This window comes from Phacochoerus africanus, chromosome 3, assembly GCF_016906955.1.
Source record: "Phacochoerus africanus isolate WHEZ1 chromosome 3, ROS_Pafr_v1, whole genome shotgun sequence".
NCBI lineage: Eukaryota > Metazoa > Chordata > Mammalia > Artiodactyla > Suidae > Phacochoerus > Phacochoerus africanus.
Genome location: NC_062546.1, coordinates 199,370,394 through 199,501,180, shown reverse-complemented (window position 1 = coordinate 199,501,180; position 130,787 = coordinate 199,370,394). Strand labels below are relative to the sequence as shown.

At 45.6% G+C, this 130,787-nt stretch overlaps 3 protein-coding genes across 24 annotated transcripts in view; 1 reads left to right on the top strand and 2 right to left on the bottom strand.

Moving 5' to 3' along the window:
• Window positions 1-10,711: 10,711 nt before the first annotated feature.
• Window positions 10,712-11,908, bottom strand: LOC125123667 (UDP-glucuronosyltransferase 1A10-like). The gene has a single exon (XM_047773823.1). The coding sequence runs from the start codon at window positions 11,853-11,855 to the stop codon at window positions 10,974-10,976; it is 882 nt and encodes a 293-aa protein (XP_047629779.1). The 5' UTR covers window positions 11,856-11,908; the 3' UTR covers window positions 10,712-10,973.
• A 15,863-nt stretch (window positions 11,909-27,771) lies between these two features.
• Window positions 27,772-109,091, top strand: USP40 (ubiquitin specific peptidase 40). Of its 16 annotated transcripts, none has more exons than XM_047773820.1 (32): window positions 27,772-27,864; window positions 29,002-29,219; window positions 31,826-31,893; window positions 33,581-33,694; window positions 36,026-36,190; window positions 38,205-38,351; window positions 40,670-40,813; window positions 43,639-43,767; window positions 50,967-51,062; window positions 53,759-53,866; window positions 54,824-55,115; window positions 62,214-62,295; window positions 64,499-64,670; window positions 67,034-67,118; window positions 68,074-68,144; window positions 69,877-70,196; window positions 72,546-72,669; window positions 74,246-74,303; window positions 79,936-79,989; window positions 80,730-80,818; window positions 82,065-82,151; window positions 87,112-87,148; window positions 88,779-88,843; window positions 90,879-90,953; window positions 92,338-92,431; window positions 93,504-93,598; window positions 94,865-94,983; window positions 96,867-96,932; window positions 100,111-100,321; window positions 100,465-100,560; window positions 105,977-106,071; window positions 107,323-109,091. In XM_047773820.1, exons 2-32 carry the CDS (start codon window positions 29,021-29,023, stop codon window positions 107,432-107,434), a joined length of 3,669 nt encoding a protein of 1,222 aa, XP_047629776.1. In that variant the 5' UTR covers window positions 27,772-27,864; window positions 29,002-29,020; the 3' UTR covers window positions 107,435-109,091. The 16 variants fall into 16 exon arrangements, with proteins under 16 accessions (XP_047629776.1, XP_047629760.1, XP_047629762.1 ...); XM_047773804.1 differs by having other exon boundaries at window positions 27,772-28,310; XM_047773806.1 differs by lacking the exon at window positions 107,323-109,091 and having other exon boundaries at window positions 27,772-28,310; window positions 105,925-106,071.
• Window positions 109,092-112,081: 2,990 nt separating this feature from the next.
• The window catches only part of DGKD (diacylglycerol kinase delta), a 116,773-nt gene continuing 98,067 nt past the window's right edge, over window positions 112,082-130,787 (bottom strand). For 2 of the 7 annotated variants that reach the window (XM_047773796.1, XM_047773803.1), the window contains 12 exons: window positions 130,047-130,157; window positions 128,054-128,150; window positions 127,820-127,927; window positions 126,877-126,990; window positions 125,789-125,923; window positions 125,372-125,523; window positions 124,167-124,455; window positions 123,119-123,238; window positions 122,670-122,708; window positions 115,702-115,819; window positions 114,500-114,630; window positions 112,082-113,860 (listed from right to left, as the gene is read on the bottom strand). In XM_047773796.1, coding sequence (XP_047629752.1) covers window positions 113,771-113,860; window positions 114,500-114,630; window positions 115,702-115,819; window positions 122,670-122,708; window positions 123,119-123,238; window positions 124,167-124,455; window positions 125,372-125,523; window positions 125,789-125,923; window positions 126,877-126,990; window positions 127,820-127,927; window positions 128,054-128,150; window positions 130,047-130,157 — 1,504 coding nt within the window. In that variant the 3' untranslated portion in view covers window positions 112,082-113,770. The other 5 variants (XM_047773799.1, XM_047773800.1, XM_047773797.1 and 2 more) reach the window with 5 other exon arrangements.

The window sequence follows — 130,787 nt, the reverse complement described above, 5'->3', positions numbered from 1 at the left end:
GGGGGCATGAGAATGTGCGAGTTAATACATTAATCTGCAAGCATGAGCGCTCAGGGGCAGGACCCTCTGGATCAGATCAGGCAGCTGGGATCTGTATGCATGAACTGAAGGCCACTCCACTGGGCAAAAAGTAGCTCCTCCAAAAGCCTCAAGGAGTGAAAACTCCTGCCCCTGCCATGTGGATTCAAGAAGGGGTAAATAAAAGCAGGAGGAAAGTGGGCAGAAGAGGAGGTGGAAACATTTTCAAAGAGAAGAAAATGTAGAAATAGAAAACCAAGAGAAAGCGTTCGGTGACAGGAATTTGATGGCAGTAATTTGGATCAGCCAGCCCTTGAAACAAAAACGTGGCTCTATTCTCCGGACCCCAGACGCCTCGGGACCCCAGACAGCACACCGCACTTTCTGGTTTAGAAAATACTTTCCCAAGGTCTTAGGGAATTTCCCACTCCTGAGGGCCCTGTAACAAAGACCACGCACAGGGTGGCCTATGCCCTTCCTGGGGGGCTGGATGCCTGAGAAGGAGCCAGGTTAATTCCTTCTGGAGATGCCAAGGAACAATGTGTTCCATGCTCCCGCCTAGCTTCTTGTGGTTTCCGGGCAAACTTTGCCATCAGTAGGCACAAACAAGCACCACTCCCCATCTCTGCCTTAATGTTCACCTTATCTCACTTTCTCCCTGCGTGTGTGTGTGTGTGTGTGTGTGCGCGCGCGCGCGCGCACGCGCGCGTGCGCATGTGTGGGCATGCAAATGTCGCTTTTATAGAAGGACACCAGCCATATTAGGCCAGACCCCTACCTCCAAAGATCTTATTTGAACAAACAACCATATTTCCAAATAAGGTGGTATTCTGAGGGCCTAGGTGTTAGGACCTCATCATATCTTTGGGGAGAACACAGTTTGACCTGCAACATCATCTTAGGCGACTGCGAAACTCCAGGTGCAGGTCTGACCATCCTCCTCCAGGTGAGAAACTTGAGACTTGCTGCCTATGGACAGGACATGTTTTTGGTAACTTCTGCAGCTTCGGAGGGAAAAATAGAATTGGCCACATCTAGATCAGCTGTTCTTGGACCTTTCAGCCTCAAGGTTCCTTTATACTCTTTTCATTTTTCTTTTTCAGCTGCACTTGTGGCATAGGAAGTTCTCAGGCCAGGGATCAAATCCGAGCCACACCTGAAACCTACATAGCTGCTGCAGCAATGCCAGATCCTTAACTTACTCCTTTACATGCTTAACAATGTTTGAAGACCCCAAAACTTTTCTTTTCCTTTTTCTTTTTTCTTTTCTTTTTTTTTTTTTTCGTCTTTTTGCCTTTTCCAGGGCCACTCCCTCGGCATATGGAGGTTCCCAGGCTTGGGGTCTAATCGGAGCCGTAGCCACCAGCCTACACCACAGCCACAGCAATGCCAGATCCGAGCCACGTCTGCAACCTACACCACAGCTCATGGCAATGCCGGATCCTTAACCCACTGAACGAGACCAGGGATCAAACCCACAACCTCATGGTTCCTAGTCAGAATCATTTCCACTGAGCCAGGACAGGAACTCCCTAAACATTTCTTTAAGTGGCTTATATCTACCCAAATGAGATATTTTAGAAACTGACTGACATTTAAAAAAAATACATTCCTGGAGTTCCCGTCGTGGCGCAGTGGTTAACAAATCCGACTAGGAACCATGAGGTTGCGGGTTCGGTCCCTGCCCTTGCTCCGTGGGTTAACGATCTGGCGTTGCCATGAGCTGTGGTGTAGGTTGCAGACGCGGCTCGGATCCTGCGTTGCTGTGGCTCTGGCGTAGGCCGGTGGCTACAGCTCCAATTCGACCCCTAGCCTGGGAACCTCCATATGCTGCGGGAGCGGCCCAAAGAAATAGCACGAAGACAAAAAAAAAAAAATTCCTAGTCAATTTATTTAACATAACAAGAATAAACCCATTACAAGTTAATATAGATAACATCTTTAAAGAAAAATAGCTCTATTTCTCGGAACCAAAAACAAAAAAAAACAAAAAAAATTTGTCAGGAAAGTGACATGGTTTTACATTCTTTGCAAGTAACAGATTACAGTCTTAGTGTCACTGACCAGCTTTTTCCCCCAAACGAGTGCATGGTTCTTTAAATGCACCATTTCACGTGCACCCATCTCTGTGGGACCTAACACGTGGTGAGGGCCCTGGATTCTGTGTCAGGGAGCTTGGACTTGGCTTCTAGCCCTGCCACCCATCAGCCACGGATGTGATCCATCTCAGGATTTTCAGGTTTCTCAACTCTCCCTGATACCCAGGGAGATCACGCCAATTCGGCCTGATTTGTCGCCTTGCCAAGGGAAGTCCAAGAGGCTAAAGGCAGTGAGAGGTGGTGAGAGGTGGAGCCTAGCATGGCTGGAACAGACTCGCCCAGAGCTAGTCACGCACAGCTGAACAGGCACGCAAGGCCCTGTCCTAACCTGGGCCCGTGGGCTCGGGAAGCATGTTGGGACTCGGAAAAGAAGAAGACTGGGGAACAGCATGAAAGGGGGCACCCCATCACCACGGGCTTGGGAAGCATGTTGGGACTCGGAAAAGAAGAGGACGGGGGAATGGCATGAAAAGGGCCACCCCAGCACTGCCAGGGCTGGCCCCAGAAACGCAGCCAAGAGGCATGTGCATGCAGCCTCCCGGGGGCTCCCACTCACAGTGATCAGAGACAGGAGGGGACAACGTCTTGGTCTGGGTCCATCTAGATGGTACAAAGAGCCCCAGAGGGTCACCAGGGGAGCACGGGGCAGGTCCACCCCTCCCGGTAGGCAGAGGCTGGGCAGGTCCTTTCTAAGAACTGTAGTCCTGGAGGGAGAAAGGCTAAGGCAAGGGTGTGGAGGTGGGAGAAGCAAGGTGTGTGAAAAACCCTACAGCCTAGGCCCTGTTCTGCGGAGGTTCCTGGCAGAGCCTTGCTCTGGGCTTGGAGTTGCTAAATAGGAAGCTGGGCTATGGGGCCTGTGCTTCTTCCCAGCAGGCCCCAAGGGACATCCACTGGAGTCAGGAGATGGAGGAAAGGAACTGACACCACTTAGAAAACATAGCCAGAGGCGAACCTTGCCAACGAAGACGGAAACATTTAGAAGAATGTTATAAACCTTATAGTTTTTCTTTATAGAGTTTGGAGAAGGGGCTTGGCATGGGGGGAGGTGCGGTTGTGAGGGGGCACACATAGGACAACAGGAAGAAGAATCTAGAGTGTCTTCCAGTCACAGAGGGTCAGGGAGGGGAGATCCTAAAACTGAGCTGCCTGGAGGGCCAGGCCTGCCCTGGGTGGTACTGCGGGGCCTGGGGTGTCCTGGGGCATCACTGAGGGCCCAGGGGAAAGTTAACCTCTTCTCAGGGACTCCCGCAGACCCGGTGACTGAGCTTAGGACATACGTCTGGGGAGGAGGCGATGGATCCTGGGATGGAAACTCGGATTTCCTCAAATTAAAGGCAGGACACCTGACATTTTGGGTAGAGGGGACATGTAAACATATGTGTGTGCAGGGGGTCATGATAAGAAGGGGAATGTTTAAAAAGGCTGACACTTTGAATTACCTGCAACTCATGACTAACAGGTCTTGGACCTATAAGACAGATAGATAGATCGATTGATTGATTAAATTTCTTTTCTTTCTTTCTTTCTTTTTTTTTTTTTAAGGGCCACACCCTTAGCATATGGAAGTTTCCAGCTAAGGGTCTTTTTATATCAGATCAAACACAAGACTCAACCCCTTGATGCCACCCCCTGTAGCAACTGCAGATGCCAGGCTCTTTCAAGGGCAAGCGTCCCCACGGTGGGAGCTGTATCAATGCAGCACTGAAACTACTTGCCACATAGAAGACCCTCTTGTTCCTAAAACTCCTCTCAGCCACCAGCGATTTCTCACTTGTGATGTGACCCTTTTACAGCAACCAGTCTCCTCTGCCCGCTTCCCTAACACCAAGGGTAGATGCAAATTTCTGAAAAGCAACTGGGCTGAAATCTAGGACACAGGCAAATCCTTTCACTTATCCCGTCCTGCAAGTCTCTTGGTACTCATCATGGGAGGGGCAAAATCCACAGGCTGAGGAGTCTGACATGGAGCAGGCACCTTTCTTCCTCTTTAACAACCTTCGGAGGCCAAGACTGTTTGTCACACCCTCTTATTCCAACTGGATTTTCATTCATCCAGCTAATGTGCTTCTGGCACCAGGCTGAGAGCTAGAGATTGGGCAAGAGAAAAGCCAAATGTGGTTCCCACCTGGAGCGTACAGCACAGGGAGGTGTAATAACCACGCTACAGAGTTGTCGGAGAACACATCGATTGCCGTTGTGATAGATGATTTTTTAAGGGGGTGATATTGGGCCCCACGAGAATCCATAACTGGAGTGTTTGACTTTACCTGGGGGTCCCAGGAAGTTTCCCAAAGGAAGCATCACTGAAACCAAAAATGAAAAGGATAAGCAGATTTGTCTCAGCTGTGACTGGGAGAAAGAAAATTCCAGAGAGAGGGACAGCAGGTATGAGGGTCCCAAAGTGGGGTGTTGTGGCAGACTGCAAGTGGGCACCAGGGCGGAAACATACCAAGGTAAAAAGATGTGGCTGGCCAGGCTGGCAGGGGCTAGATGTCACAGAGCTGTGTCAACTGTGTCAATGATGTCTTGTCTTTACTCCCCAATTCCAAACCAAGACTGCAGGTTAAAATTTGTCAAAGCTAACCTATATTCATCACCTGGTCCTGGTTCCCTGGGGACTTCTGGGAAGCCAAAGCAGACTCTGCACTCAAGATCAATGTCAAAATCATCAAAAGCAGAACAGCCAGAGGTGGGCTGTCTTCTGTGATGCAATGCCAAGTACACAGTACTATCGATGTGCTTAGTGGAAGAGTGGAACCTGGATCAATCCTGTCTATACTAAATTCCAGTATACAGGAAGAAGTCATACACCACTTCGAGAGAGTAATCAGACAACTAGAACATGAAGCATTGTACAGGACGCTGACACAACTTACTACAAGTCAGAGCAATTTGTAAACGAGAGGAAAGAGTTAACAGATAAAAGAAAGGATGCAACGTGGAAAACATGTTTGTGTCCTGATTCAAACAAATCAGTTGTTAAAAGGCTTTTTTTTTTCTCATTAAAAAAATGTTGGTTACATGCACATGACCTAAAATTCACCATTGTGAAGTTTAAAGTGTACAGTTCAGTAGAATTGAGGAGTCATAACGCTATGCAACCGTCAGCACTATCTAGCCCCAGGACATTTTCATCACCCCAAAAGAAAAACCCCTTTCCCATCAAGCATTGTCTCCCCATTCTGCTATCCCCCTGCCTTTGGCAACTGCTAATCTGCTTTACGTTTCTGTGGATTCGCCTATTCTGGATATCTCAGGTAAATGGAATCAGGCAACATGTGGTCTTGTGTGTCTGGGTTCCTTCACTTAGAATTACGTATTCAACGTTCGCCCACATTGTAGCAGATGTCAGTATTTCATTCACTTTTATGGATGGTTACTATCTCAGTGTATAAATAGACCGTATTTCGTTCATCCATTCCCAGTTGATGTGTATTTGGCTCTTGTGAGTAGGGCTGCTATGAACATTCCTGTACAATGTCTTCTTTCAGTACCTGTTTTCAATCCTTTAGGCATATGCCCAGCAGTAGAATTGCTGAGTCATATGGCAGTTCTTTGTTGCACTTACAGAGGATTTGTCAAATCACTTTTCACAAAAGCAGCACCATTTTATATTCCCACCAGGAGTGTCTTAAGGTTCCAGTGTCTCCACATTCTTGCCACTTGTTATTTTCCTTTTTGTTTATTTGTTTGTTTAGTACAGTTATCATATTAGGCGTGAAATGGTATCTCATCATTGGATTGATTTTCATTTCTGTGGTAATTAACGATATTGAGCATCTTTTCATGTGCTTCTTAGCCATTTCAATAGCTTCTTTGGAGAAAATTCTATTCAAATTCTATTGCTCATTTTTATTTATTTATGCATTTATTTATTTGTTGGTTGGTTGGTTGGTTGGTTTATTGGTGGTGCCTGAAGCATGTGGAAGTTCCCAGGCCAGGGACATAACCCACACCAAAGTAGGGACCCAAGCAGATACAGTGACTGTGCTGGATCCTTAACCTGCTGCACCACAGGAGAATGCCATTACTTCATTTTTTAATTGGGTTATTTGAGTTCTTTATCTACTTTGAACACTATAACCTTATCAGATACATGACTTGGAGTTCCCATCATGGTGCATGGTTCCAACTAGGAACTATGAGGACGCAGGTTTGATCCCTGGCCTCACTCAGTGGATTAAGGATCTGGCTTTGCTGCGAGCTGTGGTGTAGGTTGCAGATGAGGCTTGGGTCCCACATTGCAGTAGCTGTGGTGTAGACTGGCAGCTGTAGCTCCAAATGGACCGATAGCCTGGGAACCTCCATATGCTGCAGGTGTGGCCCTAAAAGCAAAATCAATCGATCAATCAATCAATCAAATATATGACTTGAAAATACTTTTTCCTATTCTGTGGGTTATCTTTGCACTATCTTGCTAATACTCTGTGACTTATAGAAGTTTTTCATTTTGATGAAATTTATTTATCTATTTCTTGCTTGTTTCTTGTGCTTTTGTACTTATATCTAAGAAACCACTGTCAAACCCAAAGTCATGAAGATTTACTCCAATGTATTCTTCTATGAGTTTCACAGTTATAATTTTTATATTTAAGTCTTTGGCCCATTTTTTTTGATAAGCAAGAAATAGATTTATTAGTATAGGATGCTTGTGAGAGATGCAAGCAGGCAGGCATGAAAGCTCTGCTATTTGATCCATTTGAAGTTAATTCCTACATATGGTGTGAGGTAAGGGTCCAGCTTCATCCTTTTGCATGTGCATATCCAGTTGCCTCAGCACCATTGATTGAAAAGATTATTCTTTCCCCACTGAACAATTTTCACAGGTTTATGAAGAATTAAGTGCTTTCGTACAGCAAAGGAAAACAAAAAGACAACTTACAGAATGGGAGAAAATAGTTTCAAATGATGCAACTGACAAGGGCTTAGTCTCTAAATATATAAACAACTTATACAACTCAACAGCAAAAAAGCCAACAACCCAATGCATAAATGGGCAACAGACCTGAATAGACATTTCTCCAAAGAAAGTATACAGATGGCCAACAAGCACATGAAAAAATGCTCAACATCACTGATTAGTAGAGAAATGCAAATCAAAACTACCATGAGATACCACCTCACACCAGTCAGAATGGCCATCATGAGTAAGTCCACAAGTAACAAGCACTGGAGGGGGTGTGGAGAAAAGGGAACCCTCCTGCACTGGTGGTGGGAATGTAAGGTGGTACAACCACTATGGAGAACAGTTTGGAGATACCTTAGAAATCTATACATAGAACTTCCATATGACCCCACAATCCCACTCTTGGGCATCTATCCGGACAAAACTCTGCTTAAAAGAGACACATGCACCCCTAAGTTCATTGCAGCTCTATTCACAATAGCCAAGACATGGAAACAACCCAAATGCCCATCAACAGATGATTGGACTTGGAAGATGTGGTATATATACACTATGGAATCCTACTCAGCCATAAAAAAGAACAAAATAATGACATTTGCAGCAACATGGATGGAACTAGAGACTCTCATACTGAATGAAGTAAGTCGGAAAGAGAAAGGCAAACACCATATGAGATCACTTATATCTGGAATCAAATATATGGCACAAATGAACCTTTCCACAGAAAAGAAAATCATGGACTTGGAGAACAGACTTGTGGTTGCCAAGGGGGATGGGGAGGGAGTGGGACGGATTAGGAACTTGGGGCTAATAGTTGTAGACTATTGCCTTTGGAATGGATAAGCAATGAGATCCTGTTCTGTAGCACTGGAAACTGTATCTAGCCACTTATGATGGAGCATGATAATGTGAGGAAAAAGAATGTATACATGTATGTGTAACTGGGTCACCATGCTGTACAGTAGAAAATTGACAGAATGCTATAAATCAACTATAAAGGAAAAAAATAAAAATCATCGTAAAAAAAAGAATTAATTGGCCATAGATGTATATGTCTAGATTCTCAGTCCTAATCTACTCACCTATATGTAAAAGACAGTTTTTTTGAGACTACTGGGGAAATTTAATCATAGACTAGAATTTTAAAGTATTGAAGAATTTATCAGAGTTCCCGTTGTGGCTCAGCAGAAATGAATCTGACTAGTATCCATGAGGACACAGGGTCAATCCCTGGCCTCATTCAGTGGGTTAAGGATCCAGTGTTGCTATTAGCTCTGGTGTAGGTCGCATGGCCTTGCTGTGGTTGTGGCATAGGCCAGGGGCTATAGTTCCGACCCCTAGCCTGGGAACCTCTATATGCCGACCCTAAAAAGATAGAGAAAATTAGGTATGGTAATGATGATATGGATGAGTAGCAAATTTTCCTAATTTTTATGTTTTGTGAAGTATTTAGGAATGGAGTACCAAATCAAGAACTTCCTTTTAAAAATGATAGTTTTTAATAAAGAGAAAAGGGAGATAGATAAAAAAGCACAGCAAAATAGTGAAAATTATTTAAGCTGAGGATGTGTATAGGAGGTCCATTACCCTAAATATATCCTTTTGTGCATGTTTGAACACTTTGATAACGAAAAGTTGAAATAAACAGTCTTGGTAGGAGACATTGGTTTCCCCACTACCAGATCAATGTGAATTTTGGAGTGGAGCCAGAACCTGAGAGCAATAAGGAAGAGGGCATCTTTTACTGCTGTGCAGACTCATCCAGCCTCCAGTTCCCCAGAGCTGGCACAATGCCCTGAGATGCAGAAACAGAAACTGGATTCTTTCTAGTTGGACTCAACAATCAATTCTGGTGGGACGCAACCGAAAATTGAAAAGGACTGAAAGCAACTTCTTTTTTTCCCCTTCAAAACTACATTAACGTTCTCCTGAATGATGACCTGCCATCCTGGCTAACGAATTTATTACATCCCAGAATAGACTCCCCCTGCAACAGTCATCAAAACTGTATGGTATTGGCACAAAGACAGAAATATAGATCAGTGGAACAGAATAGAAAGCCCAGAATTAAACCCATACACCTACAGTCAACTAATCTATGACAAAGGAGGCAAGAATATACAATGGAGACCACCACTGTTCAATAAGTAGTGCTGGGAAAATTGGACAGCCACATGGAAAAGAATGAAATTAGAACACTCCCTAACACCATACACAAAAATAAACTCAAAATGGACCAAAGACCTAGATATAAGACCAGACGCTATAAAACTCAGAGGAAAACACAGGCCAAACACTCTCCAACATGAACAACAGCAACATCTCAGATCCACCTCTTAGAGTTAGGACAATAAAAACAAAAATAAACAAATGGGACCTAGGCTCCCCCTGCACGGACTGAAGGAGTTTCTGTGATAGAGGATTCTTAAGAAAACCCCCTGTGGAGCCCAAGACACAGCCACCCCCCCCCACACACACACACCTACACGCACCCACATACACACAGGTACAACACACACTCTATCGTCAAGCGATAGAGTTTCCTTCCCATCAGACAGACGAAATTCAGACTATGACTCCTGTTCTCAAGCAAACTGGGCACTGTACCAAGGGAAAGCCTGTCCACCTGAATCAAGGCAGGAGATACATACAGGGTCCACGGGTCTTTGGATGAAAATCTGCTTTTGTAGTTATGCTGTATCCAACAGCCTTTGGTGTTTTTGTTTTTTCAATGTTTTATTTATTTTTTTTTTTCTTTTTTTAGGGCTGCACTCATGGCATGTGGAGGTTCCCAGACTAGGGGTCTAATTGGAGCTGTGGCCGCCAGCCTACACCACAGCCACAGCAACACCAGGTCCGAGCCGTGTCTGCGACTTACACCACAGCTCATGGCAATGCCAGATCCTCAACCCACTGAGCAAGGCCAGGGATCAAACCAGCAACCTCAAAGATGTTGGTTGGATTCCTTTCCTCTGCACCACAATGGGAATTCCCCAAGTTTCATTTCTTACTGTGTTTTTCAAAAACAGTATTAGGAGTTCCCGTCGTGGCACAGTGGTTAACGAATCCGACTAGGAACCATGAGGTTGCGGGTTCGGTCCCTGCCCTTGCTCAGTGGGTTAACGATCCGGCGTTGCCATGAGCTGTGGTGTAGGTTGCAGACGCGGCTCAGATCCCGCGTTGCTGTGGCTCTGGTGTAGGCCGGTGGCTGCAGCTCCGATTCAACCCCTAGCCTGGGAACCTCCATATGCCGAGGGAGCGGCCCAAGAAATAGCAACAACAAAAAAAAAGTATTAAAAAATGCAGCCTGGAGGTTATATACAATCACATCAATTGTATACACATACATATCAAAGACGACGGATTTATAAAATTTGATGACACACAATTAAATGAACTGGCACAAAATAAGTTGTTCGACCAGAAAAAAAAAAACTACAAATGCCAAGGATATAAATGACAAATAACAGCTTAGTTAGAAATCTTTTTTTTAATGTCCATAGCCAGATTGTTATTATTTTTTTCATGGCCACAACCACGGCATAGGGAATTTCCCAGACCAGGGATAAAATCCAAGCCGCAGCTGCAACTGACACCACACCTGCAGAAACGCCGCATCCTTTAAACCACTGTGCAGGGCCAGGGATGGAACCCATATCTCCACAGTGACCCCAGCCACTGCAACGGGTTTTTTTTTTTTTTTTTTTTGCTTTTTAGGCCCACGGCCTCTGGAGGTTCCCAGGCTAGGGGTGGAATAGGAGCTGTAGCTGCCAGCCTACGCCAGAGCCACAGCAACACCTGATCCGAGCCGCATCTGTGACCTGCACCACAGCTCACAGCAATGCCGGGTCCTGAACCCACTGAGCGAGGCCGGGGATCCAACCCGCGACCGCATGGTTCCTAGCAGGATTCGTTTCTGCTGCGCCAAGACGGAAACTCCCAGATTGTTCTTAATAGGCGGCGGGAGAGTAACGTACCTTTGGCAATGGCTTTCCCTCGTGGCAGTTGATGCCTCCGATGAAGATCATGTTGGGCATCACGGGCTTGGGATAGTCCAAGACAAAGTCAGTCCGCAGCAACCAAACTGATGGTTGGCTAAAGAGGTCGTAGGCTGTGACCTTCGTCTGGAAAATCTCAGAGGCAATTTCTAAAGCTCTCTTTACAAAATAGTGGCAGAACAAACGTTCCTCCAAGTGCCAGATGTGATTCCGCAATCGCTCCCCAAAAGTCATGACATCCGAGAACGCGGAGAGTTGTCTTGGAACGTAAGAAAGAGGCATGGGACACTGAGTGCCCTCTTCCAGATGATGGCAAAATGGTCCCCTGGTGAAGACCACAGCCGGGAGGGAAAAATACTTGGCTACAATTAAGCCACACATATCAAAAGGATCTAGAAATACGGCATCGAAGGAACTCTCTTCTATGTATTTGACCAGCTTGGTGTCATTAAACAGACTCCCACAATGTGAAAATATGTAGTCAAAAAATTTGGTGGGCGCACTCATTAACATAGAAAACATACTCATTTGCCAGGCTTTCCACTGGAAATCAGAGAAGATCTGGAACTCACGATTCAAATCCTCCAGAGTGTACGTGGTGGAATAAGTCTTCACTGTCATATTTAATGAATTTGTCAGTTGCCAACTCACCTCTGGCGTGACCAAGACCACCTCATGTCCTCTGTGGATGAGTTTCTCCACAACCAAATGCATGGTAAACCAGTGGCTCCCATCCATGGGTACTACCAGCAGCTTGCCTGCCTCGGCAAAACCAGGGGACAGCAGCAGACACACACAGAGAGGAAGGAAACGGGTTAAAACCACAGGAGCCATTGGATAACCGCTGCCCGGAGCAATTTGGCTGCCTGGATTCTAAGCTAGTGTAATATGATCCACAGAAATACAGGCACAAAACCTGCCCCCGAAGAGGGTGTGTACTTACACATACACTGGGAAAAAAACCTGCACTCACTGCCAATGATTTACTCATAAGAACAGTAATGAATGAATAACACTTATTGAAACACCTAGTGACTCATGAGATAGCTTTCGATTTTGCCTCGGGCAGAGAGCATGGACTTTGAGATCAATTGCAATTACCGTTTATATATATTTATTTATTGCTTTTTTAGGGCCACACCTGCAACGTATGGACATTCCCAGGCTAGGAGTCAAATCGGAGCTACAGCTGCTAGCCTATACCACAGCCACAGCAACACCAAATCCAAGCTGCCTCTGTGACCTACACCACAGCTCACAGCAACCCCGGATCCTTAACCCACTGAGCAGGGTCAGGGATTGAACCCACATCCTCACGGTTCCTAGTCAGATTCGTTTCTGCTGCGCCACGGTGGGAACTCCCCGCAATAATCTTTTAGAAACAGAATTACTAGGCAAAGTTTTGGGAGCTGAGGACTCAGAAAGATATAAAAGAAAGTAAATGTCAATAAAGATGGTATTTTTGCAGGTTTCCGGAAGGACCTTTCGGATTTTCTCTTCAGACTACCAAAGACTCTCTGCCCAAGGGTAATTGACATCCCAGGGTCCAAGGAAAGGTGTGAAGCCCCTTGTCCCTGCCCTCCTCACTGGCAGTGGACTTGAGGTCTACAGGCGTGTCTGCAGTCCCTGGCAGTATGCTTGTCTTATTCCATTTCCAAACACTCTAAGGCCCCTGGAAGGTTGACGTATGATTGACAGTCCCACCTACATGGACTATTCTAGAGATGGGATGGGATGGCGCTTTCTCTAGATACGTCACATGACGTGGGTGGCCACCTGCCCAGTGCTTGCCCAAAGTACTCTGCTGCAACTCCCCTCTCTTTTCCTTCCGCCTCCACAGTCCTCTGTTTACACCTCTGCTGTGGCCTCACCCCAGTGGGCCTGGTGCCCTCCTTTAGGAACCTCTGTATCTCTCTCTCACCCTCTCCCAAGCACTCCTTGAGGTCAGGGGATACGTTGCCTTCATGTTGGTACCCTCCTCCCACAGTACCCACGCTATGCCTGACATGGAGAAAGACAACCTGACCTTGGACTTCCACCCTCCAGAATCATGAGAAATAAATTTCTGTTGTCCATAAGCCACCCAGTCTATGGCCTTCTCATGCTTCCCCCATGTGGCCCTGGGTGGTTGGGCCATGGCCTTGTCTCTAGGACCTGTGAGCATAATAAATTTTGTTTTTCTGAGCATCTCTCATGTATCTGATTATGGCCGCCTCTGAGGCACTGTGGGTGAAAAATTAATCTGTGGATCTAAGAAAGAAATAAAAAATATTACTCAAGCCAAACTGAGGATTATAACCCAGAACAGCATCTCAGAAAGCTCTGAGGATGGTTCCTTTCATTAGGAGTCAAAGTGCAGTTATGTAAGTTTTTTGATTCAGAGGACTATACATTAAATGAGGTATCACTGACAGTGTGCAAAAATGAGATCTGCAAGAACAAAGTGGTGGGTCATTGTGACCCCATACAAGCTGAAGAAGAAAGGTCATCTTTAAAGAATTGTCGTGTAGATGCTCTTTATGGTTGAGCAGGTATTTCTGCTCGTGGGGAAGTTTGGTTGACGCATAACACAGATACAGGAGGCATGGTAGCGGGGAGAGGACGCAAAAGAGCAGAGAAAGTCTTTTGGATTTAAAGTTTTCTCGTCTTGCCATAAAATAGGAATTTTATTTCAGTTTTCTGCTTTTGATCGATCATTACTCTTTCAACAGAAAACAGAAGGTGTTCAAATATTTGATCCTTCAATGCCAGGGGTCCTAAGCCCAGTTGTCTCTTTTTGGGGGGGTTATACTACCAGAATGCTCTGCAAGGACATACAGTCAGTTCCAATTCCAATAATACCTAAGTCGATTTTCCTTTTTTTTTTTTGTCTTTTGTCTTTTTAAGGCTGTGCCCTCTGCATATGGAGGTTCCCAGGCTAGGAGTCAAATCGGAGCCGTAGCCATCGTCCTACGGCACAGCAACACCAGATCTGAGCCGAATCTGTGACCTATACCACAGCTCATGGCAACGCAGGATCCTTAATCCATTGAACAAGGCCAGGGATCGAACCCGAAACCCCATGGTTCCTATTTGGATTTGTTTCCGCTACACCACGACAGGAGCTCCAATCCAATTTTCTTTGCATGTGCATTGCGTAGGCCGATTATTTTGAGGAGAACTATAAATGTGATCGATGGTTGCAAGTCCTTTAGACGTCATTATCTTAGTACAAGTAGATGACACACAGCATGAAAGGCAAAAAAAAAAACCTCTCCCCTTAGAAGTTCCGCAGACTAGAGTTCCTGTGGCGGCATAGCAGAAACAAATCCGACTAGTCACTATGAGGTTTCGGGTTGGATCCCTGGCCTCGCTCAGTGGGTTAAGGATCCAGCGTTGTCATGAGCTGTGGTGTGGGTTGCAGACACGGCTCGGATCTGGCGTTGCTGTAGCTGTGGTGTAGGCCGACAGCTACAGCTCCAATTCGACCCCTAGCCTGGGAACTTCCATGTGCCACAGGTGAGGGCCTAAAAAGAAAAAAGAAAAAAAAAAAAAAGAAGTCCCACAAACTGCATTTCTTTTTTCTTTTCTTTTTTTTTTTTTTTTTGTCTTGCTATTTCTTTGGGCCGCTCCCTCGGCATACGGAGGTTCCCAGGCTAGGGGTCGAATTGGAGCTGTAGCCACCAGCCTACACCAGAGCCACAGCAACGCGGGATCCGAACTGAGTCTGCAACCTACACCACAGCTCACAGCAACGCCGGATCGTTAACCCACTGAGCAAGGGCAGGGACCGAACCCTTCAACCTCATGGTTCCTAGTCGGATTCGTTAACCACTGCGCCACGACGGGAACTCCTCACAAACTGTATTTCAAATTGCCAGTGGGAGCAACAATGTCTTCAGCAAAGATTAAGCCAAGATCCTCCTGAACCAAACCATTTTTCTAATATTTCCCCTAAACTGGGAAAAGAATTGTTCAGAGGAGAAATTGACTCTTTATATGAGTTTAGCCTGGTTAGATTTGAAGACTCATCAGGAATTAAGGTGCAGCATTCAGTGCATATTACAGCACAAGTGTGCCCTTGGAAAGGCATTAAAATATCAAGGGCCATGCGATTCTGTAGGATGGCTTCTCTCATCTTGGAGACTTCCAGAATGAGCAAGCTAATGGCTTGATTTCTATCATTTAATGCTTGCTGAGTGAATCTTGTTAAAGCATCCATGTGAGTAATGACATCTTCTGTTCCAAGTAAAGGAACAAATACTGAGATCAGACCATTGGAAAACTGGTCGAACACAGCATTGCCCACATTAAAGGAAGAGTGGCAGAAGCTGTTTCCAAGGTTAACTGTAAGTGACCTTGGGCCCAAGGGAAACCAGTTATGTATCTTCCTAACCAATCTTGGGAGAGCCAAAGTCATAAACATCTTCGTAAATCCATTAGGTCCTGTTAGGAGCTACCCAATATTCAGCATCTAATAAAAAGGAGTTTAGACAAGGCATCAGTAATTGGCCAGGCAAAAGGGTTTCACTTAGTGGCATGGGTGCTAACATTAGTCTTCTAGAGTTTGTTTCTTTTAAAAAAAATTTCTAAGGACCATCAAATTAGAGCCTTGGAAGGGAAAATTCCACCAAGGCAACCTGGGAGTACTAGACATATGTAATTGGCCACAAAATCAGCAATTGGATTGATTTTTTTTAATACTTGCCTATGATTGAGCTCAAGAAAGAAATATGTTTGCTTTACAAGCAAAAGTGCAAGCAATTATCAAGGAAGTTTTATCACCACTCACTTGACAGTGCTTCCCATGTAATTTAACATGCTGAATAAGCCTACTTAGTTTACTATTCCTCTCTCTGAGAAAGAAAGAAAAATATTTTGAGTTGTACCAGGGACTTTTAGGGAAATTTCAAAGTTAGCTAGAGGCCAAATGAATGTCATTTAGAATTTCATCTTTGGGGAGTTTTTCAAAAATGTCCAAAAATCTGGGGAGTTTCCATCGTGGCTCAGTGGAAATGCATCTGACTAGCACCCCTGAGGACACAGGTTCAATCCCTGGCCTTGTTCAGTGGGTTAAGTATCTGGCATTGCCATGAGCTATGGTGTAGGTTGCAGATGCAGCTTGGATCCTACATTGCTGTGGCTGTGGTGTAGGCTCATGGCTACAGCACTGATTCAACCCCTAGCTTGGGAACCTCCATATGCTGTGGATGTGGCCATAAAAAGACAAAAAAAAAAAGAAAAGAAAAATGTCCAAAATCTTTCAAAATACTTGTTAAGATAAGAGCAGAGGCCACTGTGATACAATATCATTCATTCACTTAACCAAAGTGATAATAAAAGAACTCAAAAGGAAAATTGGAGAGCTATAAGAGATTACCAGCATAAAGTGAAGAAACTTTACAATCTGTTATTAAAAGCAAATTAATATTTCAAGAAAATTTTGTACTCTTAGAGAGAAAGCTAAATTCAGGCTTTGTACCACTTTACTTTTAATGTTAAAATTCATTTTCTTATTAAATTCAACATTATCTTAAACAATTCTTACCATGTACAAAACTCTTCTCAGTGTTCCTTTTTCACAAATGTTTCACAACTTTATGTATCCATATCATTCTGCCCCTCACTTTCTTTTCCATTCAGAAACAACCAGCTCCAGGACAAAACCCCTTGTTTTTTTTTCAACTTTGGCAAAATGCATTTCAATCATGCCTTCTTTTACAGAAACTATCCTTCTAATTCTCCTTGCAAACTGGAATGTTTCCATTATCATCATCGTCATCATCATTATTATTGCTATTATCTTTTGCCTTTTTAGGGGCACACCTGTGGCATATGGAGGTTCCCAGGCTAGGCGTCAAATCAGAGCTGTGGCTGCTGGCCTACACCACAGCCACAGCCATGCCAGATCTGAGCCGTGTCCGCGACCTACACCACAGCTCATGGTAACACCAGATCCTTAACCTGCTGAGCGAGGCCAGGGATGGAACCCTTGTCCTTATGGATACGAGTCGGGTTCGTTAACCACTGAGCCATGACAGGAACGCCTTCCCTTATTATCGTAGCAGCTTTAATTACAGATTTTGTCATTCTTAACCTTAAAACCTAGTTTCCAGCAAAAACTATGAAGTAATTGTGAGCTGCTTGTCACACCAGCATTGGCAAGCTAATGAACATGGTCTATAATCTACAGAAACTTCATTTTCTCCTAGAAGGATTTCTGTCCATGATGTGATACAGAAACATCTTTGGTTTTCCTCTCATAAGAAAGCAAAGTAGGGTAAACTTAGACTTACCTGGAAATTAATGTTCCAGTATTTTATCCTACTTGATATGACCCAGATAATCAATGATTTTGTCATTTAACTGAGTTTCAAGCTACCAAAATCTGGAGACACTATCCCCAAAACACAATTTTTTTTCTGAAGAGTGTACCTGAAAGCTCCTCTCTCATTTACCTCTACTTTACTAACTTAAAAGTCTCATCATATCATTATTTTCCTGCTGACGAGCTTTGTAACAGGAGTAATAAGTTCTTACTGATTTCTTATAAACCTAGGTACAATAGGAGTTCCCGTCATGGAGCAGTGGTTAACAAATCCTACTAGGAACCACGAGGTTGAAGGGTTCGATCCCTGCCCTTGCTCAGTGGGTTAACGATCTGGCGTTGCTGTGAGCTGTGGTGTAGGTTGCAGACTCGGCTCGGATCCCACGTTGCTGTGGCTCTGGTGTAGGCTGGTGGCTACAGCTCCAATTCGACCCCTAGCCTGGGAACCTCCATATGCCAAGGTAGCGGCCCAAGAAATAGCAAAAAAAAAAAAAAAACCTAGGTACAATAAAAGTATTTTATTTAATCTTGATGACTCTAAAGATATGTCTGTATTAATTAGACCAACAAGCTTAATACCAGATTAATTCAATACTGAATTTTTCTCAGACCACATTAACCCCAAATTCATTCTGGCCAGTTTATTTACTTTTCTGAGTATGTATGTAAGTGTTTGATTTCCCTTAATCTAATTAAATAGCACACATCTCCTACACACATAGTTACACTCAAACACACAGACACAGACACCCCTATAGTCCCCATTCCAAAATTTTAGCCATGAATCTGGTACAACAATGTCAACCATATCAGTTACAAAAGAGGCTGGATTCAAATTGAGTAGTTGGCAGAAGGAACAAATCAAGGTCACCTGTTTAGATGGCTAACCCTTTTCACTAATATTTATGAAGAAAACATTGAGATATCTATTTGTCTTTGACTAGTCAAGTTCCAAATTACATACCCCCACTTCCTGAAATCTGCATTTTAGAAAGATGGCAGATGGAGCTCCCTGGTGGCTCGTTGGGTTAAAAATCTGGCATAGCCATCACAGAGGCCCAGGTCACTGCTGCAGCACAAATTCAATCCCTGGCCCTGGGACTTCCACAGGGCATGGATGTAATCAAAAAGGAAAAAATAGGTAAGTAATTAATATCAGTATAAGTTCTACTCTTTTATTCTAGTATTCCACAAACAGTCCTGTCCTCCCCCATAGGCCCACACGGGGTTAAGTTTGTTCCAATGAGTCGCACAGGCTGGTGCAAGGTCTATAGGTGGTTGAACACAGTGGCTTTCAAACAGCTAGGGTCAGGATACCCACTATAACTTAGATATAACAGTGAAACTCAGTACAGAAGTCCCCACTTATCTGTGGTTTTGTTTTCTGGGGTTTCATTCTAAAAATATTAGGTGGAAAGTTCCAGAAATAAACAATTCATAAGGTTTTTTTTGGGGGGGGGGATTGTTCATTTGGTCAAGCCCGAGGCATGTGGACGTTCCTGGGCCAGGAATGGGACCCAAAATTGCATGCCCATCTGAGAAGCACGATGAAATCTTGCACCATCCTACTCTCTCCAGCCTGGGAGGGAATCATCCCTTTGTCCAGTGAATCCACGCTGTATACACTAGGTGCCCGTTACTTACTTAGCAATTGACTGGGTTATCAGATATGCCATTTTTTTATTGTAACACTTATTTTCAAGTAGCCCTTATGTTATTTAATAATGGCCCCAAAACGTAAGAGTAGTGAAGCTGGCAATTTGGATATTCTCTTACTGTGCCTACTTTATAAACTAAACTTGAACATAGGCACGTATATAGAGGAAAGAACATAGTATAAGGTTCAGGACTATCCGGGATTTCAGGCATACACTGAGGATCTTCAAACATGTACGCAGAGATAAGGGAGAGCTACCCTGTCGTGAGACATGGTTTTCCAATCTTCTTGCTTGATCATCCACCCATAGCCCCTCCTCATGTGATCTCATCAAAACAGTAAAATAAAAGAGATGTGGTTTCTTGGTTTCTTGAGGCAGGGCTCTTTGTCCTAGAGCCCTTGAGTCCCCCGGGTTCCCACCTTTACTATCTCTGTGTTTTGTTTTGTGTTGGCTCTTTCCTTAAGTTCCACAGCACCCATTCTTCAGCCCCATCCTGCTGAGCTGGTCTCTGCAAGTGGCACCCAATGTGGGGTGGGCAAACAGGCAGGTATGAAGAACGAAGGACTGACACCACAGCGGGAATTTTTATTCATTGTAAGTGCTGTGGAGCCCTTACAAGAAGGGAGGCCCTTACAAGAAGGGAGGAATTTTGCATGGCCACGCTGAAGAAATCCTGTGGAGGCATTCTCTCTCTCGGGTATTTATGAGGTAAAATGGGAAATAAGGTAATTGCAGGAAACTATAGTCCTTATATTTGTTTGTTAGGACAACTCCTTAAAAAGGGGGGTGCAAAAATAAGTGAAAGTAAGCTTTTGGAACTTTTTCACACTATTGAGAAACATTGTGATTGGTTTCTTACATTAGGAACATTAGATTTAAAGATATGGGAAATGGTAGGTACGGAACTTGGGATATTGCATGATGAGGGTGTTTCAATTCCTGTGTCTATTTGGAGTACTTGGAGCTTAATTAAATCAGCTTTAGAACCTCCACAGGCCACAGAGGACTTAGAGGAGGAGGAAGAAGGGGAGTTTACACCTTTGTTGGAGGAACCTAAATATGCAGTCCCTGAACAAAATCATCATAGAGAATATTTGGCTCCTGAGCCTTCGGCTCCAATTGTTGATTCTGATATTCCTCAATTGCCTCCTATTAGGAGTGAGGTGATGAGGACTCATCACACCTCTACTTCTAGGGTTGCAAAGAAAATGAGGTTATCCCTGAACATCCTCTATCATGCATTCAACAGGGGATTTCACAGGCTCAAAGGGAAGGCGATTTGGACGCCATACATTCAGTCTTTCCAGCAACTGTCAGGGAGACGGCGGCTCCAGCCAGGCATTGGTCCCGCCAAACCTAATGGAGTTTATGAGTTCATTCATGAGCCCTTTCCTTTTAAAATTCTGAAAGAATTAAAACAGGCCATTCAAAACTACGGTGTTAATTCTCCCTTTACAAAAGGAATCCTGCAGGGAGTAGCTGAAGGAAATTGTGATTCCTGCTGATTGGCATAACTTAACCCGTGCTGTGCTATCACTTAGTGAATATTTACAGTTTAAGTCATGGTGGCAAGATCATGCCCAAATTACTGCTAATTGTAACCAGGCTCAAAATCTTCTGATTACAATGGAACAATTGTTAGGGATTGGTCCTTGGAATAATCCTCAAGATCAAATGAGAATGAATGATTTGGCAATTGAGCAGATTAGACAATGTTGCTTAATGTCATGGGACAAAGTTGAATCTAAAGGTCAAATAAGCACTTCTTTTCAAAAGATCCTACAAGGCCCTAAGGAACCTTATACTGAATTTCTAGCTCATTTACAAGAGGCATTAAAATGAAAAATTACTAACTCAGGTGTCTGATATTATTTTTCAATTGTTAGCGTATGAAAATGCAAATACTGATTGCAAAAAGGCCATGGGATTTTTAAAAGGAAAAGCTAACATTACTGAATATATTAAAGCCTGTTGGGGAGTGGGGACAGAGTCCTTTAAGGCCTCAATGTTAGCCCGAGCAATGCCTAGTTTAAAGAAAGCCTCTCACTCCAAATAATGACAGATTGGAGTTTCACTTACCGTCAGGTGGAACCAGTTAATATGGGGATGCCTGACAGGACTTTATGTACCTTCAAGAGAATGAAAAATCAAGTTCATTGGAATATATGCAGGGCTACGGAGCGGGTCATACTGCCTAATGGTTCCTACGGATTTGTCCCCTAAGGGGAAGCCAATCCCTGTCTGTATGGGCTATCAACCTCTGTGTTTTGTTAATGAATTACTCTCTTGGACAGTCTCCAGCCAATCAGGCCAACAAGAATTTATATATATATATATATATATATATATATATACACATATACATAAAGTCTTTAAAACTGCTCAAATCAAAGCTGGGGCAGATGAAGGGAATGACGCTATAAATGCCAGAGGCTAATAAATTAGAAGAGAGAGAAGAAGATTCCCCACAGGGTGTCAGGTGGTTTCTATGGGTGATCCCAGTTGGTTTGTTGATGAGGGAGATAACCACAATTGGCATAGAAATCACTTTGTTGCTTGTATAGTAGAGGGATTAAAAGCCTCATGAGTAAAGCCCATTAAAAATTATCAGAAGTTTACTAGGGGAACAAGAGAGTCCATCAACCTTCTTAGAAAGACTCAGAAAGGCATTGAGAAAACATAAACCAAGGAACCCAGAAGCAATGGAGGACCAAATAATTCTTAAGGATAAATTCACAGCTCAATCGGTGCCAGATATATGGAGAAAGCTCCAAACATTGGCTTTTGGCCCTGATCAGGACCTGGAGCACCTCCTCAGAGCAGCAACTCAAATATGTTATAATCGGGGCCAGCAAGAATGAAAGGAGAACAAGAAGAGAGACAGAAAAGGCTGAGGCTCTAGTTACAGTGCTACCGGGAGTCAACCTGGGAGTTCCCAAGGTGAGAGGACTCGGGCAGAGACCTAAGCCCGGAACCTGTTTCCTCTGGGGAAAAGAGGGCTCCTTTAAATGGGAATGACCTGAGACTCAGCTGTGCCCCATATGTTGGGAGGTCACTGGAGGAGGGACTGCTCCTGAAGACGAAGGTCTGTGGGGTTGACCCCTCAGGCCCAGGATCAGGCCTCAGGCCCAGGTGGGGCATTTCCATAATGGCTCCTGTCCTTATCACCACTCAGGAGCCCTGAGTGACTCTAAGGGTAGGAAGACAGCCTATTGACTTCCTCCTGAATGCGGAGCCACTTTTCAGGCCTCCTCTCCAATCCTGGGCCCCTCCCTCATGAATCTGCCATATTCATGTTTCTGGCAAGCCAGTTACAAAATTTTTACACAGCCTTTGAGTTGTGACTGGGAATCCACTTTCTTTTCTCAAAGCCTTTCTGATTGTTTCAGACTCCAACTCCTCTTTTAGAAAAAGATATTTTGTAAGAGGTTAAAGCTTCAATTCACATGGCAATGGAGGACTTCCCGTGTGGCTCACAACGTAAAACTACTCAGCAATCCCTCACATTTTAGCAAAATGATAGTGTATGTCAGTCAAATGTAAAGCTTTTCTTTTATGAGTATTAAAACCTGGTGAGTAATGCAGAAGCTCATGGAAAATATCAGGTTAATCTGAACAATATATTATTTCCTTTCAGTTCACAATCTGTTATTTCACAGACCATGGTTAATAGAATGCCCAAAAAATAAAATAAAAAAAAGAGAGGGGGGGAATATATGCCAATGGAGCCTAATGAAGGTTTCTGCATTTCCTTAACTAAGGCCTTGTTATTATAAAATCTAAGTGTTGTATTCCTAATTTTTCACAGAATGTGTCTCCCTCCCTGTTAGATCTTCAACAGTAGATTCACAAGCTGTCCTATCCAGCTCCAGCTTTTGGAGCTGCTCTGTGGAACCAGCTGACCTCCTCTTCCTGGTAAAAATGTTTCTTTCGCCGTATTCATTGTGATCTTGATCCTTTTATTCAGACCCTGCATAATTAATGGTATTTCTTGCTTCGTTACATCTTAATCAAGAGCCGTCAATGACCAAATGTTGATAGAAGGGGTAGCCAAAGCAATGTATCAAGGCCCACTTGACCGTCCCTGTGAGTGGAGACCTAACTGCTTTCCCTAACAATGCCCCTTTTCAGCAGGAAGAAGTTAGAGCAGTTGTCGCCCCTTTTCCCACAGTTATAGTCTCCAATTCGGGGGTGGGGATTGAGAATATGGGCTTTGATACATTCTTTGATGTGGCTATTGATTAACATTTGTAAATTAAGGGTCGCATAGAACCCCAACTGCTATAAAGGTTACAGTTATTGTCCTGTGGAACCATCCCCTGCTACCACATCATAGTCAAAAAGTCTGCATCCGTGCTGACATGGACACCGGGAGGCTGTGCAGCACCTCGAGAATCCCCTCATGGTCAAGTTCCAGAGACTCCCTTTGCCATCGTCAAAGAGCGCTGAGCCCTTCTCTGGCCACCCCTGGAAACTGGTCAATCTAAGCACAGCTGAAGCCCAAGGAGTTCCACGTGAGACTTGACTTGGACTCGTGTTCTGTCTATAGATGTGGGAAGCAAGCGATTCAGGAAGTAGTGAAGAAAGGAAGTTGCGGGATCTGTTTTTGTCCTCCTGTAAAAACAAAAAGGGGGCAATGTCGCGAGACATGTTTTTCCAATCTTCTTGCTTGATCATCCACCCATAGCCCCTCCTCATGTGATCTCATCAAAACAGTAAAATAAAAGCAGTGTGGTTTCTTCAGGCGGGGCTCTTGGTCCTAGAGCCCTTGAGTCCCCCGGGTTCCCACCTTTACTATCTCTGTGTTTTGTTTTTGTGTTGGCCTTTTGTTTTGTTTTGGGCTTTTTTCCTTAAGTTCCACAGCACCCGTTCTTCAGCCCCATCCTGCTGAGCTGGTCTTGGCACTACCCTACACAATTATGCATTTATGTTTCTGAAACAAAAGTTCCACATAACCTTTATCCTTACTACTCTGATTTTTTCAATCCAATCCAATCCAATTTCTTTTCTCTCACTCTCTTTATTTATTTATTTTTATTTCTTATTTAGCCACATCTGCAGCATATGGAAGTTCCCAGGCTAGGGGCTAAATCGTAGCTGCAGCCACCAGCCCACACCACAGCCACAGCAACTTGGGATCCAAGCCTCATCTGTGATCTATGCTGCAGCTTGCAGCAATGCTGGATCCTTAACCCACTGAGCAAGGCCAGGGATCAAACCCACATCCTCATGGAAACTAGTCGGATACTTAACCTGCTAAGCCACGATAGGAACTCCATCTCTCTCTCTTTTTAAATGCTGATTACATCTCCCTCTGAATAGATTTCATAACCCACTAGTAAGATATGTCCTTCAGTTTGAAAGATTCTGGTTTGTAGCATTGGGTAAAGATCAATATAACAAATATATTAAGTTACACAACATTGATAGAGAAACAAAAATACAGAGAAATGAAACTATAATTTTTAAATCTCACACCAGCATCCTGTTTTGTTTTGGGTTTTGTTTGTCTTCTTTGTTCTGTTTTTTTGTCTCACATCAACCGTTTGGAGCAAAAATTCCAGAGTATTTGCAAAATTAACCATGAGTGTCAGAAGAGTTGGCCCCAGATAATTATGCTTGCAGGAGTAGGGCCCCAGACACCTGCAGGATCTCTGTGGGATCTCGGGGCAGGTGGGTTTTGGGTGTAGTGCTATTCTACTGTATCAGCAGCCCTTCTTGAGACACCTTGTGGTCAGCACCAAGGAGAAAATGGACAGCAGAAGAGAAATTTCCACCCAGGTCCAGAACCAGGAATCTTAGGATTGGGCCTAAAGTCAACTAACCTGGTAGTTTCCAAACCACAGACTACAAATTCCTTCTCTTCTCACAGCTAGGTCCCTCCCTACCCGCTCCCCTCTCCCCCAGTAATGACAGCAAAGGCTCAGACTTACTGCCTGATCCGTAGGGTCTACGGAAAAGGCCATACATATTTGTAGAAAGAAAGAAGAAGGAAAAGAAAAAGAGAAGGAAGAAGCGAAGGAGGATTACAAGCAGACAAGCAGCTGCCTGGCCAGAGAGGTAGGGCAGAATCAATAGTTAAGAGCATAAGCCCTAGAATGGAATTTCCCCAGGAGTTCCCGTCGTGGCGCAGTGGTTAACGAATCCGACTAGGAACCATGAGGTTGCGGGTTCGGTCCCTGCCCTTGCTCAGTGGGTTAAGGATCCGGCGTTGCCGTGAGCTGTGGTGTAGGTTGCAGATACGGCTTGGATCCTGCATTGCTGTGGCTCTGGCGTAGGCCGGTGGCTACAGCTCCGATTGGACCCCTAGCCTGGGAACCTCCATATGCCGCAGGAGTGGCCCAAGAAATAGCAAAAAGAAAAAAAAAAAAAAAAAAGAAGAATGGAATTTCCTGGTGGTGTAGTGGTTAGGGACCCAGAGTTGTCACTGCTGTGGCTTGGGTTTGATACCTGGCCTAGAAACTTCCACATGCTGTGGGCACAGCCAAAAAAAAAAAAACAAAAAACAAAAAACAAAAAAACAAAAACGAAAAACACGGGCCCTAGAGTCAGATCAGATCACCAGGGTTCAAATCTTGGTTTGAGACTAACTTGCTGTGTAACTTGTGGCAATTATTTATTTCATAGTCCTTCAGTCCCCTCATCTGTAAAAGGGGAAAGGTATCTGTTTCCACCCAGCGGGGTTCTTATGATGGTTAAACGAGGAGTACTTGGAAAACCTCTGCATCAGCCTGACATGGAATAAATGTCCACACCTTTTAAAACATCATTAACCTCTCTTGCCCACCATCTCACATGGTGGGAATGCTTGGGTGAAATTTTCATGGTCTCAGAGTCTAGGCCACAGCTTTCTAGGTCCAACTTCAATTTTCTGTGAAGGACATAAAGGATTTAAATTTTCACCATAAGCTGCCAAGCCATATATCGGTGTCATTAATGATAATGCAACTGATATTTTTAGTGTGGACTGCTGCAAGGGTTACAGGGCAGATAAGGTTCAACCCCTGATTGGAAATGCCGACAAAATGATCATATCTGATTTTGCCAGAGACATGAGTTACAAGAAAGCTTAACGAAAGAGAAGGTCATATCTTGTTTAGAGAGATCTGAAAAAACTTTATGGATGAATTAGAGTTTGAATTGCGTTTTTATCAATCATTGGGATTGAAGGGAGGATCTGGGAGTACAGATGTCCCTTGCAGTGGGGACAGCATGAGCCAGGTCATGGAAGCAGAAAGGCACATGGCACATTTACAAACTCTTTAACCAGAGAATGGATGGGTAGTAAGAAATACAGTTGGAAGAGCATTGGGACAATGGAGGCATTTCTATAGTAAATACGGAGGAATCATCAAAGTCTCTTTGGCGGGGAAATGCGAACTCAGTGTGTGCCTCAGAGGGATCTCCTAGTGATGGGATGGATAAAACGGCAGTCCACCTAAAAGGCTGTCATCCTAACGTGGGCCAAACTTAACCAGGGTCTGATGGGCAGAGGGGGCATGGAAACAGAAGAAGCGTTGCCCAGGCAATACTTTGAGTCACCAATGATTGGATTCATGGAGGAAAGAAAGTTTCAAATACAGCTCCAAGACTGATGCCGGACGAGGGGAAAGATGGTGGTGTGGGGAGTCCATTTCTTCATTCCACGCATTGTTATTAAGGCTCTCTAATGAGCCAGGCACTCTTGAGGAGTCAGGGATACAGCTGAGCAAGAGGGGGAGCCTTCATCTTCAGGTGCTAACCTTCCAGTTCTCATTCTTGGTCAGGGAACAGCAGTTTGAGGAACACCTACTCTTAGGAAGAGGCAGGTGATGCGCAGCAGGCAAAGGAGAAACAAAGGGCAGGAAAAGAGGTGGGAGCATAGAGTGCCATGGAGCCAGGGTGAGGAGTCCTGAAGAGGGGCCTGCCAAGGGGGCAACGTGGTAAGTGAGGGCTGACGAGAAATGAGAATAGGTGATTCCCACTGCTTCCTGATCTACACCTTCCGACTGGTCCCCGGACTCCAGTTCTTTCCCTACCGACACTTCTGAATATCAGGAGCCACAAGAATGCCCCTCATATGTTCTAAATACCAGCTCCTTGGGCTGGTATTCACCTTGCCTCCTGCCTCTCAACCTCATCTATCACTATTGCCGTTCTCAAACTCTCAAACCGTTAGGTGAAGTCAAAATAATTTTCTCCCCATCTCCCTCATTCGTTACCAGATGGAGGCTGGATCGGGCAGGGGAGAAGCCATGTGAGCCTAAACAGGCTATTGAAATAGTCCACCAAACATGCTCGAGGGCAAGATAGGGTAATTTGGAGGTATTCTTAGTGTACTCTTCCGTGTGAGAGCTGGCGCAGACAAAATAAACATTGATGATGTTATAAATGATCAAAATTATGCGGTACATTTTTCACTAGAAATACATCAGTAAAATGTCTTCGAAAGTGCACAGCAAACAAGAAGCCCGACACAAGTGTTTCCAAAGTTTAAATAACTTGTGCATTGGGCCGGCCAAAACACACGCCATCTTTGCATACTCTACCGCAACTAACATGAGTTGCGAATAGAAGTAAGTATAAACTTTAAAAAGTGAATGAAAGAGTAGCCAGCAGACCAAGCGCACCCTCGAACCACGAAGCAGACAGGGACGCGGGCGTAGCCCTCTCAAAGCCACTCTCCCCCTCTCCGAGCAAAAGAACTACATTGCCCATAAGTTCCCGCGCGGCGGGCCGGTGCCCCGCGGGGTATCCTGGGAGACGTAGTCCACGCGTTCCATAAATCCCTCACGCACGGGTCCGCGGGAGAGCTGCCCACGCCAACATGGCGGCGTCCGGTTGTGGGGAGTTTTTTCGCTTCGAGTTTTGGCCGGGGCGGGGGTCTGGGCTTTAGGCAGTAAGTGGGTCAGGCGGCCAGAGGTCTTGGGAGGGACGAGGGAGGCGTAGGGACCGTGAGAGCGGCACCGCCTGAGGAGGGCGAGGCAGGAGCTGCTCGGGCCGACCACGGGGTGCGGCGTCCTCCTGGCGTCGAGTCTGCCTTCCTCGTCCGCTGGGGCCTCTGCCGCCTCGCGCCCGGGGGCTCGGTAGTGGCTTGGAGGGCTTGAGGGCCTGGCCTCGACCGTGGAGTGGGCGAGACAGAAATCACGACCACGCGCCCGAGGCTACACTTTCCAAGTTCCTTTTTTTTCTTTTTTTTTTGCGTGTGGTGTTTTTTGTTTTTTTTTTTTTCTGGGGAACGGGTTTAAGAAGAAAATAATAGCATTTCAGCGCTTCCTGTTATTTAGGAGCTGGGCTAGGCGTTTTGCATTGCTCCTCTCCAAGAGACCCTCCTCCACTTTCGAGGTGAGATCTTGAGTGGATCCTCTCGGTCCCCAGAGCTAATGTTGGGGTCACCGGATACACAGGGATGCCCTCTAGGCTCGGTGGCTTTAATGGCAGTGGTTTTTTCCCCCAGTGACTCTCCTTACGGCTCCCCAGCTTCGGGACCATGGACTAAACTGCTATAAAGATTAATTTGTTCCTGTTAACTTAAGTGCCAATAATCTGGTACAAAGAGTGTGAGAAGCAGAGATTTTTAGGAAGTGATTTATGGTCCCCAGGCCCTGAGAACCCAGGATTGGCTTTGCCCTCTCAGAAGATTAGGTGTATTGAGGGTTTTTTTTCTTCTTTCAGTAGTGATGTCAATATGCCTTTTTATAAAAACAGCTGTCCTTTATTTGGGGCTAACTAACCCTTGTACCCTAAGTGCCTTTCATTTATTGTCATTTGATTGTTTAAATGATCCCGCATGACAGTTGGTATCTCATTTCACTTATAAAACCTCAGGTTAAGTAATCTGAAAGATCACACAGGTAGTGCAGAGCAGGGATGAAAAAATTTTGATCTTGCTCCCTCCAAAGCCCAAACTACTGTCTCTGCTTTCTTAGTAGTGACTTAGAATAGGTAATCCCAAGTACAAGACAGGGAGAGGTGGGGAAATTCTGTTTTAAAAATAAAAGCCTTCATATAACATGTCATTTTTTTTTTTTTTAAGGGTAAAATTTAGTTTCACAATGTTTGGGGATCTGTTTGAAGAGGACTATTCCAGTGTGTCAAATAATCATTATGGAAAAGGGAAGAAATTAAAGACCAAAACTTTGGAGCCATCTGCTCCTAGAGAATTCACCAATTTAAGTGGAATCAGAAATCAGGGTGGAACCTGTTACCTCAATTCCCTTCTTCAGACTCTTCATTTCACACCTGAATTCAGAGGTATGCTATGTTACATGCATTTGGCTAGTAATACGTACCCACATCTCTACATGTAATTAATTATGCAAAAATCACAAATAGACAAAGTATTTTAAACATGTATTCCACAGTATATGTCTGTTGTGGCTAAATTGGTAATTCCACAGAGAAACGTGAAGTTTAAGTTGATTAATTCCTGTAATTTAAAATGCAGCTTCAAGTCCAGTCTTTCATGAGTGCCAGCCTTCGTTATTGTCCAACCGTTTGTATTTTTGAGTTTCTCCAAAGTAATAACACTTATACCAGAGTTACAGTATTTATACAGTCCGCGGTCATTCATTTGCCATTCTAAAATCCAGAAAACTCTGACGTCCTGATCTCATCTGAACTTGGGTGGCCTCAGAGACTGACCTGATGTGAGACTGTTTATAGTCTTAATTCTCTCATTTGGGTGGATAGTCATCCATTTGTTACAGGAATATTAAGTCCTTGATTAATGCTGTTGGTCCCAGACCTCACTGTCCCAGACTTCACTGGGGATGTAATGTTAACACACAACCCCGCCTTCATGTGACCTTTCTAGAATCTGGAGGTGCTGAATTCCAGAGAGCTAAGTTGTTCAGTAAGGGACCACGTGCAAGGAACACAAAACCACTCAAAGGAGCTCAGTGAAAAGGGAGATTTGCTGTAAGAATAGAGGGGCTCTCCTAGAAACCATCTATAGGAAGCCACTCTGACCTGCTTGGGCCCTTGATTTCTTGCCCCTCCTGTTTCTCTACACGTTTGTCCCATCCCATCTCGGCACTCGCTTCCTTCACAAGGGTCTTAGCTCTGTTCCCCAGATTTCACTGTGAACATTCCTCTGTCTTCACATGGCTCTGATTGGGGCCCCAGCTGCAAAGCCCCGTGACTGTAGCCCAGCTCTCCACATGTGTTCATATCCTGTGTCCAGTATCTCATCCCCCTCCCCACTACCAAACTGAGCAAGGTTTTCTGGCATTTTCTGTTGCGTTGAGGTTTCGAAAGACTTCCTGCCTCCAGAGATTTAGTGTATAATTACTGTGTTAACCCCTTCCCAGGGCCATCCTGATGGGTTGAATTGCTTGTGGAATTTGAGAGTGTTGTTTTCTGTCCTTGACTCCATCCCCTTCATAAAAGTAACTCCCTGATGCATTCAGGAATTCCACCTTTGGAAGTGCTAGGGAGGTTAGATCTTTCCCAGGTTTTACTATAATTGAAGTTAAAGGGCAACTAGAAGTAGAAAAATAACCTTAAAAAGACTGAAGAAGGCAGTTGGTGCGGAAGGTGGCCAGGTCACGGAGAGCACCACCAAGACCAGGGCTGAAAGCCCCAGGCCCTCTTCCTCTAGCAAAGGAGTTGGCTGGCCAAGCACCTGGGTTGACTGGCGTGGGTTGTGCATTCCTTTTAAGGCTCAGCATGATCCTGATGCTTGAAGGGGAGGTATAATTTGGAAAGGGAGAGGACTGGCAGAGAACTGAGGGGAAATTTTTGGAGCTTTTTGGAATTGTATGTAAAGGAGTAGAACTGGATTCAGCTCCGCTGGACCCCAGTTCAGTATAGCTGAGAGTAATGAGAGATGATTGTGAAAGTTCCTGTATGATTTGTATGCTTTAGCCTTTATGCTTTTAACTTTTTTTTTTTTTTGCGTTTTAGGGCTGCACCTGTGGCATGTGGAGGTTCCCATGCTAGGGGTCAGATTGGAGCTGTAACTGCCGGCCTACAGCACAGCCACAGCAATGCCACACCCTTAACCCACTGAGCAAGGCCAGGGATTGAACCTGCAACCTCATGGTTCCTAGTCGGCTTTGTTTCCGCTGCACCACGATGGGAACTCCTGTGTTTATAACTTTCATGCAGATTTTTCCCGGTTCCTGCTGAGCACTTAGAAGGAGCATAACATAACAATAATCGCTAAGGGAGTGATGATTTTCAGTGGGAGACAATGCCTGTGCCATCTCTTCTCTCCCTGGAGTATTTCAGAGTCTCCCAGTAGGAGATCCTATTTGTTTAAATACAGACTTCCCACACGATTCAGATATTCCCCATGGGCTAGCATGCCTAGACACGGACTTATAAAATAATCCTGGAGACCAGCCTGGGTTGCCAACTTATTTTTCCAGGTAAGGTCGCCACCATCTCTTGCTCCCCTCAAAAAAGATTTTCATACCGAAAAAGGAAAGGGCATAATCTTAGAGTTAAATGTGTTCCTTCTCATGACAGAATGGTTGGAAGTCTCGGATGTGGCTTGTAAATGAATATATGTGACACTATTGTGTGCTGTATGTTTCCTAATATTCCTCATGTGGCTTTTGGGACCCACTGTGACAACAGGAAGCCATCACAGATTTCCGAAGTCGCAGTTCGTATACGCATGATTTTCCTTTTACAGATCTTCCGTGTTGAAGCTTTAGCTTCCCACCTGGAAGTCAGTGGTTACAAATAATGTTACCAGGGAGAAAATGCATAGAGTAAGGATATAATTATTGTCATGATCGTATTTTTGAATCTTTAATCGGTATTTACTTACTGGTGGTCTTAGCTTTCTAAAACAGTTTTCAAAAATGAAATAATGTCATTTACATCTCTGATTCTACTGTTTTGTTTAGAAGCTTTGTTTTCTCTTGGCCCAGAGGAGCTCGGTTCATTAGAGGATAAGGATAAGCCTGATGCAAAGGTATTAAATCTATGGTTTGAAGGGTTTTTTTGTTTGTTTGTTTGTTTGTTTTGGAGTACAGGAAATATTTTAAGGAAAGAATTAAGTTGCTTATTCATAGAAATCGATGCTTTTATTATTTATCAAATACGATCTTTATTTTTAGAAAGTGACTTGGCCTATACCCTGTTGGTAATGGAATTTCCCTTCCAAAAAGAATTACTTTTCCAAATGTAGTGCTCCTGCTGCTGCTGCTTTATAGACATAACTTACTCTCCACTAAGGAGGTATTTGCCAGTTGTCCACTATAGCCTACCAGAAAATCCACTTAATGCACTTGTTTGTAACAACAAAAAAGAGACCTCGGAGGTCCCTGACGGCCTAGTGGTTAAGGACCCGGCATGGTCATTGCTGTGGCTTGGGTTTGATTGCTGGCCCAGGAACTTGAGCATGCTGCAGGAGCATCCAAAAAAAAAAAACAAAATTAGAGACGAGTATTCTTTTAATTTGGTATCTTGGAAATAAATTGAGTAAGGAATTGGTTTATTATAAATGGACATCTAATCATCTTCCTCTCTTGCTTAAACATCATTCAGACTGCTCTCAGGCTGAAATGTGTACTTCTTACTTTTTTTTTTTCCTGTCTTTTTAGGGCCACACCCACAGCGTATGGAGGTTCCCAGGCTAGGGGTCAAATCAGAGCTGTAGCCACCGGCCTACGCCACAGCCACAGCAACTCCAGATCCTTAACCCACTGAGCAAGGCAGGGATCAAACCCATAACCTCATGGTTCCTAGTCGGATTCGTTAACCACTGAGCCACAATGGGAACTCCTGAGATGTGTACTTCTTAATGGGAGTCTTTCGTAATCCAGTCCAGTGCTTCTCAAGCAACCTGTGTGGCAATGAGCCTGTTTTTGCGTATTATTTTTTTTATCTGTTGCAGACTATACTTTTGTAGGATATAGTAAAAATTACAACACATGGGGTTCCTGTCGTGGCTCAGTGGAAGCGAATCTGATCAGCATCCATTAGGACTCAGGTTCAATCCCTGGCCTCGCTCAGTGGGTTAGGGATCCAGCATCGCTATGAGCTGTGGGATAGGTCACAGACGTGGCTGGGATCCCATGTGGCTGTGGCTGTGGCATATGCGGGCAGCTACAGCTCCCGATTCCTGACCCCTGAGCAAGGAACCTCCATATGCAACAGGTGGGGCCCTTAAAAAAAAAAAAAAGGGCAATACAGAGTTGCTATAAAAGTTTCTTAAGATTTAGCCTCTTTAGATACCTGCATCCAGTCTTCTGGCCAGGCTCTCACCACAGGGATGGGAGCAGGCGTGGCCTGGCAGGAAGAAAGCGAGGCAGGGGGCAGCCCGCTCTGTGAAATATTTGTGACTAGAAAATGCCTCCTGGAGTATGTCTGTATCTGAGATATTTTAGAGAAAGAAGTATTAGAAACAAGTTAATGTCAGTCTGTGATCAGTTGGGTGGTTATTAGAAGGTGGAAAACTTAAGATAGCTAAATTTTTTCTTGTATTAGAATTTTCAGAGAAAGCTGAATCTCAGTTCACCCTTGACAGTCTTTTTCACTTTCTCCTGAATGAACTAAGTGTGCTGTGAGATCTGAGAAAACTAGTATGCAGTTCCTTGAAAAAGCCCCAGCCAGTGTTGGAAGAACTTCATATAGAAATGCACTTGTTTCTCGTTCAGGTCCGAATCATACCTTTACAGTTACAGCGGCTGTTTGCACAGCTCCTGCTCTTGGACCAGGAAGCTGCATCCACAGCAGACCTCACTGACAGCTTTGGGTGGACCAGCAATGAGGTATGAAGGTCAGCTTCTCCATGGAAAATTACCAGCAATCGGATGAACACTGGCTTAATCACATTATCCAACTCCCTTTCAAGATATTGTTTAAATATTTACTTCTGATAGTAGATAATGACAAGCCAGAAATGGATTTTTTAGACACTTGCTGTATGTAGGACTTTATGAATGGGTGTGATTTGGGGTTGGGGGAAGGGTTATGGATACAGGGAGAGTATACGAGCAGATTTTGACAGTTTCAACCCTTTATACAGTCTAGTTGAGATCTAACACCTAGTACATGGAAATTACCGTTTTTATAGCAAACTGCTAATCACCTGAAAGAGCTGACTGGCAAAAATCCTGTCTGCCTTTATGACATGCTTTTGTGTTTGAATCTGGGTGTTGTGATTGGAACATTTGCTTCAAGCAAAACAGTGAAACCATTCTTGGCAGGTCTTTTCATTTTCCCTGTCCTGCTTTTGTCCTGACTCTCTTCATTTTCATCCTGTATCTTGCTGTGTGTGGACTTTCTCTCATTTTTCTGTTTGAGTTCCTAAAGAGTATCCCACTATATACAAACACGAAATGTTAGCAACAAGTACAGATGTGTGTCATCAATACCGATAAATTGTGGGCTGTGTAAAATCACAGCCAGGACTGAGTTTTTTTATGGAATGGATATACTCTGGCACAGGCAAGGGTATGGGAGACCATCGCAGAATAAAGTCAAAGTTATGTTGTCCTCAGAAATAAACCATGAACTGTGGTCTTCCAACCAAGAACATTGATTAACTGGACCGTGCTGTGTGGTTAAAGAGTATAGCTTGGACTTGGAAGGAAGTACACGGGGCTAGCATGCATTCCCTAAACGGTGTTGCTGAATTCCTGGCATAGGGCAGGTGGTTAGGGTTAATTCTCTTTCCTTGTTTTAAAGAAAACCACTTTATTGAGATACAACTCATATGCCCCACGTTTCACTCTTTGAAAGGGCGCAGGTCACTGGGCTTTTAGTATATTCCCAGAGTTCTCCAACCGTCACTGCAGTCAATTTCAGAACATTTTCACCATCCCCAGAGGAAGCACATACACAGTAGCAGTCACACACACACACCCTCCGTGCCTTTTCCCCAGAGTACCTGGTTATCATGTGATGTGTGATAGGAAAACTAGCTTCCTTCGCTCTCAGTAGAGTTGTCACGGCTCACTTGCAGACTGTATCGGCACTCCATTGCTTCTTACTGCCAGATAATATCCTATGGGATGGATGTGCCACAGCGTTTATTTGGTTTGTTTGATTGTTTTTTTAATCTAGTCACCAGTTGATAGTTTTCCCTTTAGTTCTGATCACGAGCTTTTACCAAGTTGCTGGTTTCATACTTCTTAAAGCTGTGAAAACCTGTTTATTTATTTCTAGATAAAATCTTGCAGGAAGCCCTCTGGGACTGGACTTGATATGGTGGAGAGGGTCTCAGAGCACTTTGCCAAATGTAGGCTGTTCAGAAACAGGGCTTGAAAACTTCTACAAGTTTTCTGTCCATCAGAGCCAGTGATACCAGAGAAATTTATATCATCTGGTGCTTGTATGTTAAAAATCAAGAAGATCCTGGGTGCCACATCTTTCTCCAGCTTTCATCTACTTTGTCAGCTTCTCTTCACTTGAAACTTCCCTTTAAAGTTGTCTTCCCTCACTGCTCTCCTCCTGCACCTTCCGTTCGTGCCATGACCTCTGTTCGACCTTTCTTCTCACAGTTACTCACAGCATCCATGTGCGAGTCCAGGAGACACTGCTCTGCTCTCCTCTTTGATTTATAAATGGTTCTTTGGGAGTAGTTTAGTCTGTTCACACACAGTTGCATGACTCATGGAAGATTAGAGGAGGCCGTATCAGTCAGTCTTGCTTCAGTTGGTCTATATGTTGAAGCAGTAAATACTGTTCTTTTCAAATGTTGAGAGTTCAGGGTGCTCACCAGTCCCTCTGATCTAAGTGAGGCTCCGCTGTGCTTAGGCTGCCAGCTCGAGGGAGCGCTCAGGGCCTGCTGAGTTCCTTCCGTCTCTCTCCTTCTTGGCCTGGCCATGTGTATGGGTTCCTGCAGAGTAAATGCACCTGCTCTCTGCAGTCACTTGAATTCTGTGGACACAGTGAACACTGCCTGTTTATATTTTCACTCTGTAGTAAAAGTGAAAATAGGTGATGATCTCTTTCCCTGCTCTCGGCTCATTTAGCTTAGCCATCCTTGCCTTTGGACTTCTAGATAAATCTTGTGTTTTTTAACTAATATCACTTTAAAACTCTGTTTTTAAAAATTTGAAGCACAAAATTACATTTAAAAGTTACCTGTTTTATAGGAAATGAGGCAACATGATGTGCAGGAACTGAATCGAATTCTCTTTAGTGCTTTGGAAACTTCTTTAGTTGGGACCTCCGGCCATGACCTCATCAATCGTCTGTATCACGGAACCATTGTTAACCAGGTTGTTTGTAAAGACTGTAAGAATGTCAGTGAAAAGCAGGTGAATATGCAAGAGTATTTTAGTAATAAGTTAAATCATAAATTATAATTCATGTAATTAAACCTGTGGTCTTTGCTACGTGAGGATTAAAGTGTTTATTACTTTTTTATCATTTTTTTCTTGTGCTCTTACTACACTCAGATTACGAATTTATAATCCAGATTTTTCCATGCAAACTGAAAGAAGTAGCTATCTTAAGACGTAACGTTAGTCTTTTCTGTAGTGCTGTAATATTTAGAAAGTAGATTTGGGGGATGTTTACAGGTAGAGATCCTGGGCCTCATGAAAAAAGCCATCATGATTGGTGATTGGAATATTATAAAGTTAATTAGGAAAGTCATAAAATAGAGAATACTGAGGAATGCTTAAATTGACCAACATCTATAAGTAAATATTGGATTTAGTTTATTAATAGCCCTCAGAAAGTTCATTCATATGTATGTATTTATGCTTGTATATTACATATCTCTATAAAGCTATTATAATCCTGCTTAAACTAGTACAACCTTCAAGTCTTTGTCATGACAGAGATTGCCCACTTCATCTCGTTGGAAATCTGCTCATATAAATAGAATAATCACTGCTTGCACTCCAAATCTTAGCAAATGATTTCATCACTGAATAGGTGTCCTTTAATAAAAATCCTGGAAATTCCCATGTGGCTCAGCAGGTTAAGGATCCAACATTGCTGTAGTTGTGGCACAGGTTGCAACTGTGGAGCAGGTTCAGTCCTTGGCCTGGGAACTTCCACATGCCATGGTTGCAGCCAAAAAAAAAAAAAAAAAATCTTTGCTGTATGACAAAAGATAGGGAAGTTTTCTGTAATTGACTGAGTAAAAAATTAAATGCAGTTTTCTAAACATTGCGTTAATTCCTTTTTTTGAATATATATGTATATTTCCCTTTTTTCTATTTTTTATATAAGTATTGGACATAAAAAAATGCTTTTTGGTTCTTATTGCCTGTGCTAATAGAAGATTGGGCCAGCCTAGTTTGGAAAAACTAAGATGTTGTATGTCTTTGAATTACTGTGTGATTGACAGCTATAATGTAATAATTTACGGAGGAATTTCAAAACAGTGTATATGAAGGCAGATTATAAATTACATGCTTTAACTTTTCATATATATATATTTTAAACCATATATGAATGTCACTTTTATTACTTTATATTTCTACTATGAATTAATTAGTGCTGTTATTTTAGAATTCCCATAATCTCTTAAAGTAATGCTTGTTGCACAAACACACACAAAAAGTATAAATATGCTTTAAACTTGTCAAATTTTAACTGTTTATTACTAGAAATGAGTTGTTAATTCAACTTGAATTTGGTGGAGACCCTCATTTTGCAGAATACCCTCCTCCTTTTTTTTTTTTTTTTCTTTTTAGGGCCACACCTGCAGCATATGGAGGTTCCCAGGCTAGGGGTCGAATTGGAGCTGTTGCTGCAGGCCTACACCACAGCTCACAGCAATGCCAGATCCTCAACCCACTGAGCGAGGCCAGGGATCAAACCCGAAACCTCATGGTTCCTAGTCAGATTCGTTTCTGCTGCGCCACGATGGGAACTCCCCCTCCTCTTCAATTTTCTGTCCTGGCTCAGAATAATAATTTTGTTCTTACAACGTCCTTGGTGTCTTAGAGCAGCTCCAGCAGAAGACGAGGAGCAGTTTACATTAGAGTCCGCCCTGGCCTTGCTGGGTCAGCCAGGACTACAACGACACTGATAGACCCTGCACCTGTGTGCCTCTCAGTTCTTGGGTCCAGTGGGTGGTTATATTTCCTCTACAGTGAGCTCGGAAACTGGCTTCTCATGTATTTGAACCTAAGTTCTAGTTTGGCTTAGAAAGAATAATTTATTATGAATTTCACAGTATCTGATTAGAGATTAATACCTTCATATATACAGTGTTTTAGAAAAAAAATATCGGATTTTTCTCAGTATATAGATGAATTGATATGTTTGTGAACCTCTGCGGATTTGTTTTTTCAATATTCATGTATATTTCAGGAAGACTTCTTAGATCTCACAGTGGCTGTCAAGAATGTATCAAGTTTGGAAGATGCCCTCTGGAACATGTATGTAGAAGAGGAAGTTTTTGACTATGACAACTTATACCACTGTGGAACTTGTGACAAGCTGGTTAAAGCAGCAAAGGTAAAGATAGGTCCTGCCTTTTCTGAGGGTGCCCACGTGGAGCTTGGTGCAGGAAGGTCTGTCAAGTGAAATCACTTGTATGAAGCCTTAGAGATACGCATGAAGCTCTTAGTACTAAGGATTAGAAAGATTTACCTTATATAAACTATAATTTTTTACAGTAAAGAATTTTGTTTTAAGCTTTCAACCCAACAGTTCTCTCAACCTCTTTCTCTCCCAGGAAAAATGTATTTGTACCTTAGCGTTTTTTAAACAAACCTGGTTTTTTTTGCAAGTTACAATTAGGAAGAAGGAATTTTTTTTTTTTTTTTTTGGAGGATGGTGTTGCTTTTTTAGGGCCGCATGTGCAGTGCAACATGTGGAAGTTCCCAGACTAGGGATCCAATCAGAGCTGTAGGTGCTAGCCTATGCCACAGCAACACAGGACCGAGCTGTGTCTGCGACCTACACTGCAGCTCACAGCAACACTAGATCCTTAAACCCACTGAGCAAGGCCAGGGATCAGACCTGCATCCTCGTGGATACTAGTCAGGTTCATTACCACTGAGCCACAGCAGGAACTCCAGAGGCAATGTGTTTTTATTTCTGCCATCCAGGAAGCTGGTTGAGCTTTCCTTTTTTGGTCTACCACTATGAAAATAGAGGGCTTTCTTTATTTTCAGCATATGCAGTTATTTTACAGTATCTTTATGTATTCTCCCTGACTCTAGCAAATATGTCCTTTCCTCCTCCCCCAGTTGAAAATGCTTAACTTGCTAACTGAAGGGCTTGACAGAGTACTTTAGGTTTTCTCTTTGTACAACAAAGCAAAATAGAGGATAAAAAGAGGGCAGGATTTAGGCAACTGATTTCTTTTGCAATATGGCATCAGCCTAGTTGCAGTTACCTGCAGTAGGAGCTGTCACTGCCGGCAGAAGATAAGACTGACTGTTGATTAACGTGATAACCTTGACTCAGTTCAAGCAGAGGTTTGAGCTGTATCTTAAGGAGCCACCACAAAGGACATATCTTTGCAGATACTCTGCTGTGACAGAGAGATAGCACTAGTCCTAGGATTGACAGCATTGCATTTTCCAACAGAGAATAGCACACAGTATTGATTTGGATCCTGGAGATTGTAAGTGAGAATGTGAAAAAAAAAAAAAAAAAAAAAAACCCAGGCCTGTAACTTTCACAGTGGGATTTGAAACCAGAGTGAATTTTATATTGTTTAGTATTTATTTATTTCCATCCAGCCTTTGCCCCATCATGAAACCCAAAGAGAGAGGTTGTTTTGTTTTGTTTGGCCATCCCTTGGCTTGTGGAATTCCTGGACTGGGGATCAGATCCGACCTGTGATTGCAGCCTGCACTGAAGCTGCAGCAACGTGTAGGGGATCAAACCTGTGTCCTCACGGATGCTAGTCAGGTTCATTCTGTTGAGCCATGATGGGAACTCCAGTGTTTTATTTTTAAAGTGAGGCACTAAAACAAAATATCTTATTATCTGCTTTTAGGAACGGTAACTGTAAAACCCCAATCAATGGGTCTCAACATTTGGGGAGTTAGAACCCTTTTGCAAGTTTCATGAAAGCTGTGGTTCTTCCCTCCAGAAAAATACATACGCATATACAATTTTCATGCAGTTTCGAGAGTTTGGATCCATTGAAACAGGTCCCTAGGTTGCAGGTTAGGAACTCTGAGTTCTGGTTCTTTAGTGAATGAGAACTGTGTGTCTGCTGGTCAAGTGGAGACTGCACCCAAGGGGGAGGTGAAAGGTGAAAGGCCAGGGCTGGGGCAGGAAAGAGGCCCTCTTAGAGGGGGGCGCCCTCATCAGGTAGTGACATTAAAACATAAAATTGGCAGTTCCTGTCGTGGCTCAGTAGTTAACGAACCCAGACTAGTAACCATGAGTTGCAGGTTCGATCGCTGGCCTTGCTCAGTGGTTTAAGGATCTGGTGTTGCTGTGAGCTGTGGTGTAGGTCACAGATGCGGCTCAGATCCCGCGTTGCTGTGGCTCTGGTGTAGGCTGGTGGCTACAACTCCGTTTGGACCCCTGCCATATGCCCCGGGTGCGGGCCTAAAAAAAAAAACAAGAAAAAAAAATAAATTGATTCTAAATTTTTAGTTGTAAGCATAAATGAGTCATGTTACCTTTAGCCTCATAAAATAGATGTTTTATCAAGAGCTGTGTTGAATGCATGTGATTAGTGTATGTTACTGTAGGACATAATGCTTTTGAAAACACTGTCATGGGTTACCTTTTTACATCTTAAGAAACAGTATGTATTCTTTTATATAATTCTGCTTTTAAAAGACAAACATTTTTTCTTTTGACAGTCGGCCAAATTACGTAAGCTGCCTCCCTTTCTCACTGTTTCATTACTAAGATTTAATTTTGATTTTGTGAAGTGTGAACGATACAAGGAAACTAGCTGCTATACATTCCCTCTCCGGATCAACCTCAAGCCTTTTTGTGAACAGGTTTGAACTCTTTTATTTTGAAAGTCTTTCTTTTCCCCTCTCAAGAGTGGCTCTTCTTGACCTGATTTTTGGATGGCTTAGTGCAGACTCTCTCACCCTGGGCACTGTTCACACGTCGACTCGGTCATTCTTTGCTGTGGTGGGATGTCCCGTGTGTTGTAAGATGTTGAACAGCATGCCTGGCCTCTGCCTCCTGGTTGACAGGAGTGTCTCTCACTCCTGCCCCCCCGATAGTAGTGAAATGTCTTCAGGCTTTGCCAAATGTCTGTCTTCTGGGGTGGAGCGGTGGCGGGGGAGTCACTCCTGGCTGAGAACCACTGGTTTATTTCAGCCCTTTTGAATTTCCAAAGTACGTATTTGTTCCAGTTCTTGTTATTAAACTCTCCTTGAAAAATCTTTGAAATGAAAATTTAAGGACAGAATTAGAAATGACCCTGCATTAGGAAAAATTACCATTAATTAGTACATTGCTATTTGAATTTAGTTTACTCTAGATGCAATAATTACACATCTAGAAAGTGAACAAAAAATTGGAACTTTACTAGTGTGGAATTTGTAATCCTTAAGACACAGGAAAGAAAGTTTTAAAAACAAATTATTGTTTAGTGAACTATATTTAGTATCTTATAATAACCTATAATGGAAAAAAATCTGAAAAAGAATTGATATATATTTATGTATAATGAATTACTTTATATCCGAAACAACCACAACATTGTAAATTAACTATACTTCGATTTTAAAAAATGGGTAAAAATTTTTTTAAAACAAACTAAGTGAAGTCACTGACAAAAGACTACATTTGCATGATTCTTTTGATGAAATGTCCAGGATAAGCCAGTCTATAGAGCTAAAAGTAGATTGGTGGTGCCAGGGACTGGGGAGAGGGGAAAAGACGTAGTGATTGCTAGTGGGTGTGGTTTCTTTTCGAGGTAATGAAAATAAAGTTTATTGTGATAGCTGTACAACTCTGAATATACTAAAACTATTGGATTGTACACTTCAAGTAGGTGAATTGTGGGGCATGTGGATTATATCTCAATAAAGTGTTTTATACACACACACACACACACACACACAAAGCTAATTACATAATCAGCCTGCTTTAAAAGCTCTTTGGGAATATTTTCTGTGTAATTGCTGTACATACGAAGATCAGAGTGATAGGACTGGTGCTGTCCTTATTACAGATTATTTTTTATAGGTTTAAGACCAGAACATTTATTAGCCAGTTATTAAATTTCTTTGTGTAAAAGTAATCTTTTTTTAAATATTCTTAAGTTCAAATGGGTCTTCTACTTCAAGACTAATTACCAAGGTTTCTGGTTTTGTTATTAATTACTGTTCAGTGGTTCTAATTTGTTGGCCCTTAGCCTGTTACTGGCACACACAGAATAAACAGTTTTTCCAAAATAAGTTAATGGGTTTTCCCCTCCTCCTATGTATTGCCTAAAAAAAAATTTTTTCAGGATAGTTGAGTTAATTCTCTTGTTTTTTTAAGTTTTATTGAGATGGACAAATATCACTGTAATAGTTTAAGGTATACAGCATGATGGCTTGGTCATATATTTTGAAACAAAACCAACATAGATTTAGTTAACATCCATCATCTCATATAGAAAATTTTTTGTCCATTTCTAAAAATTGGTTTGCCACTTGGAGTTCCTGTCGTGGCTCAGTTGTTAACTTACCCGACTAGGATCCATGAGGACCCTGGTTGGATCCCTGGCCTCACTCAGTGGGTTAAGGATCTGGCGTTGCCGTGAGCTGTGGTGTAGGTCGTAGATGGGGCTCAGATCTCAAGTCGCTGTGGCTCTGGCATAGGCTGGGGTCTACAGCTCCGATTCTGCCCCTAGCCTGGGAACCTCCATATGCTGTGGGTACATCCCTAAAAAGACAAAAAGACCAAAAAATAAAAATAGAAATAAAATAAAAATTAGTTTGCCACTTGATTTTAACGTATGTTGAAATAAAAGAACTGGAAAATTGAACACTTACCTAAGAAAGTCACAATAATTTTACTTTTTGGTTTCTGTATTAATGAAAAAAATTATCACTTTGCATCTTTGTTTACATCTCTCTTGTGTTTAGCCTGAACCAGACATGTAAAAAATGCTGCTAAAAGAAAAAAAAAATTTTTTAATTTTAAAAAGTACTGCTTACTTAAAAAGTACAATTTAAGCAAGTAGGTTTCTCAGATAGCAAGTAGCATCTGTATGCAAAGTATCTCTTAAAGTAGTTTTTTTTTAATGCCAGGGTAGGTGTTCATAGTGTTAGAGCACATTAACTATAGAAAAGATTGATTATAGAATTAAGAAAGACGCTTTTCATTCCACTAAACTGCATCAGAATGAAACCAGCTAGTATTCGTAATTGCTGTAAGTTCCTGTTACTTGGAGAGGACGGAGGTCAGGAGGGGTGGCTCTAACTCTGAGGTGCATGACAGTCTAGTTGAAAGACAGGACAGATTCAACCCCTAAAGAGCATGTTTATAAAGCAGCGTAGTAGGTTTAATAGAATATAGTTTTCTTTTGCTGACATTTTCTGTCACACACTGGTAAGGTAGTGTCACTTTGTCTTACAAAATTTTAGCTGAAATACATAAAAATAACATGTTGTTTGTATATATGTTTTTAGGGGTTTGGCTTAAAGGCAGAATTGGTTGGTATATAGTGTGATTCATGTTATCAATGATAGATAATTTTCAGTCTCAGAATTAAGAATCTGAAAATTTAAAACTGATTATTCAAATTTACCATAATTTCCCTAAATAACAGTAATAAACAGTGACGTTTCTATGTCAGTGTTTATGTTTTTTCTCGTAGAGTGAATTAGATGACTTGGAATATATGTACGACCTCTTCTCGGTTATTATACACAAGGGTGGTTGCTATGGAGGACACTATCATGTGTATATTAAAGACGTTGATCATTTGGGAAACTGGCAGTTTCAAGTAAGTATAGAAATTAATTTTAAAAGTACCTTGCAATTTTTTCCTTTTCTAGCCCTGTTATTTTGGTAAGGCTAATCTTCTGCCATTTATATACATTCTGTAGAAAACTCTTATAGGCACCAAAAGTTAATACAGGATATTAATTTAAATTAATAATTTAAATTTTTTATTTCTAAATAATTTCACACTTAGAGAAAAATAACCAGCATAGTACAAATGTTTACCTACATACTATTCATCTAGGTTCTCTAGTACTTAACATTTTGCCACATTGGTACAGGTACATGCCTTGTACAGACACACACACACACACACACACACACACACACAGAGTTAACATTATCATTATTAGTGCTGAACCACTTGAAATAAAGTTAAAGACATTGGGCCCCTTTGCCCCTAAACACTTCAGTGTTTATTTCTTGAGAATCAGGACATTCTCACATAAATGTAGATCAAAATCAGGAATTTTGACACTAAAATAATACTGTTTATTACCTAATAAATGTTTTCCCTTCAGATTTTGGCAGTTGTCTCATCCAAATCTGTCAACAGCATTTTCTTCACCACTCTGGTATCAAGTCCAGGATCATGGTTTTATGGAGACTTAAGACTTATATCTTAAGTCTCCTTTAATCTGTAAACTTTCCTCAGCTGTTCTTTGTCTTTCATGGTAGCTACCAAAGGTTTTCCTCGTATGTTGTCTTCTAAAAGTTTTATAGTTGTCTTTTACATTTGAAACTTCAGTCCCCTGGAATGGTTTGCTATGAATGGCATGAAGTTGTTTTTCCGTCTGGGTATCCAGTGCCCATTACCATTGAATAATCTATTCTTTCCCCACCGACCTACAATGCCAGTTCTGTCATATCAGCTGTTTTCTTATATGCGAGTATATGGGGGCTCTGTAGTCTGTTTTTCTTATTGTTAGGTTCTTTTATTCCTATTCCTAGGCAAATGCCGCGTCGTTGGTTTCTGTAGCCTTATACTAAGTCATGCTGTCTGGTAGGGCAAGTCTCCCTTTGTGTTGTTATTCCTCAGGAGAGTTTTGCCTGTCTTGGCTTTTTATGCTTCTATGAACATTTCTAGCATTGTCTTGTCATTATTCTCACATATACATAAAAGTAGTGGGGTTTTGAATCTACATGTGTAAACAAGGTACATCTTTTTGTTCTTTAGAGCTTCTTTAATGTCATCTAAAAAAGTTTCATAATTTTAGAAGAGAAAGCACTCATTGGGAATTTCGTTCTGGTTATCAGCAGTAGGAAAAATTACATTATACACCAACTCCAAACTGTCAGCCAGTTTTCTAAAATTTAACTAAAACTTACTAAAACACCAATATGCAAGTTACAACCCATTGTGTTAGGAGGTAGAATGCTGATTGTCAGACAGTTAACAGGGTTGTGAATGAATACTGGCTCCAGGTGTAGTAACCTGGCTTCTCTGAGGGCCACCTGTTTGTTTGTTTGTTTGTTTGTCTTTTTGCCTTTTCTAGGGCCGCTCCCTCGGCATATGGAAGTTCCCAGGCTAGGGGTCTAATCGGAGCTGTAGCCGCCAGCCTACACCAGAGCCACAGCAACGCAGGATCCGAGCCGTGTCTGCGACCTATACCACAGCTCACGGCAACGCTGGATCCTTAACCCCCTGAGCAAGGGCAGGGACCGAACCCGCAACCTCATGGTTCCTAGTCGGATTCGTTAACCACTGAGCCGTGATGGGAGCTCCAAGGACCACCTGTTTTGGAGATTTGTTCACATTCACTTGGCTTTTCAGAACATCTGTCTGTGTTTCCAGCATCCTGTCAGTAGTACTTAGGACGTATGGAGAGATGTACATGTTTTGCTCAGTTTGGCTGGCATATTGAAGTGCGTGATACATTGAAGTATATCTTTGTATATAATAAGATACATTGAAGTGTGTCTTGGTATGTAATGAAGTATATCTTCAGTACATGGGTTTTATAATCAACCATCTTGCTAAACCCTCATATATTGTAGACATTGTTAGAAAAAGACAATGTTGAGAGTTCCCTGGTGGCCTAGCAGTTCTAGGTTCTGGTGTTGTCACTGCTGTGTCTCAGGCTTGATCTCTGGCCCAGGACCGTCTGCATGCCACAGGCAAGGCCAAAAAAAAAAAAAAAGAAAAAAGAACAAAGCCAATATTGTATCTTTCCAGTTCTTCCTTAACCTTCCATTTCTTTAACTGCTACAGCTACGTTTACTCAGTCCTGGGTTAAGAAAGCCACAGAAGCATCTCTCTCAAATGCTTGTGCCAAATAGGCTGGACACTGGCCTGTTGGGCACATTCCGGTCAGATGGAGTGAGGCCCTTCTTTCCCTCCTCCGGCCTAATTCCTCCATGTTTCCGCCCTCGGTTGCCGATTCTCACCCTGTTCCTCTTCACACTGCTGCCTTAGGGCCGCAGGGTGCCGCAGCGGTGACTCTTACTCTCTAGGGCAGCCGTTCTCCCCCACCCCTTTCCAGCAGTTAGAGTAACTTTATTTCCTTCTGTCCAAAGATGAAGTTGAAGCCTTTTCTTAGTTTCTCATAGATGCTTGTGAACAGGCATAATGAACAGTTATGTTCTTCGTTTATTTTGTTCCCTTTGCTTGGTCCTCTGTAGCTCTTGGTGTTTTTCTTCCACTGAGGCCTCCATTTATGGTAGCGTTTTCCTCAGTATGGCCCTGTCTCTCTTCAGTCCTAGAAAGTGCTCCCACCCTCCACGCCAGCTAAGCTTCCACCTTGTGGGTGTGTCTCTGCTTTCCTCTATGCCAGCTACGGGCATTTCCTCTGCCAAGGTGAGATTTCAGACACTTCTGTAGATGGTGGGACTTATCCTCAGTCTTTTGATGCATAAAATTTATTTGCATTTTCTCTTTTAAGTTAATTGTTGACGTCACACACAGAGGTAGAGTCTCACTGTGCAGTGGGGTCGTATGTCTCAAAAGTAATGATTCTTTCTTCCGGGTCTTTCTTTTGGGTTGTGCTTCCTTGGGCATCTCTGCAGTTTTGTGTTCATTTCTTTGGAAATGATCAGCGGTGTCGGGCCCTTTTCTCAGTTCCGTTGTGTGATTTGAGAGGGCTCACGGGCATTCTTTCATTCGGTTTTGCTCTCTGCTCTGCTTCTCTGGTCTTGAAGCTGTGGTGCTCTATCTGGTCTTCCTCAGGACTTGCAGGGCAGCCTGAGGGTGGCTTTCTGTTTGTGTCTTTATATTTCCTTTTTTATGGCCTCCATGAAGCATCCTGTTTGTTTTATTTTTTTTCTTTGTTCTTTAAGAATCACTAACTTTTCATCCCGAGCTTTGTGGTATTCAGACAATGATGAGTGCTTTAAGAATTTCAACTTCAGTAGGTACACCTGCTGAACACTTCTTATCTCTTTATTGCTGTTATCCTGGGAGAGCTCCTGTTCCTAGAGGCAGAGGACTCCAGACACTCTAGTTCTAGCCAGATAGTGTTTTTTCTGTTTATTGTTTGGCGTTTTCTTCTTCCCTTTAAAGGAGGTGTTCCCGACTAGGTGCTGTCTACAAGGAACAACTTTCATGACCAACTTCACATAATGTTCCGTGTGTTGCAGTCTCTCCCAGGTTATAGAAGGCGATCTCTTCCCTCTAGCCTGGCAGCTGCTAACTATTCAGAATGTGACCAGATCTGGCTGGAAAGAGGAGCCTGCCTCTGCCTTCTGCTTCGGGCGCCAGTGGGGGGGCCTTGTGCTTCTGATGGTTGACATTACCTCGACTGGTGTCTGCTAGCCAGCCTGTCTTCACAGGACCAAGACTGGACGGGGACAGTGTACAGAAGAGCTATGGCCAGCCCATGTGCCACCTGCACCAGCATGTCACAGCCTGGTCAATGCCAGCCTGCCTCTCCCTTCCTGCCATTTAAAAAATCCCTTGTTCCTTAATCATGAATGTCTTTAAACATATTGAACATACTATTTTATTATTCTCTGTCTGATAATTGCAGTATCTGAAGACTTCGTGGGTCTGATTGGAGTATCTGCTGATTCTACTTCCTTGTGATTTTGTTATTTTAGATGTAGGCCTGGTTGGCTGGTTGCTTTTTTAAGAACACAGTTTATAAGAATAATTTGGGAGTTCCCATCATGGTGCAATGGAAACAAATCCGACTAGGAACCATGAGGTTGCGGGTTGGATCCCTGGCCTCCCTCAGTGGGTTAAGGATCCGGTGTTGCCATGAGCTGTGGTGTAGGTCGCAGACGTGGCTCAGATCTGGTGTTGCGGTGGCTGTGGTGTAGGCCAGCAGCTGCAGCTCCGATCAGACCCCTAGCCTGGGAATCTCCATATGCCAAGGGTACGGCCCTCAAAGGATAAAGGGCAGAAAAAAAAAAAGAATAATTTGAAGCCTAGGATGAAAGTACCTTCCTCCAAGAAAGATGTGTGTTTGTTTCTACTATATGCCTGGCATCTCTTCCAACCTTTAATATCTTTAAAATAAGATCGAGACTTAGTGGTTTTAGAGTCATACAAGTAGTGTGAATTTGGACCACAAACCCACATGAAGATGTACTTGTGATTACAGATTATTAGAGGAAATGTTTTTCTGTCTTCATCGAGTATCAAAGTCAAAGCAAGCCAGTTCCTCATTGTCCTTTATTGTGGGTGGAATTCTTTTGTAGGTCATGCTTATATTGAGAGTGTAGGCCTTTCAGGTTCCTCACTTTGCGGGGAGTCTATCTTTGTGGTTAAATACAAATTACGTGTTTGATATTTGCCCCTAGTTCTTGGCATAGAGCTCCTTGAAATTTCCTGAGTGATACACATGTCTTTTCTTGTTCATAATGAACCCCTTTCAACCGTACTGAGTTTATGCTAATGAGGTTACCTGCAGGATGAGGGCTGGTCACCAGAGGAACCAGTCACATGATTAGAGGGTTGGAACTTTCAGCCTTAGCTGATCTGGGGAGAGGCCAGGGTCTGGAAATTGAGTTGGGTCACCAAAGGCCAGTGGTTGAATCTGTCAGATCTGCATAGTGAAACTTTGATAAATACTCTGGAAGAAGGGGTTTAAGCAGAGTTCCCAGTGTGGTGCACTGGGATTGGCAACATGTCTGAAGCTGTGGGATGCAGGTTTGATTCCTAGTCCCGGCACAGTGGCTTAAGGATCCAGTGTTGCCGAAACTGTGGCATAGGTCGCAACTGTGGCTTGGATCTGATCCCTAGTCTAGGAACTCCATGTGCTGTGGGGTGGCCAAAAAAGAAAAAAAAAAGAAGAGGTGTAAGGGAGCTTGCAGTTAGGTGAACACGTCCATGTGTGGGGAAGGTGGTCACTCCAGCTCCACAGGGACAGAGGCTTCTGCACTCGGGACATTTCCCAACCTCACTCTGTGTTCCTTGACCTGGCTGTTCATTTGTGTCCTTTGGAATTAACCAGAGTCCCCAGTCTAAGCTGAGTTCTATGAGCTGTTCTAGGAAGTTATCGTACCTAAGTAGAGCTTGTAGGATTTGTAATCAGCCAGGCAGAAGTGCAGGGAGCCTAGGAACCCCATTTGCAACTGGTGTCTGAAGTGGGGCAGTCTCCTGGGACCTAGCAGCCTTAGTGTCAGAATTGAATTGAAGGACACCCAGGTGGGGTCAGAGTTGGGGAAGTAGTTGTTTAGAAAGCCAGTCATTCACCTCCCGACTTGAGGCGGGTCCTTATCCTTTGTCTCCCAGGCCCCGTCCTGTGTGAACATCAGAGTGGAAGCTGTGTGTCAGCAAGTATGGGCAGCTGGAGGCCTCAACTCTGGATTTCTCCCTTGGACTGCCATTTCCCTTGTCCTCTGAGAATTTTCCTGATACTGTCGTGCTAGTTCAGCATATGTTCAAAAAGAGGAGTTCCCCGGTGCCTCAGCAGGTTAAGGATCCACCGTTGTCACTGCCTTGGTGTGGGTTCGATCCCTGGCCAGGGAACTTCTGCATGCTGTGGGCATGGCCAAAAAAAAGAAGATACTTTGTTTTATTGTATTGTATTTTACTTTATTTAGCACTTTTAGTGATTTTATAGCAGGATGATTGTATTTCGTCTGCCATATTCTTCCGTTTCTTAATTATTTTTGCCTTGTGTTCACTATTTAGGTCTATTTGTGTTTATGATTCTATGCCAATTTAAAATACTTTTGCAAGGTGGCATACATGGGGGGAAAAATCAATAAAAGTACCTTATCAGGGAATTTTGACATGTTCTCAGGTAACTTCAAAAGTGAGGTGAAAGGAGTTCCCATCGTGGCGCAGCAGAAACTAATCCGACTAGGAACCCTGAGGTTGTGCATTCAATCCCTGGCCTAGTTCAGTGGGTCGAAGATCTGGCGTTGCCGTAAGCTGTGGTGTAGGTCGCAGACTCGGCTCAGGTCCAGAGTGGCTATGGCTGTGGTGCAGGCTGGCAGCTATAGCTCTGATTGGACTCCTAGCCTGAGAACCTCAATATGCTGTGGGTGTGACCCTACAAAGCAAAAAAAATTAATTTTTTTAAATGAGGTGAAAAACTTGGGTGAACAGGAAGTAGGAGGGAGTGTTTAAAGCTGAGCTTGCAGAGATGAGTAGGATTTTTTTTTTGTCTTTTGTCTTTTTAGGGCCGCACCCACGGCACATGGAGGTTCCCAGGCTAGGGGTCTAATTGGAGCTGTAGCTGCCGGCCTATGCCACAGCCACAGCAACACCAGATCTGAGCCACATCTGCAACCTACAGCACAGCTCACAGCCACGCCAGATCCTTAACCCACTGAACAAGGCCAGGGATCCAACCCGCAACCGCATGGTTCCCAGTCGGATTTGTTTCCACTGCGCCACGATGGGAACTCCGAGATGGGTAGGATTTTGTTAGGCCAACGCAAGTGAGTGATTTTATTAGGCCAACAAAGTAAATTGGGTGGAGACCAGAAAATATTTTGAACTGAATGATAATGAAAACACAATACATCAAAATTGAGGATGCAGCTGGAGTAGTACTTTGTGGGGAAGGTTGGAGTCCATTGTGTGTATCGTGCTAGAGAGACTAAGTGATTTATCCAGGATTATCCAACCAGAGTTGAATTTCAGAGCCAGGCTGCCTGATTCCAAAGCATATACCAATTATTATGGTTTTTTTTATTTTTAACATCATTTCTCTATCTTGAAACCTCCACAGCACAGACATTCCTGTTTTGTTCATTACCTTTTAAGGGATTAGTGATAGAAATTATTTTTATTGTTTTTCTTTTTAGGAGGACAAAAGTAGCCCAGATGTGAATTTAGAAGATCTCCAGAGTGAAGAAGAGATTGATGATCCATTGATGATTCTAAAAGCAATCTTATTACAGGTAGAGAGAGTGTATGTTTATATTGTGTGTGTATGTGTATCAGATATATGATCTAGTTGGTAGAAGTGATACTGTTACTATTCATATCTTTTTTTTCCTTTGGGACATTTTCTATGTCTAAAAAAAATTTTTTTTATTGGAGACTTTCTGGTTATAAAAGAAATACGTATTAATGGTAGAAATCTTGAGGGAGGGGAACTAGAAAATATGTAAAGAAAATAACAAGCTTAAGGAAACCAAATGTCCAGTCATTGTTAATACTTCGGCATATTTTTTTTTGCATTCTGTTTTCATTGTATTTATATACATACATTGGGATTAGGTTTCATGTTTGGGGGTATTATTAATTTCATTTGAAATAGAATTGGAATTTACTTTATATACTATTTTGGAATTTATTGTTTTCACATAGTATCCTTTAAATATTTGTAGGACCTGAAGTTATATCCCTTTTTTCATTCTTTTTTTTCTTTTTTGCTTTTTTAGGGCCTTACGGATGGCATATGGAGGTTCCCAGACTAGGGGTCAAATCAGCTACAGCTGCTGGCCTACACCACAGCCGCAGCAATGCAGGATCTGAGCCACGTCTGCAACCTACACCACAGCTCATGGCAACACTGGATCCTTAACTCACTGAGCAAGGTCAGGGATTGAACCCGTGTCCTCACAGATGCTAGTCAGATTGTTTCCACTGCACCACAACGGAATTCCGTCCTCATTCATTCTTAATAAATGTTTTTTCTCAATTCTTTACTGGGACCCAGGCTGACTACTGGGCTGTGGCCACTGTATTAGTCAGCTAGGGCTGCCATAACAAAACTCCACAGACTAGGCGTCTTAAATAACTGAAATTTATTTTCTCCCAGTTCTGAAGACTGGAAATCCAGACCAAGATGTCTTCTGAGGCCTTGAGACAGCTGCCTTCTTGCTGTGTCCTCACGTGGCCTTTCCTCTGTACATGCGCAGCGCTGATGCCTCTTTGGGTCCAGGTTTCCTCTTACAAGGACACCAGTCACATTGAATAAGGGCCTACCTAAAGGCCTCACTTTAACTTAAGCACTTCTTTCAGGGCCCTGTCCATGCATGGTCACAGTTGAAACTTTGAATATTAGGGATTTTGGTCATAGAGGAACACATTTTACCCCATAACAGTCACTTCTTACTCTTTTAGAACTTATTTATTCTTCACACAGTCCTTTTTTTTTTTGTGCTTGAGTATTTCTTTTTTTGTGTGTTTTTTGCTTTTTAGGACCACACCTGCAGCGCATGGAAGTTCCCAGGCTAGGGGTTGAATTGGAGGTACAGCTGCTGGCCTACACCATAGCCACAATAGCTCAGGATCCAAGCTGCATCTGCGACCTACACCACAGCTCACAGCAATGCCAGATCCTTAACCTACTGAGCGAGGCCAGGGATTGAACCTGAATCCTCATGCATACTGGTCAGGTTCGTTACCCACCTGAGTCACAACAGGAACTCCAAGTATTTCATCCAAAATCCCACATAATATCAGGAATTTACCAATCTTAGAAAACTCTTTGGATATTGTTCTTGAAATGTTTAAACTTTTTATTTTAAACTCGGTGAATTTTATTATATTTATAGTTGGACAACCATCATCACAAACCAGTTTTACATTTCCATCCCAAACCACCAGCCCATCCCTCCCCTCAACCCCGGAACCTGTCCTTTTGGTAACCTTAAGTTTTTCAAAGTCTGAGACTCAGTTTCTGTTCTGCAGAGAAATTCATTGTATCCTTTTTTTAGATTCCACCTGTAAGTGATAGCATATGACATTTGTGTCTCACTGTCTGACTTCAATTAGCATGATAATTTCTGGGTCCATCCAAGTTGCTGCAAATGCCATCATTTCATTCCTTTTCATGGCCGAGTAATATTCCATTGCGTGTTTGTACCACATCTTTATCCACTTTTCTGTCAGTGGACATTTAGATTGCTTCCATGTGAATATTGGGGTACATGTATCCCTTTGAGTCATGGTTTTATCTGGATAGATGCCCAGGAGTGGGATTGCTGGGTCAAAAGCAAATTCTATTTTTAGTTTTTTGAGGAATCTCCGTAATAATGTCTTCCATAGTGGGTTGCACCAATTTACTTTCCCACCAACAGTGTAAGAGGGTTCCCTTTTCTCCACACCCTCTCCAGCATTTATTGTTTGTAGATTTTTTGATAATGGCCATTCTGGCTGGTGTAAGGTGGTACTTAATAGTAGTTTTGACTTGCATTTCTCTAATATTTAGTGATCCTGTACATCTTTTCATGTGTTTTTTTGGCCATCTGTATGTCTTCTTTGGAGAATTCTCTGTTTAGATCTGCCCATTTTTTGATGGGGTTGTTTGTATTTTCGGGTATTGAACTACAGGAGGTATTTATATATTTTAGAGATTAATCCCTTGTTAGTTGCTTCATTTGCAAATATTTTCTGCCATTCTGTGTGTTGTCTTTGAAATGTTTAATTTTGCTGCATGGGAAAGTGGGCAAAATTCAAGTTTTCTAAATTAGGCATAATCTGTTTTTTTAAAAAAATTTTATTTTGAAATAATTGTTGTTAATCCACTTAATATGTTTGCTGATACAGGCACAGGTAATTAATCCTGTTGGTCCCTTTGAACTCCTGAGTGTTGGAGTTATATCTTACCATATTTTCTTAAATGACTTCCTGTTTATTTCATAAGGAGGAGAGTAATCAAATTCCCGTTGATCAGCTGGGCCAGAAACTCTTGAAAAAGAAAGGAGTGTCTTGGAATAAGAAGTACAGAAAACAGTATGGACCACTGCGAAAGGTAATTCATGAAATCCTTGTAGGAAGTCCTAGTTCCAAGAAATTTTACTATGACCAATGGTCGTGTGAACTTCTTTGCAGAATGAAATTTAAATTAGGTGGTAATATAATCAGTATTTTTGTTTAATGGTTAGAATTCAGTTAAGTTACTCAAGTACTAAGTAAGTTATTGTAGAATAAAGAAGGAAGCAAAAAAGAATAGGGGAAGGGCTTTTAATCATAGAAGCATAAAATGTCACAGAGTTTATATCTTAGAGCTTATCATCTTAGGGAATTCACCCAGATTTCAGTTGGTCTGTGTTTTACACACAGTTCTAGTAAACTTGGCCATCTGGTTTCCTTGGCTGTAAAATTAGGTACAAAAACTGGTACTGCCAGAAATGAGAGAGAAAAACAAAGCAACAGAACACTTAGTAAAATATTTTGGAGCTGTTTCTTGTAGAAGCAAGAGAGTCACCTTTCTGTCTTGATTGATGAGCTAAGCGAATGTTACACGTACCTCCCATGTATTTTCTATATGCAGCGTCTTAGGAGCACTGGGACGCAGGTTTGATCCCTGGCCCAGCACAGTGGGTTCAGGATGCAGCATTGCTACAGCTGCAACTTTGGTCACAACTGCGGCTCAGATCTGATCCGTGACCTGGGAGCACTATATGCCGCAGAGCAGCCAAAGATGGATGAATAAATAAGTAAATAAAGAAAAATATATTTAAGATCGTGTCGTGGTAGGTTTTCCCCTTGCTGTACCTCCTAGGCTATTTAACAAAAAGCCCTTTAGTTTTTATTGAATGTTTTATTACGGCCCACATGAACTTTTTTTTCCCTCTTAGCTAGCCAGGCCAAAAATAAAAGTGAAGGTAAAATATCTTATCACAGAAAGGAAGAGAAAGCGTTTTTTAATCATGTCTAATTAAAATTTTTTTCATTAAGCCAATGTTTGTTTTTTGTTTCTGTGTAGTTCTTACAGCTTCACTCTCAGATGTTTCAGCTCAGTTCAGATGAAAGAACAGTGAGTCTGTTGAAGGACCGTTCTCTCCAGGCTGAGTCTGATTTCCAAAGGAGTGATCAACAGACAAGTACTTCAGAGTCCCCAGGTTTAAACGATAGACCCTCCTGTCCCCACTGGTTTGATATAAATGATGCCAAAGTCCAGCCAATCAAGGAAAAGGATATTGAACAGCAATTTCAGGGTAAAGAAAGTGCCTACATGTTGTTTTATCGGAAATCCCAGTTGCAGAGACCCCCTGAAGGTAAGGAAAGAGAAATGTTCCTATTTAAATTGATGACTTTAGAAGGCAAATACTGAATGCTATTTGAAATTCTGCCCTTTTATTTATTTATTTATTTTTGCTTTTTAGGGCTGCACCTGCAGCATATGGAGGTTCCCAGGCTGGGAGTCCAGTCAGAGCTACAGCTGCCTGTCCTCGCCACAGCCACAGCAACACCAGATCCGAGCTGCATCTGTGACCTACACCACAGCTCACGGCAACACCAGATCCTTAACCCACTGGGCAAGGCTAGGGATCGAACCTGCAACCTCATGGTTCCTAGTCTGATTTGTTTCTGCTGCACCACAACAGGAACTCTGAAATTTTACCCTTTTAGAAGGTTTACTCTTGGGATATTTTTAAATATTTTCAAGTTAACAATAAGAAATATACCAGAAGACTAGCATCCATGAGAACGTGGGTTCGATCCTTGGCCTCGTCTAGTGGGTTAAGGATCTGGCATTGTCATGAACTGTGGTGTAGGTCAAAGATGTGGCTCAGATCCCACATTGCTGTGGCTGTGGTGTTAGGCCAGTGGCTACAGCTCCAATTTGACCCCTAGCCTGGGAATCTCCATATGCTGCAAGTGCGGCCCTGCAAAGACAAAAAGACCAAAAAAAAAAAAAAAAAACCAGAAGAAATTTAACAGTTTTTCATCTTATAAAGATTATACATTTCTATTTTTTCCCCTTTCACAACAGGAGGCCATAGTTAGATTTTCAAAATTGCACTTTCTCAGGTCATGTTTTCTTGTATGGGAGACATGCTTGCCCTCTGCTTGGGCTTGGCTTTGTTGTTCAGCCGTGTGTTGTCTTTGAGTTGTAGGTGGTCTTGGTCTTATTTTCATGTCTTCCCTTTTATTTTATTTTCTTTTTTCCTTTCCCTCAAGGTAATAAGTCTCTGAGCAAATTGAAATATCTCCGAAGCCCTCTTGGTTGAATCTTCTGAGTCCTCATACCATGGAGGTTTATTTAACACTGAGACTCCCAATGATTAAATTTTTGAGTTGAAGCTACTACCATGAATCAGTCTGTAAGACTTTTTGGTCATGTCCCCAAATCTGTGCAAAAGTAAAAAATCCTAACTGGGAAAGCTCTTTAGATCGAGACACATCTACAATTAGAAATGAGGATACTATTCTTAGAGAATGAGAATAATGATCATTTTATGAAGAATAAGAAAAAAAGCAGAATCAAAGGAAATTAACTCTCTGGATCTGAAACAGTTACATAGCTGTTCTGTTAATGAGAAAGGGCTTTGTTTTTTTCTGAGGGGAGAAATATGGTGATAGTTGTGATAAAAATATTGGGGAGCTGAATTCACAGTTGCAGAAATACACATTTCTTCAGAAGGCATATTGTCTTCTTCACTGAATCGAACAATATTAGTATGTACATAATTGGAATATGTATTAAATGGCAATTTTCCAGTTAGCTTAAGAATTGAATAAAGGGAGTTCCCGTCGTGGCGCAGTGGAAATGAATCCGACTAGGAACCATGAGGTTACAGGTTTGATCCTTGGCCTTGCTCAGTGGGTTAAGGATCCAGCATTGCTGCGAGCTGAGTTATAGGTCACAGATGTGGCTCGGAACTAGTGTTGCTGTGGTGTACGCCAGCAGCTACAGCTCCAATTCCACCCCTAGCCTGGGAACCTCCATGTGCCGTGGGTGCGGCCCTAAAAAGACAAAGATAATTGAATAAAGATCCAGCCAAAATCTTGATGGACTTTTTTAGGGTATAAAGGGATGGAACTTGGCAAAATGATTCTCATATTCATCTAGAGAGATAAATTAATGAAAAGTGAATAGGAGACTACTCAAGGAAAATTTATTTTAACAGTAAAAATATATTTATAATGCTATAGCAACTAAGACAGTGTAGTGCTCTTACAAAGAGGTAGATCATTGTTGCAGTAAGTCCAGAAATTGAGCTCTGTATTTCTAAGATTTTAACCATGAAAAGGTAGCTTTTCATATAAATAAGGGGAAAATGAATTAATAAAGACACCTGGGAAGTGGGTTAATTGCTAATCACGCAAATTAGCAATTAGTACAATTAAGTGATTATATTTATCACTCGAATAAAATTCTAGTTCCTTTAATGTTTATGTAAAAAAGCCTTAAAATGAATACAATATAAATATTTTTCTGGTGTTAAGTTAGAGGAGACCTTTCTAAGCATAAAAGCAACCAAAACAATTTAAGGAAAAGTGATATAAACCTTACACAATACCAAAAGGCAAATGACAAGCTAGTGTGAAAATAGTAAAACATGGCAGATTGATTGCCCCATCTGTAGAGTGCTCTTACATTATTCACTTGTGCTCAGGAGTAAATTTGGGAAAGGATATAAATGATTAATGTGCAAAAGAAGAAATAGGAACGTCCAATAAACTGCATAAAAATTTTTTTTCATCAAAAAACATGAATCATAACAGCACTGAGAGATGGCTTTTTTCCTACAGAGTCAGATATTTCTGTTAATCTGGTTCTCAACAGTTGGCACTTCCTCTACATTTGGTAGGTGTATAGCATAATACAACGAACTTGGTTGTATGTATTTTAAAACCTTAAGCCAGTAATTCTGTGTCTACAAATTTGTCTTGAAATAATCAGAACTGTATATAAATATTTATGTCCAAAGATGTTAGTTACCCCCATTATTTAATAATGACTAACTGGAAATCACTTAAGCGTGTAATAGGAAAGAATTGATTAGATTAATTATGCTATGTATAGAATAGAATACTATGCAGTTATTTAAAGCTTTGGAAAAAGACACAACATATGAAATGAAAAAGCAAGTAACAGATTTGTTGGCTATAATCCTGTAATCCTAGTTGCTTTAAATAAGTGAGGTTGTGTGTGTGTGTGTGTGTGTGTGTGTGTGTGTACAGAAACATTGTGTAGGAGTAGAAAAAGGACCAGAAGTGTGTGTGTGTGTGTGTGTGTGTGTGTGTGTGTGTGTGTATCAGATCTTTCACAGTGTCTCCTAGGTGTGGGATTACAGGTAATATTTATTTCTTTTACATTTAAAAAAATCATTCCCAGAATTCTGGAGTTCCCATCATGGCTCGGTGGAAATGAATCTGACTAGCATCCATGAGGACCCAGGTTCCATCCCTGGCCTCGCTTATTGGGTTAAGGATCTGGTGTTGCAGTGAACTGTGGTATAGGTCGAAGACACAGCTTGGATCTGGAGTTGCTGTGGCTGTGGTATAGGCCAGCATCTATAGCTCTGATTTGACCCCTAGCCTGGGAACCTCCATGTGTGGCAGGTGTGGCCCTAAAAAGACACACACACAAAAAATCATTTCCAGAATTTTTACAGTGACTGGGGTTCCCATTGTGGCTCAACAGGTTACAAACCTAACTAGTATCCATGAGGATTCGGGTTTGACCCCTGGCCTCACTCAGTAGGTTAAGGATCCAGCATTGCCATGAGCTTGGTGTAGGTCGCAGACAACAGCTCGGATCCTACATTGTTGTGGCTGTGGTGTAGGCAGGCAGCTGCAGCTCTGATTTGACCCTTAGCCTGGGAACTTCCACATGCTTCACGAGTGGCCATAAAAAGCAAAAAAAAAAAAAAAAAAAAAATCCGAAAAACCACAAAAAGAATTTTTACAGTGACCCATTATTACATTTGTTTATCTGGAAAGAAACAGCAGGTTTTGTTTTTTTTTTAAGGTATATTTAAAAAGAGTTGAAAAAATAGAATTCTTCTAAGTTGGCTTAAAGAACTGTTTACCTTTTACTTGTTTCATTTATTTTTTAAATATATACATAATTATTTTTTTTTCATTATAGCTGGTTTACAGTGTTCTGTCAATTTTCTGCTGTACAGCATGGTGACCCAGTTACACATACATGTATACATTCTTTTTTCTCACATTATCATAAGTGACTAGATACAGTTTCCAGTGCTACAGAACAGGATCTCATTGCTTATCCATTCCAAAGGCAATAGTCTACAACTATTAACCCCAAGTTCCCAATCCGTCCCACTCCCTCCCCATCCCCCTTGGCAACCACAAGTCTGTTCTCCAAGTCCATGATTTTCTATTCTGTGGAAAGGTTCATTTGTGCCATATATCTGATTCCAGATATAAGTGATCTCATATGGTGTTTGCCTTTCTCTTTCCGACTTACTTCATTCAGTATGAGAGTCTCTAGTTCCATCCATGTTGCTGCAAATGTCATTATTTTGTTCTTTTTTATGGCTGAGTAGGATTCCATTGTGTATATATACCACATCTTCCTAATCTAGTCATCTGTTGATGGACATTTGGGTTGTTTCCATGTCTTGGCTGTTGTGAATAGTGCTGCAGTGAACTTAGGGGTGCATGTGTCTTTTTCAAGGAAAGTTTTGTCTGGATATATGCCCAAGAGTGGGATTGCCGGGTCATATGGTAGTTCTATATTTAGTTTTCTAAAATACCTCCATACTGTTCTCCATAGTGGTTGTACCACCTTACATTCCCACCACCAGTGCAGGAGGGTTCCCTTTTCTCCACACCCCTTCCAGTGCTTGTTACTTGTGGACTTACTCATGATGGCCATTCTGACTGGTGTGAGGTGGTATCTCATGGTAGTTTTGATTTGCATTTCTCTACTAATCAGTGATGTTGAGCATTTTTTCATGTGCTTGTTGGCCATCTGTATACTTTCTTTGGAGAAATGTCTATTCAGGTCTGTTGCCCATTTTTCCATTGGGTTGTTGGCTTTTTTGCTGTTAAGTTGTGTAAGTTGTTTGTATATTTTAGAGATTAAGCCCTTGTCAGTTGCATCATTTGAAATTATTTTCTCTCATTCTGTAAATTGTCTTTTTTCTTTTTGGTTTCCTGTGCTGTGCAAAAGCTTGTCAGTTTGATGAGGTCCCATTGGTTTATTTTTGCTTTTATTTCTGTTACTTTGGGAGACTGACCTGAGAAAACATTTGTAAGGCTGATGTCAGAATGTTTTGCCTATGTTCTCTTCCAGGAGTTTACAAGGTATCTTGTCTTACATTTAAGTCTTTAAGCCATTTTGAGTTTATTTTTGTGCATGGTGTGAGGGTGTGTTCTAGTGTCATTGATTTACATGTGGCTGTCCAGGTTTCCCAACAATACTTGCTGAAAAGACTGTCTTTTTCTCATTTTATATTCTTGCCTCTTTTGTCGAAGATTAATTGACCATAGGTGTCTGGGTTTATTTCTGGGTTCTCTGTTCTGTTCCATTGGTCTGTCTGTCTGTTTTGGTACCAGTACCACACTGTCCTGATGACTGTGGCTTTGTAATATTGCCTGAAGTCTGGGAGAATTAGGCCTCTGGTTGGCTTTGTTCCTCAGAATTACTTTGGCAGTTCTGGGTCTTTTATGGTTCCATATAAATTTTTGGATTGTTCTAGTTCTGTGAAAAATGTCATGGGTAATTAGGGATTGCATTGCATCTGTAGATTGCTTTGGGTATTATGGCCATTTTTACAATATTAGTTTTTCCAACCCACAAGCATGGAATATTTTTCCATTTCTTTACATCCTCTTTAATTTCCTTGATTAATGTTTTCTATTTCTCAGCATGTAAGTCTTTCACCTTGGTCAGGTGTATTCCCAGGTATTTGATTTTTTCGAGTGCAATTTTGAAGGATATTTTTGTATTTCTTTTCTAGTATTTCATTGTTAGTATACAGAAATGCGACTGATTTCTGGATGTTAATCTTATATCCTGCTACTTTGCTTAATTTGTTGATCAGTTCCGGTAGTTTTTGGGTTTAGTCCATAGGATTTTCTCTATATAGTATTATGTCATCTGCATATACTGACAGTTTTACCTCTTCTCTTCTTATTTGGATGCCTTTTATTTCTTCTGTTTGTCTGATTGCTGGGGCTGGGACTTTTGCCGTTTTTATTATAATATGTCTTGGTGTGATCCCATTTGTGTTCAACTTGTTTGGGGCCCTCTGTGCTTCCTGTGTCTTCATATCAGTTTTCTTTAGATTTGGAAGGTTTTCAAACACAACTTCTTCAAATATATTTTCAGTCCCTTTTTCTTCTCCTTCTGGAATTCCTGTTATTCGTAGATTGGCTCACTTTATATTATCCCATAGATCTCTTATATTGCTTTCATGTTTTTTCATTTGGTTTTCTGTCTGCTGTCCTGATTGGGTGATTTCCATTATTCTATCTTCCATATCACTAATTCGCTCCTCTGCATTATTCATTCTGCTCTTTAGTGCCTTTAGCTCAGTTTGCATCTCTTCAAATGAATTTTCTAATTTTTCTATGTTCCTCCTTATATTTCTAGTTCCTTTCTAAAGGAATCTGCATTACTGTTCATATCCTCTCTTAATTCCTTGATAGTCAGCGTTAATTCCTTCCATATTTTCACTACCTCCCTTTTGAACTCAGTGTCTGTCAGACTGCAGAGGTCTGTTTCATTGTTGACTGCTTTAGGTGAATTCTCCTCTTCCTTTAACTGGGTTTGGTTTCTCATCTTCTTCATCTTGCTTATGTTTTTCCTTTTCTGTGAGATTAGGGAAGCCAAACTATAGTCTTGTAAAGCTACTTCTATGCAAGAGCACCCCTTTGTATTTGGGGGGGATGGATACTATTTATTTTTGGTGTGGGATTTTGAATATTTGCTGTCTCTTTCTTTGGTGTGAGCAGGCTGTTATCCCCAGGAGGCTCAGTGTGTTTTTAGGAAGAAGGAGGCAATGGGTAGGGCCAACAGTCCATACCTGGTCGCTGGACTCTCGAAAGCAGCAAGGAACTGTGGGGAGGTGGCACAGGCTACTCCTAGTTGCAGGCCCTGGTTAGTGGTAATGAGCTCTAGGCATATCTACAAGGTGTCCAGAACATTTGGCAGTAGCAGCAGCAGGGTGCGTGAGTTCCCAGGGGAGTGAGAGCAACTTTTACTTGTTCTAATGTTTTCACTTTTCGGATGGGAAGACAGAGAGATGGGTGATGCAGAGAAAATTCATATTCACACAGGTAGTAGATGCTTTCCTAGCTTCCAGCACAGTCCTGTCTAGTTTCCCATGCTACCTCCTCAGCAACCAGATTTTACTTAGTCTACACAAGTTAAAGAAAGATTTTGTTCACAGCTCGAGCTAACCCAAGATACAGGGTTCCATGTCATTTGCTGAATGAAATGGATGCAGCCAACATTGAACTACAAATGAAAAGGTAATTTTAACTTATTTTTAGAGTTGGAATGGTTTTTCTGGTGAACAAGGAGGTAATTTAGGTCTCAAGTATCCAGTAATGAAAACTAAAAAGGAAAAAAGCAAACTAGATAATGTCATTGTCTTTTTATTAGCTGCCGAATTCTTACAGTGAGAGTATCTTTTACTGTGCAAGTGCCCTTATCCATGAGAGTGAATGAGAAAGTGACTGTGAAACAGCCATCGCTAAGTAGGAAAACTGGAGGAGTCTGTGAGCACGTAGTTGTGCAAAGTGCGTTGTATCCTGGCCTTTCAGGTTATTCCCTCAGCACGGAGTCTGTTAGGAACATCCCCTCATGTGTAAGTAGTTGTGAGAACTGGCATTAGTGACAGAAGACCAGAAGCAGACCAAACGAAGGAAACGTGGAGGCTACACACTGTTCAGCTTAGTGTCAGCCTGGGGCAAAAACCTGCAATGGATTGTTAAAGGGATGGTTGGTGAGAACTTGATAGTCTCAGCATTCTCTTTTGAGATCTAACCTTGAACCCTGAAGAAGTGGTTCTGTATTTGCCCTCTGGGTCGGTAGGAACTAGATTCCAGAAATGCATGTTCCCATGGTCCTCTTGTGGACCCGATTATGTGGCAGAGATGTGTTCCACATTTTTATCATTGATTTGAAGCGGAGGGGGAGAAAATAGCAGGTAGACTGAAAGGCAAATTAAGATATAAAGGAGAGCTCAACAAAAATCAAGACATTAAAAATATAAAAACAGGGGTTCCTTTTGTGGCTTAGTGGTAATGAATCTGACTGTATCCATGAGGTTGTGGGTTCGATCCCTGGCCCCCACTCAGTGGGTTAAGAATCCAGCATTGCCATGAGCTGTGGTGTAGGTTCCAGACATGGCTCAGATCTGGCGATGCTGTGGCTATGGTGTAGACCAGCAGCTGCAGCTCCAAACAGATTCGACCCCTAGCCTGGGGACCTCTGTATACCATGGGTGTAGCCTTATAAAGACACTAAGTACAGAAAATTCCCTTATGGTGCAGCAGGTTAAGGATCCGGTGTTGCTGCAGCTGTGACACACATAGGTCATTTCAGTCCCTGGCCTAGAACTTCCACATGCTGTAAGGTGTGGCCAAAAAAATTCCCAAACTCAGAATGAAATATCTGAAGTGCAAAAAAAAAATAAATAAATAAATAACTACCTGCATGAATGGTGTGGATTAGCAGTTAATATTAAAAATAAAAACAACTTAAGGGGTTTTAGTCAACCAGTACTGATCTTTTTAATGTGGTTATTGAAAAAGCTACTGTGCTTTTGAGGGCCACATCTGGGGCATATGGAAGGAAGTTCCTCGGCTGGGGGCGGAATCCTGTGCCACAGCTGCAGCAACACTGGATCCGAGCCACATTTGTGACCTGTGCCACAGCTTACAGCAACTCCAGATCCTTAACCCACGGAGCAAGGCCAGAGACCAAGTCGGGTTCTCAACCCACTGAGCCACATGGGAGCTCTGCTACCACTGTCTTCGACCGCATTCACCAAGTTGTACTAGATACCTGAGTGGTGCTATAGCCTCGTCTTACTCTCCGTTGGTCTGGCTGCCTAGAGTGTTTTTGGCACTGTGCATCAGGGCAGCCTGAGTGGATTCAGTCAAGTTGTAGCCAGCACGAGGCTGCTGCTGAGGACATTTGACTTGGAGAGAGTAGACTTGGATCATGAGACCGACATCAAATAGTTCATGGAGTGTCTGTGGGATCTAGTGGAAGTAAGGAGAAAATAGAAGTTTGCTCCTGTAGAAATACAGGAGCGTGTTTCTAGCATTTTCTTCATAATCATCATCTCAGGATTAGAAGAATTCAAGGTCATTTGTTCAGAGTAACATTGCACAGTGTATATTAAAACCTTTTTTCTTGGAATTCACAGTGGCAGAGCTATTGAGAAACTAAGATAAGTCATTTTGGAGTTCCCTGGTGACTCAGTGGGTTAAAGACCTGGCATTGTCCCTGCTGTGGTGCAGGTTCCGTCCCTGGCCGGGGAACTTCTGCATGCCATGGGTATGCCAAAAGAAAGATGTCAGTTGGGGCATGGAAGGAAAGGGTGTTAATTGTAGTTACTTGGTGGAATAGAGAACTTATTCTGTAAAACAAGGTTTGAGTTGAATGTTATAAAGTGTATGTTATAAAAACTTAGCATTTGTGTGGTTTTGTGCCTCTTTAAAGGGCAGAATGTGATTCTACAAACAATAGTTTTGAATTGCATCTCCACCTCGGCCCCCATTATCATTTCTTCAATGGGGCTCTGCACCCAGTAGTCTCACAAACAGAAAGCATGTGGGATTTGACCTTTGATAAAAGAAAAACTTTAGGAGATCTTCGACAATCAATATTTCAGGTAATATTGTTTCACTTCCTCTTCATTTAGACATTCCCATCTATCTCAAGCTGATTCCCCTTTTCAGAAATCCTATATAGCGTACAACTATTTATTTTTCAAAGCTGCTTAAGAAAATCCTACGCACCTCTCACTTCTCTCGAGGAATGGCCCAGATGTTCTCCCATGACTCGTAAGCCTTTCAGAAAAGCTTTTCTGCACAGGCAAGACTCACACAGTCCTGCCAGCACATTTTCAAGGGAGAGTCAAGCTGGTATAGTAAATAGGGCGAGAGAAAGTAAAACATTGTATTTCTGGGGAAAAATAAGTGGAAGAGAACTGTTTTTTAAAGAAGTAAGAAGATAGAGATAATTGTGTTGGCTAAAACCAAGAGCTGCTAAAACAATAAAAGCACCGAACTTTTCTGCCTTTTAGTATAGAATAATGTTTGTTAATAAGATTCCTAAATGAAGGAAGATGTCTGCTGGAGAAAGAAACATTGTCGTAATCATCTCCAAATAATTTATCCAATTTACCTACTCCATGGAGTTCCCATCGTGGCGCAGCAGAGACAGATCTGACTAGGAACCTTGAGGTTGTGGGTTCAATCCTTTGCCTCGCTCAGTGGGTTAAGGATCCAGCATTGCCGTGAACTGTGGCGTAGGTCTGGCTCGGATCTGGCGTTGCTGTGTTTGTGGTGTAGGCCGGCAGCTAGAGCTCCAATTAGACCCCTAACCTGGGAACCTCCGTATGCCATGGGTGCGGCCCTAGAAAGGACAGAAAAATAAATAAATAAATAAATAACCTACTCCAGATACTTTGTTTTACTTTCAGTGCTTTCATATAAATTGTATCATTTGATTATTTAACCTCATGAGGGCAGCCTCACCCCATTTCAAAGATGAGGAAATAGTGATTGAAAGAGATTAAAGGCTTGCCCAGGGTCAGACTCTAGTTAGCAGTAGAACTGGGGTGCCAGCCCTGGTCTCCCTCCTCTTTCTTTCCTCTTAATTATACTTCACGCCACACTACTTCATGCTCAAGAAGGAGGGAAATAGAAAGTTTTTTCCCATGGAAACCAGTGAATTTTCTGAAAAACTATCAATTACCAAAATTAGTAGCTTTCTTTTGTGTTTCTTCTGAGAAAAGCAGGACAGTCTCTTAACTTTAGATGATTAGAATGATATGTAAATGTTGGGTCAGTCTTAGGGTTTCTAAAATTGGCTAGTATTTCTGAACTTTTCCACCAAAAGGTTATTTCTGAGTCAATCCTGGCATGTTGATACAGGTGGACTTGGGCATCTGACCCCATCTAGGGTGATGTTTCAAATGGAAAAGACCTTACTCACCTTCACAAGGTGTAGATTCACTCTGGTCTGCTTTTGGGGGGAGTTTTTTAGGATTTTGTTTTTTGGGTTTTGTTTTGTTTTAGGGCTGCACCTGCAGCATATGGAAGTTCCCAGACTAGGGGTCAAATCAGAGCTGCAGCTGCCAACCTACACCACAGCTCACAGCAACACCAGAGCCAAGCTGCATCTGTAACCTATACCACGCAGCTTGCAGCAGCCCAGATCCTTAACCCACTGAGTGAGGCCAGGGATGAAACCCACATCCTCGTGGATAATGGTTGGGTTTGTAACCCCCTGAGCCCCAATGGGAATGCCTTGCTGTTTGGTGCTTTAAGTGCACTCTGTATTATTTTAGAATTAAGCCACTGGCAGGAGGCTGTGCAGTTGACACAGGTAAGTACATAAGACATTTCTTTTTAAGAGAACTACCTTGCAATATTGTGGAGAGAGACTAAACAGTCCTGACCTTGCTACGTGATGTTTTGGTGAGGTTGCTGCAGTCCCCAGAGTCTTGGGTATAGAAAAGTTTTTTTAAAAACAAACAAAAATCCCTGGTAAGCTATTAAATAAGCTAGTAATGCCACTTTAAAATTTACAGTGAGAGACATTCCTTTTGAGAAATAAGAATATTCAAGCATGCTTTTTCCTGAATAGTGGTAATTATAAACACATTATTTTTGTTCTTCTGGGCAGGGGTTCCTACGCTGGCACACAAATCACTTTTCCTTCTGATAAAAGTGGTTGTCCCATAAACTAAGTAGAAATGATTGTTGTTTAAATGGTTGTGCTCTCTGTGTATGCCAAGAGTCTTCAGTCACTATGGAAATGAGATTAACCATCTTTGAATCTAACTAATTTATTTAACCGTGAAATGTGTCTTTCCACATTTCTGGTGCTCTGTGGGGATTGTCCCTTTTGCTTGCTCCCGTATCTGCTACATAAGTACACTGGCACGGTGCTCTTCTCGTTTATCCTGGAAAAGTGATCTAAATGTTCCGTTTCGTTGTTCTCTTTTCTTTCATTTGTATTTTGTAGCTGTTAGAATTTTGGGAAGGAGATATGGTTCTTAGTATTGCCAAGTTTGTGCCAGCAGGACTTCACGTTTACCAGACACTTGATGGTAAGATAAGTATTAAATCATGGCAGTGATTTTGTATATTTACATTTTTGTGGGGCTCATCTGTGATTTTCTACTTTTGGCCAGTCTTTCCTCCTACCTACTATTTTTCTTAATTATCTAGGTTATCACATTGGTTTTTAAACAAATAATTTATCCAATTTATAGTGTATCCAGTATATACAAAGTGTAAAATTTTACTGACGTGGGAATGTTTTATATTTTCTGAAATTAAGGCTGCGTCTCTACCTAAACAAATGTGTTTTAAAGACTTTGGGAGTTTCTTTTTATATTACCACACATTTTTGAGCAAAATGATTTGAAACCATTTAAATCTTGTTCAATATAGGTTGATTTCCTTACCCAACTCTCAGCTTCAGATTTTTGTAGCAAAAATTAACAAAAGTACTTCAAGAGCTTGGAAGTACTTCCTTTAAATAACAGTAAAACAATTACAGCAGTAGCATTGGTAACATCTACCTTGGACTGCTTGGTGCTAAATACTGAGGTAAGTGTTCGTGTAAACTATCTCGTTGGATTTTCACAAACTTCTCTGGTCCGCTTTTCATAAATGAGAAAGTGGAACCATAGAGACTTGCGGTCTCCAGAGACGTAGCGCTGATCAGTGGTGGGCAAGGCCCTTTTGATGTGTGAGCCTTCCCCTGTTCAGTGTCAGCTACAGTTGACCTTGGATATTAACTCTTTTCCTGCTGTCAAGCTTATGTAACGACATGGAGAGGTGCTTACAGGAAAAGAAAATTAAACTAAAGAGTGTAGTAGAAGGAATAAAGGTAAAAATAAAATAAAACAATGTCAATATAACCAACATAACTACTGCATTTTTCCTCAGTTTTCTTTAACAAGAATGCTTTTTCAAACAAATGTGTCTCAGCTTTCTTTCGTTAAATTGTTTTTGATGATCATGAGAGTGATTTCACTGATAATCTCGTCTTCCTAGGAGATGACCTGACACTGTGTGAAACTGAGATTGCTGATGGGGAAGACATCTTTGTCTGGAATGGGGTGGAGGTAAACAAGTGTGGAAGAAATGCTCACGGCAGTTTGGGATTTTTTTTTTTTTTTTTTTTGTCTTTTTGCTATTTCTTGGGCCGCTCCTGCGGCATGTGGAGGTTCCCAGGCTAGGGGTCGAATCGGAGCTGTAGCCACCGGCCTACGCCAGAGCCACAGCAACGCAGGATCCGAGCGGAGTCTGCAACCTACACCACAGCTCACGGCAACGCCGGATCGTTAACCCACTGAGCAAGGGCAGGGACCGAACCCGCAACCTCATGGTTCCTAGTCAGATTCGTTAACCACTGCGCCACGACGGGAACTCCTCTTTTTTTTTTTTTTAATGGCTACACCCATGGCATATGGAAGTTCCCAAGCCAGGGATTGAATCCGAGCCACACCTACAGTCTACCCTGAAGCTGTAGCAACACTAGATCCTTTAACCCACTGTGCCAGGCTGAGGATTGAACCCATACCTCTGCAGTGACCTGAGCCATTGCAGTCAGAGTCTTAATCCTCTGCACCTAAATTTATTGTGATAAACTTTTATTCAGTGTATGTGAGAGCACTTAGATATTAGAAAACTGTTAACATGTCCATAAATCTTTGTTGTATGTTTAAGAGATATTTATAGAACACCTCCTGGTGCCAGGCTGTGTGTCAAAAGCTAGATGCAAAGGTAAATAATCAGTCTTTGTCCTTCAAGAGGTCGTAGTGAAGTCGTTACACTCAGCTAAGTGTTACAAGGGAGACTCTACATACTCTCACTGGGGACCCAGAAGGGGGCAGATTGATCTGCTGAATTAGGGATGGAGGTGAATAATGGAGCAGAGTGAATTTTCTCTTCTCTTTTTTCTTTTTTTTATCTTTTGCCTATTTAGGGCCTTCCCTGCATCATGTGGAGATTCCCAGGCTAGGGGTCCAATTGAAGCTACAACTGCCAGCCTACACCACAGCCATAGCAACTCCAGATCCGAGCCGCATCTGCCACCTACACCACAGCTGATGGCAACACTGGATCCTTAACCCACAAAGCAAGGCCACGGATCAAACCCACATCCTCATGGATACTAGTCGAATTCGTTAACCACTGAGCCACAATGGGAACTCCGTTTTGGGGGGGGGGGGGTTTGTTTTTTTGGTCTTTGTTTTGAATTTTCTAAGTCAAAAAAAGGGCAGGGAGCACCTCACCACTAAGTGGACTGTCCTTGGTCCATCTCATATACTTACCACCACTGAGGATTCATACACCTCTGTTTCCAATTCACATTTCTCTCCTAAAAAGCGAAAGATGGCTAAGAAGAAGGTCACAAAGAAAAATCTAAGTTTGTTCTCTTATTTATTTATTTATTGTCTTTAGGCCTTTTCTAGGGCCACTACCTTGGCATGTGGAGGTTCCCAGGCTAGGGGTCTAATCGGAGCTGTAGTCGCCGGCCTGCACCACGGCCACAGCAACTCGGGATCTGAGCTGCATCTGCGACCTACACCACAGCTCACGGCAATGCCGGATCCTTAACCCACTGAGCAAGGCCAGGGATCGAACCTGCAACCTCATGGTTCCTAGTTGAATACATTAACCACTGAGCCACAACGGGAACTCCTGTTCTTATATTTAAAAGACATTTTTGAGCTTTATTTCACTTGAAAAAAAAACGAGACTTGTTCTATAAGAGTCTTTTACTACGATACAATGTCAACTTAATTTTGGCAAATGTAACTCTGCTAATGCTTGCCTTGATGCTTTTGTTAGGTTGGTGGAATCCAGATTCCAACCGGTAGTGACTGTGAACCTCTGCTTTTAAATGTTCTTCATCTGGGCACAAGCAGCGAAGGAGAGGAGAGTCAGCAGTTGGTGGAATCTCCGCATGTCTTCCCATCTAATGCGGAGCTAGGCACTGTGTTCGAAGCCTTGTCAGTCCCAGAAGGGGTCGTCTTAATCAACAGCACCGCATCTCTAGGTGAGGAGAGCTGGACCGCCCTTGCCAAGGAAGACTTGAAGAAGACTTTCAGAGAACAGGGTCTCAGAAATGGAAGCGCAGTTTTAATTCAGGATTCTAATGATGATAGCAGGTAACCTGCTGAAAAGCGAATTCTTTCTTAAGTTATTTTGTAGTACTGTCTCTTAGAACTCTAATGTTTTATGTTACATGGAATGATAAGAGTTAAGTGTTTCTTTTTATTTCTAAACATTCTGTTCTTTATAAAATGGGAATGTTCTTAGGCAACTTGGAGAGAAACGGGTGTTTTTATAAATGTGGCAACTGTATAATAGAGGTATAGGTATAGGCTAGATACAGTCTAGATTAGTTGGCTGTAAAGCAGAATCTTCTCAGACGAATTCTATATGACACTTACAATAAAACAGGGCATATTCTCGGAGAAAATTGCTGAAATCTTTCATGGGGAGGGTACTTCATGATCACAGCTAAGTGTCGGACTTCTGTTACAAGAATCTCCTAAGACAATTCAGTTTTTCATTGTCATCCTTTTTTATGATGCTTGAGATCCTCCCAGCTGTCCGGGTCGGGCAGTTGTGTGGGGAATTACACCTTTGCTTCCCCTAAGTCACATTTGAAGCTCAGAAGCGCTTCTTCTCTCTGTTTCAGTTATCCGTGTCTGTGCCAGCACATTTCTGTGGGCATCATACATGCCGTCCCCCCAGACTTCCATACATAGAAGGCGTTAGATTGTGGGCAGTGCGTCAGTCCCTTGCTTTGTTAGTGCTGTGAACATACTTGGGTTAAGAAGGCTCTGCATTGTTACTCACTGGTGGCTGTGACAGAGAGAAGCGGAGCACTTGCGAACTGGGCTCGTTTTGCATTACGTGCATCACTCTTGCTGTCTTAGGCAAGTGTTCTCCAGACACTTATTTCCACATCTGTTTATTGGATATAAAAGTTTATTATATATTTCTTTTTAGACAGTAAGGTACATTTATTGGGACTTGGGAAATAGAGAAATGAAGACAGGAGACCCAAAACAGCATCCCTGTACCACTCATGCAGTGTCTGTCCATTAGCTTTCCTCTTTTTCTGAATTTGAATAATTGTTTTGTTTAAAGGTTTGTTGGTTTTTTTTCCCCTTTTTAAGCATATAGTGATGATTTTGTAGACAAATAGTTATCTCCTGCTTTCTGCCACCATGTTTGGAGGCTCTTGATAAACCTCATTTCCTGGCTACATAATAATCTACCTTGATGCTACAGGTTACCTGACTCTGCGCGGATGTGAGGCAGTGGGTAGAGCCAGAGACTCAGGAGCCAGCTGCCTGGCTTCGTTTCCAGCTTTATCCCTCACTAATAGTGTGACCATGAGCAGGTTACTTCTCTTTCTGCTCAGTTTCTTCTTCTGTAATATGGGCAAAATAAGGAGTTCCCTGGTGGCTCAGTAGGTTAAGGATCTGGGGTTGTCACTGCTGTTGCTCTGGTTACTCTTGTGGTATAGGTTTGATCCCTGGCCCGGGAATTTCCACATACCATGGACATGGCCAAAAAAGATGGACATAATAATTAATACCAACTTCATAGAGTGGTAAGGATTGAAAGAGTTAAGTGCTTACAAGTGTTTGCACATATAAGTGCTAAATATTTTAGCATCCTTCTCGTCGTTGTCCTCATCTAGTTTTTCATTATTTTAAGGCAGTCTTCAGGGAGCATATTTGTGCTTCAAACTTTGCCATTTTTAGGATTGCTAACTCAAGATAGAGTCCCAGAGTAGGGATAACAGAAATGAAAGTAGAATCATGTTTTAGGGCCCTGCTCCATACTCCCAAAGAGGACTTCCGCTAGCCCATTCAGTGCCTCTGTGTGAATTAGAAAGAAGTCACTCCTTCCTCAAGAACCTTAACTGTACCTGTAGGAAAGTTTTGTTAGAACAAGAAACTCCACTGCCATCTGCTATGCTAAAATTTTTTAACTCTATAATAAAAATACAAATGTACAGTGTGTGTGTGTGTATGACTCCCATTACATCGGGTACCTTTATTCCATGCCGGTCTGCACAGCTGTGCATGACTGTCCTGATAGCAACTGCATCTGAATGTTCTGGTTGGGCTTTTGAGCATAGGTGCTCTTTCAAAACTACCCTAGTGATTACAGCATACAGGTAAAGGTTAACAGTTGTTGTTCAGTTACAGCAGTTCTCTTTGAAAAATGTGGCAAAAAGCTGTTTGTGTGAGTCAAAGAGTATTTGGGGTCATGAATATAGACTGTAGAGTGCCCTCTAACACCGCCCTGAAAAGGTGGTCGGCTTTGCAAAAGCCAACTCAGTCCAACTTGGCCACCTTTAATTAGTCACATGAAGTGTCATGTGCAGAATTTTGAAAGTGGTGCCTAAGGAAGAGCATGAATTTTCTAATCCTTTCTGATCCATGAAAGTTCTGTATAAAGACACATTTTTTTTAATGTCTTTTTACCTACAGTTTTTTGACCAAACAAGGGAAATGGATCACTAGTACGAATGAGATTGACTGGCTCCAAGTTAAAAATTTATGCCAATTAGAATCTGAAGAGGAGCAAGTTAAAATATCAGCAACTCTTAACACAGTGAGTAGACCACCATTTAAGTGTGGTTAGCCATTCTTTAGTGAATAGAATTTCATCTAGATAACTATACCGTAATCATTCAGAAAAGCTGTTTCAGTAGCCTTCTGAATCTTACAAAATCCCTTTTACTTGGAACACTTGATTATTGCTTACTTACCTTTGTTAGCTATTGGCATAGTTCAAGAAAATAGGTACCATTTTTTATCCTCCAAAGCCTTTTAATTAGTTATCTTTTTAATTAGTACATGGAATCTTCTGACTTTGATAAATATGAAATTCTCTCTTCAAGGGTCTTTTCTGTATTTTTTAAATCCCATATATAGAGTCGCTGTCCTGGCTCAGCGGTAACAAACCCAACTAGTATCCATGAGGTTGTGGGTTCGATCCGTGGCTTCGCTCAGTGGGTTAAGGATCCGGCATTGCCGTGAGCTGTGATGTAGGTCAAAAACAAGGCTCAGATCCTGCGTGGCTGTGGCTGTGGTGTAGGCTGGCAGCTACAGCTCCCATTCAACCCCTAGCCTGGAAACTTCCATATGCCGCTGGTGTAGCCCTAAAAAGACAAAAAAAAAATGATATATATGTTTTGGTGTTGTGTTCTTTTGTTTTGGTGTTTTTTTTTTTTAAATTTATCATAAATTACTTAACAGTATACTCTGTGTTCCATATAAAGCCAGTTGCTCTTTTAAGATTTTAAGGTTTTTTTTCATTTTTCCATTTAAAGACTATCGTACTGGTTTCTTTAAACATGATTTAAGGAAGCATCTTCTTGTATTTATGTGGTCTTACTTGATTAAGTTTTTTTCTATAACTATTAAAAATGTTTTCTTTTGTATAAAATTATAATTTCTCAAGGTCCATTAATATTTATTGGCACAGTAGTGGAGACAGAATGAGGTCAGTGCCCCAAAGCTCAGGAGGCCTACCGCCCTGACCGGGGATGGGAGTCAGGTGAAGTCCTCGGTTGCTTCAGGCTCTCTTCCTCTCGGCACAGAGAGGGAAAGTAGAGTCGCTCTCTGATGCCAGCTTTACCCCTAAATTTCCAAGATTCTGTGCCCTAGAAGCAATTAGCCTAAATATTTAAATTTTTTTTAAAAAGAAAAAACAATCTAAAATAATTTAAGTAGAAATTTTAAATCGTGTCCTTGGTTTAGTGGTGTACAGTTTTATATTATTGCTTATTGGCCCTGGATTCATTATTCTTAACATCCACAGATATGATGGCCTGCAGTTCCTTTTGTTTGCTGTCATCAGAAGGGTTGTTTTTTTGTCAACTTTTTGCCCTTCTAGCTAGTATTATGGCTTCAGTTTTTGAAAGTTTTCGGTAGGAGGCCTTTCTGTTTTAGTTGTCTTCAATTTGGTAAAAACTAAGATCCAGATTTTTACCTTTGACTTTGTGGAAGAGAGAAAATTAATTTTGGAGATGGAGAAAGAATTTTTCAAGTAGGCAGAAACTACTAAATTTAAGCTACTTAATAACTCACATAATCTGTATACACACACCCTGAGAGTCTTCGTTTTCCTCTCCTCCCATTGTTTTTAACTTATACACGGTCATTAGTTTATTTCTCTGTTTTAGGTGGTGTTTGATATTCGAACTAAAGCCATAAAGGAATTAAAATTAATGAAGGAACTAGGTAATCACTTACATTTGCTTTTGGTTTTTTTGGTTTAATTGAGTTTTGTTTTCATTTTTAATAGAAAAAATATGGGAGAGTACAAAAAGTAATTTAGGGAGAACTCGCGTATCTACCACCCAGAATGGATAAATGTCAGCATCTTGTCATGTTTGTTTTTGCCTCAAACGTCACAAATACAGTTCAGATCCTCTTATGTTCTCATTCTCCTCCTCAGACCTAGTCTCCCTCCTCCCCACATGCAAGCAGTGTATCGGATTTGGGAGTGTATCTGGTTTGTGTGTTCACATTGAACTGTATATATTATACTTCTGTATATATGTGTTATGCATATTGTATCTTTACACTTAAGTAAATTCTACCATGATGAGTATAACATTCCGCAAACTCACTGCCCACCCAGCATTAGGTTTTCTGTTACCGCTTTGTTGAAATATAATTTACGTGTCATCAAACACCCGTTTTAAGTACAAGTCAGTGATTATTAATGAGTGTGTAGTCATGCAGCCGTGACCACAGCCCAGTTTCAGAACATCTCCATCATTCCCAAAAGATCTCTCATTCCCGTTTGCACACCAAGCCCCTGACAGCCATTCATCTGCTTTCTGTCTGTCTTGCTCTCCTGGATGTTTCATGTAAATGGAACCATGTAACATGCAGGCTTTTGTATCGAGCTTCTTCCACTTAGCATGCGATTTTTGAGTTTCATCCATGATTTAGCATGTTTCGGTAGTTTGTTCCTTTTGATTGCTGAGAAGTGTTCCGTTGTGTGGATGTCGCATTTTGTTCATTACAGTTGATGAACATTTTGTTCATTACAGTTGATGGACATTTGGATTCATTACAGTTGATGGACATTTGGATTGGTTCCACTTTTTGGCTTTTATGAATAATTCTGCTGTAAACATCATGTCCTTGTGTGGACGCGTGTTTTTAACTCTTCTAGGTAGATACACAGCATTAAAAATGGTGGGTTGTATGTCAGAGTTACGTTTAGCTTTGTGGGAAACTGCCATACTGTTTTCCAAAGTGGCTGAATCATTTACCTACCTAGCAGCAGTGTATCAGAGTTGGAGTTTCTGTACATCCTTGCAAGTATTTTAATTGTCTTTTTGACTGTAGCCGTCATAATGAATACGAATTGGTATCTCCTGTGTTTAGTTGCATTTTCCCCAGGGAGTGGTGATGAGCACTGTTGTGCTGATGTCTCTGTGTGTGCCCTAAAGACCCTGTAAAATCTGCTAGAGTTAAAAAGTGAGTTTAACAGGAACTCCAAGTCAGTGTATAAAAACCACCCAAAAAAGGAAAATTAAGCAAACAATTTATAACAGCCTAAACTATCATAAAGCACTTGGGAATAAATTTTAACAAGATCTGTGTAAGACTTGTACAGTGGAAACTAGAAAATAATACCATGAAAAATAAAAGAAGACCCAAATAGATGGAGTGGTGTACCATATTCTTGGATTTGGAGACACAATACAATTAAGAGGGTAATTCCCTCAAAATTGACTTGTACGTTCAGGACATTCTCACTCAAAACTCTAGCAGTATTTTTTTGTTTGTTTTGGTAGACATTGACAAGCTGATTCTTGGAAGTACAAAGAAGCTGAAGTATCCATAGCAATTTTAGAAGAAAACGAAGAATAAAGTTGGAAGAGTTAGACTTACTCTGAAACTGTAGGAATCAAGACTGTGTGTTGGCTTGAGTAGACTCATAGAGCCGTTGTCAGCAGGCCTGCTGCAACCTCTTTCTCCATAGCCAGTGAGCTAAGAAGTGTTTTTTCATTTTCTAAAGGCTCTTTTAAGAAGAAATGTGTAACAGAGACCATGTGTGGTTTTTGAAGCCCAAAGTAGTCAGTTGCCTTTCAACAAAAGCACCAAAGTATTTCCACAGGGGCAGATAGTATTTCAGCACAGTATGCTGGACCAGTTGGCGGTCCACAGATGCAGAAGTGACCCTCCAGCTTTGCTTTACTTACATCATGTTAAAAATGAACTCAGAATGGATCATAGGCTTAAATTTAATACCCAAAACTGTGAAATATCTGGGAGAAAATCTTTGTTGCTTTTACCATAAGGAAGAGGGTTTTTTCTTTTTATTTATTTTTTTCTTTTTAGGGCCACACTGGCGGCACATGGAGTTTCCCAAGCTAGGGGTCGAATCGGAGCTACAGCTGCCGGCCTACACCACAGCCACAGCAACACTCTATCCGAGCCACGTCTGCGACCTACACCACAGCTCACAGCAACGCCGGGTCCTTGACCCACTGGGCAAGGCCAGGGATCAAACCTGCAACCTCATGGTTCCTAGTTGGATTCCTTTCCGCTGCACCTCGACAGGGACTCCAGAAGAGGTTTTTTTAAAAGATAGGACTCAAAAAGTATAAACCATGAAAGAAAAATCAATTGGACTACTGCAAAATTTAAAACTTATTCAAAAGGCATTTGAAAAGGCAAGCCACAAACTGGGAGAAAAAAATTATAAAATGTGTATTTAACAACCGACTTGTATCCAAGATACATGAAAAATACTTAAAATGTTCTTCAGAAGACAACTCAAATTGGGAAGCCACTTTACACTAGATCTACCTCTCAGCACTCAGTGTGCCCAGGGAAGATGCTTGCTATCATTAGCCACCAAACTAAAACCATAATGAGACCTCACTGCACACTCAGTAGAATGATCAATATTTTAAATATGGACAAAACCAAGTGCTGTCAAAGATGGGGAGCAACTGAAACTCCCCTGTATTGCTGGCGGGAGTGTAAAATGATACCCTTTGGTAAAGAGTTAGCGTATTCCCTGTGAATTTAAACATCCGCTTATCAATTCTCCTGGATTTTTAATCCAAGAAAAGTTAAAGCAGATATCCTTACAGAGACTGTAAATACTGTCGGTGAATGTTCATAACCCCAAAACGGAACAATGTAAGTGTCCACAAGCAGGTGAACAGTTTGTGGTGTATCTGAGCAGTGGGATTCCACTCACCAATAAAAGAAGTAAACGGCCACCCCATGGAAAACGAGGACGCCTTTCCAAGACACCATGCCCCACAGAAGAGGCTAGCTGTGAAAGAGTCGTCCTCGAGATTCCGCTTCCAGTATGCAGTTTTTGAAAAAGAAAACCTAAGAGACAGATCAGGCTTAGGGGGTGGGGGAGTGACCACAGAGTGGCACGGGGGAGATTTAGAGGGAATGGGAATAACATCCCAGTTTGCTGGTGGTTACTGAGCATTTATATCAAACTCTTAAAACTGTGTATGTGGAGTTCCCATTGTGGTTCAGCAGGTTAAGAACCTGACTAGTATCCATGAGGATGTGAGTTGGATCCCTGGCCTCACTCATTGGGTTAAGGATCCACGTTGCTGCAAGCTGTGGCATAGGAAACAGATGTGGCTTGTATCTGGCATTGCTGTGGCTGTGGGGTAGGCCGGCAGCTGCAGCTCTGATTCTACCCCCTAGCCTGGGGAACTTTCATATGCCACAGGTGCGGCCCTAAAAAAACAAAACAAAACAAAAAACCTGTGCAATAAAATAGATGTGTTTTATTATAAGTAAGTAACATTTCAGTAAAGTTGGTTCAAAATACCTGGTTTATTAAAATGAGTAGTTCATTAACCTCCTGTGTCACAGATCTTCCTCCCAGCTACTCCCTCCAAACCGTTCTGTCCATGGCAAGTGACTGTCTTAAACGGATGAGATCAGGTCATGTCACCTCTGCTGAAACCACTGCAGTGCTCTTTGCACTTTGTAGCCTACTGCCCACTTCATCTGACCTCTCCCTGAGCAGCCTTGTCACCGTCCACTCATCTGCTTCTTCACAGCACACCTCCCAAGCTGACTTTCTGGAGTTGCTGGTGTACACACAGGCTCTCCTTCCCCCCAGGACTTCTCAGTTCTGTGGGCTCTTGGAATTCTTGCCTCTGCTGACTTTAGTCATTCATCTGGCCTCAGCTCAAGTGTTACAACTCCCATCGTCCCTTGCTCCACAGTCTCCCTTCATCTTTCTGTTTCACTCTGACCCCCTGTACCTTCCTCTGTAGCACTTGGGCTGTAACTGTGTTTCGTGTGAGAAATGTCCACCTGCCCCACTAGATGTTCCTCTTTGAGGGCAGAGCCCATGCCTTTCACTTACTACAATATTTTCAGTGGCTGGCACATTGAGCATACATGGCATGTGTTGGATGAAAGTGAAAAAAAAATTTTTAAACAGTGTTTTAAATGCATCTTTTAAATTGGAGAACTCTTTGCATGAGCTGTTTCAGTTGTGTTGAGGAGTTTATATTAGAATTTTATGTTTGCTTCATGTTGCTGTACATATAAGGGCTAGAACTCAAGAATCTTAAAGAGAGTCTGCTCTGCTTGAGTAAAGTAAGAACTTCTAAGGACCGTGCCATTCTTACCCTCTCAGAAGGCTCCAGCCCTCGAATTCTCCCACTTCATATCCAACTTGCTAAGAATTCTGTTTGGAATAAAAACCTGGTGTGCTTTTCCCACAAAGTGGGAATTTTCGCATCCTCAAAAACAGGGCACACTGACCCTAATCCTTATAATAACTAAGCATAAGAATCACCCAGCTTCCTTTAAACCTGGGCAGTCTCTGCGCAGTCCTGATACGCATGCCCTTCAGTGACTGCCCATCATCAGTTACCCAGGAGCATGGTTCATGTATCACCACCGTCGGATATTAACTGAATAGTTAACATGAAAGTACAAAGTTTGCTCCTAGCTCTTTAGTCTACAGATCACTGTGAGGTAAGGTGTACATCATGAGCAATGACCAATTCACCTTTAAAATGTGTCAGTAATCGGTCAGTTCCTATCTGCTGTTAATTTCACCACAGAGACAGCAAAGTGTGTAATTTATTGCCTCCTTTTCTCCCCTGGGTAAACCCAGGTGACGTTTGGTAAGAGTGGGTAATCGAATTGGCCAGCAGTGGGGAAGGTCCAGGAGAGAAACCTAAGTACGTGGAGCCATAGAAGCAGCAGCTTGCGTGAGAATGCGGGTCCTGCTGTCATTTGACTCCAGATGTGCAGCCAGGGGGACCTTGTGAACGTGAACTCTCAGAAGTGGCCAGAGTGTGGAGATAGCCCAGAGGAGTTGATGCCACAAAAAGAAAGTCACCTTAAAGAAGCTCTTGGAGGTATTTCATGAAATTGAAATACAAGATAAAAGCGCTGGAAGCTGATGGAAACTTAGAAAGAGTATCAGCAGGGATGGAAAAGCTGCTCACCCTGTACTGCAGCTGTAGGAGAAGATGGCAGAAGCCCTCTGCCTTTTACAAAGAAACAGGACGTTTTAATTCTCAGTGTCTGTAGTGTTTTAAGTTACAGTGTAAATATTTTTACTGTTTTTTTCATTTCACTGTACATGTATAACTGACAGTTTTTAATGTCTAGACAAAATGTTTAAAGGTCACAGTATAATCACACGATTTCTTTGCAGTTTCAGCTTGCACAGGCATTCTTACAGTCCTGTGCTGCTCTGCAAAGGGATGGCTGCCTGTTTGCAGTTGTTGTTGCTGTCTGGGGGAGGTTGATTTTTAGCTTCCTGCTAATTATATTAGCACAGCAGGGCGTCTCTCTTTGGTTCTTTTTGGTGCACTAACCAGCATCTTTTCATTTGTAGCTGAAAACAGCTGTTTGAGGCCTATTGATAGAAACGGGAAGCTTCTTTGTCCAGGTAAATCTTTTTGGTGGCCTTGAAAAGCTGACGCACATTCATGCCGTCTCTCTTTCTCAACACCTTACTTTAATAGTGGCTTCCAATACCTAATATCCTTGAGTTAAGTTTTACAAACTGGTTTATGGGACAAATCCATCCAGGTGTCTTCCTTGTGGATTACAGAAAATCTCAACCAAAAATTCAAAACACTTCTATTTTTTAAAGTAGAACGCTTGATAATAGTCATGGTTTTGATCTAGTTAAATCTTTTTAGATTTAGTTTCAAAGCTTTTTATTAGTTTTGCTAATTTTAGTGTGATACCAGTTATCGCAGCAACCAGAGCCTTGGTTCTTACCTCTGTAATACTTCTTATCACTGCACTTTGTCTAATTATTGATGGTGGTCACCATAGCAGCTTTAAACTTGGAAGATGCTAGTTCATCATTCGTGAATCGATTCAGAGTATTACGTAATTCACGCAGAGCTCTTGATTTTTTTTTCTTAAGTCTGAATCTGGAACATTCATAGCTGCCTCTTATTTCTTAGCATTGCTGTGCAGATAACAAGAATAATATGTTCTAGAGTGAGGAAATCTAAAATAAAACTTAACGATGATGTATGTAAGCCTTTTACATGGAGTGCAGCTCGATGTTTTTTCTTTCTTAACATTCTTGATTTTCAGCGAGGCTGATTTTAGTATATGGCCCAGAAAGGTAGGAATTAATAACATTTACCATGCTCTTAAAACTCTTTATAGTGCCAGACAGTTACACTTTGAAGGAAGCAGAATTGAAGCCGGGGAGTTTATTGGGCCTCTGTCCTGGAAAAGCACCGACGTCTTCTCAGGTAACAGGAGGTCACCTGACAGACCAGCCACCCTTCCCACGATCAGAAGTTCCTAATTGTGTAATTCATTCCTTAACTACTGCAGTAATACTGTTTTTCTTAAAAGTTTTCTTTTTCTTAAATGATACCTTTTATTTTAGGAATGCATCTATATAGTTCTCTGTATTTAAATTAAAAGTATGTCAAAGAATATTCATAAAGTTACTTTTATGTGAAAATTTTGTGGTTAAGACGGATCTTTAAAGTGGTCATAGTTTCAGCCAACGTTTTTCATAAATTCTAGAATGTACCTTTTTCTCCCACATTTAAACTTCTGAGAGATTAAGATGCATCTTACAGTCAGTGGCATCCTGCAGTTGTAGCTAGAGCTGTTTTTTTTTCATTCTCAGTGATACATAAAATAATAAGGAACAACCAGCAGTGTTTTAGATTTAATGAGATTTTGTATACTGATTTTGAACTTAATTACTCCCTGAAATAATATAATAGTCTCTCGGCAGCTTTATCAGTATTCATTTTATGTTTAAAATATAGTCAGGTTGACCTTTGCCAGGAGCCCAATCTCTTCCATAAACTGTTATTAGAGTCCACAAGGCACAGTGATACCCTTTCTGTAGAACTCCATATATAGCACACAGGATTCATAGCAGGACCCACGTGGCTCCTGGATCCACTTCATGAGTTTCCCAACCACCTCCCCTTTAACCTGTTCTTCCCCAAACTCTAGCAAATCATAGCACTGGGCAGGCTCATAGGAGGAAAACATGACAAGTGAGGTTGGGTTAGAACGGAAAAATAGGGTTCTGAGGACCTGAATTGACAGAGGTCAGATTTACATTTTTACTGTGGATTCCTGGGAATTAAAGTATCTGAGACTCCTGGACAGACAATAAAATCAGAAACTAATGACTCCAAAAACACAGTTAATGCCCACAGTGTATAGCAATTGCCAGATTCTTTAAGGAATGACTGAAAAAGAGATGGAGGCCATAGAATAAATCGTATGTGTGAGAGACATGAGGAGTAGAAACATCGGTAATAAAGTGGCTTACATTTCTTGGTAGTCCAGATTATCGTTTAAATTGTAACACCAAAATACCCAATGTAGACTTTTTTTTACATAATTTGAAATTTTTATTGAAGTTTTGCAACATTTGGCTTTTCTTTTTCTTTTTTTTGGAAATAGTGTATTTATAGAATTTTGAAATTTAAATTATTTGCATTTATACCTCTGTCTTGATCTTAGCTATTCCTGTTTTTTGCTGTCGGGAGTGATGTTCAGCCTGGGACAGAGATGGAGATCATAGTGGAAGAAACAGTATCTGTAAGAGGTGTAAGTAATTTTACATTGTGCCGGGCGGGGCCCTTGGGGGTTTGGTATGGGGAGCAGGTAACCTGTGTTAGGATTTTGAGGTCCCAAGACTAGGGTTTTGGACATAATATCTTTTAAAGATTTCTGTGTACTCACCTACAGGCATAGTTTGGGGTGTTTGAAAATTGGTGAACCAGCTGCAATTTAAAAAATAGGATTTTTTTTTTTTTCTTTTCTGATGACCGGTAATGTTTATTGTAGAAATTTGGGATATGTAAGAATGGATTAAAAGAAAAAATTAAGACCCCCTAATTATCCCTTACCCAACTAATATTAACATTTTGGAATATTTCCTTCTGGTGTTTTTACTTTATATATACAAACGCAATCTCGTATGCACAGGTATGATAGTGTGTATGTGTGTGTGTGTGATAAAGCCAAGATCATGTTGGCGTCACTGAGAAGGGGGACGTTCCGTATTGAAAGATGGGGAGACAGATCACATCAGTGTGGTAAATAAAGCCTGTCTGCCTGAATTTGAATGAGAAAAACCAGAATGAACTGGATATATTTTTTCTTTAAAAAATATTTGTCCCCTGAAATGGCATAGAGAAACACCAATCAACCTGGTGGTAGCAAGCACCCCAGCACTCAGATTGTGGCCTTTAACTACCACTTCCTGGGAGGAACTAGGGTTTCTTGGAGTAACAGCTGGTTCTGTATCTAGGTCAGCAAAGTGTAAGATGAGCCTGGACAGAAAGCAGTGAGGCCAGCAGAGACTTCTGAGAACACAGGAGACTCAGGGCCAAGCTGAAGAGGCTCCCACCGGTCAAAGATAGAGAGTTGGAACCTCGGTGGGAATAATAATGAAAATGGATTGGTACATACACATCAAATCCATGAGATCATAATGGTCCTAAAAAATACGATATTCATAGCTTACCAAGAGTGTATGCTAGGGAATCCTAAAAGAATCATGCATTTATCCTCTTTTTCTTTTCAGACTGTAGCTCCCATTAACCAAATAGGTGATGAGAAGATTTTTTTAATAATAGACATGTTCCAGCTTATAAAATGAAGAAAGAATTGTAGACCATCACAGTTTTTTCAACTCCCAGTGAATCGTGGATCTAAGTAATGATCCTAGAAACCTTCTTACAACCCCAAAGAGCAATGCCCGGACACCAGTGGTTCAAAATAATACCTGTGCTCTTCCTGCCAAAACAAAAATTTTTAAAGAAAGCTGGACCTGAGTCCAATCAAGCCTGTAGATCTGAGTAGCAGTTTATAAGTGCAGAGAATAGCGGGATGTGTTAAATGCACCGCAGGCCTGCAGTCGGCCCACTCCTCTTCAAGAAGTCGGTTGCTGGGAGTTTCCTGGAAGCTTAGCAGTTAAGGGTCCAGTGTTGTCACTGCTGTGGCATGGGTTTGATCCCTGGCCTGGGAACTTCCACCTGCCACAGGCATGGCCAAAAAAAAAGAAGTTACAGTACGAGGCAGCCTATAGATTATAAGGGGACTTAAGAGAAATAGCCAGTAGGTGCAATATATAGAATTTACATGACTGTAGTACCAGTTGAAGAGAAGGTAGGGAAATTTGAACACTGACAGGATATTTGCTATTTAGGAATTCTTCATTTTTTTAGATGTCATAACTATTTAAGAGTTAGTTTTTTAAAAGAACCTTAATATTTTAGAGATAAGTACTAATATTAATGAATGGAATTCAGAAATCATACCTGATGTTTGCCTCAGAAGAATCTGGGGAGCAAGACAGGGGAAGTGGGTGGGGTACTGACAGTCAGGATTGGCCACGGCAGTAATTGAGACTGCGTGATGGATGCTTGACAGTTCATTTTACCATCATCTGCACGTGTTTGAAATTTTCCATGACCGGAGTTCCCTTGGGGCTCAGTGGTAATGAATCTGACTGGTATCCATTAGGACGCAGGTTCAATCCCTGGTCTCATTCAGTGGGTTAGGAATCCAGCATTGCCGTGAGCTGTGGTGTAGGTCCCAGATGCAGCTCAGATCCTGAATTGCTATGGCTGTGGCGCAGGATGGCAGCTATAGCTCTGATTGAAGCCCTAGCCTGGAAACTTCCATATGCCATGGGTGTGGCCCTGAAAAAGAAAAAAAATTTTCATGGTAAAAAGTACGTTTTTACCTTTTGTTACATGCTGTAAGTATATTCCCAATTTTCATATGCCTTTTAACTTTAGTGGGAGTTTGGGGGGTGGGGTAGGGTTTTTTTTAGCTTTTAAAAATGTTTATTGACTTACTGCCGGCATGAGGTACACCTATCAGGAATCAGACGTTAGAGTGTCCCTGATAAGATTTGACCTTGTGCTAAATGAGTCTAAGGAGGAATAAGGGCACATTTTGGATTGGATGCTGTTAGGAACTGGGGGCGGTTCAGTATCTGATTTCTGTTTATAAGGTGAAATGTGAAGAGGGACTGGAGATAACGGTGGTAAAAGGCAGCAGTTACTCAGCGGAAAAGATTGTTAGTCATTTTGTGCCTGGGATGTGGCCTTGGGTAACTTTAGTGGATCTCTTTATTTTCAACCACCAGAGACCATAGAACTTTTCAGAGGAGCCATGTGTCTGTCTTCGGTTCTGGTCTCTCCTGAACCCACGGCGGGGAAGTTCCCCCGCCCCCAAAACTGCTCTGTCGCAGCCATCAGCAGCCCCCACATTGCTGCGTCCAGTAACCAGGTCTAGTCTTCATCTTACTTGCTCTCTCAGCAGCAGGTGACGTGTTCGATGCCTTTTGTCACTTGCTTCCAGAGGACCACAGCTCTTAGGTTTCCCCAGCCTCACAGGCCTGCCCCTTCTGAGCCGGCGTTTTCTCTTCCCTCTGCCTCGGGAGCACCTCAGTGCTCGGCTCGCAGACCCCAAACTCGCCTCTCCAGCCGCTCCTTAGTTGTCTGATTCTACATCAGGATCCATCCGGGATCTGACCGCATCTCACTCCCACCACTGCTATCTCCCCCATCGGGATTATTCTAGCAGCTCCCTAAGCGATCTCTTTCCTTCCAGACGTGCACCTCCCAGGGTGTGTTCTTCCACAAGCTAAGTCCTCCTTTAGAAAGCAGGTCAGACCATTCGTCCTACTCACTGCCCTCCTCTGCTTTCCCATCTCACTTGGAGCAAGAGCAGAGTCCCCGAGTAATCTGGCCCTTTGCTATCTTTTTAGAAAAATAACTTCTGACTCTTACTCACTCTACTCCAGCTTAGCTGGCCACCATGCTCTTCCTCAAGCAAGCCTTACCCTGGCTCTTCCTTCAAACCGAAACACAGTTAAGTTGAAAGCTCAATTGCTTTTCTTCACTAACGGGGGTCTTTAAGACTGCAGTTTTCTTTGAATACAGCTTTGGTCCCTTTTTTTTTTTTTGTCTTTTCTGTGGCTGCACTCATGGTATATGGAGGTTCCCAGGTTGGGGGTCTAATCAGAGCTGTAGATGCTGGTCTACGCCAGAGCCACAGCAACAGGGATCCAAGCCGCGTCTGCAACCTACACCACAGCTCACAGCAACGCTGGATCCTTAACCCACTGAGCAAGGCCAGGGATCGAACCTGCAACCTCATGGTTTCTAGTCGGATTCGTTAACCACTGCACCACGATAGGAACTCCCCATTCCCTTTTTAATGTATTATGTTCTCATTGTCATCATTTTCTAAATAATCTTTAATTCAAAAGTCTCTCTCCTTTTTTCTTTTTTTTTTTTTCCTAGGGCCACACCCACAGCATATGGAGGTTCCCAGGCCAAGGGTTGAATTGAGCTACAGCAGCTGGCCAGATTCAAGCCAGGTCTGCGGCCTTCGTTGCCGTGCAGCTCACAGCAACGCCGTATCCTTAAGCACCTAAGTGAGGCCAGGGATTGATCCTGCATCCTCATAGATACTAGTCAGGTTTGTAACCCACTGAGCCACAACAGTAAATCCTGAGTCTCTTTTAAATCATACAGGTAATGGTGGGTTTAGTCTTATTTTTTAGACTTCAGAGGGAACTAAAAATCCCCCTTGGGTCTCCACTCTGTCCTTGTCCCTTCTCCAGAAGCCACCATTGTCCTTGGATGATGAAACCTTATCCATGTCCGTAGAGCGCGTCCTTCATACCTTTGCCTTGTGTAGACCAACCTGTGCGTAGGGAGGTTCACAGAGAAGTGAAGAGCACAGCTTGTAGGGTTTCTTTCGAAATCATAGATGGGAGCTTAGAACTTTGTTTCACTTAAAATACTTTAAAGTTCTTTTAAGACCAGTACATACAAATCTATTTTATCTGTTTAGCTGTTCTAAGACTTTTCATTTACATGTTCCCCTGTTAATCCAGGAGTGTCTTTTCTTCTTCTTCCAAGGAGGGCAGCACTGATCATCCATCCTTAGGCCTGCTTTCTTCTGCTCTGTTCCATATGATACAAACCACATTTTGCTTACTCTTTTACCCCAAATTTGTTTAGGAATGTTTTGTTTTTAGTGACTGTTTTTGTTTCATTTAAACGTGTGTCAGTTGTGTCATATTTGTTGCACTGTGCCGTGAGCTCACAGTGGGTGCAGTTCTTCCCTCGTGAGTTTAGGTGTCACCAGTGTTTCTTGGGTGAAATCAAAGCTAATCTCCTTTTATAGAGTCAGTTTATTAGGTACCTATGAAGTCAGCCTAATTGTTCGTGTCTGGTCAAAAATGCACTGTGAGTCCGCATAAGAAGGAGGTCAGACCGCACACCTGGAAGTGGATGAACAAAGCTTTAAGTCCTGGTTGCAGACACCGGCAACTGGTTTTTTTTTTTGTTTGTTTGTTTTTTCCTCCAGAGCTGGTGCCATCTTGCTCTTAAGGAGAGCTTACTTAATCATTTAACCATATATATCTTTATCTGTTTGAGAACTTTAAATTTAATCAGACTCGGCCCAAAGTCCAAAAAGTTACAGTACTGTAGTTCAGTAACAGGACAACTAATGAACATAATTTTTTTTCTTACAGTGTTTAAAGATAATGCTGGAGAAATCTGGCCTGTCAGGTAAGTTACTGACCAGACTTAGCCACATTGTACTTAGAATAAATTATCTCTAAGCCTAATGGAAACTTCAAACCTTTTCTTCTCTAGGGTTGTCAGCTACACTTTACATTACTGTATGTACATAATTCTATAGATTAGGGAATGTAATATGAATGAAAAAATAACCCAGGGGACCCTGCAGTGGCTCCCCAGGTGGAACCATGTGAGCTCGAGGAGGCGTCCTTCCAGTGAGTACTTACCATTCTCTCCACCTAAGTGGAAGCCTGGGGCTTCGCTGCCTGGCAGGGACGTTCACTTGCTCAGGTTCAGGGCACTTCTGGGAACTTATGTGCAGTGTCTTGTATCATCCCGCCAGGAGACCTCCCAGGCAGGGACCATCACTCGCTCCCCTTTTACAGATGCTGAGAATGGTTAAATGGCTTAGCCAGAGTTGGACAGCAAGCAGCCAGCTCGCTCTGATTTAGAACTCTGATGTCTTTCCGCTCTGCTGTGCTGTAAAGTAATGGTGTTCACCTGCAGCTTCCTGGGACTGTCGTTTATTCCCTTGGCTGTAGCTTCTTTTGGGGGGTGGGGAGTTGATTGTTTATAAAACATTACTGGTTTTTAATAACCAGAATTTCTAACTTTTGCTCCACTCAGCTTCCCCCTTCCCTCCAAAAAGTTTTCTTCCTATTTTGCCAGTACAGCAACTGTGCTGAAAAACTGAAACCCTATTAAAGTCTAGTTAGCAATTTTTTTTGGTTTTGGTCTTTTTAGGGCCGCACCCGCAGCATATGGAAGTTCCCAGGGTAGGGGTTGAATTGGAGCTGTAGCTGCAGGCCTATACCACAGCAGTGTCAATCCAAGTCGAGTCTGTGACCTACACCACAGCTCACGGCAACGCCGGATCCTTAACCTACTGAGCGAGGCTAGGGATCGAACGTGCATCCTTATGGATGCTGGTCAGATTCGTTTCCGCTGAGCCACGGTGGAACTCCACAAGTGTTATTTTTATTTGCAAGTAATGCAGTTTTTGGTGGAATAGAAAATTAACCAAATTGGCACAAAAGCTTAATTTTTTTTCAGGCTCTGGAAGAGATAATTAACTTTTTTTTTTTTTTTTTGTCTTTGGTCTTTTTAGGGCTGCACTCAGAGCATATGGAAGTTCCCAGGCTAGGGGTCTAATTGGAGCTATAGCCGCCAGCCTATGTCACAGCCACAGCAATGTGGGATCTGAGCTGTGTCTGTGACCCACACCACAGATCACGGCAATTCTTGATCCTTAACCCACTGAGCGAGGCCAGGGATTGAACCCACAACCTCATGGTTCCTAGTCAGATTCGTTTCCACTGCACCACAACGGGAACTCCAAGATAATTTACTTTTAAAATGAGTCATAGTTCCCTGGTGGCCTAGTGGTTAAGAATCCAGTGTTGTCAGTGCCATGGCCCTGGTCACTGCTCTGGCATAGGTTCAGTCCCTGGCCCAGGAACTTCCACATGCCACAGGCATAGCAAAAAAAAAAAAAAAATTTAATAATTATTAGATCACATCCCATTTTATATTCATTTATCCAGAAGGGTCAAACTGACAAACTCTTAAAACATATTCTTCTGAATTTTTTTTCATCCTGGTTTTGATTTCTTCATAGGAGACACATGGCATTTACGAAAAATGGATTGGTGCTTTGAAGCTGGGGAGCCTTTATGTGAAGAAGTGAGATTATTTCTATGCATTTCATTTGTAAAATGATTGTGTTTGTTTTGTATTTTCTTAAAGACACCCACCCCACCCCACCCATATGAATAAATTCCAGAGAAAGAGTTACTTTTTTCTAGGATACAGAAATCCACACTCGGGTCTGCTTTCACTTTCTCCCCCTGCAGCTTTTTTCATAGAGTCAGAGGGAGTTTCAGCCCAGTGGAAACGTATCTACTGACATCTGTGTAGAGGCCTCTTCTGACAAGAGGCTGTGTCTCTAGTAGTACTAGAGTTTTTCATTAGAATGCTGCGACCCCCTGAGAACAGAAGACATTGGAACCAATGAAAGAACTTGAAGATACAGTCGGAACTTTGAAACCTGAATGTTTTAATGTCGGAGTTTCTCTAAAGTAATGATGGCAGAATTCATTTTACCAACCAGTCACCTAGGCTCTGTCTCAAACTGCATCTCTAAAATCCCACCCAGACTTTTAGGGTAGACTTAGGAGCAGCATTATCACAGGATGTTTGGATTCTGGCTAATCCTATTGTTGCTCCAAACAGTCAACCCCCCCAGTCCAAACCCATGGCCTTAGAAGTAGACCGAGCACAAAGCCTAGTGAGAAAGCGTAGGTGCTTGTGCTCACTGCCCTTCCCCCCAGTCTTCGTCTGCCTGCTCTCTGTTCAGCGAGACAGTGGCCTTGACACTTTAAAGCAGAGGTCGGTTTAAAGCAGGTGTGCAGGGACCCTCTCTGGAACACTGTTTGCTGTGTGACATCAGGGACAGTGTGGAGAGGCCCCTCTCGAGTCTTAGCCAGGAATTTGACAGCCCAGGGTAAGGAGTGGACCACAGAGAATCTTCAGAGCATACAGTTTGGGTGTCACAAGAGTGTATCGAGTCAAATGGTTTCCTCATTTTCTTCTCTTATTATTGGACAGTAAGAGGAATTATTGGGAATATCCCAAATCAGTATCAAACAGTTCAGGCAAAAGCAAATTCATTACCCTCAGAATTGGCTTCTTTCCACAGATTTGCTGTTTGTCTTTCCCGTCCTGATCTTTTTCGGTGGCTCACCCTTCTTAGCTGATATCCATCATGTTTGGCCTCAGCCTTGAAAGGACCTGTCAGTTTTCCACTCTTTCTGGACTGCTCCCACTGCGGGCCTCCTGCTCCAAGCTCTGTGGTGTTTTGTTTCTTTTTTGGCCACCCCATGGCATTATGGAGCTCCCAGGCCAGGGATTGTATCCAAGCTATAGTCGCAGCCTAAGTCGCAGCTACAGCAACGCTGGATCCTTAACCCTGTGCCAGGCCAGGGGGTTGGACCCTCGTCCCAGTGCTCCCTGGAAGCCACCAATCATGTTGTGCCACGACAGGAGCTCCTGTTTGGTTTCATTTTGTTTTTGCCTCTTACCTAAGTTACTTCTCTGGCTTCTCTGAGCCTAGGCGTTCACCACTTTAGTTTCACAGGTATAGCAGCTAGATTGATCTTTAAAAATCCCTTCTCAGAAATCTTGAGTGGCTTTTTCAAGAGCAACTGAAAACTTCTTTCTGTTCCACATCTCTTTGATCTGTGACCACCTTTCCAGCCCATTTTCCTTTCTGTTCCTCTCCAACAGGTGCCTCCCACTCTAATAAATCTAGTCTCTTAGCTCTCCACCCAGACAAACCTGAACCTTGACTTGCCCTGTTCTTTTCTTGAGAAATTCCTTCTTTATTTCCTGTGGCTTTTCCAAATCCAGTCCATCGTTTGGGCTTAACTAAAATGTTATCTTTGTAAATCAGTCTTTCATCATTTCTCATCCATCTCCCTTTAATTTTTTACAGTTCATAATTACACAATTTTAATACATAGTGGTATACTGCTTTATATAGCCTTAGCTTATTTCCATCTCTTCAATATCTGCTTTGTTATTCACTTACTTATTTCTTGAAGAGGTAACAGAGGCAGTAGGGTTATTTTTAAAAGATCAAATGGTCTGTTTATTCCTTTCAGAAGTCATAAATGACCAAAAAAAGGGAAAAAAAAACTTTTACTTTTTGTATTCCCAGGATGCAACACTGAAAGAGCTTATGATATGTTCTGGAGATACCTTGCTTTTAACTGAAGGAAAACTTCCTCCTCTGGTAAGATTTTTGCTCCTGAGTAGACATTTTGTAGGTAGCAGTTACTGTTTCATGATGACAAAGATAACACATTCCCATTGTGTGAAAATGGGGAAATACAATCCCAGAGAGAATACTACCAAAATGCTACCAGACAGCCATCGTATTTTACGTCGTTAGTGTTTTCTTCCTATAAAATCAGGTTGTATATACAACTTTATTTCCTACTTTTTATATTTAATTCTTTAACCTGACCGTAAAATCCAAAAACAATCATCATATCCCATGTGTAACTTGACGCAGTTTAATTCACCTGTATCCCTGTTGTTGGAATTTAGCTTGTTTTAATTTTTTTGTTTGTATCAATAATTCTTGAATATAAAGCCTTCTTAAGACAGTTCTAAAGATGGAAGTAACAAGTCAGAAAGTGTAAACTTTTTGAAGGCTCGATGCTGTATATCACCAAATGGTTCTCCCAAAGAGCTGTACCAGTTTATAGTCCTAGCGGTGGTCTGAGGGCGGCTCACCCCTGCTCTTCCACAGATGCTACGTATCGCCACTTGAAAAAGCCAACACTTACTAGTTTGGTTTCTCTTTTTTTTTTCTTTTCTTTTTTTTTTTTTTTTTGGTCTTTTTGCTATTTCTTGGGCCGCTCCCGCCTCATGTGGAAGTTCCCAGGGGAGGGGTCGAATCGGAGCTGCAGCCACCGGCCTACGCCAGAGCCACAGCAACTCGGGATCCAAGCCGCGTCTGCGACCTACACCACAGCTCACAGCAACGCCGAATCGTTAACCCACTGAGCAAGGGCAGGGACCGAACCCGCAACCTCATGGTTCCTAGTCGGATTCGTTAACCACTGCGCCACGACGGGAACTCCCTGGTTTTTCTTTTAATGTAGACGTGTAAAGATGAAAACAAGAAAATGACCCAAAATTCCAGCACTCAGTCATTTACTTATGATTAGAAAATTCAGCATAGAAGGCTATAAAATGATAAACAGGTTTCTCCTATATCTTTCTCTCCAGAAAGTGCTACAGTTGAGTTCTTTTTCGTTGTCTCTTCTTCCAAGAAAAACATTGCTCCCCGTATATGTCCTGAATGTAGATATGTGCCTGTCCTTTTTAAAGTTTACGTAAAGGGGATCGTAGTTTCCATCCTGTTTTATACTTTTGTTTTTATTCTAGCTGCTAAAACACATTAGTCTCAGTCATCCAAAAGACCGATTTTTATGATTTTAAACTTTTGATTGTAAGAACAGTAACGTATAATATTAAAACAGTATTTAATACATCTTAGGGAAAAATAATAAATAGAGGAATGTTTTCTGTATCGATGTTTCTCTGTATGGAAGTAGAAGTTGACTTGATCTGTGCATCACCAACAGTGAGACATCTCCATTCTTCAGGGCTTCCTGAAGGTGCCCATCTGGTGGTACCCGCCACGGGGTCCCTGGCATCACTGGCATCATCAGGACCAGATGGACTGTACCTTTGCTCAAGGTGGGAACTGGAGAACTAATTCCACCTGGTTCTGCCAACACCGCAGAATTACAGCAGCCAGCGTGTCATGAAGAGAAGTAAAATGACTGCTGCTGCTCTGAGAGGCAACTGAAATGTGTGTTTTTCTTAAATGTAAGGTGGCGGAGTTCCCACCTGGCGCAGTGAGTCACGTATCCAGCAGTGTCACTGCAGTGCCTTGCGTTGCTGCTGTAGCATGGGTTTGACCCCTGACAGGTGTCACCCCCAAAAATTAAAAATAAAATGCAAGGTTGAAAGTCAAAACCCATATTCCGTAATTCATAACATAATAAAAACCATCCTTTTTTTTATGGCCACACCTGTGGCATATGGAAGTTCCTGGGCCAGGGGTTGACTCCGAGCCACAGCTGCAGCCTGCACCACAGCTGCAGCAACACCAGATCCTTTAACCCACTGCACCGGGCCAGGGATCAGACCCGTGCCTCTGCAGCAGCCTGACCCGCAGCAATGGGAGTCTTAATGCCCTGCGCCACAGTGAGAATTCTAAAAGAGGAACTCATCCTATTTTTATACAATGGTTTGTAACTTCTATGAAGTATCTGTCTTTTGGGGGGAGGGATTTACTTTTCATTTGCCATCTGTTATTTATTATCTTTGTTATGCAATATATAAAATTTTTCAAGGAATTGTTATCTATCATCTCTCCGGTTCCTCTCGATAGTATGAATAGCAGGCCCAATTGTCATAGCAGACTGGTAGGATACTGAAGTCTCGTGATACTAGTGACTTCGCTGCAGTGCCCAGGGCCGGAGAGGCAGGGCAGGAGCCAGACCCTGTTTTTCCTGCCACCGCCATCCAGGAGCTCCCGGTGTGGACTTCCTCACACCCACTCTAGTAAGGAGACTTAGGCCCGGCCCCCTGCTTCCTCCCCATGCAGCCCCGAGGGAGGAGCTGTCTCCAGGAACTCAGAGGCCGAGCTGCTTGGATGGAGTTGTACTAAACCTATCAGCAGTACCCAGACATGGCGGAATTTCAGAACCCTGAAGTAGATGCCTTTAAACTCCTGTCACACGTCTTGCTCTGTCCTTTGTAGGTGCTCCTGGTGACAGGCAGGCGGAAGTTTCTCTCCACTACTTGGGAGACATTGAAATCTCAGAAGATGCCACCCTGGGGGAGCTGAAGTCTCAGGTCAGCCTTCCTCCTGCCACATAGCGTAGTGGTGATCTGGCTGCTTCCAGTGAGATATTAACATATTCTTCTATTTCCTTTTGCCTCAGTTACAGTCTGTTCTGATATGGCATGTGTTATATGCCATGTTCAGGGGTGAGTACCCAACAGGCCACACGCGCATAGAGCCCACACAGCCCCTGGGTTTGTTTCTGCCCCATGGCTTTCATTTATCCCCTCTCTGACAGGCATGCTGTGCTTTCATTTGAGCATCTCCTCAGTGACGTGCAGCTCATGTTCATTTTGAGTTGTTAGGGACATATTCGTTGGAACATTCGTGAAGCATTCACCTTACTCCTTTATTTACATTGTTTTGTGTCATCGTGATTCATGTGTTAAATGTTGTTAGTTAAAAGCTGTGTTGTCCCTGGCCCAGGAGGTCAGACTATCAGCTAGATGTTAGGGTGTTAAATGAAAATGGATTGTTTGCTGGGGTATCAGCATCCGCAGGCAGAGAGTCTTCTGTCCAGATGGAAGGGCTGGATTGCGTGCAACCCAAAATGCTGAAGAAATGTCTCACTCTCGTTAGATTAAAACGAACATCCTTTTTTCCTCTTAGAGGAAAAGATGTGGGAGCATGTGAGATGAATTCGTCAGTCTCTGACAAATGACTTTTCTTGTGTGTCCTCAGCCTATGAAATACCTTCCTCAAAAAAAGCAAGTTGTCTTAGTCTCATTAGAAAAGTAGAGAGACTTTTTTTCTTTCTTGTATTGGATTAAAAGACAAAAATGCTGTTTCTAGATTAAAAATGGATGAATATTGGCCTTTTCATATATAATGCAACCTAAATATATAAATAGTTACCTGTCCTTTCAGAATTAGTACAGCAGTTCGGGCCTCACAGTTGGGATCCAGAGATTCTGCAGCATTTCAGAATCAAAAGAAATGCCCTTGGCAGAGCACTTGAGGATCAGAGTCTGCTTTTGCCAGCATGGTCTCTGCTCCTGTGAGTTATCGTCATGTAGAAATGAGTTTTAAAGTTTCATTTTTGAAAACACTCGTTGAAAAAAGGAGTTTTTGGCTCAGATTCAGGCCGTTTCAGTAGAGAGGCATATCAACATTAGCCAGGACAGATTTAAGAGATACTCCTGTGGATTTTTGTCATTACTCAATATTATCATTACTCAAGATGCTCTTTTCCTCAGATATCATTGTGTTGTGCTTCGTTTTTCCCTAAAGCAATCTGTCTGTAAGAGCGCTTTTGCAAATGTCTGTCTCTTTTCTAGGCCCTGACCTTGCCGAACTTCTCGGAGTTTCCCGTCCCTTCCCCAGCCTTCCTCAGAGCCTGGACGGTGGAGTACAAGCGGCCCGGCAGGCTCTTACGCGTCCACCAGCAGCAGCTCAAGTAGGTGTCTTGGTGAACCCTCACTCACAGGAAGCCCGTTCCCCATTTGCCAGGTGGATGCTGTTATCTATCGGCAGTTAAACTCTGGGACAGCTTCGGCTTTTCGTGTTAAGTATAAATGTAGTTTATCTGTTTTCCTGTGGTCCAGAGGCTGTGAACACAGTTTCAAGTGTTGTTTTCCTCCAGCTTTATTGAGTGCTGATTGAATAGAGCATCGTCTGAGTTTAGGGGGTATGAGCCGTGGATCTTACAGACTTGCGTAGTGCAAAACGATCACCGCCGTAGTGGTAGCTCATGTCTCCACCGTTTCCCTCCCGTGGCGAGGACGTGTGAGAGCCCCTCTCACTAGCACCTCTCGAGTACGTGACGGTGTTACGAGTGAGTGTGCTGGGATGCTAGTTGATAGTTGGTAACTGGAATTCTGTACCCTTCGACCAGCATCTGTCCTTTTCAGCCACTCGCAGCCCCTGGTTTAACCACCGTGTTAGTTCCAGTCTGTCAGTTCAGCTATTTTTAGGTTCCACATGGAAGTGATGGGGTGCACATTTGTCTTCCCTGACTTGGTGTAGTGCCCTCAGTGTCCGTCCGTGTTGTCGCAGATGACAGGACGTCCTTCCTTCTCACGACTGAATGAATTCCTCTGTGTGTCCACATACACACAAACACCCCACTGATTTATCTGTTCATTTGTTTTTTTGTTTGTTTTCTTTTGTCTTTTTAGGGCCACATCCGAGGCATATGGAGGTTCCCAGGCTAGGGGTCTAATCGGAGCTGTAGCCGCCGGCCTAGGCCTGCACCACAACCACAGCCACATGGGATCCGAGCCGTGTCTGCGACCTACACCACAGCTCACGGCAACACCGGGTCCTTAACCTACTGAGCAAGGCCAGGGATCCAACCCGCAACCTCATGGTTCCTAGTTGGATTCGTTTCCGCTGTGCAACGACGGGAGCTCCTCTCCGTTCATTTGTTCACAGAACTGGGTGTTTCCGTATCTTGCCTGCTGTGAACAACGCTCCTGTGAACAGGGGGTGCCGCTAATCTCTTCAAGGTCCTGACTTCCTGTCCTTTGGTGAGATACCCGGAAACGAGGTTGCTGGATCATAGGGTAGTTCTCCTTTTAATTTTTTTGAGGAACCTCCATTCTGTTTTTCCATAGTGGCTGAGCCAGTTTCCATTTTCACCACAGTCACAAGGGTTCCCTTTCCTCCCCATCCTTGCCAACACTTCTTCTCGCCTGTCTTTTTGATGATAAGTGTTCTGACAGGTATGAGATGAGTACCTTTTCATGTACCTGTTGGCCATTAGTATGTCTTCTTTAAAAAATGTCCAGTAAGTTCCCGTGTGGCTCAGCAGTAATGAACCTGACTAGTATCCATGAGGATGCAGTGGGTTAAAGGATCCAGTGTGACCGTGAGCTGTGGTGTAAGTCGCAGACGCAGTTCAGATCCCCCACTGCTGTGACTGTGGTGTAGGCTGGCAGCTGCAGCTTCAATTCAGTCCCTAGCCTGGGAAGCTCCATATGCCACAGGTGCAGCTCTAAAAAGACAAAAAAAAAAAAAGTCGGAAGTTCCCATTGTGGCTCAGTAGTATTGAGCCCTGCTAGAATCCATGAGGATGCAGGTTCAATCCCTGGCCTCGCTCAGTTAAGGATCCAGGCATTGCCATGAGCTGTAGTATAAGTCACAGACTCGGTTCAGATCTCGCATTGCTGTGGCTGTGGTGTAGGCTGGCAGCTGTAGCTCCGATTTGACTCATAGCCTGGGAACCTCCATATGCCACAGGTGTGGCCCTAAAAAAAAGCAGGAAAAAAAAAAAACTTGAAATTGGTTTAAAAATTGTTTTAATTATGTGATTCAGTATTTTGTTTCCTTTGTCATCAGGGAATGTAAGTTGGGGAAGAGAACTGAGATCTGCCTAGAGCCCCTTCAGAAAGAAGAATACTTGGGGTAAGATGTTCTCCCACATACACAAAATTATACACATCTGATCATAGTAGATATTTTTTTTTTAAATTTGACAGTCAGTAATAAAGTGTTTTTTCACTGCTTCCAAGTAGTCTGGCAACTTAAAACAGACTGTGTTCCAGAAATGTGTCTGCATGTAAGCTTCAAGTGCACGGTGAACCCATAGTGATCTTGGAGTGTATGCAGGGTGCCCCTCCCCAGCTCTGAGCAGTGCCTGCAGACCGTCTCTCATCACACCGATGGACGGTAGCACTCAGCCCTTTGTCCTCACGTCACTGATGTGTTACATGCTTAGGGAATGGGAATTACCCATCATTGCCTGTCTCCCACTCCTAGAATGTAAGCTTTTTGAGAGTAAGCACTTTGTTTTATAAGACATTGTTGTCAGTATCACCAAATAGTAAGATTTCTTCTACCTGACCAGATATGATTGCTCTTTTTGCCTGCCCGTTGTATAACAACTCTGCTGGCACTCTTTCAGCAGTATCTTTCATTTAATCCTACTGTTTTGTAAAAATGCATTTTATTTTATGGCCTCCCTTGTGGCATATGGAAGTTTCCAGGCCGGGGATTGAATCGAAGCTGCAGCAATACCTGATTCTTTAAACCAATACACCAGGCCAGGGATCAAACCCATGCCTCCACAGCAACCCAGGCCACTGCATTTGGATTCTTAACCCACTGCACCACAGCAGGAACTTATAAAAGTGCATGTGGGAGGGGGAGTTCCTGTCGTGGCTCAGTGGTTAATGAATCTGACTAGGAACCATGAGGTTGTAGGTTCGATCCCTGGCCTTGCTCAGTGGGTTAAGGATCTGGTGTTGCCGTGAGCTGTGGTGTAGGTTGCAGACAAGGCTTGGTTCCCACGTTGCTGTGGCTCTGGCATCGGCCGGAGGCTACAGCTCCCATTCGACCCCTAGCCTGGGAACCTCCATATGCCACAGGAGCGGCCCAAAAAATGGCAAAAAGACCAAAAAAAAAAAGTGCATGTGGGAGTTCCCATTGTGGCTAAGCAGTAACAAACCCGACTAGTATCCATGAGGAAGCAGATTGGATCCCTAGCCTCACTCATTGGGTTAAGAATCTGGCATTGCCACAAGCTGCTGTGTAGGTTGCATATGTGGCTTGGATCTGGCATTACTGTGGCTGTGGTGTAGGCCAGCAGCTTTAGCTCCAATTCCACCCCTAGCCTGGGGACCTCCACATGCTTGTGGGTGTGGCCCTAAAAAGACCAAAAAAAAAAAAAAAAATTTCCTAATGCATATTGTATTACCAGGAGTAGTTTCCTGGAGAGGAATGTCTGGATCAAATGGTAGGGCATTTTAAACGTCTTATACTCGGAGTTCCTGTCGTGGCACAGCAGAAACGAATCTGACTAGGAACCATGAGAATACAGGCCTCGTTCAATGGATTAAGAATCTGGCGTTGCCCTGAGCTGTGGTGTAGGTCGCAGATGCAGCTTGGATTCCCCCCTTGCTGTGGCTGTGGTGTAGGCCCAGAGCTGTAGCTCCGATTCAACCCCTAGCCTGGGAACCTCCATATGCTGTGGGTATGGCCCTAAAAAGACAAAAAAATTAAAATAAACATCTTACACTTTTGAATTTCTTTCCAGGTAAGTTATACCAGTCTCTGTTCCCATAAGCAGTGTTTCGGAGTATTTATTTCACTTTCCCTCAAACCATCATTGAATGTCGTCGCCGTTTAAATGTTTGCTAGATTGGTACATGAAAAATGGTTATCTTGTCTCATTTGCTTCAATGCTTTGATCACTAGTAAGGTTGGAGCATTTTTTTTCAAAGGCTTATGAGCCAAATGTATTTTGTGAATGTGTGAATTATGTCATATATTTTTCCTGTTATTAGTGGGCTCTTAGAAGGTCTAATTTGTGTGGGCTCTTCCTGTAGTACGGAGTGTGTATGTCATGCAGTGTAAGTCCATCCTCTGTCCTCTCCGACAGCCATGCTGTGCGCTTCCTTAGCCCCCTTCCCTGCCCCCTCTGCTGCCCTCGCCCTCCCCAGGTAAGGACTCTGGCTCCTCGTCGTCTTCACCTCGGTCCCTGCCACCTCCTTGGCAACTCCTGCATCTACGCCGACCGCCCTTGTACGCGCTGGGACCTCAGCTCCCCCCACTGACCCTGCAACACCTACCGCCAGTGCACAGGTTTAGTCTCAGAAACCCCCTCCTGACCACAGCCCTCCTGCCTCCGCCAGTCTACTACTCCACCGGCCTTCACTCGCCTGTGTTGTCTGTTCCTTCAACCCTTTCTTTTGATGAAAGCACCAGTATAACAGAAATATAACATTAAAATCACTCACTGTCTCATCCTCCTTTAGAAGTTTTCACTTCTCCTCTCTGCCTTCCGATTCTTCTGTGGTTTTACTTCCTGTCCTTCCCTAACAGTGTCCACACATCGAGACGTCTTTCTGACCTTTCCAAGTGTTCCTCTTCTTTCTCTCTCCACAAGGACCCCTCGGCCAGGCCCTCCTCCTGCAGAGGTCTCCTTTGCGCCTGCAGCTACACCATCACCTGTCTCCCCAGCTCCAGGCCCGCCAGTTCTCCCTGGCTGAGTCTCCACGGCGTCGGAGACATTTAGCATCTAAAATGGCGTTTTTCTGCCCGCTTCCAACTTCAGGCTCTGAAAACAGCATTTCCTAGGGAGTTGCCCTGTCAGGAACCTGCTCAGGTTGACCCCTCCTCCCTCCCTCCACTGTGGTCCAGCTCTGCCTCCAGTCTTCTTCTGTCCATGCCCCACCAAGGAGCTGCTTCCCCCGTCTTCAGCCTGGCCTGCTGCCTCCCCTGGGCCCTGCTGTGGATTCAGAGCAGGAGCAGTGAATCACCTCCACTCTGGGTCAGCGTTGGAGGAGATGAGAGTGAGGGTTTCCTGGAGTCCCCTGTGGCTTAGCAAGTTAAGGATCTGGTGGTGTCAGTGCTGTGGCTCTGGTTACTGCTGTGGCACAGGTTCAGTCCCTGGCCTGGGAACTTCCATATGTTGTAGGGGCAGCCAGAAAACCTCAAACCAAAAACAAGAGTAAAGTAAAGGTTTCCCGCCAGCCTTGAAGGTTTAGAGGAATCAGAGGGGACACTTTGCATCACATCCCCGGAGCTATGGCATGTTTCCCATTTTGTTGTGAATCTGACGTCTGACTCTTTTCTGGTACAGCCCCCAGGATGTGCTGCTGAGGACACAGATGCGCCTCCCTGGCAAGAGGGCATATGCTCTGCCCATGGACTTAGTGTGGGACACGGCCCGAGGCTGGACGGCTGGCTCCCTGAGGCAGCGAGTAGCCAATTTCTGTTCTCTTCCTGTGGAGAAAATCGAAATTGCCAAATACTTTCCTGAAAAGTTTGAGTGGCTTCCAATATCTAGCTGGGTAAAGTTGTGGGGCTTTTTCAGGGAAATTGGGCCTTCCTGCCATAGCAAATAGTTAACTACAGCATTCCACAGATAGGGAATTTAGTAAAAATTTGAGACTAAGTTTTCTTTATTCAGGATGCTTAATTTTTTTTTCTGTAGAACCAGCAAATTACTAAGAAAAAGAAGAAGAAAAAGCAAGATAATTTGCAGGGAGCACCTTATTATTTGAAAGATGGAGATACTATTGGTATTAAGGTAAGTTTCTAGCAGCAAATTTACACTTTGACAAAACACCAGGATCAAATGATTTTACAGAGAAGTTTTATCAGATCTTCAAGGCACAGATAATCCCGTTTTATATAAGTTGTTTCAAAAAATGGGGGGAGGGAGTTCCCGTTGTGGCTCGGTGGTTAACGAGTCTGACTAGGAACCATGAGGTTGTGGGTTCGATCCCTGGCCTTGCTCAGTGGGTCAAGGATCTGGCGTTGCCGAGAGCTGTGGTGTAGGTCACAGACCCGGCTCGGATCTGGTGTTGCTGTGGCTCTGGTGTAGGCTGGCGGCTGCAGTTCTGATTTAGACCTCTAGCCTGGGAACCTCCATATGCTGCGGGTGCGGCCCTAAAAAGACAAAACGAAGGGGGGGGGTGGAGAGGGAAAGTCAGACAGCTCATTTTATGAGACCAGAAGAAGCTCAATACCGAAAGTGTAGTTTGGGGTCTGACGAAATGCTTTCCGAGCTTGTCACTAAATGTAGAGCTGTAGGTTTTGTGCAGGTACTTACTCTTAGGACTTTTCTTTCCCCTCCTGGTTTGCTCGAAGTTGGATTTTGGGGGCGGTTAATCACCCCACTCAAGGCATACGGAAGTTTCTGGGCCAAGGATTGAGTCTGAGCTGCAGCTGTGACCTGTGCCACAGCTGCAGCAACGCCAGATCCTTTAACCCACTGTTCTGGACCAGGAACCGAACCCACGCCTCCTCAGCAACCCAAGCTGCTGCAGTTGGATTCTTAAGTCACTATGCCACAGGAAATGCCTCATTTTTTTTTTTACATCATGAATGAGCACTGGGTTTTTAATAACTAAATTATATTCTATGCCTTTTCTGCACCTGTTTAATTAGCCATGTGACTTTTCTTTTTCAATCTGGTGGTGTTATTACACAGTCATATTCTTGACACTAATCTATCTTTGCATTCCTTGGACAAACCTACTTTGTTGTCATGTATAATATTTTAATCCTTAATATAAGAATTAATAATTATATTAAATTATTGAATTAATAATTTTATTTGGAATTAAAATTAATTTTTATATTAAGGAATAAATATTTCCTTAACCACCACTTCTATTCAACATCATCTTAAAAAATATAACCTGAAGTTCCCGTCGTGGCTCAGTGGTTAGCGAATCCGACTAGGAACCATGAGGTTGTGGGTTCAATCCCTGGCCTCACTCAGTGGGTTAAGGATCCGGCGTTGCCGTGAGCTGTGGTCTAGGTCACAGCTCGGATCCTGAGTTGTTGTGGCTGTGCCATAAGCCGGCAGCTACAGCTCTGATTCAACCCCTAGCCTGGGAACCTCCATATGCCCTAGAAAAGACAAAAAAAAAAATGTGACCCATGTAATATGACCTTCCACCCAGTGAAGAAGAAATAAACAAAAATTGAAAGACAGGTTAATAAAAGAAGTTCTAAAAGGAAAATATAAAGCTCTTCTTAAGTGGAGTTTTTCTACAAAGGAGAGTTAAGAGACTATACCAATAAACTATTAGCTCTGTTAAAGAGAGTTCAAAGGTTATAAGAACAATATACATAAAATTACAAAGTACCTGAGAATACATCCAACAAAAAGATTTATAAGGCCTTCTGGAGAGTATTACAAAAATATTGAGAGGCATGACCGTTTCAGTTAGATCCAGAGCCATGTCGTGTTCCTTCCAGGAACAGTCAGGATGCAGGTAAAGGTGTCAGTTTCCCCCACATCCGTGGGTTCAGTATCATCCCAGTGGAAAACCATGTAGGTTAAAGAGGATAAATTCACATGGAAGGGCAAAGGGTCAGGGAGTTAAGATGTCTTTAAAGAGCAAGGTCAGGGTGTTCTGTACCAGGAAGAGTTCCCTTTGTGGCTCAGCGGCTAATGAACCCAACTAGGATCCATGAGGATGCAGGTTCGATCCCAGGCCTCACTCAGTGGGTTAAGGATCTGGCGTTGCCGGGAGCTGCAGTGTAGGTCACAGACATGGCTCAGATCCCTCGTTGCTCTGGCTGTGGTGTAGGCCGCAGCTGCAGCTCCTATTCGACCCCTAGCCTGGGAACTTTCTTATGCCACTGGTGCGGCCCTAGAAAGCAAAAAAAAAAAAAAAGGACTGATTACACAGCTGTGGTGACCATGTAGCTTTCGGGCAGATGTAGGATTGAAATAGAGCCTCAAAACAGAATCACACATGTAAGGAAACTTGGATTATTTAATAATGGTGCTGGGAGAACTGGAGAATCGGTTATTCCTGTAGGAAAAATTATAGTCATAATTTTTATTCCATTTTCATAAAGAGGGATCTCCAAGTTTGTGTGAGCTTCAGGATACAGGTTTTTAAAATCTGTATCCACCTCTGCTCATACCTATATGAAGACTTAAATGTGAAAAGCAGTGATTTTTCAACCTTTAGAAGAAAAGATGTAAGAAAATGTGACTTATGGATTTCTTGAAATAAATAAGCATAATCCATAAAGAGAAGGAACATACAAAGAACTTACACTGATTCTTCTTAAACTCTTCCAAAAGCTTGAAGAGGTAGGAACACTCCCAAAGACATCCGTCACCCTAATACCAAAACCAAAGACAACCAACAAAATTATAGGCCAGTATCTTTGATGACTATAGATGTAAAAATTCTCAACAAAATTTTAACAAACCGAATCAAGAAGAAATTTGTCATTTGAACAGAGTGATTACTAGAAGTGAAATTGAATATGTAATTTAAAAACTCCCTACAAACAAAGAAAAAGAGCAACAAATTCAACCACAGTGGACCCTAGAACAACAAGGGCTTGAGCTGCCCGCATCCACTTACACGTGCATGGTTTTCGGCACACACGTGCAGTTCTGCAGGCCCTGCAGCTGGTGGGGCCTCAGGAGTGAGGGGGGCCAGTGGTGGGCCTGGAGCAGCCACGGAGTTTGGTGGCTGTGGCGCCAGTCCCTATGGACTGCTGTACATGAAAAGTAAATACTTTTGTTCATCAAATGAAGCCGTACAAAGAAAACAGGCCACAAATAAAAAAAGCATATATGCAAGGATATAGCAATAAGGCTTATTATGCAGAATATGTCCTGTACTTCTCTGAACCAGTTACAGAAAGATAACCTTTGCCCATCTCCCCTGGGGGCTCTTCCCGGCAATTCTCAGAAAACGCAGTGGCCAGTAAGCAGATGAAAAGATAGCTTCCCAGTAAACAGGGAACCTGTGAAATAAAGCCGTGCACTGCCGGCCCAGACGCTCGGGACACCCCTGCGGCACCAGGAAGGAGTGCCCAGGGCCCGGGGGCGCTGGGGGGCAGTTGGCAGTAGTTAGTAAAGGTGCCTGTGTGATGCAGCCCAGCAGGTTTTTTTCCAACAAATACTATACAAAATCTATAGTACATATTTTTGTCACACAGTTATACACATTACTCAAATACATTTCAAACAGTATATACAGGGAGTGTTAAATCATTTACTGTTTTGTTTTTTGTCTTTTTTGCAAAAAGACGACTCCTTGGGCTTTCGTACCTGTGATGATGATCTGTCACTTGGATCATCTTCATCCCGCAGAGCCCGAGTCGCAGTCCGCCGCCGAATGAACCGACACGCCTGCCCGTTGACCTTGCTCAGAGCACTTCACGTCTAGAATACCTGAGCCTGTGGTGCTAAACTCCTCCACCACCGAGCCAAGGCTCACCCTACACCCCTGGGCGGGAGACAGCCATGCGCACAGACGCACAGACGCGAGGTTTGCAGCAGCGCAGACTGGCAGGAGCTTACCTGACTTTCAGAAAGGCAGTAGATAAAGCGGGGGGAAAACTGTGGGTTAGTGACGCAGACCACAGCAGTAAGAACAAGCCCTCGCTGCAGCTGTCAGTGTGACCCTCCGTCGGGGTACCCAGTACTGAGACAGAAAGCAGTCACAGACTCGCCACTCATAGGACGTATAGAACCGTGAGAAACGCTGAGGGTTGCTGAGGGCCCCGATCCTGTGTCGGAATCGAGCGGTGACCACGATGGGGACAACAGCGCCGAACTCTGTGGCTCTTCCTCTGTGGTGCGGGGAGGGTGGTCGGCAGAACCTGCGTTTCTTCCTTGCAAAGCAGAGATGAAGAAATAAGGCAGAAGGTTGATACTAGTAATAGGCGACTGTCCCCGAGCACTTCGTATTTGTCAGGCACCACCCATGTCTGTGTTCAACTCACTTTTCCTTCGTGACGGCCGGAGCTGAGGGGCCGGCACAGGGGGCCTGGGGACAGGAGCCGCTGGGACGCTACCTGCGCCCTGGAACACGTTGTAACATTTCAGTTTTGAAAAGTACATCATACACAACATACTGGAATTAAAAGTATACTGGTTATCAGGCACCACGTACTGGAATAGAGATCTTTTTTTTTTGTTTTGTCTTTTTAGGGCCGCACCCAGGGCATATGGAGATTCCCAGGCTAGGGGCTGAATTGGAGCTGTAGCTGCTGGCCTACCCGACAGCCACAGCAGCACCGGATCCTTAACCCACTGAGCGAGGCCAGGGAATGAACCTGCGTTCTCTTGGATGCTCGCCAGATTCATTGCTGCTGAGCCATGATGGGAACTCCAGGAATAGAGGTTTTTGTTGTTTTTCGGCCTCACACTCAGCATATGGAAATGCCCAGGCCAGGGATCGAATCCAAGCCGCACTTGCTACCTATGCCACAGCTGGGACAAGGCTGGATCCTTGACCTGATGCACCTGGCTGGGGTTCAAACCGTTGCAGAGGCAGTGCTGGATCCTTAACCCGCTGAGCCACGGCGGGAGCGCCGAGATTAGCCCATCTGTCACAGCGTGTTTCTCACCCGAGAGGAGAGGCGGGGGGCCCTCCTGCGGTCCTTCAGCCAGTGCCGTGGTCATCGAGGCTCACAGCACCTGTGACCAGCGTCGACGCTCCCAGATCCGCGCTTGGGAAGGTGGCCAGGAAGCCAGGAGTCCCTACCAGGGGGTCTGGCGAGCCTCAGAATGGCTTTTTTGTCACGTGTCACACATGCTGCTTCCCAGTCACATGTCCTCAGAGTTGACGTTTTGATCAGTTAACCCTCGCTGAGAATCTCGTCACCGCTGAGTCCTGGGAAGGCTCCACCCAAGAGGCGTCGGGGCTGGCAGAGGAGCTGGGGCGGCCGCTGCAGCAGCCCGCGGGACTGGCTGTGGTGGTCTCCGCGCCCCCTCCCTCGGCGGGACGTTTGTTTCTCAAGGTGGAGGTCTCGTGCCTGAAGAGCAGTGTCCCTTCTCAGGCCCTTCCTGCCATCTGTCCTCGTCAGGCGCTGGAGTGCTTCACGTCAGCGTCCACCTGGCTCGTGTGAATTCGGGTACCCGTGCTGCCCGCTCAGACGGGTGTTTACCCCCCTCTCTTAGATGTAGGCTCAAGGTGACTGAGGACCTTGTCGTTACCTGTTTTGACCTGCAGAACCTCCTGCTCGAAGACGACGACGATTTCAGTACAGACGGGGATGACGCCCGGAGAGGACGACAGAACCTGCTCACTCTGGGGAGGAAGGAAAGGTAACGAGGAGCCTCCCTGCGGGAGGGGAGGGCCCACCCCGGGCCCACCCCGGGCCCACCCCCTCCTCCACCTCCACCTCCAGGCCGCGGCTCCCCTGCTCTCGGGAGGCTCCTGGCTCACGGAGGCGCCCCGCCAGGCCGCGGTCCCCAGCTCCCGGGAGCCCTGTTCCTTCCGCCTGCCTGCCCTCCTCCCCACCCGGCCTCCCCCGTCTCTAGGGCTTTTCCTTCAGATGCCCGCCCCTGCCCTCGGGTCTTGGTTGTCTGGAATATGAGCTGCCTGCTCTAGCTGTGTCCCCTTGCTGTCACCTGCTGTCACCCCTCTCCCCTCCTCCCCTCCAGGCGGGCAGCCAGGCTGCTCACCCCGTGACCCTGCCCCTGGCTTCTCTGCTTGGCCGCGTTCCCACCTTCCATCTTCCCACGAGTGTCCTCTTCGCTCGCTCTGCCCGAGTCACCTCACCTGGGTGGGCCTGCTCCCTCCTTTTCTGTACCCAGTCCAGCTCTCTCCAGCCTCCAGCCCATTACACCTACCAGAATCTTCTGGAACATTCTGCCAATAGTGATGCTTCAAACTACACATGCCTGGGCCTGGCTCCTGCCACCATGGTCCATGTCCTTATCCCCACACAGGCCACGCCAGGGGTGCCACGGGCATCCTTCCTGGCTCCACTCCCAGCCTCCTGGGGCCCTGTTGCGTCCTGAGCCCACCTCTCCCATTCTGCTCTGCCTTGGTGGACTTTCCTTTCTTACCCGAGCTACTGCAGCAGCCGTTCAGCAGTCTGCCCGCCTGAGGGAGCCCCCGCTCGCCTCCCACCTGCCACATCGGGTGTGGTGACACCACAAGGCACGCCCTCAGCTGCCAGGGGCAGCTGGCACAGGGGAGCGAGAGAGGCCGGGCTGGAGGTGGAGTGCCCCGGCTCTGGGACCCTGGGCGGTTGATAGAGCTGGGCGTCTCGGACCCGTGAGTGTCACGCTGTGACGGGGAAGGTGAGGGAAGGTGCGCTGCCGTGAGACGTTTTCACTCAGCAGAGGGGAAGGCCCCGGTCAGACCTGCTGGCCTTGGGGCGGGGTAAACTGAGGCCCCCGAGGGGGCTTTGGAAATGTCTGTCACAACTGCAAGTGGGCATCTCTGTGGCCTATTCTGACCCGACCCTGAAAGTTGGAAGGAAATTTGGAGTCACTTCAAACCCCTCCACCCAGTGGGGCCCTCAGTGTCTAGGATGAGACTCCGTGACGCCTTTGTGTCCCCTGCAGCCAAGAAGCCCTTCGCGTGCAGAGCAGCGACAACTTCTCTGGTGCAGAGATGCCTGCCCGGCCCCGTGGACCAGAAGCTTCTCTCTCCATCCGCGTGGGGAGTTTCCGATAGCGCCGGCGGGCGGTATTGCCCGGATGCGGGGCCTCGGCTCCGCTCCAGGTCGCCGGCCCGTTCCCGCGAGCAGCTCTGCCCCTGCCTGTGCGACACCGACTCCAACCCCCGGCTCTGTCGTCTCAGGCCAGGCGGGTGACCGGTCACCGGCTTCGCGGCGCATCCACCCGGGGCCGGCACTGACTGGCCGTCCTCCAGGTGCCAACCCCGGCCGTTTGGCTGAGAACACTGCCGGTTTCGCAGCCGCGGACGGCGCGGCGTGTTGCTCGCCTCTGACAGACCCGCAGCCGGCGCCCGCACGCTTCCCTCGGCGGCCGGGGCTGGCCGGGCTCTCCTGCCACGTAAACTGGCGTCTGTTTTCTGTTCCCCTGTGGTTTGAGTTCACACCGAGTCGAAAGCCGCCTCTTTCTGGGGGGAGCAGCCCCGCGAGGCCTGCGAGGTCAAGCCGCCTCCGGCTGGTGCTGCCGGCGGGTGCGCCGAGGGCCTGGCTCTGCGCAGCGGAGAAAGGAAATGGGACCCGGAGTCTACCTGGTGCCGCCTGGCTGGCTAACTTCAGGGGTCTCGGTGGGTTTGTGGCAAATGCAGCGTCGGCAGGGATGCTGCGCTGAGGACACAGGCCGGTCACATTCTCAGACCCACTCCGTCGAAGCAAGACTCTGAGAAGACGCCAGGAAGTCCTTGCTTGGCCCTCTTGTGACCCGGCGCTCTTGACTCCCACGGGCGCTCCTCAGCCTCTTGAGCGGGGAGCTGAAAACAGCACCTCTGACGGCGAAGAGGCCGAAGCATCCGGCCGAAGGGAACTGGCAGGCGGCCCTGCGACAGAGTGGCCGCTCGCGGGATGAACGACCTGCTTTCCTCCTCTGTCCTCCAGACACCGTCAGAACCAATGACAGGAGCTCTCATCTCCTCCGTGGTCCGTCTGAAGTGGTTGGGTTGCCGGTTAGGTACCGATGTGTCTAGAAGCAGCTGCGTTGTAAGAAGTCGAACTTCGGCGGGTCCTGGGCCTCAAACGCTGAAGCCTCGCATCCGTCTCAGGAGACCCGCGCGGGGTGGAGGCTCCTGGTGGGCTGCGGGCTGCCCTGCGGTAAGCGTTTCAGCGGCGTAGAAGCTGTTCTGTCCCTTTTACTTTACCTGGCAGGGCCCCTCGTGCCCTTCATTGCCCTGTAATAAAACACAGACGTAATAACCGAAAAGCCCAAAGCCAGAGACCTCGCTGGGGGGCACTTACCAGGAGGAACACGGGTCAAGGTGCCTTGTGGTGTCCAGGCCTCAGGGGCCTCTGCTTGTCAGCTGGCTCCCCTCCTTCCTTCCTTCCTTCCTTCCCTCTTAAAAAAATTCTGGGTTGGGGGAGTGCCTGTCATCGCTCATCGGAAACGAATCTTACTAGGATCCATGAGGATGCAGGTTCGATCCCTGGCCTCGCTCAGTGGTCAAGGATCTGGCATTGCCATGAGCTGTGGTGTAGGTCACAGATGCGGCTCAGATCCAGCGTGGCTGTGGCTGTGGCGTAGGCCAGTGGCTACAGCTCCCATTTGACCCCCAGCCTAGAAACCTCCACATGCTGGGGTGCGGCCCTAAAAAAAAAATTCAGGGTTGGAGTGGGGCCACAGGGAGAGAGCTGTAAGTTTCTGTTAAAAAATAAATGGTTCAATTTGTAGCTTCCTGTCCCTGTGTTCACGTTCTGGCCTTTTTCCCAAGTACCTGCAGATGCTGAGTTGCTGGGGTTTAGATTTAGGAACAGCACTTCAGTGCTGCTTTAGAAATAACAGAAGTATGCTTTGGTTTCAGATAAGTTCAGCCTCATGGGAATGATTGTATTTGAAGAAACCAGAAGTGGTCTGGTTCTCTTTTCCTTCTAGGGAACTAGAACTGGCAGTGGTGGCTGTGTTGCAGAAAACTTTATTCAGCTGTGACTTTTTTTCTGGCAAAAGGAACAGGGAGAGGGCACAAGAATTTCCTGATGGTCCAAAGCCAGAGCTCTAGGTGTGGGCTCTCCCCGGAGTAGACTCAGCTAAGAAGCACCGAGAAGCGGCTGCTCACCCATCCAGACAGAGGATGCGGTGTCTGCTGTGTCCTCTGTCCTACCGGACAGTAAAAGACGCAGGTCCCCAGTGTTCTGGAAAGTCGGCTGTGCTTCAGGGAGGGGGGTGATGCACGAGTTAAAGGAAGCGGCGTCTCCCATGCCCACCAGTGGGCCGTCTCCCTGTCCCCACTTGGGCTGACGAGTGAAGCCCCCCATCCTGGGGCCAGAGGCCACCAGCAGCCCCCCCAGTTACAACCTGTCACGCTGTGTCTCCTTCCAGGTGCCTGCGAAAGTCATGGGCTTAATGCCTGTCACCTCTAAGCAGGTGACGCACCCTGCCCTGCCATAGCTCTATGCCATGTGGGGGGTTCTCCTCTGTGGGCAGGTGGCCCAGGGTGCCACAGCTGCCCACCTTTCTCCAGCCTAGACGGCAGCTCCTGCCGCGGCCTAGGTCCGAGTTAGGCCCAGTGGATGGAACGCCTCACGGTTCAGCAACAGCAGCTGAAATGACAACAATCAGACCAGGAACCAAAGTATTGAGAGATGGCGACTGCAGAAGGACATCTGGAAAACAAAGCCCCGAGCAGGGACAGCCCCTCCGGTGACCGGCCTGCTCTCTGTGGCGCCCCTCACATCCCCCAGGGACATCCGTGGTGGTGGTGGTGGTGGCCACACCAGGGCGCTTTCCTCCCGAGAGTGAGACCAGGGGGCTGAGGGCCTTGGGAGCCAAGTGACCTCAGGCATTTTGTTCCCAGCGTGGGGTCCGGCAGCAACCGACTTCCTGTCCTGGAGAGCTCAGGAGCTTACGGTTGAGCTGCTTCCGTCCCCAGCCTGCTTTCGTTTCTGAGTTTCAATCCGTTTTTGCTTTCTGATCAGAACTGTGAAGGCTGAGGCCTGGCTCCTGCTCTTTACAGGTACTGTTCCCAGGCCAGCACCCAGGCTGGGCTGCACTGTCACCCTCCCCCGGGGCACAGACCACATCCGGGACGTCTGCTTGTGACTGAGGCCCCGTTTCCTCACTTGTCATGGAGGCTGGGCTGGGTGTCAGGCCTGGGACCAGGACAAGCCAGCACTCGAGGTATGATCTCTGGTACTCAGCTGCCCCAGCTCTCGTCCCCGCCACTTGCTGCTGTGTGACACGGGACAAGCTGTGAACCCGAGCCTGGGTCCTCACCTGTAAAACGCAGATACCCACCTCATGGGACTGTCAGGAGAAATGAATGAGTTACTATGTGTAAAACCCAACTTAGGCCAGCGCCTGGCATAAAACAACATAAGTGTGTTCGCCATCAGCACGGTGATCCGCCACTGCTGGCACAGCCCCATTCCCTTTGCACCCACTGGTTGGTTCTGAATGTGATGCAATTCTAGACAGACGTGGGGGGCGGGGCGTGTGCATCAGTGGAGCCAAGGCATCTGCAAAAGAGACACAGAAAAGTCAGTCCACTTGTTCACCTACACCGTAGCCTGCACATGGTCTTGTTTTGATGTGATACCTGGAACTGTGGCAGCTACCCTGTAACCATGAGGCCTGATGCTGGATGTTCATGTGGGAGGAGGGTGCCCACCAGAGTCCATGTGGGACTCTGCTAAGCACAGCAGAGCTAAAAGAGCTTCTAAAGAAGCAACCTACACACCCAAAGCCTTTTTGTGTCCTCCCTGCCCAGTTTTCAGCTCTGTGATCCCTCACACCTGAAAACTGGGGAACAACAAAGTGACCTTGAGTTTGGAGAGGCAGTTCCCTTGGATAAAGGGACAATGACTAAATAGGCAAGTAGGTAGGTGGGCTCTGGTCTGCAGCTATATTTAAAAGATTTCGGAGGAGGTCCCATCGTGACTCAGCAGTTAACAAAACCAACTAGCATCCATGAGGACGCAGATTGGATCCCTGGCCTCATTCAGTGGGTTAAGGATCCAGCATTACCGTGAGCTGTGGTGTAGGTCACAGACAGCTCAGATCCCGAGGTGCTATGGCTGTGACATAGGCCGACGGCTACAGCTCTGATTGGACTCCTAGCCTGGGAACCTCCATATGCCCTGGGTGGGGTCCTTAACAGACAGACATTTATAAATAAGCAAAAGATTTAGGTTGGACTCTCAGCTCCGACGCCCAGGCCCTCAGCAGGCTAGGCTGAAGCTGCCTGTGATCAAGGCTGAGAAGCTACTCCGCTCCACTTCCTTGCTGGATTCTTTTTTTTTTTGGTCTTTTTTGTCTTTTTGCCATTTCTTGAGCTGCGCCCATGGCACATGGAGGTTCCCAGGCTAGGGGGGAAATCAGAGCTGTAGCTGCCAGCCTACACCAGAGCCACAGCAGCGCAGGATCGTTAACCCACTGAGTGAGGCCAGGGATTGAACCTGCAACCTCATGGTTCCTAGTTGGACTTGTTAACCACTGAGCCATGACGGAAACTCCCCTTGCTGGATTTTTAATTCAACAGGCCCTGGAACCCGCACTCTCAATAACACAATGGCATCCATTTCACTTTACTTTTGAGCCACCACCAATCAAGCTACTTCTTTTAGAGCAGCTGAAAAACATAATTCTGAATCCAGTTTGGAGAGTTTCTGGTAACTGATATTGTATATCAAAGCACAAAAAAAGACAAGAAATTGACACCGGAAGATCAAAAACAGGCTTGTTTTATTTATACACAGAACAAGGTATTTACAACCCCAGATGTGGATATGTACATAGCGATACAGGAGGCGGTGCGGCCCGGGGGGCTCTGTATAAGTTAAGACCATAAATACGAGGGGGAGCCCCACCCGAGGGCACAAAGCTTTTCGCCAAGCCTCCAGGGATCCTTCCTGCCGCGGTCTACACTGACAGGACCGTGGGCCTGGAGCGACAGCCGTCCAGCCACAGGGCGGTTGGGGTTGGGGGGGGGGGGGGGACAGCCCCACGTGCAGCAACGGAGACACCACAAGGCGCAGGGGGCGCCGCCCTGAACGACGCGGCTTCATGCAACGCTCGTGCTCATTCCTCTCACTCCAACGCACTAGACTCAGAAACGGTTTCACGGAAACAGTGTTGCTCTAGTCACCGACGAGGTTATCTTCCACACCAGCTCCACCTCAACCTCAGGCCTTCCCCCAGCAGGGCGCCGAGGGCTGGGGCAGCCCTGGTGGCCGCCGCCGTCGCCCCCTTCGCGCATCCTCTCGGCGGAGTCCCCAAGGTCCGGTCGCACCTGGGGAACCTCAGACCCCTGGGTGCCCCCACCTGAAGCCACAGAGCAGACCCCATTCTGGTACCGGGATTTCAGCGAGGTCACTGTGACATCAGGTGACCTCTGCAGACCGGCGTCTCCCTCCAGCCACCACGGCTGCTCTGGCGGGCGGGACAGTGACACACAACAGCCTGGTCTCACCTCCCAGGGGCCCTCCCCCCCGTCCCCAGCACGGCCACTGCACGGGACACACCGGCCCGGGACAGCCAGGCAGGCTCCGCACGCACAAGGCGGGGTCGGGAAGCCCCCCACATGGCAGGGGCCTGGCCGGCCCGCTGTCGCTGTCGGGGAGCAAAGCGAGTGGCGGGTAAACGCCACTCAGCTGTGAGGGCGTGAGGGGCCACCCCGTCCCCTTGCATGGATGGCGCGGCCTGAGGACACTCACTGATGCGCACCCTCCCCTTCGGGTCCGCGGCCAAGCCCCCCACACCCAGGGGCTGGGTTACAGAAGCCCTTTCCGGGCTGGGTGGCAGTCCCTGTTAGGCATGCCATCTGTGGAAGGGGACAGGGGACGGAAGGACAAAGTCTAAGGCGGCGAGGACCAGAGGTGTCATCCAGAGCCCCTGCCCGGCTCGGCTTTCCCCGGGACACGAGACGAAGCCACTCCCGGAGGCAGACAGCGGCTGCCCGTCCGTCCCCGCGACGCCCGGGAAGCCGCGGCCACGCAGCAACACAGCCCGGTGCCAAGAGCCCTCCGGCCACGGGGCGACAGGCCAGGCTCCCCGCCCCGGGCACAGAGGGCTCCACCGGCGCGCAGCTCTGAGGCGGCGGCGAGAAGCGGGGACGGGGGAGGGGGGGGCCTCCGGGGCCCAAGGTCGCGGCGGCGGCGGCAGCGGCGAGCGCTGTTCTCTGCGCGGCGAGGTGAGGCGGCCGCGCTCCCCGGGGGCCTCCGCGGAGCAGGCAGGCGGCCAGCAGAGGCGGCGGCTCGTAGGTTGGCGGCGGTGGCGGCCGGCCCCGGGGTGGCCGCAGGGGACCGAGGCCTCCTGCCGCGGGCAGGGCAGTAGCACCATGAGAAGGGCCGGGCCGCGCCGGCTCAGTCGCGGGGGGCGCGGGAGGCGCGGGGGACGCAGGCCGAGAGCGCGGAGGCTAGGCCTCGGCGGCAGGGGTGCTGCGGCTCAGCTCCTTGATGCCACACAGGATCCTCTTCATGTGGCCCACCTTGGTCACGCCGAGGTCCTGCGGGGAGAGGACAGCGCTGAGGCCGGGCGCACGCGGCCCAACTCGCGGGGGCGACGGACGGGGACAGCACAGCGAACGGCCACCGCGCGGACGCCCACGTCCCCCCTGGGACCCGGTCTCCAACGTGACGTCGAGGGCACACGGACCAAGACGGACAGACACAGGCCTGGCAGCGAGTGGATGCAGCCCCCAACAGCGCCACTGTCCGGACTCCCGGGCGGCCTCTCACGTCTCGGGGTCGGCCACCCGGGAGCAGGAGGGGCGCCACGTGGCGAGCAGCGTGGGGACAGACGATGCTAACTGTCCCCCAGACAAGGACCCCTTACACCCAGACGACTGTCATCAGAGAGCGTGCGCGTGACCAGCACAGGGCTGTGCCCGCCCCACCCCGGGCCTCTGACGTCAAAGCGGTTCTCAGCCCAACCAGGCTGTGCCAGGCTCCCCTCTGCGCCTACGTGGTCTGGCTGTGGCGGCGGCGGCGGCGAGGTGGCAGCTGGGGGCCGCCGCGCATCAGCCCGAGTCGGAGGGACACGGTGAGGAGAGTCCTGATGCTGGGACGTGTCAGGTCAGGGGGCGGGGAAAGAGGGGGGCCGCGGGGGCACCTGCGTGCCGTCCCAGGAGACGCTGTGGAAGTACCTTGAGGTCCCTCCGCTCCAGATGCAGGAGCTCGGAGCCCCGGATGTCGTGCCGCGTGAAGATGTCCTTATACTCACAGAGACTGAGGTGCTCCAGCCAGGCAGCAACCTCCTCTGTGCCCCAGAGGTGAACTGTCGGAGACGGAAAAGCACGAGTGCAGTGAGTGCCCCGAGCCCAGCGCGAGGCAGGCGGCGGCCGAGACGCCCCGAGGCAGCGCCCCAAGTGGCCCCTGCCACCAGCGCCCCAGACACACCAGCAAGCAGCAGCCCAAGTCACCCAGCAGCAAGCACCCCAAGACAACCAGCCAGCAGCACCCCGAGTCACCCAGCAGCAGGCGCCCACCACCCGGCCCCAGGCGCCGCCCCAGGCTGTGCAGGAGGAGGAGGGAGCGGCCGGCCCTCCGTGTCAGTGACAGCAGGCGCCACAGTCTGTTCCCGCCAGGTGCCAGGCAGGCTGGCAGCCTCCGGTCCCAGAAGGGCGTCGACTGCAGCCAAGGCCGCTTTCCTCTTCCTTCTAGAGGGTCTGGCCCACAGCAGGAAGGGAGACAGGAGCCAGAGCCACCATCATTCAGAGAAACCAATTTCTGGACAAACATGCAAAGAAGAAAAATCTCAGGGAGCCACCCTGACCGGCAGCAACCACCACCCCCAAATCCAGGCCTGGGCCTGGCACCTGAGCGCCTGGGGGCAGCTGGGCTCAGGGCTGACACTGGATGGAGGTTCTAAGCCCCAGTTACTGCCCCTAAGGAAAAACGTCCTTTACTGCCATTTTCTATTGATTTCCTGGCCCACAACCACGGGCAGCCCAGGTTCCCGGCACAGGGGTCTTGATCAGTGGATCAATTAATCAGAGATCAGCAGCCCCTCAGAGAAAGCAGGCCCAGAGGTCCAGTGTGTGGCCTGAGTGTGAACTCTGTGTCTCTGAGTGCCTTGTCACCTCTGCTGTCCCCTCCCCACCTTGCACCCTGCCTAGTGCCAGCAGGTGGCTCAGTGGCCTGTCACCCAGAATCTGCACGGGGAGCAAGTCTGGGGCAGTGGGGGGGGACAACGGTCAGTCCCCCACGCAGCAGGAAAGCCGGGGGTGGGGGGGTCTATAGCCACAGACGACTCAGCGCAGGCCGTGGCCCCGGGACGACGGGGACGTGCACGCGGCCCAAGGAGAAAGCACAGCCCGGGCGCCAGGAGAGCAGCGGGGGCAGGTACCCGGGGCTCCCAGGCTGCTGCGAGCCTCTCTGTTCTTGTTGTTCTTCTCCTTCTTAAACTTGGTCACCAGGCGGAATTTACCGCTGCGGCTGCGCTTGGACAGATCCAGCATCACGTTCTGTGGGGGAAGCGAAAAACGCCAAGCATCAGACCCCGATTTACCAAGACCCCAGCCACACCCAGACCAGGGAGGCTCGAGGCTAAGAAAGATGCACTGTTCAGAGTTCCTGTCGTGGCGCAAGGGAAACGAATCTGACTAGGAACCATGAGGTCGCGGGTTCAATCCCTGGCCTCACTAAGTGGGTTAGGGATCTGGTGTTGCTGTCAGCTGTGGTGTAGGCCAGCAGCAACAGCTCCGACTGGACCCCTAGCCTGGGAACATCCACGTGCTGCGGGTGCGGCCCTAAAATGACAAAAGAGGAAAAAAAAGATGCATTCTTCCCTGTTTTAACAGTCTCAGGGTTTTCCTTGACTTTCAGCTTGTATTTGATTCTTCTTTTCTTTCTTTATGGCTGCCCCTGTAGCACATGGAAGTTCTCGGGCCAGGGAGTGAATCCTAACCACAGCTGCAGCATCACCGGACCCCACAACCCAGTGTGCCGGGCCAGGGATGGAACCCATGCCTCTGCAGGGACCCTTAGCTGTGACAGCTGGATTCTCAACCCACTGCGCCACAGCGTGAACGCCTAGTGAGGATTTTTAAGGCCTTTTCAAAGCGGTTTCACAGTGGCAACACGGTGACTATTTTCATGTGCTATTTTTTTCATTTTATAATGTTAATTTCTCATGTGATTTAAAAACTTTGCAAGTATTATTTCAATATCAGGACCACTACAGCAAGATTAGTTAGAAAGTTATTTAGCCAATCATTGCACTGGCAGGTTCTGACTCTCAGCACTACAAGTATCTTCCTAAATAAAGCTTTTTCTGCACTTTGCACACTTCCCTAAGGATCTGCTCCCCAAGGCAGAATCGTGGAGGCAGGGCAGTGAGTGGGACACGGGAACACAGCCCTTGCTCAGCAGGCACCTCCCCTCCCCAAAGAGCCATCCAAGGCACAAGCGGAACCATCACTTTGGACCTTCTGACGTTTCTCACAGAAGCTGGGGCAGGGATCCACAGTGAAAAAAAGCTCACACGCACACAAAAACACGTGTTGATCACGTTCGCAAGTAAAGCTTAATTCCCTTATTTCTCAAGTGTGCCCATTTCTTCCCGCTCCGCTGGCCTGGATTCTGCCCCGGGCCCTGTCTCCTGCATCTGCACACTGAGCAGCAGGCTTAGACTCGGCAGCTGTACGACGCACTTCCAGATCTGACGGGGACATGCAGTCGCACCGAGAAAACTCCACGGGGACTGTCACTGGGGCTGCCCCCAACCTGGGGCTCGGCGACGACAAGCGCCTGCACACCCGTCTGTCGGGAGGCTGCACCCCCCACCCCTCCCGAGCAGGGTCGTCCTGGTGGGTTTCTTACCAAAGGCATTTATGTTTTGCTAAATTTTCTACCAGGAAAGAGACCCCTTAGAAATGCTGTTTTCTAGTCAGTGGCTGAAAAGTACTCAGGAAACTTTCCTTAGAAATGTCTCTTACTTGGCAAAATCATCCAGTATCGGTTCTAACTCAGCTGCTCCGTGGAAGACCTTTAGTTCCCAGGTGACCGTCTTCAGGCCCAAGACAAGCGCCCCCCGCCCCCCGCCCCAGCACCTCCTGCAGGAGGGGCGACCTCGGTGCGAGGCAGATACGCTCCATGAGCCAAACAAAATCCTATGCCCGACGCTATAGTATTTTTAAGGCAAACATAAACTTTAAATTTGTATCTATGGTGTTCCCACCGTGGCTCAGTGGTTAACGAATCCTACCAGGAACCATGAGGTTGCGGGTTTGATCCCTGGCCTTGCTCAGTGGGTTGAGGATCTGGCGTTGCCGTGAGCTGTGGTGTGGGTCGCAGACACGGCTTGGATCCCGCGTTGCTGTGGCTGTGGTGTAGGCCGGTGGCTGCAGCTCCGATTGGACCCCTAGCCTGGGGACCTCCACATGCCACAGGAGCAGCCCTGGAAATGGCAAAAAGACAAAAAAATAAATAAATAAATAAATTTGTATCTAGCTTTTTAAATATGGATATGTTCCACTGGTAAGACAGGGACACTAAGAGAATGCGGCAGATTATCAACATGTTATCTTATTCCAGCTCCTCCACCCTTTAAAAGCAAGTTTCAGACCCCAAATTACCCCAGCCATAAGTACTTCAGTATGCAACTCAAAAAGACAAGAACACCCTGAATCTTGAAAACATCGTCACGGCCCTGCGACCACACCTGACCCCACTGACAAGCATCCACTCGGCTCTGAGGAGCGCTTCACAGCCCATCTCCCCAGCTGTTCCAGGTCAGTCTGAACCAGCAGAGGCACCCGAGCTCTTGGGGCTCCATCTCTCCCCCTCAACCCCTCACCTGTACAGACAGCTCACATTCTGGCTCCAACAGGTGTCTCCCTGCCGAGTCTAAGCGTGCTGCTCAGTGTGCAGAGGTAGGGAGATGGGCCCGGGGCTGCCGACTCCATCTCGTGTGCTTCCCCAGAGGACACAAACTGGCCTTCTAACCCTACACGTTCCAGCTAGAATTTTTTACAAAGAAATCTATCAACTATTTAAAGATCTATAACTTTTATAGATCTACTGATAATACTGAATTTTGGAATCCTATATGTTGGTTTAAAAAAAAAAAGGAGGCAAGTTCTGGAGACGTGTTTCCTAACAATGCAAATATCCTCAATGCTACTTGAATTGTACACTTAAAAATGACGAAGATAATAAATTGTTTTATCACGATTTTTTAAAAAACGGGGACAAGGTCCATCTGTTTCTAGCTTTGACACTGTTTCTTATATATGGAAATTATGTATTTCGCATTTCTCCTTTGGAAGTAAAATTTATTTGTTCACGTTGTTATGTGTCTATTCCTTTTTAAATATCTTAAGATTTCAATTTGTGTGATTTAGATTTTTCTGAAAAATCACTTTCATCAAGACTTTCGGATGTGCTGGCATCTCTTTGTATACGCGCTGTAACGGGTTAAGGCTCATGTCTGCGGTTGCTTTCCCTTCTCACCTCCTTCTGCTCCTTTTCCCCTGATGATATTTGCCAGGGGCAGTTTATTTGACTTGCAAAGAGCTAGATCAAAGATCCCTTTCTTGGTTTCCCACCAAGTGACTTTCATGTTTGTATGCCAGGAGGAAGGCGCCGGCTCCAAGGCCAAGTGCCCTTTGCCGTTCGTACTTCACCCCCTCCTCGGTCCTGGCACAGGTGGGGGAGCCCGCGTCCCCGAGGGCCGGAGCACCGAGCTGGAGCACAGGCAGTGCTGGCCGGAGAAGCCAGGAGCCGGTGTGGTTTTTCCCTTCACTCCTGGGACCCCCGGCTACGGCTTCTGGCCTCAGGTCCCGCGGGGAGAATGCCTGCAGGAACACAGCCCCAGCTGCCTCCACAGGGCGTCTGGTTTTGCCACTGGTACTACTTCCCACCAACTACACCCAGAACTAACGTGTGCTCCATCCCACCAGCCCACATCTAGGAACCCTGGAAACCAGGGCCACCCCGACGCGGCTCAGCGGGTTGATGGGGTAGCCTGACACCCAGGGAGCACTCGTGGTGGTTTGCGTTTGCTTTCATGGTGGCTGCACGGCACCTAGTGGTATCTGTTTTGAAAACACTTTGAGGTTTATAGCTTTGGAGGCGCAATCCCTGTAACATGGGCTTTCTAGTACTAAGGGCTGACAGTCCCAAATAACCCGAGCAGCTGGTCATCCTGCAACTGGGCCCAGGCTGCATGCCTCCCACTGCAGTGGCTGCTCCACTGCCCTCCCTCCGTCTTCACCGAGGAATCTGTGTGGAGGCAGCTGGTACCCACCACAGGCCGCTGGCATCACACGCAGCACGGGTCACACTCTGACTTCCTGAGCTTCTCCTTGCAGCCTGAGCTGTGCTGCTCAAGCTACTCTTGGAAAGAATCGGCTTTAAAACTCCCCATCCATAGCGGACTGGTACTTTAATGAAAGTAAAATAAATTACTCGGAAGATGAAGTCAATTTTGTTTATTATTTTCAAGAGAAAATTTCTCTCTCAAGTGCTTAACTGTTTCTAAACTCTTTCCCTCAATTTTTATAATAACAAAGAGTTTCATATTGTCGGGAGTGCCAGTTTAGAATGTGATCTGATTCTAAAAATGCCCTGTGAGCAAAAGAGACACAAGCATACGCCCTCTTTACAGAGGAGAAAATTCTCGCTATAGAGAAACACTATCTATACCTGTATACACAGTCCACATACATGTTCTTTCAACTTTCTTTGTCAGATGTTGTGATAGTTTATTTTGTGCAATCAGACTGACGGTGACAGCTCACATGATAAAATTTGGTTTCTGACACTTTGTATTACTTAATGTGTGGGATTTTTTTCCTAACTTTTTGTCACTGATTTTTAACTTAATTTCCCTGTGTTCAAAGTAAGTGGTTTGTATGTTACCAATCCTTTGAAATTTGTGGAGATTTGCTGTATGGCCCAACAGGTGGTCAGTTTTTATAAATGTACCTTGTATGCAGTTGTATTATGTACGTCACTAAGTCATTACTGGCGTGTTTTTTTGTTTTTTGCTTCAGGGTCCTGTCCTGTCAATTACTACTGAACCCTCTGACCGTGAATACAGAGATCTCAATTTATCCTTGTGGTTTTGTGTATCTTTGCTTTATTTTTTTGAGGCTATGTTATTGGGTGCAGATAGGCTTTATCATGATTTAAAGAACTTTAGTGATTCTTATTATTTTCAAGTCTACTTGTCTGGGATATACTTTCCAGCTTTATTTGGAGTGTTGCTCTTATGCAATACATAAATGCTATAAATAGCACTGCTAAACCTGGAGTTTCTATTCAATACAGTCCTGCGTTTCAGCTGGAGAGTGGGGTCTATTTACACTTACTATGATCACAATGTTTAGATGTACCTACTTTTAGGTAAATCACTGAAATGCCATATTATCACATAATTTTAACAGGATTATAATCTTCAGTTTACCTCAAAATAATATAATATGGCCGTTATATTTTACCAATATAAAACGATCCTCTTTTTGTCATTTATTGCTTTAGGTATGAAATTCTTTTTTTTTTTTTTTTTTTGTCTTTTTAGGGCCACACCCATGGCACATGGAGGTTTCCAGGCTAGGGGTGGAATAGGAGCCATAGCCGCTGGCCTCTGCCACAGCCATAGTAATGCCAGATCTGAGCTGCATCTGCAACCTACACCACAGCTCACAGCAACACCGGATCCTTAACCCACTGAGCGAGGCCAGGGATTGAACCTGCATCCTCATGGATACTAGTCAGATTCGTTTCTGCTGAGCCACGATGGGAACTCCTGAAATTCTATTTTTATATTAATACTGTTACTTTGGATCTTTTATTGTGTTTTCTTGAAATTGTTCTACTTTTAGTCTTTCTGGATCATCATTCTTTATTGAGAGCATGGAAGAGAAAACTGGGTTCCTATGATCAGCATCTTGCTAAATTTCTTTTTTGAATACATTCTTAGAATAATTTGCTTTTAAGAGGGCTAGCTAGATGGTTTTTTTTTTTTTTTTTTAGGGCCACACCTGAAGCATATGGAGGTTCCCAGACTAGGGGTCCAATCGGAGCTGTAGCCACCGGCCTACGCCACAGCCACAGCAACGCCAGATCCAAACCACGTCTGCGACCTACACCACAGCTCAGGGCAATGCCGGATCCTTAACCCACTAAGCGAGGCCAGGGATTGAACCCGAAACCCCATAGTCCCTAGTCAGATTTGTTTCTGCTGTGCCACGACGGAAACTCCTCTATTAACTTTATGCTACTTGCTCCGTCTTTACTAGTTCATTTATTTTCTTCTACAATACAGATTACGTTTTGTTTTTGTCTTTTGTATGAATTCAGAAAGACATAAACCTTTTCAATCTTACTAGAAACTACCTTTAAAAGTACCTTCAAGTTTTTAAAACACAGCTGAGTCTATACTTGTCTAATTACCAAAGTCCAGAACTTTTTTAAAGCTTCCCCCACTTCACAGTGGAGGAGGAGAAACTCAACGTGCTCTGGCTCCTCCGTCCACATCCTCTCCCCTACCTCCCCACCCGCCCCACCCACACCTCATGGGCTTTGATAATTTCATCTGGAATCATGGGCGCTAGGTTATTGCTACAGTTGTTGAACATTTCATATATTATTTTTTTATTTTATTTCATTTTTTTTGGTCTTTTCTAGGGCCGCGCCCGCAGCATATGGAGGTTCCCAGGCTAGGGGTCGAATCGGAGCTGTAGCCGCCGGCCTACACCCGAGCCACAGCAACGTGGGATCCAAGCTGCATCTGTGACCTACTCCACAGCTCACAGCCACGCCAGATCCTTAACCCACTGAGCAAGGCCAGGGATCGAACCCACAACCTCATGGCTCCTGGTCGAATTCGTTAACCACTGCGCCACAACAGGAACTCCTATGTTATTATTTTGGTAATTTTCTTTTAAATGAAATTCTTATCATATTCATAAGCATCTAACAAATTTTGATGAGCCTGGCCTGGCCTTCTAGGTCGAAATGTCCTCATCCTTCGGTTGTCGGGTTTCATTTCTTAGCTGGAAGGCCTCGGAGTCAGTCTTCCTCGTGGGGTTTGCATTCGTCAACAATAGCCTGCATGTTCAAGAAGAGAACTCGGCCCGCTGGGCCCGCACCATAGCGCCGCCCACAAGTTCTAACAACCGAGGCTAGAGGCAGGGGTGCCCAGCGACTAATGTCTAGCAGTTCTTTATTTGTGAGACTGTGACCCTTGAGAAGGCCATCTGGGGTTTGCCTTTGTCCAGGTGCTGCCCACAAAAACCGACCAGCCAACAAGCACCTCTCCTGCTGCGGGAGGCACCACCCCTGCAGCACACACACCCAGGGTCCTACCTGCTGTCCCAGTTCGAGGACCTGTGCGAGCTCGGGTCTCTAAATACACGTAATGGGAAAATGCAGGTGTGAGTGGAACACGGCGACTCTGTCCCTGCCGACAACCAACTCCCGGGAAGTTGCCCTTGAACCAGTCGACGTGCCCCCCACGCTGGGGGGCACAGAGTGGGGCTGGGCTCAGCCTTCTTTCTACCTCCTGGCCAGCCACACAATTCTGTTCCGAGGGCCACTGGTGCCCAGGTCATCACGGGTCATTCTCACTATCCACCCCCAACTCCTTCCTACCAGCTTAAGTTCATCTGTGTGCCCTTGAGGGCATTCTGACAGAGAAGTGGAGGAAGCCAGACCAGCACCATCTCTATCCCGAAGCTGCACAGAGCGTTCGAATTCAGGCTCTGCAGGGAGAGCCACTGTCCTGGGGCACACGCACAAGCCCTGTGACCACGTACCTCTTCATCCCCAGGCTCCACGGGCTGGCAGAGCCAGGGGGTATCTGCCAACTTCCGGAGCTGCTGGTCCATCTCGGCGAGGGCGGCCGTGAGTCGCTCCTTCTGAGGGGGATCCAACTGCTGCTCCAGGCAGGGAGGGAAGAGACACGGCCGGTCATGTGCACGGAGGAGCCGAGCCAGACAGTCCCACCCACAGGTGAGGTCTGCCCTCCCTGCTGCCTCTCCTGCTGCAGGAGGAACCACCCCAAAGCACGTACACCCAGCTCCCACCTGCTGTCCCCTCAAGAGAATTCCTCTCAACACTTCCAACCGAACTGAGTCGCAGAGCACGAGCTGGGGGCCTAAATCAGAACCTCCCCTTGTAAGTATGTCAAGTGAGAGACCTGAACTCTCCTCTCGAAAACCATGGGGCAAACGAAACTTGTCCGCAAACCGCCATCGGCAGGGCAGACAGGTCATCTCTTCCGGCTTCCTTGGGACCCTCTCTCTGAAAGGGGGGGCCAGACCCCTGCACCGGAGCCCAGGACGCGTGCAAGGCCGCAGGTGGAGCAGCAGACCGCGTCCGGGCAGCACGGTGCTCAGGAGCAAGAGCAGAGCGAGTGGACCTGGACTCCTGGGGTGCCTCGGCAGCGTGGGGCGTGAGCATGGCCCCCCGACCTTCCACATCCTTTTCTTTAAACCAGGAGGCCGGCGAGGCCCTGTTCTAGCGTCTGTGATTCCGTAAAGCCCCAGCTGCATGCCTGCCCAGGGCTGACTCATCAGCCAGGTTCGCAGGGCCGAGGGAGGCACGGCGACCAGCTCTGCGTGTTGAGAATAAGGTGCGCGACCACACGCCGTGGGGTCTAAGGCAGAGCTCGGTCTACAACACAGGAGGTCCCTCCCATCTGCGAGTGTCGGACGCCCTGGAGAGGCCCCGGGGAGGTTCAGCCCGAGGGCCAGCGGAGGTGGCCTCCGAGGCCCCTCCGACGGGGGGTCTAATTCTCAAGGCCAGGACCCTGGACTCGGGCGAGCTGCCCTCTGTGCGACCAGCGAGCTGGCCCCCGCTTACCAGCGCCAGCTTCCCCGCCAGCAGCAGCTCCGTCTCACTGCGCAGAGCCCTGACGTTATTCACCATGTCCAGGACGGAGCTGCAGCTCAGCCCCTGAGAGGAACCAGAACAGACACCATGCAGACGGCCCGAGGGCTGCATGGGCGAGGGTGAGCAAGACGGGAAAAGCGCAGGCACCTCTGCGGCTCTGGGCTTGCCGTACACTCGGTCCATGGACTTGGAGCTGGCGTTGACGGCGTGGGCGAGCTCCTGCTCCACGTCCCGGTGGGACTGCGCTATCTCGCGGATACTGGAGAGAGACACGCGCTGGTCAGACGGAGAGCGGCAGCCTGGCCGTCACCGCGCGTGAACAGGCCCAGGGTCCACCCAGAGGGCCAACAAGACCACGACTCCGCTAGGATGACCGTGTCTGCCACTCCCTGGCCGATGGCAGAGGACGCCTTCAATGAGAAATCGGAGGACAAAATCCCAAGGTTTTCTAAAAACTCAACCAGGGAGGTAAATGCCCGGATGAGCCTTAGACCTTGTAAAGAGCAAGTGGGGAAGCAGCAGAAGGCAGAGGAGCAGCAGCCAGGAGACGCCGGCGGGAGAGCACCAGGCCGGCGGGGCCTCGGTGCGGGGAGGGAGGCAGGGAGGGAAGGACAGTCCGAAGGCAGAACCCCGAGCGGCTGAAGGGGATCACTGGATGTGGCAACGAGAGGGCACAGGTCACCAGCCTGAAGGGACCATGAGGAGTGAGGTGGGTGAATACAGCAAGCAGGTGGAGAGAGTGGACGGGGGCAGGGCGGGGACCACCGGGCTGGAAGGTCCCCGCGGTGCTGGGAGGCTGAGTGAGAGAAGGAAATGCCCTTGGCTGTTGTCGTCTGTTTTTTACAATAACTGTAAGGTTTGCTTCTTAATAACAAACCTGCTCTCCGGGAAAAGTAAAGGAGGCAGTGAGTGAACTACTCTTACGGATCCAGCACAGGTTTAAAGTCTGAGCTGGCGCTGAAAATCTCAGCCTGTGGGTTTGAAGCTTCCACCTACAGAAACTCCGAGTCATCTCTGAAAGACAACCAGTGAGAACAAGGAAGCCAGGGCAAGCAGGGACCCTGCTGGTGAGGTAGCCAGGCGCGCGCCTCTGGGAGGGGGCGCCACACCTGCGGCCTCCCCACCAGCTGGGCCTCCGGCAGGAGGAACGTCCGCAAAGGCAGGTGTGCCCGCACCTGTGGATGAGGGCGCCTGCCGCCCTCCCGAACTGGTCCATCTGGGTGGCCTCCTCCTCCGACAGGGTCTCCGGGTGCAGAGAGAAAGACGGAGGCCGGGGCAGCTCACACTTCTGCTTGTCCTCCCAGGACTTCAGGGTGCTCTCGAAGGCCTAGGGCGCAAAGTCAGGGTCACGCTCCTGACAACAAACACCACCAGGGCACTAGCGGGAGAGGATTGCCTTTCTACACCGGAGGGGAGGGAAAGGCCCCCCAAATCACAGCCCTGTTCACTTCATCTTTGTATCTAAAAAGAGTAATCAGTAAATTCCTGGAACAAAACGTTAAAGGACCCCAGGTCTTCCCATAGAAGGGGCACAGGTGCGCCCACAGCCGAGCCCCCAGACCTTCTCCTGGGCCCGCAGGCAGCCGTCTTACCCGGTCCCTGGTGAGTGTCTGTGCCCGGTTCTTGTGGATAATCCGAATGTAGCCCGGGGGCTGGATCCAGGCCTCTCCGTCCACCTGCACAGGTACGCCCTCATCCCCCAGGATGGAAATCTTCACCGTGCGACACTGAGCAAACACCAGAGCTGTTACTCGTGCACCAAGCTCAGCCAGGAGCCTTCAAGTGCTGTCTCAGCACCGTCCTGCCCTCCACAGCCCTGCGCAGGCCGGTGGACCCCTGGGCTGGCACCACACCCATGACCACTGCGGTCAGAGCATCCCCGCCCTGCCGGCCCCGCCCCGGCTCTGTGATCCCTGAGAGGGCCACCTGCCGCTCAGACACCTGCACCAGGCCCAACTGGGACATGGGACCACCAAGAGCTGCTGGGTCCCTAGGCATGGGACATGGGGACACTCCCAGGACAGAGCAAACATCTAAAAAGTGCTCTTCTTTGCAACACAAAATACTGCCAAAATTAAAATCGTGAAATTCAAGCAGCCCATGGTGGGGACAGAAGGGACTGGGGTTGAGGTCGGCTGAAAGCACCAGCCCCCACCTCTGTGCAGGAGAACAACGTCCTTCTCAAGCCCACAGCCAGCCAGACCCTGCCCAGCCCGTCACCAGAAGCATGTAACGAGCAACCCACCCTGTCTCCCCACCTGGTGGGCCTCAGCGCCCCCAGGGGAGGTGACACATGCTCAGGCCTCTGTTCCCAGACTCAGGCTGTGGCTTCTGAGCTGCATGCACAGGGGTTGAGGTCAGTTTGGGTCTCATCTACCCACCACCTCAGCAGGAGGGGGCAGGACACAGGTGATACCCACGGAGAGGCAGGTACTCAGGGCAGGTGCAAGTCAGCCGCACTTTTGAGAGTACCCTCTAACTGCTAAATGGAATAGCTGAGAACAGGATCTGGACCTGGAGGTGGCCAGAGAGGTCCTGGAAAAGCACCCCTTCTCCTGGGCTTTGGACACCACTCTCATTTATCTTGAGAGCGCGGTTCTGGGCCAGGCCTGCCTCTCCAAACGTGCATGAGCCAGGGTGCCACCCGGGTCCCTCCCCCTTCCAGGACCACGGCCAGTACCTGGGCAATTCGGTGATGCTGCAGCTTAATGACACGAGAGACGGCCATCTGCATACTGCCAAACACTGCCACCACCTCCAGGATCTTATCATCGAATGACGGGGCTGCGAAGGTCTGCAAGGGCCAGTGCTGGAGCTGACCTCTGCTCCCGGCGTCCCTGAGCACCCCCATCCCCCTACATATCCTTCTCGTGCTCGGGCCACTGTGTTGGTAGAAGCCAGACAGGACCGCAACAAGGAGCAGCTTCGGGATGACTGTGCTACTGAGGGGTCTCTCTCCCTCGGTTTCCTCATCTGTAAAGCGGGGCTAACACTTCTGCATTCCTCAAGAGGTCCTGGTGAGGGCTGAGTTAACATTCAGCGGCCTGCACGTGGTAAGCATGCAGTCGAGTGTTAACTATTTGTCCAGATCTCACAGAAAGGAAGCCAGGCCCCTGGTCAAACCAGTTCCTGGCCCGGGCAACCCCACGGAGTGCTGAGCTCTCCGCTCTGCCCGCGGCACAGCCTTGGAGAACCTCCTCCCCATATCCAGCCCGGCCCCCAGGACTCCACCTTCGCTGTGCCCTCTGCTGTGAACAGCTGCCCCCGCCGCGCCCTCCTTGACACCCACCTGACCTGACCTGACCAATCGCAGGTCACCCTCAAGGCTCTGTATAGATGTCCCCTCCTCCTAGAAGCCTTATCAGGCAGCCCCAAGTCAGGGCTGGGCCCGAATTCCATGCCCACACCTGTAACCACACCTGTCCTGCTCGGCCTCCTTTGGTGGTGAGGGGGGGTTCTCTACCCCTCATCACTGCCAACACAGGCGCGGGTTCCACCCGTCCCTCCGCCTCCCGATAGAGTGCCCCAGAGCCACAGCTCCTCCACAGCTCCTGCAGGGGCCCCTCCTCTGGCTACCCCACCCTCGGGCTTAGGCCCAGACCACCCAGCACCCTGATACGTACATCGTCTTCCTTGGTGCCCCCCCAGAAGTTGGTCCCTCCGGCATAGCTGGGAATGTTGAGGACAGCAATTCCCTGGAGACTGGGGAGTGGGATGGGTCGCCCGTCACACTGGCAGCAGAAACGCAGCACAAGGAAGGAAGAGAGACGCAGGCATCAGCTGGTGCCTCCTCCCAGCCACTCGCCCAGGGCCGAGGCCGCGGGTGCAGGAGGCGGCCGGCAGGGGCCTCTGCTCACCTCCAGCAAGACCTTCTGCTCCAGGTTCTTGTAGGTCCTGTGCAGCAGCTCCCGGGTGCCGAGGACGCCGTACCACATCATGTTCTTGGTCCGACTCCTACGGGAGGAAAGAAAGGATGGGCCTCAGCTTCGTCCACACGGGGAACCACAGCCCTTGCTGCCGGCTGTCACAACGGTCTGCTCGGCAATGACTCCCAGCGGTGACGCCGTGAGAGGAGGAAGGACACGCTCTCGTCACGTGTCCACGCGGGACAGTGACAGAGATACATTACTGATGGAACGTCTGCTAAAGCGGACCACGCCCAGGAAGGCACCGTGCCATCCCTGGAGGCCTAGTGATTAAGGACTCGTCATCGTCACTTCTATGGCTCAGGTTCGATCCCAGGCCCTGGAACTTCCGAACGCAGCAGGTAGGGCAAAACTAACAAACACACACAAACCCTAAGACATTACAGAACCTCACAAAAAAAGCAGAAGTCACTATTTATATGAAATATGCTATACATAAAAGCCTAAGCAGGAGGTCCTGCTGTGGTGCAATGGGATCAGTGGTGTCCTGAGAGCACTGGGATGCAGGTTCGATCCCCGCCCCGCCCCAGGGGGTTAAGGATCCAGCGCTGCCAGAGGTGCGGCTTACGTCTCGACTGTAGCTCGGATCTGATCCCTGGCCGGGGACTCCGCATGCTGCAGAGTGGCCAAAGATGAAAAGAGGAAAAAAAAAAAGTACAAAGGAGAAAATGAGCCTCAAGATCCCACGTCTTTAAGCACCAGTGACAAGTGCTCCAGTGGACGTCCTTAGTCTTTCTGAGGGGCTGATTGCCAGCGACACCAGAGCGGCCGTGCGCTGGGCAGAGAGCGCCGCCCCGTGTCCTGAGCCTGGATGACCATGGAGGACATTCACTGAGTGAACCCCTTGGGCGGTAGCCCGAGCTCTACAGCGTACGTGGCGGTGGTCCTCAGGCAACGCCTCTTTGCCAGGGTTCCCAATCGCTTCTTCAGGGCAGATTTGAAGAAATGGGGTTCTCTAAGCAGACCCCAAAGAAACAAACTCAGGGAGGTTATACCAGGTCCCAAGATCCTAACTCCCTGCTCCTCACCCATTAGCTCTGTTGAATGACACCGTTTCATGCCTTTTAGCTGTGTCTGGACTAACGGGCATCTTCACAGGATTAGGGTCCCCCAAGTGCTGTGGCAGGAATGCCCTGAGGGCCACTGCGCTGGCTCTGCCTCCAGGGCCCCAAAGCCCCGAGGTCTCTGAGTTCTTATGCTAGTTATGTCTCCTTGGAAAGATCTGACCACAGAGACGTGGGGGGACCACCAGGCAGCCCTCGGGTGTGAGTGGGACCTGCTTCCTCAAGTGACAAGGCCTGGGCGAGGGCAGGACGCGGGCTCTAGCGAGGGACCCTCGTGCTGCGTCAGAGGCTGGTCTCTGCCCCAACTCCACCCAGCCTCCCCCCACACCAGCTCTGGAAGGTCACGGCTCCAGGTGGACAGTAACTGCCCTCCTCCATTTCTTTTCCTTTTTTTTTTTTTTTTTTGCCTTTTCTAGGGCTGCTCCCACAGCATATGGAGGTTGCCAGGCTAGGGGTCGAATCGGAGCTGTAGTCGCCGGCCTGCACCACGGCCACAGCAACTCAGGATCCGAGCTGCATCTGTGACCTACACCACAGCTCACAGCAACGCCAGATCTTTAACCCACTGAGCAAGGCCAGGGATCAAACCCGCAACCTCATGGTTCCTAGTCAGATTCGTTAACCACTGCGCCATGATGGGAACTCCCCCTCCTCCATTTCTCTCCATCCTCTTCTCCCGCTGGGAGAATGAGCACACGGGGATTCAGCAGAGAACTCCAACAGCCCCAGTGAAAGCCCTGTGGCCCCATGGCACCTCTGTCACGAGGCGCTGGCTCTGTGTCAGGGCTGTGCCCGCCCAAAGCCGCCCCAGAGGGAGACGCCAAAGAAGAGAAGGATGGAGGACACGGGGCCGCACCCACCTGCACTTCTCTGGGTGCTCGTCACGCTTGTGGTTGAAGTCCAGGGAGATCTTCGCATCCAGGCCGATGCCGAAGTAATTGTTCATGACGCACTTCTCCGTGTAACACTCTCTGCAAGGGTGGGTTCGGATCAGCTGGAGAAAGCCTGCACACCCTGGCCTCCAAGCATTCCCTCCTAAGAGCAAAACTCAGGCTTTGTGGCTAAGAGCTCCGAGATACCATCCACATTCCACGTAATCTACCGACTTAAAATGCAGCGCTCAGTGATTTCTCACGTAGTCACAGAGTCACTGCAATCAATTTCAGAACACCTCATCACCCCAAAAAGAAAGCCCATACCCTTTAGCCATAGGCCCCAAGGCCTCCCCAGCCCTGGCAACCACTAGTCTACTTCCCGTCTCTGTGGATTTGCTGTTTCCTAGAAATGGAATCACACAACGTGTGGCCTTGGTGTCCAGGGCCCACCCCTGCACACGTCTTCAGGGCTCATCCGCACTCCCCCAGCTCTGTTAATGGTCCTACAGAGTCTGTGCCATGCAGGGGGCTCATCCACGCACCCCCAGCCCTGTTAATGGTCCTACAGCATCTATGCCACACAAGGGGCCCCTCTGCGCTCCCCCAGCCCTGTTAACGGTCCTACAGCGTCTGCGCCACGCAGGGATGCACCACATTTGTCCTCTGTTCCTCGGCAGATGGACACTGGGGTTGTTTCACTTTGCGGCCACGACTTGTGAACACTCA

Excerpts from the sequence above, each read along its gene's own strand:
- LOC125123667 (XM_047773823.1), bottom strand. The coding sequence starts at position 11,855 with ATGGCTCCTGTGGTTTTAACCCGTTTCCTTCCTCTCTGTGTGTGTCTG.
- USP40 (XM_047773820.1), top strand. The coding sequence starts at position 29,021 with ATGTTTGGGGATCTGTTTGAAGAGGACTATTCCAGTGTGTCAAATAAT. Across the intron at positions 88,844-90,878 it reads GGGAGCCTTTATGTGAAGAA|GATGCAACACTGAAAGAGCT; the intron begins GTGAGATTATTT and ends TTGTATTCCCAG. Across the intron at positions 100,561-105,976 it reads GAGATACTATTGGTATTAAG|AACCTCCTGCTCGAAGACGA; the intron begins GTAAGTTTCTAG and ends TTTGACCTGCAG.